The sequence below is a fragment of the Siniperca chuatsi genome, linkage group LG1, assembly GCF_020085105.1.
Source record: "Siniperca chuatsi isolate FFG_IHB_CAS linkage group LG1, ASM2008510v1, whole genome shotgun sequence".
Classification (NCBI taxonomy): domain Eukaryota; kingdom Metazoa; phylum Chordata; class Actinopteri; order Centrarchiformes; family Sinipercidae; genus Siniperca; species Siniperca chuatsi.
The window spans coordinates 14505227-14649405 of NC_058042.1; the positions used below are offsets into that span (position 1 = coordinate 14505227).

General features: G+C 38.4%; 6 protein-coding genes and 1 long non-coding RNA gene across 22 annotated transcripts in view; 3 read left to right on the forward strand and 4 right to left on the reverse strand.

Moving 5' to 3' along the window:
• Positions 1-388: 388 nt before the first annotated feature.
• lgr4 (leucine-rich repeat containing G protein-coupled receptor 4) lies at positions 389-35304 on the forward strand. The gene is made up of 18 exons (XM_044206504.1): positions 389-1204; positions 11477-11548; positions 16662-16733; positions 17726-17797; positions 22751-22966; positions 24013-24084; positions 25492-25560; positions 26252-26323; positions 26566-26637; positions 26830-26898; positions 26983-27054; positions 27369-27434; positions 27607-27678; positions 27794-27865; positions 27999-28124; positions 30520-30617; positions 31197-31250; positions 31400-35304. Exons 1-18 carry the CDS (start codon positions 1023-1025, stop codon positions 32806-32808), a joined length of 2937 nt encoding a protein of 978 aa, XP_044062439.1. The 5' UTR covers positions 389-1022; the 3' UTR covers positions 32809-35304.
• A 2610-nt stretch (positions 35305-37914) lies between these two features.
• On the reverse strand, positions 37915-75135 carry mybpc3 (myosin binding protein C3). Of its 13 annotated transcripts, XM_044206519.1 has the most exons (34): positions 74984-75114; positions 69766-70035; positions 67654-67788; positions 66895-66972; positions 66392-66540; positions 65724-65841; positions 65532-65580; positions 64443-64481; positions 61544-61603; positions 61421-61423; positions 60557-60580; positions 58821-58984; positions 58585-58717; positions 58385-58387; positions 58074-58198; positions 57883-57988; positions 56707-56873; positions 54896-55061; positions 54701-54807; positions 54562-54591; positions 54330-54469; positions 53762-53833; positions 52255-52414; positions 51938-52042; positions 51600-51788; positions 46685-46819; positions 45520-45687; positions 45250-45338; positions 44035-44230; positions 43741-43880; positions 41278-41437; positions 41010-41146; positions 40072-40258; positions 37915-38448 (listed from the first exon to the last, which is right to left on the reverse strand). In XM_044206519.1, exons 1-34 carry the CDS (start codon positions 75006-75008, stop codon positions 38408-38410), a joined length of 3870 nt encoding a protein of 1289 aa, XP_044062454.1. In that variant the 5' UTR covers positions 75009-75114; the 3' UTR covers positions 37915-38407. The 13 variants fall into 13 exon arrangements, with proteins under 13 accessions (XP_044062454.1, XP_044062514.1, XP_044062484.1 ...); XM_044206579.1 differs by lacking the exon at positions 69766-70035 and having other exon boundaries at positions 74984-75135; XM_044206549.1 differs by lacking the exon at positions 64443-64481.
• Positions 75136-78253: 3118 nt separating this feature from the next.
• spi1b (Spi-1 proto-oncogene b) lies at positions 78254-89468 on the reverse strand. Its single transcript, XM_044206621.1, has 5 exons — positions 89083-89468; positions 88481-88571; positions 86998-87194; positions 82778-82928; positions 78254-80977 (listed from the first exon to the last, which is right to left on the reverse strand). The coding sequence occupies exons 1-5, from the start codon at positions 89122-89124 to the stop codon at positions 80664-80666; spliced, it is 795 nt and encodes a 264-aa protein (XP_044062556.1). The 5' UTR covers positions 89125-89468; the 3' UTR covers positions 78254-80663.
• Positions 89469-93847: 4379 nt separating this feature from the next.
• Positions 93848-97319, reverse strand: LOC122881005. The gene is made up of 2 exons (XR_006379081.1): positions 97084-97319; positions 93848-96369 (listed from the first exon to the last, which is right to left on the reverse strand). It is a non-coding gene; the product is annotated as an uncharacterized LOC122881005 (long non-coding RNA).
• A 4366-nt stretch (positions 97320-101685) lies between these two features.
• slc39a13 (solute carrier family 39 member 13) lies at positions 101686-120504 on the forward strand. Of its 2 annotated transcripts, XM_044206692.1 has the most exons (11): positions 101686-102038; positions 103595-103776; positions 105505-105870; positions 107393-107500; positions 108367-108509; positions 112185-112298; positions 113847-113936; positions 118463-118513; positions 118689-118821; positions 118931-119030; positions 119495-120504. In XM_044206692.1, the coding sequence occupies exons 3-11, from the start codon at positions 105543-105545 to the stop codon at positions 119568-119570; spliced, it is 1143 nt and encodes a 380-aa protein (XP_044062627.1). In that variant the 5' UTR covers positions 101686-102038; positions 103595-103776; positions 105505-105542; the 3' UTR covers positions 119571-120504. The 2 variants fall into 2 exon arrangements, with proteins under 2 accessions (XP_044062627.1, XP_044062620.1); XM_044206685.1 differs by lacking the exon at positions 101686-102038 and having other exon boundaries at positions 102792-103776.
• Positions 120505-122271: 1767 nt separating this feature from the next.
• Positions 122272-132589, forward strand: tmem276b (transmembrane protein 276b). The gene is made up of 4 exons (XM_044206672.1): positions 122272-123139; positions 126561-126674; positions 128327-128464; positions 128695-132589. The coding sequence occupies exons 1-4, from the start codon at positions 122287-122289 to the stop codon at positions 128940-128942; spliced, it is 1353 nt and encodes a 450-aa protein (XP_044062607.1). The 5' UTR covers positions 122272-122286; the 3' UTR covers positions 128943-132589.
• Positions 131263-144179, reverse strand: part of gas2b (growth arrest-specific 2b) — a 20016-nt gene continuing 7099 nt past the window's right edge. For all 3 annotated transcript variants that reach the window (XM_044206657.1, XM_044206642.1, XM_044206649.1), the window contains exons 3-8: positions 143545-143654; positions 142633-142774; positions 140971-141034; positions 139506-140079; positions 139288-139395; positions 131263-133902 (exon numbers count right to left, since the gene is read on the reverse strand). In XM_044206657.1, the coding sequence (XP_044062592.1) occupies positions 133699-133902; positions 139288-139395; positions 139506-140079; positions 140971-141034; positions 142633-142774; positions 143545-143654 (1202 nt within the window). In that variant the 3' untranslated portion in view covers positions 131263-133698. The remainder of the gene's footprint in view (positions 133903-139287; positions 139396-139505; positions 140080-140970; positions 141035-142632; positions 142775-143544; positions 143655-144179) is intronic.

The following is a 144179-nucleotide window of genomic DNA, read 5'->3' on the forward strand; positions in this document are numbered from 1 at the left end:
CTTACTGACACACTGAAAACCTGCATTGGGCCAGTTACTATTACTGTACAGGAAGCTTCGGAGTACATGATGAGGAGGGTCAAAAGGAGCCCAACAACGAATATTTGCCCATTTAACCTCTAACAGTTTATCCGGACATGTATGTGAGAGGTGAAATTTACAATTCAAAGACAAAAAAATGACCCAACCAGTCAGGCCTCTGAAATGCAAAGCAGTTAATACACAGTGGTGGAAAGTAAATATTTTTTTACAAGGAATGAATCGATCATTACCCATACTGCACCTCCATACTTGTGTGAACAGTTTTACCTGACTTTTTTGTGTAATTCCTAGCTGGTGAGTGTGCAGTGGCTGGCAGACTGACGTTGAGGTGCAGGTTTCAGTGTTGCACAGGCCAGGCCCAGTGCTGCAGGTTGTCCGGTAGGGTGTCTGCCGAGCTACAAGCATGCTGTTGATGTCAGGAGCAGAGGAGGGGAACGTGAGGAATGGCTGAAAACTGACGGTGATCTCCTGTTATGAAACAAACCAGAACGGCTAATGATTGTCCGGTATGTTTAACTGAAGCTTTCACTGTCTCCGGATCAGCCTCTTAGCGACGCAGTAACAGGCACCGCTCGTTTTTTTGTGTGGTTATTTAATGGGACAACGAAAACGCAAAAAACGCAAGGTAGGCTACCGCTCCTGACGCCAGCCCTGCTACTTTATTTTCATGGACTAATACGACACACAGGGGGTTGAGAAATGTTTCAAGGCAAGGTAAATCGCTCGTCTTCGAAGACAGTGTTTGGTTTTTAACACTAGCTAAACGTTAGCGTAGATATTTTGTTGGTCGGGCTCGTGAATGTATGAAGTGCCCGGACGTTATTTTTTGTTTGTTTTGAAAAGCGTCGGTTAGGCTTCATCTCTTCATGCCTCAACCGACCAACCATATGAGAAGTCGACGTCCGGAATAGATTTAACCACAAAACAAAGGCCCCCACTTTTGTTTTTAATCGTTTCCACCTGAACCGACGAGGAGAAAAATGCGTGTGGATTTGTTTTGGATATGTTTGTGGTGTTTCCTTCGTCCTGGGGCCACCGGTCAAGGGCAGTCGACGGCCGTTTGTTCGCCCTCATGCAGCTGCGATGAAGATGGGGGTGCAGACTGCTCCGGGAGAGGACTGACCACCGTCCCAACCGGGCTCAGTGCTTTCACCTACTACCTGTAAGTACTAACTAACATCCACAGTGAAATACAACCTTTAAAACATGTCTGTGCACTTGTAAATGCCTCACCGTAAAGGCCTGAGTATGTTGTGTTTACATCGCAATTGGACATTCAAACTTTCCACAAATGGCTCGCCAGAGAAAAATGTCCTAATGAAGAAGTTAGGAAGAGTCTCCTAGTCAGAAAGGGTTTCTAGTCTGAGTCTTTATTTAATGTGACATAACTCTCAAGGAGTTATATTAAACTACACACACAGTTAACTAAAACTTGACAACTTGTCACCAACTTTCCATTGCAGCCCAAAAGTTCAGTCCTTCCCTGAAAGAAATATTAAATCAGCTCACAGTTTCTACTCATGTTTTAACAGACATGTGTAATATAGGACTGCAACTAATGATTATATATATTATCTTTTTTATTAATAATCAATCAATCATTTCAGAGTTGAAACAATCAGTAGATTAATCAATAGACAGAAAAACTATTAGTCGATTAATCGTTTCATGTCATTTTTCAAGCAAATATGCTTAACATTTTCTGGTTCCAGCATCTCAAATGTGCAGATTTGATTATTTTCTTTGTCATATATGATCGTAAACTGAATATTTTGTCTTGGTTTTGTTGCTCAGATAAACAGGCAATTTGAATATGTCATCTTGGACTCTGGGAAATTATAATGGACAATTTTCACTGCATTTTAATGATTTTTAGACTGAACAATTAATTGAGAAGCGAATCTGCCAATCAATCGATAATGAGAATAATTGTTAGTTTGCTGTGTTTAAGCTATAAAATGCCCATCACAAGTTTCTAGGGCCAAGTTGATGTCTACAAATGGCTTGTTTTCTCCAACCAACAGTCCAAAATCAAAAAGATGAATTTTATAAAACTTAGAAAAGCAGCAAAACCTTGCATTTAAGAGTCTGGAACCAGTGAATGTTTAACATTCCAGTTCCAGTGAACATTTTTGCTTAATTAAAGATAAAAGATTGATCAATTATCAGAATTTTGCATATACATTTTCTGTTAATTGACAAATCGCTTCAGCTCTAGACGTGATGATGAGTTTTTTTCCCCCCACTGTATGACATGATTTGGTTTAGCCCTGTTTGCGACCTCGGCACTCCATACTTTCAGCAGGTTGTGTCTTCAAAGGTTTGTCTGGGACCAAATCAGCATTTAAATCCAATATTTCCACAGTTTGAGCCTCTCTGCTCTGCATTTCTTCTTTACTGTACGTTAAGTCATCTGCGCAAGCTGATGCAGTGGCCAATGCAGTCTGTGGAAATATTGGATTTAAACATTGGTTTGGCCCCTGACAAATTTTATTTTTATGGGCAAACAAAAGACGTTTCTGGGATCACAAAAATAGCTTTTGAGGATGCAACCTGCTGCTGGATAACAGGTAAAAACATAACTTTGCTATGTGACTGAATCACAAAGTAATGTACGAAGTGCTGAGGTCACAAATAGGGCTAGATTTGGGTGAGTAATGCTGCATGGATTGTAGCCAGCAGTGCCCCGTTCCCAGTACTGTATGTGTAGTACAAAATAATTAGGAGTCAAGCTTGTGCTGTTATCACATTCTCACCACAAGCCTGACTGTGAGGTTAACTACTGCTTCAAGTAAGGGCACACATTTTTTATAAAAAAGTGGAGCAAATGGGCACCAGGTAGGTTAGATCTTTAAGGGGTGGTGCACATACAGTTGATGATTGCCCCATGAAGAAACTCCTCAGTTTGTTTCACAACCTTTGGGTTAATCATAAACTAAAGTAACCACCTTGGCAACAGCATTGAAAACAGCAATGTATTGTGGCTTTTTGTAATTACTGTACTCCCTCAAAAAACGAATAGAAGAACTTATGACTTAAAGTCTACATAGGCACTCGTCTTTAAGATGTGTTATTTGGTTAAGAAAATAACCTGTTTGACGGTCACCTTGCCTAAAAGTGTAAAGGTTTGTTCTTGTTTGTGGCAACTGCTGTTTTGCCACTTTTTTTAAGAATGGTGGCCCAAGCCTCGCTACACCTGAACTAATATTGTGCCATTTGAAATCACCATTAATAAGAAAGTGTTAGGTAAAGTAAATGGAGGAAGTGGATTCATATACCAGGCTGTCAAGACATGTCACACTAGGCCCACTCCTTACAGCTGAAACTCTCAGCATACCTTTTCCTCTGGGAAAAAAATACTCCAATTTATTATGGGCAGTCTGACATCTCAATCACAACACGAAACAATGTTTTCACAAAATGATATCATAGCCGTTACAGCCGATCTGCTGGCCTATTTTATGCCAAAATGGAAAACAATATGTTGTTTTCAAGATTGTGCTATCTTCTTGTCTCACAGTCTGCTCTGCACATGGCTATCTAACTGCTCTGTGACAGGTTTTAAACACTAAACTGCCTAATAAATTCACTTCAAGTATGTGAAAGGTTATTTGTCCCTCTCTCTGTCCTACTCCCATTTGTTCTCCTGGTCTCTTGAACTTAAGTTGTCCTCTCCCACTCCCTCCATCTTTTGTATGTGGAGCACTGGGGTTAGGGATCATGATGGATTAGTGAGACATATTGCAGCTGCAAGGGCTCCTTCTCTCAGGGATAATGCACCCACAATGGTCTGCTGATGTGTAAAGGAAAAATCTGTGTTTTGTCATTGCAATATTTGAACTGAACTTGTGCAAGTTCATTTGCAGTTATCATGTCTTTTAGAATCTGTGTGATGTTATAGAGACACTGAGGAAAAATCTAGTCTAGTCAGGAAGGAGAGTGTGTAAAATTAAAGATTCAAACACATACGTATACACATATATATTTATATGTGCTATATAACACAGAGCAGAAACAGACAGATTCAAGGTGGTGTTTTGTAAGTGTAACAATGCAAAGGTCAGGAAAATTCCTCATTACAAGGATGACTATTTTAGGCTATATATTCTGTTGACTACCTACTGTTGTTTTGTATCATTGCTTTAAACGTATGGTAATGGAAGACCACACATTTTACAATAAATCATATGACAACGTTGGAGTAGACTCTTACCTACAGCTCACAGGGGCTTGAGTTTCGGCATCTGTAATGGAAACAGCCCTCTCACAGAAAAGCAGATGAGAGAAAAGAGGAGGCCCCTCAGCCAGTAACAAAGCAAACACTCCTTTTGAAGGTATGTAGTTTACCTGCCACTGAGTCTCTGCATAGGTTTCGTTTTTGGTATAGTGTCTGCATGAACTCTTGTGCATTTTAAGGGAGCAAGATGAGGTTATTGCAGCCTACTTCTCAGTAGTGTTAGGTCCTTTCTTAGCGTGAATAAGGTTGAGACTTAGGGGAAAAAGGAGGGGTGGCATCAGGGGTCTTGCACTCTGCTGGTGGAGCTTGCCGGCTTCACCATTGGTGCCCTCAATCCATTTTTAACTGAATGATACTTTTGTTCTCGGTCAGCAGAGGTGAAAGGAGCCAGTCAGTGGTTCCCCACTCCCAAACAGGATGTCTTATGGATGGGAGAATATTAACGCTCTCTCCCCCTCTCTGAGTCCCTAACCCCGTCCCCCACTTATACACCTATTCCCATCCCCCCATCACACAGTTTTTAACTGCCAAAGATTGCAGGTTTTCAGACTCTTGTGCCCGGTATTGAAAAATTAAATATTCCAAGCTGAGTTTGGTAGAAATTTAAGGATTTATGTTTTTGACTGAAATGGTTTGTATAGGAAGTGTTTTTAATGTTTAGCTAGTATTAGTAAGCAAAATCTTTGGACGTGGTACTTTACTTTTAATAATGATTGATTGCTTAGAAGGTAAGACTGTGATGTCTTCTGGGAATCCAAAGACAGACAAGTGGGAAAGGGTTTAAGGTAACTTAAGAGGATGTAAGAGTTTTAAAAATGATGGCCAGATGCTTGGAAGTTAGTTTGAAACATGGCAAATATTCTTTATGCAATGTTTGTCATATGGAGAGCACATCAAGGACTTGTGACCACCATTCTATAGGTAATCCTAGGTAATTGACATTTATTCAGGTTGACTATGAAGAACTCAAAATGTAGTAGCCCTAGACTGGAGCAGAAGGAAGAGCTGCTAATTTTGCATCCCACCATTCATCCATGCAATTGCCTAACTGTGCTGATTCTGTTATTAAAGTGGTATAATAAAGATAGGTTAGCTTTTAAATGCCCTCTATAGCAAACTGTGTGCATATTTACTATGCATTATATTAACTGTCTATGCATCACACACACTATCTGACAAAACTGTGCAGAGTAATGCTTGTCATGCCATTGTTCCTGTATTTTCAGTGTTACACTAGATGGTCTTGGAGTGTGCTGCAGCATTAGTTTAATTATATGTTACACACACTATCTTGAACATCCTTGATTGTATGTTTTGAGGAAATTATGATGCATTGCACCATTGGCCTCATGGAGTGATACATCATTTGTGAGGGGTGACACAGTTACCCTTGTCTTGTGTGTAAATAAGGTTAGTTGTGAATTAGTGCCTGATTACAAAAAAAGGAGAAAAGACAGGCTAGATTTTCAAGACACAGCTTCTTAAAAATGATAGAAAACGTATCTTAAAGGGAGTTTGGTATGGTCTTGATCTTTGCAATGCAGTTTACTTTCCAAATATGTTTAAATTGTTGAATCGGAGGGAGACAGGGGAAGCTATTTAGAAGCCGTTTTTTATACATTTCAGAAAACAGGGAAATGATTCTACTCGAATTTCTGCCTTGATCAAAGATAATAACTATTTAATTGAAAATTGTTATCTGAAGATGTGTTTCCTTTTTAGTAGAATTTAAAATATTTGACCACTCTAACAGAACTGTCCTTTAGCACTTTGTCACTATTGTGACAATAGATGTGGGTCATTGAAAGTGCTTGAGTTGATATATTTTGTGCAAGAATATAAATTGAAGTTCTTTTGATTTTTTTTTTATACTTAAAGTAACAACACAACAGCACAACTGAGAAGTGTTCACACATTCAAGCCTCTCTCTTTAATTGTTGTCTGTGACCTTCTGTAAAGCCTTCTAGTTGTTATTGTAAAAATTCTCAGTGTTGTAACAGTAATTAACCTTGATCCGTGTCTCAAACTATGCCGTGTTGGGTCCTTGAATTTGAGGGAATTGGGCCTGGAAAGTCATTGAAAAGTCAATGAATTTGATTTTTAAGAAGGTGTGGGACCCATGATGAGAACATGTGCCAGATTGTCTCTATAAGTGTCATGGGATGTCGCTGGTAAATTTTGATTTTTTTTCTGTAACTACTATCTATAGTACTCTCTTCTGATTGGCTGGCTGAGCTCCATTAAAATCATATAACAGGACACGTAAAACATTGTTCTGGTCAACAGTTTAACTACCATCAGTGTGCAAGGTTTCAGTTTTGGCAAATTTTGCTTTCAATAGCCCAGCACCCATTAATCGGTGCCTAACTAGTTTGTTTTTAAGAAAAATCGCAAAATGACATGAAATACTAGAGGTGCTTTCCTTTCCGCATTTCGAAGTGCTAGAGGTGCACTGCACTAGTCAGTTTCTCAGCGAGAGGTTGTCTGACATGTGCCGGACGGAGAGGCTCTGAGTGAGGAGCACACTGGACTGTATCTGCCAATTTTTTCCAGAGGCCAATCGCATTGCAACGAAAAATCCCCCTGCGGTCCAAAAAGCATTTTCCCCATAGGCCACCATTATAAAAGAGACGTCTGTAAAAACTGTTGACAGGACACCTCAAACTGCAAACTATTATGAATTTGATCCATGGAGGTTCTATATTTGTAAAACTTTCCTCGAGCTGAGAAAAGCTATTTAAAAAACTCTGACATCATCACAATGTAAAGTCTATGGGCCGAGCGGGAATTCGCCAGCGGGGCCAGCGGGCGAAACACTACTGCACATATTCAGTGGGTCGCATACCCTGGAAGTAAACTTGGAAAGTTTTACACACCTCTGAACACTATAAGAAGATACAGGTTAGTCACTTTCACAGACTATGAGAAAAGGCAGTGATAATTGATATACTGTATGTTTCACTTTCAGAACAGATTTTTATTTTTTTTATTTTTTTGAAAAATACAGCATATGGGAACAACTGGTAAACTAAGTCAGCAAAATATTCAGAAATGAAAACAAACTGCAGTTTTTTGTTTAGGGCTTTGGATGGCAAGTCATTTTCAAATTAGTCCGGCGATACAGGTGCCCTCAATTGTTGTTTTTTTTTTTTTCAAATATAACACCCATTTAACTTTTCATGTCTTTGTTTCACAGTTCTGAATTGCATAATAATGGATGTAATAGCTTTTTTTTTTTGCACGGTTGACAGAAAATAATTTTTTGGCGACTACAGTAGCTGTGTCTGGTTTTCACTCTGCATTATACTTTGCATTATGGCTGAAATGTTGGATTTTAGTAGTTTAGATTTTAGCGGTGCACAGTATAACAATTCACCCTCTGTACAGTTGTCTCTATGGAAATTATCCATAGAGACCAAAACCGTTTTTTGTACCAGGCTGCGAAGTTGGGCATTTTAACATGGGGGCTTATGGAGATTGACTTGCGTTTGGAGCATGCCTCAAGTTGCCATTCGAGGAACTGCAGGAGGTTGCCGCCTGGGTGCTGCACTGATTGTTGTTCTTCCGGGGAAACCTCGTGTAGGTGCCAGTAAACTGTCTTGGCTACAACCTCAATCAAGTGTTTTCCTGGTTGTTTGGTTTGGTCAGGCAACCAACTCAAGTTAGAGTCTGGGTAACTTATGTATTTTTTTCCTGTTTATGAAGCCTGTTGTGCTTTTAGAATTTGTTTTACACAACTTCCTTACAAGCTCTTTCTGTCAAATGGTTAAAGCATCTGCACAACAGTAGTTATTAGGTGTAAATATTTAGTAACAACTAGGCTCTTTGTAAGACCTAGTTTATGTGGTTATTTAGTGACTCATAAATATGTGCTTGGTAAATACCCTATACCCAGGCCAAATTAGAACTTACAAACAGCAGGTGCAACTGACTGCAGATCTGTGTTTAAGATCTGTGGACAGTTATATGCTGTCTTTTGTGGAAGGTAATATGGGCGTGTTTTATGTCAAAATTTTGTCTAATAAACTGAATGGACCACAGGTCAAGATTATCGAGTTGTGCACCCAACTTGAATGTTTCAGGAAAAATATATTTTATTTATGTATTGTCTGCAGATCAGTTACAAAAAATAATCCTTTTTCACTTAATTTTTACGGCAGGTTGTAGAAAGTTTTAGAGATGTTACAGATGTACAGAGATTAACATACATGATTTGCAGCAGGGCAGAAACAGTTCAGATGCAAAATTTGTGTAGCTCACGACTAAAAACCTCCGTATGCAGAAAAGCAGAAATGTGTTTAGTTGGTTTTAACAACAGATTTAAGGCCCAGTGCATTTGCTGTTCATCTCATTTATTCTGAGCACATTCACTATAAATTGATAGTCTGATTAAAACACACATTTCAGTATGTGATCACTGCACACACTATACAATCAAGTGTCCAGCCAACAGGATTGATACATTGTTCCCTAACATTTGTCTACATTATTATTAAACTTAGCAACTTAAAATGATGTCTCTTATGCCATTGCAAACCATGACTTTACACTGAGTACCTAGTGGTATACGCCATAATCCAACAAGTGAGTTAGTAATTTGACTTTAATCACAGTGCAAGCTAATTTAATCAATTATACCATTTAGAGCCAAAACGATTAGCCGATTTGTTGATCATCTGGAAACTATTTTGACAGTCTGTTTAATCTTTTAAAAGTCATTTTTTTAAGCAAAACTGCCAAACATCTCTTGTTCCAGCCTCCCAGTCTTTCTCAGAAGTTGCTGCTTTTCTTCATTTTACGGTATAGTAAACTGAATATATTTAGGTGTTGCACTGTTGGTCTAACAAAACAAGCAATTTTGAAGATGTCACGTTGGGCTATAGGGAATTTTGATTGTGAAAATTGTGATTTTTCAGTATTTAATGACATTTCATAGACCAAACGAAAAATGGATTAGTCAAGAATGAAAAGAATTGCTAGTTGCAGCCCTAATACCATTGCACACTAAAATAATTGCAAATGGCAAATGCAAATTAAGCAAATTAGGATAGCATTATTTATTCAGGAATAAATATTAGTTAGCTACTATAACCTTAACCAACACATTTACTACAGAGAGGGAAACAGGGAACTATTTAAAATGTGATACTTTAGATTGATAAGAGTATGTATAAGATAAAAATGGCCTCATTGTGCTTTTAAAAGCAACATTTCAATTTGTCACAGTATACACAGCGTTTTAATGTTTGTGTGTTTGTGCAAGTGCATAAGATTGTTTGTCTTATTGAGATTGTATTTTTAAAGGTGTTTATATTTTGACTTTTAGAATATGTTCATACATCACCTTAGCAGCCATATTTTCCTTTTCTCAAAGCATGTCTGCTACTTTTCTGAGATTCTCTGCTTCCTCTCTGCTAAAATGAAGCCAAAGGGCACATGGGATAGAAATTTACTGATACCTGTTTGCAGAAGCGTTTAGGCTTGTCACCATTTATCACAGCTGCATTTTTAGCGTCCCCTTCAATCTATCTTAGCAGGGACAGGCCAGGACCTTGATGAGTAAAGCAGCCAGACACAGAGGAAGTGTGATAGAGTCATGCAGGCCTCCCATACTCCCCAGCCAGACCAGTCAACAGTCTGCACAAGATTTAGTCAAATGGTTTAAATTGTGGTTAGGGATGTATCCATCTGACCACCAGTGGTGGCAGATCTGCAGCAGTGGTTGCAGAACACCACCAGAGATGTTGTCAGGGAAGGAAAATATTGTAAGGAGTGGGTGGATGTTGATGGAAGTGTTGTTGTAGCTGCACAGTCTATACGGTAATTGGATAACCAGGTAAGTGGAGATGGGAAATAGGTAGCAGGGATGATGAGGGTTCTGTCAGGGCCCACCTTTTTAAGGCTTGTGTGTGTAAGTGTGTTTGGGACTGCAGAGGAAGGGCAATATGATCCTTGTAGGATTCAGGGGCCCACACACAAGGTCCTAGAGAGATCTGGCAGTGAAATTCAAGATGGCCAGTTAGAGAGTGACAGGGGAGGGAGGGGGACAGGAGGTTGCTTCATTTGTGAATCCCGGATGTTTTTTCAGTCTTGATATGTGGCGTCTTTTTACATATGGTGTCGAGGGGGCTTTTCTTTGAAGCAGGTTTTGCGGATTCCTAATCAAGATTAGGGATCCAGAGCTGAGTTTGCTCTCACTGTATAGGTCTCCTCAGTAGACCTAAGACTTTTGTCCCCTCTTTTACTGTGACAGTCCCTTACTTTACACAGCCAGTTGAAAACACTGCACTTTTTTCCTATAGTTAACACATTTTCAGTAGTAAGCATATACTATCAGTGTGTTTATTTTGAAAATGATCATTATGAAGATGTAAATACATATACTCATATTAGCTTTGGTGGGAAAGCAAATCAAGTCCTGTGTGCATATTTTTCATGCTGCTACATGCCTATCTTTACTTGAAGATGGTTTGAAAAATGAAGATCCCTGGGGCTAAAGAGAAGGGCTTTTTCAAGGCTTTTTTTGTTGAGGTTACACTCATGCAGGCACAGTCAAAGGCACAAAGACATAAAACTGCCATAAGTGATGGGTGACACAACTACCCTATTGTTTGTATATGCAGTTTATAATTACAGTCAAAGACCTCACCATGCTAATATCTTATTGCATGTTTGCTGTGGATTAGTTGATAAAATAAGGCCTCATACATAGATGATTTCATTTTGAGACATTTGAGAATTGAGTCTCTTATTAAAATCAGAAAAAATATCTTATGTAAATAAGTTAAATTTCCTTACTATAACACTTTTCCAAATCAGGGTTAAAAAAGGCTTCACAGTAACAAAAGGCAAGGCAATAAAAAGCATTTAAATAAATATTTAAATCAAAGTCAAGCAAAATGGTTAAAGAATAAGAACAAAATCATGGCATGGAAGCATCAGTAAAAAGCCTTGGAATAATTTGGTCTTGAAAATGTACAAAAGTGATCTGTTGTTGGAAACAGCTTGAAAGCTATACAAGTTTGCATGTTTAAAATGTTTTTAAATTAAAATATATAAAAGAGATATCATTATCTGTCTTAAAAATCTCCTGTGACCCAGTCTTCCTAGAAAGCTCCTTAACGCAAGGTTAACAGACTGATTTAAGTCAATGAACTCAGATTCTACTGTGTTTCTAACTGATTTTTGTTTCCACAGTGACCTGAGCATGAACAACATCACTGAGCTTCCAGCATATGTGTTCAAGAACTTCCCCTATCTGGAAGAATTGTAAGTACATGCCCCCCTTTTTTCTCTTGTTAATGATATATTTACTCTGTATAATGTTGACATGAGGGCCAGGCTTTATGATATGCACCTGGGTATTTGAGTTTGTACTGCAAAACACACAGTATAGGTGTGCAACATGCCCTTCGTCTCAGCTGACGAAGATAAGCGCAGCATTACGTAAGGTTACGAATCACTCACCATTCATGAGTTGAACAAGGGCAGTTATAAAAGGTGCAGTAAATCTCAATTAAAAAGGTGAGATGAGACAACATGTATTGGAAGCTGCAGTCACGTGACATCCTGTGTGGATTTTTGCTTTTAAGGGATTATCAGGGTGGCAACAGCACATCTGTGCTCCGGGGCTTTGTTGAGTGGCGTACATCTAATCTTAGTGAGTGTTTGTTATTTCTTTACTCTTTAAATACTCCGCTGTCTGCTGCAGGGAGTCGGAGATAAAATCTGTCTACCTGATATCAGGTAACATGCAGCCCTGAAGAAACAAAATGACCAGTGAGTGAACATACTCCAGCGGTTCCAGCTCCACTTGGCCTTTTGCGGACATGTTTTTTCAGGTCTCGTGCGTCTTTCAGCCCGCTGAGTCTTCACCTTCTTCTTTTCCATACACCACTCCAATCTGCTTTGTCGAAAAGGCAATTTACTTTTCATCGCATTGTGTGGAGGAATGCAAGGCAGGAAGGAAGAGGGCAAAACAATGGTTTCCATGGCAACAAGGCTAAAAAACCCAGCCAGACTTGCTGCTTCTTCTTTCTTATCTTAGATCATCATAATGGATGGACTGTCGTTGGGGTTTTTGAAGAAAGGCATTTTGATTGACATATACCGATAGTTCATATGTGTGTTTGTTTAACCTTTTTTCTGGCAACAAATCTGCAGACTTGTCTCAGTGAACTTTGGTGGATGACTTTTTCGCTCTAGGGCTGCAGCAGTGTCAGTGAACCAGAGCATGGGCCCTGAGGGCAAAGACAGGGAGAGAAAGAGTTGACCGAGAAAGAAATCAGGGAGAGAAAAGAGAGTGGGCCATCCTCATACAGGACAGGAGCAGAGACAAGGGAGGAATATTCCTTCCTTCATAGTCACGCAATCTCCTCCACGCTCTTTCTTTCTTGCCAAAGGCACCACAAAGCTTAGCAGATGTGATGACAGGTATTCTCTGTGTTCTTTGCAGTTTGTTTATATTCTTGAAAATAACCTGTGACCTATAGCTCTCTATAAATCTACATGGAATTGTGGTAATAACATCTGGGTCAGTCTTCTGTTGTCAGTATGTTGCACAGAATGATTTAAAACATTTATTTATTGTTATTTTAATAATGTTTTTTATAACATTTCTTAAGTTTCAGTTTATTGCAACTGTGTATTTTTGTTTTATTTTTCATGTTCTGTAAAAGCACATGGTATTGACGATGTTGTACATGACAGATTTATTCCTCTACAGTGGCAGTAAACACAACACATGGGCCCACTGATAACTGTGCAATATTCAGAGCTTAAAAAGAAATTTAGGGCCTAAAAACAGTAACGTTAACGTGATAAACAGCAGGACTATGGCTATGTACTGACACTACCTCACAGTAACACACACCGGACAGCCTCTTGTAGTAGAGCCACTATCCCAGCTAGAACACAGGTACCCACACAGAAAAAGGGCCATAAATGTGCTTCTAGTGACTGTAAAAGCGCCACCAGACTCCCTGACCCCCCGCGTCACACACTACGTAGCCACGAGGCCCAGCCTCCTACATTTGTTTGCCGCCTCTCTCCCAGAACCTTGGTCGCTGTTGCCATGGAGAAGCCAGTCAGAGGCATAAATCAGAGCGATTGCAAAAACACTTTGTCCCATTGCAGTTGGGAATAAAACACAGCGTTCTAGCCACTGATTTGATCCAAAATTTACCCAGAATACAAAAGAAAATTGATTTAAACTGCAGATTGTAAAAGAAGTTTTCTCAACAGCATGATTTTTAGCTTGCACTGTTGTTAGCGGTGCATGTAACAGAATTCTAAGTTTGGTGATTGGATGTTTGCTGCTCATGCACCTTGGTAGTCATAGTTAACTTCTACCCCGAAGTTTTCATGTTCTTTCAGTGCTCCAACTGTAGGCCACGCAAAATTGTCTGTGGGGAAAATGAATGCGGCTTTTACTTCTAGAACCAGAGGCGCCAACTTCACAACTCTATTATAATTACATGATTATCGAAAATTGCGATATGAACATTTTCATTGCCAACATGAACACAGCTACCTATACCAACCATGGTACAAAAAGGTGTGTAAAGGTACATGTGGGAGCATGTTGTGGGGGAGGGGTGCTTGTTTGGGTTTTGCCACAGTAGTTTCCCAAATATTAAATTTAATTGTATTGTCACAGCAAAATTTGAAGCCTAAATACTTTTTTCCCTCTGTAAACTTAAATCATTTTTGTAGCCCTTTACTGCTGTCAAAGTGCACTACAGGGCTCTTTGTGAATTTGCCACTGACAAAGGTAGACCTGTGGGAGTGGTGTTGCACAAGGAGAGGATTTAGCTTTTCCCCTCAACGAGATTTAACACATTTTTCTTCCCTCGTTGAAGCCTGGGGAGACATGTACTGAATTTGCTGAAAGATGCAAGAGGAGGAGAAGCTCTTTTGTTGTGAAACCTGAAGGATATCGGAATGATTTGTCAAACCATGTTTGCATATGGTGGTTAGCGGCTTTTGACAGTGACTGCAGGTTCTGGGTTGTGTGAGTCATATTGAATTACCCACACTGGTCACTATCTGTTGGAAACTAACAAGAATGACTCAACAGCTACAGACAAGATTTGTGTCATTTTGAATTTGTAGGTGCCCACAGGCGTGTGACAACTTGTACACTAGTCCTGACTACAGGCTAACTGCAGATTATGGTCTTGGAATTAAAATCTAATTTCAAAAAACTGTCGCAAGATATCCTCTTGACAAATTGTGTCTCAGTAGAGACTTGGTGGTATTGTGGAATTCAGCTTTGGAAGTTATTCATTGGGTTTGTCTCAAAGCCTTTTTATAAAGCTGATGAGCGTTCACATCCTAATATGACATCTTTGGTCAACCACAACAAATCAAGCGTGTTTCCTTTGTACTTTGTCACATTTTGCTATCTTCGATACACCAACATTTCCACCTCAGCCAAGTGTTCAGTGTTTTTATGGGCAAACTGAAAATATGTATAAAAACAGGTGGATGGAAACCCACCTTGTGATAGCAAAACACAAGCCAGCACACAACTCCTGCAGGTTAAACTTGGCTAGTTATGGCAGCATTTCTCCTGTAGATTCTTCCTTTAAGGCTCCTGCAGCCAGCACCAGTCAATCAAAATATGCCTTGATCAGATTCGGTTATGATCTTGGATGCTGCGCTCAACATCTGCAGTCAGGAGACACTTTGTGGACATTGTGTGCTTTTTTGTTTTGAGATATAAAAATTCTTTTCTGTGATCTTAAATAGTTTGGATGAAAATGCACGGGCAGACTATGATTTTAACATCCAAGAAAGTGTCATTGGATGTTCATATCATTGCAGACAGCAGGGGTAAGCAATTAGGTTCAACAGTAGGCTAGTTTTTTTTTTTTCAGCATTGTTCTATTAGGGGGCAACATAGTTTCACAGGCTGGGTGGAGATGAAGCCCCATATGTTGTCAATGTTTTCAGTTGTTTTTATTTTTGAGTATTTTATTTCTTTTAAGAATAAAACAGATTTATATATATATTTATATAAAACTTGTTTTAGGGTTGTATCTGGGGGCAGATGTAATTTTTCCCATTAGCTAGTGAGTGCTAACAGAGTTACAGCAGCTTATGTTATTATAAAACTTATTTGGCAAACAAATTTTCATAACAAATGTATGCTTTGTGTTGCACCATGAGACTGAAAATGTAACTGATAGGTTATTCACACTCAAACAGTGACTTGTTTTTTGTTTTTTTTATCAGCATGGCGTGTCTATTAGACTGCTAAATCTGTGTTTGAGATGCAAATCATTGATTAGATTTGTTGTAACAAATGCATGTTTATTGGGATTTATACAACCTATATATTTCCATTGTACCTGTACTGTAGATTTGTGAAACGTTACGCAAACATTTTGATGCAAACTATGAAATGGGAAACTTTAGCTTTCCTTGGGGGGGCAAATATTTTTGTTGGAGAACTGTATTTCACCACGTGCTGCTATTTGCCTTCCACTGGCATACAGTGTACTTATGGAACAGATAACTAACTATTACAGCTCTTTCAGTCTCAGGGACTTAAGGACTCATAGCTGTTCATACCTGTCAACTCAACACTACAAAAATGCCTTACAGTGGACTAGCTCTCTTAATTCAGTGAAATTTATGGCACACAAACAAAACCAGTTTTGAGTCTACATGAAGAGTATGTAGACTTCTAACACAGCCAGCCTTGATTCTCAGGCTCACACCCAGCAGCTCTTGTTGCAGGGACTTCAGTCTGGACTGACTCATGTTGCAGAGTGATAAATCTGTTGCTAATCTCTCAGGCCAGATAGTAGACTTGGGGCTGTGTATCCCAGTCAGCCTGTCCCATGCTTATTTACGCCCCTATTTCCTATACACTTCCTGTTCCCAACAGGAAAGGGAGGTATCCCCTCAGCCTCAAGTAATTCATGCAGGGACTGAAGCAGCTGCCCAGTGATAAATGTTACAAGACTGTTACAAGGCTATATTGCTTGTATCAGCCTCAGAGGGGTGAATTAGTTCTCTCTAAATGGAGCACTGAGTAGTGATGGTTGGAAGGCTCAGAAAGGGATCTAAGGAGGGGATATCCAGGAACAGTTCTAATCTCTTGTGGGTGACAGATGAAGTGACAACAGGCCATGGCACAGACACATGTCTTTGACACCCCAGGCCCCATGTTCAGCTTCAGAGCTGGAACCTAATCTACTGAGGCGCTGGGTGTGAAGACATTCTCAACACCCTGCACTGCTTTATTCAGAAATAAAATACTCTGTTGTTTTGTTACTCTGTGTTCTTTTATTTATTTATTTTTTGCAGAAATGTCCCCCGTTAGCTTTTAAACATTTCCAAAATATAAGTTTGACTCTTTCTCTCACCACAGACGACTTGCGGGGAATGACCTGTCATTCATCCACCCTGATGCCCTGTCTGGACTGCATCAGCTCAAAGTCCTGTAAGCATACACCCTCCCTGCCACCGTCACACACAAACACACACACACACTTATGGCTGTGACAGTGTGAAGTTTTCCACACACTGGGGGAGAGAGTAAATATTGCAGTTTGTGGTAACATTTTGGTGCTGTCAGTTATTGCCACCCTAAACATAGTCATACAATTTACATCCACTTGGAATGGACAAAATGCACTTTTCCATCCCAGCCCCAACAGCATCTGTGGCTGTGAAAACCCCAACAGAGCATTGCATACAAGCCGTGTAAAAATTAGCTCTGCATAATTTACATCAGGCAGCACACCCTAGTGTGCTTGCACAGACTCGAACACATTAAGCGACACACAAAGTGCCGTCCTGTTGTTTCTGCGCTGGGCCAAAAGTTCAAAGTCCTGTTGATCTACAGGTGAGGTCTTGGTTACAGGTCTGGAAACAAATACATGGAGACATTGTATATGCTTATCATATCAAGTCAGTTATTCACTTTACTTGTAACTACACAAGTGAAAATAATGTGAAGTATTTTACTACATGCAGCTCAAACAAACCCCATTCACATCAGATTTAGGTCAGTTTTTACAAATACTGTGACAATATAAGCATAAACAATTTGACATGCTCCTAATGAATCAAAGGGTCATGAAATTAAGTCTAAATAAAGTAATTGCTGGATACTTTCATAACTCTATTGGTGTTTAAAGTTTCTTCATCAGCTTGGCAACAATTTGTGGGATACTGTTCCCATAGTCTTGAGTTGTCTGTATTTGTTTCCATTTGCGAACACCAGTGTCTCTTCCAAAGAAAATAACTGTAACCAGCATGGATCCACATTAACAACAACAACAACAACAACACACAAAGGAGACCATCAGAAAGCTCACTAACATAGTTAACATTGAATGTATCTGTGGATACATATTGTTTTAGGTTCATGATGCAAGAAAAGGTGTTGTGAGTTGAGTTGAAATCATCATTTTGCTATTTTATCTTCAGGATGCTCCAGAATAATCAGCTGAAAACTGTGCCCAGTGCAGCCCTGAAGAACCTTCATTCTCTCCAGTCTCTGTAAGTCATCTGACACACACACACATACACGCGAATGCACGTGTGTTGTATTGTCTGCTCAGAGAGCCTTTGAATTTCAAGTAGACTTTTCCGTCCTGCATAAAGTATTAGGGAAACACTCAATGCTATTGCAGCAGAGATTATTTGTCAATGTCATCGCACTGGTCAGATAATTTGTTGGATTAATGTAGTTTCAATTGGTTGTAAACTGCCAAACATGGCCTAACAGGAGAGAAGAACTACAACCTTGGCTTTGGACTGAAAAATGTCTCTTTTGAATTGCTGTTGGAGCATTTACAGTGGTGTGAAAAAGTGTTTGCCCCTTCTTGATTTCTTATTTTTTTGCATCTTTGTCACACTTAAATGTTTCAGATCATCAAACAAATTTAAATATTAGTCAAAGATAACACAAGTGAACACAAAATGCAGTTTTTAAATGAAGGTTGTTATTATTAAGGGTAAACAAAATCCAAACCTACATGGCACTGTGTGAAAAAGTGATTGCCCCCTAAACCTAATAACTGGTTGGTCCACCATTAGCAGCAACAACTGCAATCAAGTATTTGTGATAACTTGCAATGAGTCTTTTATAGCGCTGTGGAGGAATTTTGGCCCACTCATCTTTGCAGAATTGTTGTAATTCAGCCCCATTGGAGGGTTTTCGAGCATGAACTGCCTTTTTAAGGTCATGCCACAGCATCTCAATAGGATTCAGGGCAGGACTTTGACTAGGCCACTCCAAAGTCTTCATTTTGTTCTTCTTCAGCCATTCAGAGGTGGACTTGCTGGTGTGTTTTGGATCATTGTCCTGCTGCAGAACCCAAGATCGCTTCAGCTTGAACAGATGGCCAGACATTCTCCTTCAGGAGTTTTTGGTAGACAGCAGAATTCACGGTTCCATTTATCACAGCAAGTCTTCCAGGTCCTGAAGCAGCAAAACAGCCCCAGACCATCACACTACCACCACCATATTTTACTGTTGGTATGATGTTCCTTTTCTGAAATGTGGTGTTACTTTTACGTCAGATGTAATGGGACTAACACCTTCCAAAAAGTTCAACTTTTGTCTCTTCAGTCCACATAGTATTTTCCCAAAAGTCTTGGGGATCATCAAGATGTTTTCTGGCAAAAATGAGACGAGCCTTAATGTTCTTTTTGCTCAGCAGTGGTTTTCATCTTGGAACTCTGCCATGCAGGCCATTTTTGCCCAGTCTCTTTCTTATGGTGGAGTCATGAACACTGACCTTAACTGAGGCAAGTGAGGCCTGCAGTTCTTTGGACGTTGTTGTGGGGTCTTTTGTGACCTCTCGGATGAGTAGTGGCTGCGCTCTTGGGGTAATTTTGGTCGGCCGGCCACTCCTGGAAAGGTTCACCACTGTTCCATATTTTCACCATTTGTGGTTCACTGTGGTTCGCTGGAGTCCCAAAGCTTTAGAAATGGCTTTAAAACCTTTTCCAGACTGATAGATCTCAATTACTTTCTTTCTCATTTGTTCATGAATTTCTTTGGATCTCGGCATGATGTCTAGCTTTTGAAGATCTTTTGGTCTACTTCACTTTGTCAGGCAGGTCCTCTTTAAGTGATTTCTTGATTGAGAACAGGTGTGGCAGTAATCAGGCCTGGGTGTGGCTAGGGAAATTGGATTTTGTTTTCCCTTAATAATAACAACCTTCATTTAAAAACTGCATTTTGTATTTACTTGTGTTATCTTTGACTAAAATTTAAATTTGTTTGATCTGAAACATTTAAGTGTGACAAACATGCAAAAAAATAAGAAATCAGGAAGGGGGCAAACTCTTTTCCACACCACTGTAAATTATCAAAAGGCGGTGGTTCCGCTGCCGCAAAAAGCAGTGATTCATGTTTATATGTAAGAAATCACTCTACTATAACAGTCTCAAGTCATAATGTCACACCAGCCCTGTTAGTGAGTTTTATGAATAACCCCTGTTTTCTCTAGAAGTTGCAGTTAATGAGAAAGCTATTTTGTCCTTAATTCCTGGACAGGAAGATACACTGCAGTCATCAGTGCTGTTGTCAGAGAAAGCACTGCGTTGTATTTACACAGCCTACTATCCAAAGTGGAATTCATAGTGTTTGTGCCAAACTAACAGCCACGGTGTAGACAGTTACTCACAAAGATAATATAAAAAGCAATAGGAGTACTGCAGAACAGTTTATCTACTAATGTATGAAAAGATCTAAACGTTTGGTGCTAAAAATTTGTTTAGCAAATGTATGCAAAAATGGGTCTATAGGCAACAGTAAAGTTTAGTTCGGGGTCACTGGCGACTGATTTCTCAGTGTAAACGACAGAAGAGATGCACTAAAAGTTTGTGTAGAATTGAGATCAGTGCTTTGGCCTGGACTGCCCTAATTCTTTCTGGCAGTTGTTGAAATTCTTGTGTTGAGGATGAGAGTGTTGTACTTGCTATGTTGGTCAGTTGGTCTACCATTTTGGTCCAGACTAAAATATTTAAACAGCTATTTGATGCATTGCCATGACATTTTGCTCAGACATTCATGGTCCCCAGAGGATGAATCCCAATCACTTTGGTGATCTCCTGAATTTTCCTCCAGTGCCACCACCATGTTGTTTGCATTTGTGGTTTTTAGGGAAATGCTTCGACAACTATTGGATGAATTGCCATTTAATTTTTCCAATACTTTGTACTTTGTGTTCAGTGAATGTGTAATTAGTAAATGTTAGCATGCTAACTCGCTAAACTAAAATTGTGAACATGGTAAATATTATACCTCTTTAACTTCAGCATGTTAGCTCTTGTTAAAAAATGTGCTAACGTCATGACTGATACACTTTCAATCAAACTTTAAAATCAGGGGTTTTTTGCTCCAAATAACAGAAATAACAATGCTTTTGTGCCACATGTTATTTAAAATGTATTTAAGTTCACACCAGAAACACTAAAATGCATTGTTTTACAGTTAAAGTTTGTCACACTTCAGCATCCATACAGATTCTCATCATCTTACACCACAGTTCCTGGTGGAGTCCCGGTCATGTTGAGCACCAGATTGCTTCACCTGTAAAGACCAAATTCAGGCAGATAGCTGTCATTCATCAAGATAGTTTAAATTTCCCTGTTTGATATGTGATTCCATCACGTACAGTATTTTAAATGTTACACTACTGTAAGATGTCAACATGATGAGAGTAAAGACTTTACTCTTCTTCCAAGTGGAGAATAACAGTTGAAATCTTCATTATTTACTTGAGACATTGTTGATGTCATTTAGGGGCGGTTCCACTCATATCACATACTTAACTCCTGCTGCAGTGTTTGTTGTGCACTAAGCCCAGCAATAGCCCTGTGCAAATGTAGGTCAGTCTTATTCAGGAGATCTGTAACTAACTTTTCTCTTTTTATAGTGGATTGTTGGGTTTTCCAGGAGCTTGTGTGTTTCCACGTGTTTCCTGCTCCACTCGCCCTAAGTTTTAACATTGTTTTTCTGCAACTACTGAATGTCAGTTTCATTGAGACCATAATATGTACATGGCTCTATCTGTGCCACCTCCCTCCACCACTGTGTCTTTGAGTTTGACAGGGACTAATAGAGGAATGGATCCAGCTGGAGAAACGTGCTGAATATCCAGCTTTCAGCTATTATCACCCCTCTATATCCCTCCCCATGTCCTTTGCTTCCCCTCTTTTTTTTCTGCCTCTCCTCCTTCTTTTTAACAGATGTCTTTTCTCTGTGAGGGTTTTAAGGTCTGTAGCTGAAGTAATATGCTTTGGCAGAGCCAGGACTTGGTGTGTATAAAGCCTTAGAGAGCTAAATGTCAATCAAGACTGTTTTTCTTCCAGCCCAGACACTTGAGGAATTTTGAGGGAGGGCGAGACACTTGGTGAGGGAGGATAGCAGGAAAAAACAGTGTGGTGATGATGAAAAGAACACTTGTGCATTCATAATACTGTTTAAAATAAAAAAACATTTCCTTTTTAACCACCAAACGAAGTTCATCGGTTTGCAGGGTCACTGCTCTCTAGTACAATATAGTCAACAGGGAATAGTCAAATATGGGATTCCCTGAATATCCACGGCATGAAACTTGAGAGTATTAATCTATTATATTACGTAAATTTTGTGAAGTCACCACTTCGAAAATGTGATGTTATATCAGATTTACCATGGCAGCCAAATAAACATTCATGTCATGATGTGTGTCGTTCATTTGAAGAATGAAGAGTTGGCCTAAGTGGAAGATTTCAGGTATGAGTATTTCAGAAGGTGGTTCCACAGTTGCTTGCAAACGGGAAGTGGAGCCACTGAGTAAAGCCCTTTTAATTTTTACCAGTCTGGTCATTACTAACATCTTGTGACTTTAAGCAAAGGTTTTAAAAAAAGACAAAGAATCAGATGAGTCCTGAAGAGTTTGCAGTCCAGGAGAATATTGAAGTTGAGGTTCTGCCTGTCTGCATTGAGAGGAACCATTTTAGGTGTAAACACTACTATTTTTGGTTTACAGGGTGTGGTTAATAGGGTAGAGTTGGCATGAGTTGTCCGGTGAATGCACATCAAAATTAGATACTGGTCATTGCATTAACAAATTTCCAAGACCCTTCAATGCCTAGAAGAAGACCAGGTGTGGTCAAAACGTTGGTGATAAAATAAAATAATTGGAGCTTAGCGTGTAGTTACCTGCTTTTTAAATAATTTTGCAGAGACCAAAAGTCAAACCCAGGATAAACTAAATAGACTAGAACTTTCTGGTTCAGACTATTTGCTGCTTTGCTCACCCCAAATTCACCATGAACTAGAAAAGTGACAATAAAGTTAATGGAAGGTCAAGTTAAAAATCCTCCATATGATGTCAGTAAAATAAATCTATTATGAAATGAAGGCATTGTCAGTGTCAAATGCCAGAGTCAGCTTCAATATCATATTAATTTAATGAACCTATGCCTTTTCCTTGTTTTTCTGTTCTACAGTCGCCTGGATGCGAACCATATTACCACAGTTCCTGATGACAGTTTTGAAGGCCTTCAGCAGCTGCGCCACCTCTGGTTGGATGATAACAACCTGACAGAGGTCCCCATTGGTTCTCTGAGACACCAGGCGAATCTTCAGGCTCTTACGTTGGCGCTCAACCGCATCTCGTACATACCAGACAACGCCTTTGCAAACCTCACCAGTCTAGTTGTGCTGTAAGTTATATTAAGCTACTGTTCTAATTGTCGTTTAGAATGAAAATCGGCACATTCAAATTCTCTGCAGTGTGACTATACAACAATAGTTTGATGTCTCTTTAATTTCTCAGCCATGGCGTGTAATGAGTGGGTGGACATTTTTGTTTGTTAATGTTTAGGGATTTTTTTGGATAATTTTCCTAATTAATTAACTTGAAAAGCTCTCATCCACCTGACTGTGTAGATCACCATCCAGTTAGTAAAATATGACTTTACTGCACTCCCCTCTAAATTAAAGAACCTGTAATTCCTATTTAGACATCACAAATCACAAATCAATGCAAAGTATCCCTCCTTGTGTTCTGCCCTAGTTCTGAACGTATCCTCTGCTCTGAGCGACTGCAAATCAGATTCCAAACACAAACATACTGTTGTATTTATTTCCACAGCTTATAGTTAACAAGTCAACAAAATGGGTTGGTACTGATGCGCTGCTGTGCATGCAAGCACTTTTGCAGTGAAATGTGCCATTGGGGTTTTAATTTAAATGTTAATGACACTTTGAATAAGTTGCTTGACTCCGAGCATTAATGTAAAATCAAAATGAACTTGTTGTTTTATGCATGGTGGGAAATGCTAAAACCTTCCACAAGAGGAACTTGTACAAATATGCGGTGCATTACAAATCTGAGGGATTGTTGCAAACGTACATTTTTTCCACTGTTGCTGTTACACATTCACACACCCAAGCACGCACACAGATGCACACGTTGAGTGGTATTGCTGCAGGGTTAGTATAAACACGTTAGGATAAACAGGAAGAAAAGACCTTGAATCTATTAGGCAAGGAAAGCCTTCTGGATATACACATACAGTACAGACATCTGATTCACAAGTCACACTCTTGCCATTCAAAAATGATTTGTGGAACATTTCACAAAAGCTGCAAAACAAGACTGTAATAAAACCCATGATGAATGTGAGTGATTGTTATGTCATCATATATTTTATATAATTTTATGAAATTCTCACAAATGTGAGTAAAACTGCTTTTGCTTTTCCAGGCATCTTCATAACAACAGAATTAAGGAAATAGGAGACAACTGTTTTGCTGGACTCGTGAACCTGGAGACACTGTAAGTGCACAGTCATACAGTAGTTGATGTGTGTGTGTGTGTGTGTGTGTGTGTGTGTGTGTTTGCGCTCGTGTTTGTGTGTGCTAACAGCTCCCCACCCACCTCTGCTCCAGTCCTCCAGACATCATTGTGTCCACTTCCTCCTTTAATTGCTCTAGGATAAATAGAGCAAAGTACATGATGCTTATCAAATCTGCCCTCCCACTGTTCACTTCCTCCTGCCATGCAGCCATAAAAAATCTTTTAGTGACAGCCTTACCTAATGGCAAGCAGCTACTGTACAACACACATACCTTTACTGGATACTAGGGATGCCCTGATACCTTTTTTATATTTTTTTGTTCTAAATCCCAATGTGATACTTTTAAAGTTAAGTATCTGCTGGTCCTACATAATAACACAGTGCAGTGGACACTTAGCCACAAGTAGAAAATTAGTAAAGGCAGTCCTGCATTATAGCTTTTCTGCAATGGTTTCCAAAAGTGTTTTATAGTCTCTAGTGATCTGTTGTGTTTTGTGGAGAGAGGAGGTTGAGCTGCTGTGACAGGGAGGTTTGGTAAGGGTTTGGACAGACTCCCTACGTTCCCAGCATAACCAAAATACTGAAGTTCAAATGCAGTTTTACACTAACAGCAACACTTCAGAGGCCTGCACCATGTTCCTTTAACCCAAAGCAGGTAAAAAATAAAATACTGACTACTTTTGCTGTCATTGTGTATACTGTATTATCAGTTATGCTGGACTGCTGTTTATTTGCTTGTGCTGCTTCATGCTGTGCTGAAACTGTTTCAAATCTGTTTCATATCATTGCAAATTGAATATCTTTCAGTGTTGGAATGTTGGACAAAACAAGCAGAATGAAGATGGGCTTTCAGAACATTTTCACTAATTTTGACGTTTTATATACTAAACAATTTATAAATGAATCCAAAAAATAATCACAAGATTAATCTTTAATGAAAAATAATCACTAACTGCAGCTCTAGCTCTGTGTTGTTGTTTTTTTTTTTGTTTGCTTGTTTGTTTTGTTTTTTTACTGTGGGATCTGATTCCCATAGAACAATGGACTAGGAATCAGTTAATAGGATTATGTATTTATGTTGAGTATATGTAGTGGTCAGTTGCTGCTAAAAGAGTTAATCATTTAGCACTGCTAGCAAGTCATTTATTTTGTTATTATGATTATAATAATGCTAGTAATCCTAGTTATTAGTAGTTAGTGTGTGGCTTGGTGCTGACAGCAGTCACAGAGAGAAACAGGTAATTGAACACTCCTATTAGTTTATTTGTAGACATTTTTGTTTGAATGTACCATTAATTAGTGGCCTTTAGAGGGATGGATTTGTTAACATAAAAATGCAAGAAACACAGTGCTGACTTCCTGTGTATCTGTCTGTCTCATCCTAGAGATCTTAACTTTAACAACCTGATGGTTTTTCCCAAAGCAATAGAGACCCTGCCCAAACTCAAGGAACTGTGAGTATACCGTCCCATTTCTCCTCCGCGAGGGAAACATTTTGCACTGACACTAAAGTCAGGGACTGGTTAACTCATCAGAGCATGAAGGAGGTTTGTCAGTCAGTTAGTTTTTATGTGACTCAAAAAAGACAAATATCTGACAAAGTAGCCTAGAATAAGAGGAAAACAAGAGCACACATGCAAAGGAGTCTCAGTAAATTGTTAAAATACACATCTCGAGTGATTTTAAAAGTTCTTATTCACATACAGACACATCAGGTACAAAAAATGTTCATGTTTAAAAAAATATAATAAATAATTATTTATCTGAACTCTTATCTACTGGGTGTGTTTATTAAATAGAAATAAATTAGTTGAAATATTTGCAACATGTTTCAACATTTGTGCTTTTATTTTGAAGGCTAAAAACCACAAGTCTTCCTTCCTGGTTTTCCTGATGAGCACATTAAATATTTAATTAAAGGATTATTTCAGTTAATTAACAAATCTTGATTTCTGTAGCAGACATTGAGTGTTGACTGACACATTTTGTTTGTGCTTGATTTGTTTGAACTGTCTATGCCTTTTGATTCATTATTTTTCATATTTATATTTTTGGTTTTGCATATGGCAACTTAACGTACTTGTATGTCAGCTTTCATACTGAGCAAGGTGTCTTTACACTGTCTCTTTGACCTTCTTCCTGCAGTGGGTTTCACAGCAACGATATTGCTTCCATACCTGAAGGGGCCTTCCATAACAACCCCCTGCTGCGAACCATGTAAGGTCAAACTCCCCCTCTGATTCACTGACACTACTTAGAAACAGACGCAGCACACTAATAACTCAAATTTGTACAAATGCTACCATGCACAATACACAGTATGCCTTCTGAGAAGAACACATACAGTGTAAGCTGATATAGGATGCGAGTGTGAGGCTTCAGTAGATGAATGTCCAGAAGGTGGTGCCATTCTCGCATAGTAAATTAACTCTCCCCCTCTGCTCTCACTGCCCTCCCAGACATCTTTATGACAACCCTCTGTCCTTCGTGGGCGCTTCGGCTTTCCAGAATCTGTCCGACCTGCACTCCCTGTAAGTTCCGCTGTCAGGCACGACTCCTGACAAATCAGTGTTAACAAGCTCTGTCTGAACTCATCAGTGGTGAAACTAAACATTTTAAAAAGCTATTTAAGTGTGTTAAAGGGTCCTTGTGTCTTGTTTCATCTATACCAACTCATGTTTTGATGTTCATGATTTTACTATTCGTCACTATGTGTGTTTCAGGATGTTGCGTGGGGCAAGCATGATGCAGGACTTCCCCATCCTTACGTGGACTAATAACCTTGAGAGTCTGTGAGTGAATGTGGATGCACCATCTGTTCCTGCTTGTGCTTTTGTGTGTCTCAGAAATGACTGATGAGGTTTTTTCATTCCCAGGACCCTGTCAGGAACCAAGATATCGTCCATCCCTGCTGATCTTTGTGAGGATCTCAAGTTGCTACGGACGCTGTAAGAGACTTTTCCTCTCCTGTCACCGGCAGTAGCAAAACACATCTTCTACAAGTAATAGTACCTGCTAAAGATTTAAGATCATTAGGAAATTACCAGGACAGTAGAAATTGTCCCAGTATAGCTTGATGGATAAAATATGGTTTTAACACTGCTACAGACAGAAATTGGAATCCCATTCATGCTAAAAATGTGGCATTTTAGAAAAGTGTATTCACTGAGATAAAGCAAAATTTTTTGTAGACCAATTAGAGCTTCATTTTAAATTGACCCAGTTGTCTAATTGTTTAAGCTGGTTGTGTTCCCTCCATCAGAGACCTGTCCTACAATGAGATCAAGGAGATACCATCCCTCCAGGGCTGCCTCCGACTGCACGAGATGTGAGTGTTGAACATGTAGAAGTCACAAATCATTTCAGACAAGGATGGAAAAGCGTAAAAGACAGATTCTATTTTAAAATTAAAAGATTATAATGTAACAACAAACATTTAGGCAGTAAAGGTAATTATTTGCTTGTTTATAATCTGTTAAATTCTTATTTTCAATCTACAGAAGCTTTCAGCACAACCATATTCAGCAAATTGACAGGGACACATTCCAAGGTCTCTCTGCTCTCCGTTTACTGTAAGTCCGCTCAGTCACACACACTCAGTAACACACGCAGTAACACACGCTTGATCCTGTAAAACAAATGTTTTATGCCTGGACTGTGAGTTCACTGCGTTATAATTTTACACAGAGACCTGAGCAGAAATGAACTCCGAGTTATCCACAGAGATGCTTTCCTCACCCTCACTGCACTCACCAACCTGTGAGTATGACCTGTGTATTATTTTACCACCTTTCATCATAATGAGTACAGAACTCCAGTTACATATCATTGTTTGCTTTGACTGTCTGCGTTGTGCAGAATTAAACTGCTTGTGTGTAATAATTTTTTGCAGAGATCTGAGTATGAACTCTCTGACTGTGATTCCAACAACTGGACTGAGCGCGCTCAGTCAGTTGAAACTCTCAGGGAACCCGCAGATGAAAAATGTGCTGACTGCAAAAAACCTGCCCAAACTGAGGTGAGAAAGAACTTCTGTGGTATCAGAATCAGAAATACTTTTTTGATCCCAGAAGGGAAACTCTTTCATTACAGCTGCTCACTATCACGTTACTGCACACTTGAGAATAGAAGGAATAGAAGTACTAAGCAAATCAAAATATAATATACTATAATACAGGTAAGATAAATGAAGTACAAAGTGGATAGAAGAATAAAAGCCAAAATAAGTGTAAGTACCAAAGTGGATTTAGAGGTTGATAAGTATGTACGGTATAATACAATGTAATAATATAAGTAATAAGTAATAGTGCAATAATGAGTACTGTCAAGTTAAGTGTAGTTTATTAGAAGATTATTAGATGGTGGATATTGCACAGCAGTAATAGAAGTATGATTAAATATCAATAAATTAAACTGAAAACAGTGTACATTGCACTGTAGTATTAAACAGAATATTGCACAATTATTTCAAGTATTGCAGTGATGTTAATGATCCAATGTCCAGTTTAGTGACCTAGGGTCATACAGACTGACACTTAGAGGGAGGAGTTAGAGTTTGATGGCCACAGGCAGGAATGACTTCCTGTGGCGCTTTGTGGTGCATTTTGTGGGGATGAGTCTGGTGCCTTGACCCACCTTAGACTTTGCAAAGTTACCCACCACAGCCCTGTACTCTGTCTCATCACCATCGCTGATACATCCCACCACAGCAGAGTCATCAGAAAACTTCTGAAGGTGGCAGGACTCTGTGTGGTGGCTGAAGTCCCTGGTGTAGATGGTGAAGAGGAAGGGAGAAAGGACAGTCCCCTGAGGGGCCCCAGTGTTGCTGACCACGCTGTCCAGCACACAGTGCTGCAGACGCACATGCTGTGGTCTGCCAGTCAGGTAGTCAACAATCCAGGACACGAGGGGGCATCCACCTGCATCGCTGACAGCTTCTCACCCAGCAGGGCTGGCCGGATGGTGTTGAAAGCACTGGGGAAGTCAAAAAACATGATCCTCACCGTGCTTGCCGGCTTGCCCAGGTGGGTGTAGATACAGTTCGGCAGGAAGATTACGGCGTCCTCAACTCCCAGCCGGGGCTGGTAGGCAAACTGAAGGGGTTCCATCAGTCTGTAGAGGGCTGTTATCCTAAGAGCGCCAGTTGAGGGGGGACTAGGACTCTCCCAGGTAGATAGAGGAGGGGGGAGCAGTGGACTCAGAGGAGTCTGAGGGCAGACAGCTGAGTTAGAGGGGGGATGAGCAGCAGCCAGTGTGTCGAATCTGTTAAAGAACAGATTAAGTTCGTTGGCCCTGTCCAAGCTGCCTTCAACTCCTCTGCTGCCAGCCGGTCTGAAGCCAGTGATGCTCTTCATGCCGCTCCAGACCTTTCTCATGTTGTTCTGCTGGAGTTTCCACTCCAGCTTTCTCCTGTACTTCTCCTTGGTCTCCCTGATCTTCACCTTCAGGCCTGGATTGCCCTCACCTCCTCCCTATTACCATCGGTAAAGGCCCTACTCTTGGCATCGAGGCTGTCTTTGATGTCCTTTGAACTTTCTGTGGTCAAGTTCTGTTATCTGAAGTTTTTAGGAGAGCATGCAGAAAAATGTAACATCAGGCTGACTATGTAATTGCAACATCCCAAGTTCGGTTCCAGCTGGAGGATGTTTGTTGCATGTGATTCCCCATCTTCCTCTCCTCGTTTTCAGTCAGCTCTCTACTGTCACTCTCTAATACAGGCACAAATTCCCCCAAAATACTTAGAAATAAATATTTAACACACAATTATTGTGATTTGTTGAAAGGTAAAAAAAAAAAATAATAATAATTAAGCTATATTAAATTAAGTGAAAAAGAAATGTCAAATCTGTGATTAAAGGCCTTGTTTTTGAACGGTTTGTCAAAATTTCTAATTCATTGGTTTCAGAAAGAAAGATATATAAGATGTAGCCAATACAGATATGGTCAATTTCTAAAGACCAGGCCATCAAAATTGAGTTATAGTGGAGAGGGTCTGCATAGCCACATGATGCCCCTGTGATGTTGAGGAATTCAGGATTTTATATAGAAGATCCTTTTGGGTACTGGTGTATTCACAAAGTGTATTTGATAATTTTTTGCCATTTACTGGGCTTATTTTCCACACCTTTTGTTTTCAATGGGTAGTGATTACATGTACGTGACAGAAAAACAGAAACAAACTCTTCTCATACATTTGATGAGAAAGCCAGCTGAATTTCTTTTTTTTCCCCACAATTGTAGACACACTATGGAAACATCCAAATATTATTGAAAAAAACCAGAATGGCCAAATATTTGCAGACAAACACATTATTTATACTTTTCCCTGTATTGAGATTCTGGCCATCTGTATTATGAACACCAGACCTCAGCAGGATGTTCAGCCTTTCTAAACAATTGCTGTTTGTTTGTAGGTCCATCTCTGTCCCTTACGCCTACCAGTGCTGTGCTTTTGTCGGATGTGACTCAATGACAAGTTCTTCTGAGGAAAATGACGTTAAGAAATCGACAGGTGGGAATGCTGCAGTCAGAGCCTTTTCCTTTGTTGACATGTCAGCCAAACTTTGTTTTACTTTATTTATATATAAGTAACTAAACATATCTATAGAGATGTATTTCTGTGATCATAAGGGAACAGTTATAGTGTGTTTTATTGCATTAAATAACTTAAACATAACTTGTCATGAAAAATGTAAAGTTGAAGAAAACTAGGAAAAGTGTGTATTTTGTGTGAATGTCTATGCACTTGGGCTGATGTATGTGATCTATAGTCTATCAAAGTTCAAGACCATTATACCTGACGTTCACTTTTCTATACGTTACTCTATATAAATAACTGTATACTGTATTTAAATAATATTTTAGTTTAACACCATGGCAGAGTAACAGAAAATGTATTTCAGGAAGATGTTGTGCTTATTTTCTTGGACAGTTAAATCTGTAAAAAATTAACTTAATCTTTTGTTGATTGTTATATAGCAGAAACAGTTGTTAACATACTGTATACACCTGACTTTCTTTGGCAAGGCTACTATTTTGGATTAAGGTCTTTTTAACATTTGCGTTCATTACATTAAATGTTTTATTTTAGGCGTGGAGGATGTGGAAAGAATCTCAATGATTATGCATTGCTCTCCTTCGCCAGGTAAGCATTAAACAACTTTTTACATTTGTCATTATGTGTCTGTGTGTTTACTTCTACCAATCAATGTTGAAGAGCTTTGAAATAATCGAAAAACTAAAGTGCAAAATTAAGTCTTAACTTTTGAACAACCTCATTGTTTCTGTCTTCAGGAGCCTTCAAGCCTTGTGAGCACCTCCTGGGTAACTGGATGATTCGTCTGACAGTCTGGTTCATCTGCCTGGTGTCGCTGGTCTTTAACAGCCTGGTTCTGGTAGCCACCTTCTCCCCCACACACCGAGCAGCAGGCCATTCCCACTCCCTCACACCGTCTCTCTCTCCAGCCAGGCTACTGATGGGGCTACTGGCCCTGGCCAACCTGCTCACAGGCCTGTATGTCGGCGTGCTGACTGCGCTCGACGTTGCCACCTGGGGCTCCTTCGCTGAGTTTGGTGTGTGGTGGGAGATGGGGCCCGGCTGTCAGATCGCAGGAGCTCTGGCCGTCTTCTCGTCAGAGTGGGCAGTCTTGTTACTCTCACTGGCGGCCGTGGAGCGCAGCGTGGCCGTGCGGACAATTCTCGGGAAGGTAATGATGTCACCCAGGAGGAACGGAGGCAGCCGTCGCGGATGCTGGAGAGGAGATCAACGCTTCAGCCTGGCTGCAGGACTACTGGGGCTGCTGGCTGCTGCTGGAGCCTGCCTGCCTCTCCTGACCTCCAGTGATCAGTCCGCCTCTCCTCTCTGTCTGCCCTTCGCTGGTGGCGAGAGTCCAGCTCTGAGTGTTACAGTTGTTCTGGTGTTGCTCAACGCGCTGGCTTACCTGTTCACTGCAGCTGTGTACACCCAGCTGTACTGCCACCTGGGCAGAGTGGAGCTTGCAGATCCAGAGCAGACGGGTGCACTGCGACACGTAGCCTGGCTCATCTTCACCAACTGCATCTTCTTCTGCCCTGTGGCAGCTTTCTCCTTCGCCCCTCTCTTGACTGGCTCTACAGCCGGCGGCCCAGAGATTGCCAAGTCTGTCACCCTCATATTCTTCCCGCTGCCTGCGTGCCTGAACCCAGTGCTGTATGTGTTCTTCAGCCCGGCCTTCAGGGAGGACTGGCTGAGACTACGTGGCCGTGGAGGTTTCACCAGGGAGGTAAAGGCTGGTGCTGACAGTCACGGAGATGATTGTGGCGGAGGGTCGGAGCTCACAGACGGAGGCTCCTCCACCCACCTGGGCTTTGACTGTGGGGTGTACTCACAGCTTTGTGGAGAGACCGTTGTATGCGAGCAGTGTGAGGCTGCGCTGCATGCCAGGACCTGCTCTTCTTCCTCGTCCTCCACAGTGTGTAGACACTTGGTGAAGTCTCACAGCTGTCCCACCCTCCTGGTGGGAGCTGCCGTGTGCCAGCGCGCCGAGGGGTTCTGGGCAGACAGCGGTACACCCTCCGCTCAGTCTGAGTACGCAGACGAGGGGGACTCGTTTGTGTCGGACAGCTCGGAACAGGTTCAGGCCTGTGGCAGAGCCTGCTTCTGTCAGAGCAGAGGCCTTCCTTTGGTACATTACTCATACAACATACCTCGAGTCAAGGACTAAGGACGCTTCAGAGCGTGAGTACGTCTGTGTGCACAGATCTCTCTGTCATGTGAATTTAGACGCTACAAGAATATTTAAACATTTTTATATCAGACAACAAAATGTGCCAACTACCCTGCTAAAAGACTATTCCGCTAGCACTTAGGTTTGTAATTACTGTGTAAACAGAGATGCAACCAATCATTTAAAGGGAACTTGGTATGCTTTTTGAACTTAGAGACCATTTCCAAGTGAGCTGAACTGAGCACATCATGTTACAAACTGGTTGACAAAGGATCTTGCAAAGGAAAATCTTGCCACCGGTGCCTGTCTCTCGCTTTCGATTGGATATCATGATATTGCGAGCCTCAATGTATGTGTCAAAGATTATGTGATTTCTCTGTTTCACCTGTACTTATAAGCTTTTTAAATTGTAATTGTTATACATCTTGTCAATTTTTAAAGCTTCTCCACAGCAACTGTTGATTTTATACTTAGTTTTTTTTTAATATAAATGTAGCAAATGTAATAATCATCCTAGACTTTTCTGTGTGAATGTAACTTCCAGGTGGTTTTCACCCACCAGAGGGGAATAATGTAACGTCAGCAATAACTTCTGCCCTATCTGCCTGTGATCGTAATCTATCAGTGTGAGAAAGGTATAAGTAAATGCCAGTAATAAACATTTCTTTGCTTTAAGTTACTAAGACTAAGAATGTGATAGAAGTAGCAGATATCACTGTTTTAGCAATGATGCTTGGTGGTGGAAGATGTTATTTATTTGAGCAGCAGGAGTGTCTGGGTGTACACGATTTCAGGTGTATGAAAGGTGTCCTTTGAATGATGAATATACAATATAACCCAAGTATTCACTAAAACAACAGCACCTCTCTTTGTTTAATTCTTCACAAAAAAACTAGTACACACATGATTTTCATTAGTCTGAAGGATAATTCCAGTTATATTTAAATCTGGGCCTTATTTTCTGATTTTTTTGCCATCATGCTGTTTGATATGGATCAAACTTTTTATTTCTTAACGACAGAGCTACATATTCTATTTGTTGAGTTTGATGTGTCTCTTGGCCCAATGACAAACATGCAAACATTTCCTTTTCAGTGCAGTGACACTTAAATGAGACCTGCTTTTATCTGATGTTCACATTATTTTTGGTTGACAGAACAATTTTTGTTTCATTTCTCTGTTGAATATGGTGTGTTTTAATAAGCATAAACTGTTTAAAATTAGTGTCCTGTAAATAAAAACTGCCCATTGATGCTTCAAAAAAAAAAAGGTTGGTCGATCAAAGGAATAATTCAATATTGTGGGAAATATGAGATATAACATCAATAAGTGGGCTTTAGATGTGCTGGTAGGTGGATTATGTTGCCTTCGGACAGAGTAAGGCTAGCTGTTTCTCTCTGTTTCCAGACTTTATGCTAAGATAAACTAAACTAAGCTAACGACTGCTGGCTTTAGCTCCATATTTAGCATACAGATATGAGAGTGGTATTGCTTTTTTCATCAAACTCTGTGCACTTGCCCCACAAATTGTAAATAATAATTGTAGTAATAACTACTATAATAATAATATAAACATAACTGTAGTTTGGTGACCGACAAGCCAAATCCAAAAAATCTAAATCAACTGTATTCACAGTAGTTGAACTTATGAGAAGAGAGAAAGCTAACGTACATTTGTTTAATTTAAAACTTATCATTAAATATAATTTGGCTTGTGAGCAACTAGTTAAACACATGAATACTGTCCAAGTTAAACACGTGAATGTAATCCCACTCTTCTACTTCTTCCAACATGATGTGAACGCAGCGCAAGACTGGCAGCCAGCTGAGTCAACAAGAAAGTGTTTAAGCGGTGCCAAAAAGTATGAAATGGACTATTATAACTGAAATGTGGGTGATCATTATTCAACCACAGATATTTAAAGACAAGTATCTGCAGTGTGTTTTTGCATTTGCAAGGATTTTTTTGGGTGTTTGTGTGCACGTGGGCAGTATGTGTATCTGTTGAGGTCCTTAGAGCTCTACAGTGAAATAACTCGAAAAATTTGGACCAGAATAAAAGGGCATGATGGTACAAAAGTAGGAAAATTAAGCCTATGTTGAAAATAATAGGAATGATCTTTTAAGTAATTCACTGCCTCCAGTGTCTTTCCAATCCAATTATATTGTCAGCGAGTGAGTCACACTTACTTGTATATTCATTTCAGTCTGTATAACCTAGTTTTATTGTACATCAGAAGAGCAATATTATATTGTAAAGCATATTAACGTAGATCTCTTTTCACCCTGAGAGCTGACCTGTGTGTGTGTGTGTGTGTGTGTGTGTGTGTGTGTGTGTGTGTGTGTGTGTGTGTGTGTGTGTGTGTGTGTGTGTGTGTGTGTCGTGAGGGATTGACTGTTGTTTGGTGTGCTGGAGCATGACCGTACGCATTAAGGTGGATACACCCTTGGAGCATGTATCCACAAGTGCATGTCATGTGAGTGCTCAGGAATTTAGGCAATGTGTGGAAACGTTTTCTTCCACCAACAAGACATTCTTGTCTCCTCATAATGCGCCATTTAATTTGAATCTTCTGGGTTTTATTTTCTGTTTTCATGTAGGCATTGTCTCGACTGGGTGTGTGAATTCTTGCACCAACCAAAATGTCCGTTGATTGTTTGAGATGTCTAATGTCCCGTCTGGTGAAAATGTACAATTCTTTTAGTAGTTTGGTTATTGGTTTTTGTATGTAAATTATTTGAAAGAGAAAACAAGTAATCAAGAATGGGATGCTAACTAAGGAAGCTACCTCCTCAACTGTAGCGGCTACCAGCAGTGCTTTGTAAAAGAAAAGTCTTTTTTCATTTGTTGTTATTCTTTGTTTGCCTTCTTGGCTTTATGTTGACACACATGTTGTACATCATCATTTTAGATAAGTGCAAATTGTGGGAGGAATCTATGTACTGTATACTGTGATTTTTTTTTTTAACCCAAACTATAAACTATGAATTTTTTTATTTTATCTTTTTTTAGATACAAACTTGTAGAATAATACAGATTATAAAAAGAATCTCTCTTAATTTCAGTTCAAATTAAATCTTATTTGTAGTTTTTCATGTGAGATCTCCCGAGGTTGTTTTTATTCTGTTCAAGTAGAAAAATAAATTCTATAAATTGTGAATGAATAAAATTGAAAGAACACAAGTATTTTATCATATCTGAAATTATTGTACTCTACCTTGTTAAAACTTGTCATATCAGGTTGTCATATCACACCTTTCTTGCTTATGCAGCTTTGCTTTGTTTTAAGTTGCTGCATAGGTTGATTTTTGGGACTGTGGATAATATAGAAGAGTCTGTTCATTGCAATGGTATTGACTAAAATCCTACACTTTTTTTTTCTCTCAGCAGAGTTCCTCATTGAACTCTGAACATCAGTCTGACAGGCTGCACAATGGCCTCATGGGAAGACAAGTCATTCCTTGTCTTTAAAATCAGGCCCAAGTGAATAGCAGTGTCGGTCGGTCGGTCCATTGCTTTGGTCCAGACTGAAACATCTCTATCTCTCTATAACTATTAGATGGACTGCCATGAAAATTTGGTACACATTCATGTCCCCTTCAGGATAAACTGTAATAACTTTGGTGATCCCTTAACTTTTCATGAAGCGCAATCATCAGGGTCAAAATTTCAATAAATTAAATATAATCAATATAGCATGCTAACAGTCTAAACTAAGATAGTGAACATGATAAACAAACCTGGTAAAGAGCATGTTAGCATTGTCATTGTGGGCATGTTAGTACACTGATGTTACTCAAGTACAGTATTCAAGCACAATATTGGGGTACTTGAGTATTTCCATTTTGTCCTACTCTATACTTCCACACTACATTTAAGAGGGAAATATTGCACATTTTACTCCACTATTTATTTGACTGCATTATTTACTAGTTATTTTGCAGAGTCAGATTATTAATACAAAATATAATCAACAAATACATCTATTTGTTGATTATATTGTGTATTAATAATCTGGATATGAAATGTGTACATTAATGTAGCAATAATTGTTATCCAATAATATATATTATTCTGAATTTTTTTTATGGGGGGTACTTTAAGTATATGTTAATACTTTTACAGAGTATGTCTACACTGTGATATTGCTACTTTTACTAAAATAAAAGATCTGACTGCTTCTTCCACCACTGTTGATGTTAGCATTTAGCTCAAAGCACAGCTGTGCCTAAGTACAGGCTCACAGAGCTGCTAGCTGTAGATTTAGTCTTGTTAAGCTATTTTCAGTTGAAGTTGCCCAAAAAAAAACATTTTAAGTGTGAGGTGTTTTGTCTAAATGTACACACTTCCAAGTCTGTTAATATGTACAAGACTATTTGTGCTATTCAGTGGAGTTTTCTTTCACCTCCAGCCACAAGTCATGTTGTCCACTACTGCTAGCTCCTGTCACTCGTATAGTGAGCTGTAACTTGGTGATGAGTGAAAAATAACCTCTGGGATTTGTATAAAGAACCGTGTCACCTTTTCACTTGTAATTTGTGGATTTTGGTAAAACCCCATGTCAAAACACCTGGCAAACACGGAGATGCTGTAAGACGTTCGTTGTGTATGTTAAAAGTGGCCCAGTGACATGTACAAGGCTCACTGGATCTTTTGCAGCTGTACGTTGAGAGGGCACAGGAAATATTTACATTCAAGGCATCAAAGGAATAACTGTCGAGTGATGTTATAGCAGCTCACGCTTGACAATCCCAAACATGTGTTCCTCTTCACTGACATGTCCTCAGTGGTAAAGGACATCTCAGCTATTCCAGCCCTTCACACATATCCCTCTGTGGCGTGCACATTAGGCACATGCCTTCCACCTCTGGCTTTAGCGAGGCTTTGTTACAATAAAACTAAGCCCCCGACAACTCTTGTCCAGTCCACTGGACTTCTGAGTATCAGTGGCATGCTTTTTGCATTTTATGAATACCAAAGGCTGCTACAGCTATCTTGATGGCATTTTCAGAAACTGGTCACCACTTGTGCACTATTACTGACTACACTGAAGCATAATGCCACTACTTGATAACATGACTGAATTAAATCACTCACTCTGGTGTTTTTGAAGCATTTATATTGACCTTTGTAAGCATACAAACAAATCCAAACACTATAATCCATTCCTTCCTATCAGCTGAAACAAGTGAGAAACAAGATGACAGATCATAATTTAATTTCATAAATATTGCAATTTTCTTCTATTCTTCTATTATCCATATTTACTGGACATGATCCATTTATCTCTTAGAAATGAGTGTAGAATAGAGTGACAAACCATGAATTATTACTTTTTAAATAATACATAAATACTAATACTTCCCTACTAATGAACAGCAAATTCAAGCATGAGCCAATCAGTTCAGTAATTCAGCAGTACATATGATGCTAACATAACAGTGAGGATGACCAGATGCAGGATGATTGCAGAAGATGAAAGTGGTGCAAAAACACAAAATGATGTGGGGTAAACAGTTTCTCATGACACAAAACAGTCAACATGCAGGACTCTGGAGACAAATCGATCTTCTCTCAGACAGCAGCTCGAACCTCTTACTTCTTTTCGTTTTTCTTTTCTTGTTTAGCAATTTGAGCTGCAAACCAGGAACATAAGTCAAGATACAGATACCTTAAGAACATTTAATTGCACAAAGTAGTATTTTAAGCAATAAGTAGTATTATTTTGTAAAAAAAAAAAAAAAAAAATCTTGTGACTTAAAACTGCAATTACATATTTTTTGTCCACTTGGGGGCAGCGGAATCAAAGTATGAACACAAAGTTGACATTATCATCTTCTATGTTGATATGGCAAATATGTTAGCAAACCTATTTACACATGCAGAAGAAATGGAGCAATATTCACTCTCCTTTTAGCTCTGTTTTTGGTCTCCACCAACTCCTGAGGGAAATATCCGGCTCTTTAGCTGCTAAATGCTCCACTGTGCTTACCAGCTAGTTGCTAACTGTCTGTCTGTCTGTCTGGGGCTGAGCAGGTAGCGTACAGTGGGTTTTTCGAGCTTTTAAACTGAAAACAGCTGCCTACTGCAGCCAAAACAGTAAAGTTGCGGGCGAAAACCCCCAAAACAATGAACTGAAAGACGCTATAATAATAGTCTGTAGAGCTGAGGGAAACTGCAGAGTCTGGTGATAATTGTCTGTGGTTTCATCACTACGAGTGACACCTCTCATAAACAAGTCATGTGATCCATTGTTGACATAAAAATATTGATTATAGCTCTTTTAAAAACTCAGCCCTTTAAACAATTTATACTACAGCAATACAAGTGCATTTAAGCTCTCCAAAAATTTCATCTTGAGTCAAAATGTTGAGGAAGAAAAGAAGTGGTTAAAACCCACATCAGATATTTTTCCTAAAGCGTATATGATTTGACAAATCCTTCTAAAGCATTTATCACAGTGTGGGGTGGGGTAAGGTCTTACCTCAGGATCACAGGTTGGATTTAAGCATGACAGGACAAAACATTGGGAGACACTCTTTAAGAGTATTTGGATCATGGCTTTAAGCCTTTAGAATGTATTCATAAATACATGTTAACAATGACTATGCTTTCATGTTTGTTTGTTGTTACTATAGATACTCTGACATAAACTAGAAGTCAATTCTTTATTTTTTAAAAGATGAAGTATCCATTTTCAGCAACACTTTTTACAGGTCTGTAATTTCCCAATAATCTCCAAGAAGTTATCTCGGAAAGAATGTAATTTGGTACTAATAATAGGGAAAACAGAGATGGTGTTCAGTTGATACAGTTCATATAGTGCAATAATGCAACCTGAGAGTAAAAAAAAGTAAGTACCCTAATTACTACCAACTGACTGAATTCTGCTTTCATATTTTTCCTATAATCATAAACAAACATAGTTCTTTCCAGGAAACTTCTTGGAAATTAGGAAACTAAATATATCCATTGTTCCCATCGCATATTCAATCTATTTTAGAAATTCCACCAGAGGAAAAATAATGCTATAATTTAACCTGTTGAACATTTTTACTATATATTCTCATATTTACGGCAATATATTTTTTTCTTTATAAGAGACTGACATTCATTTGTTCTGGAGTTTCATGATACAACGTGTTATTTTTAAAGGATAAAAAGAAGGGTAAATGGGGGAAAGGATGGCGTGTCGAAGTGGGTCATGAAAAAGAGGACACATGGGTTTCTGTCCCTGTACCACCCAGCAGGATACTTACGGCGAACCTCCAGTTTACACTCCACTATGTCTTCTCCGCTGTCGTTGACTGCTTTGCACATATACACACCCCCATCGAACAGACAGGGCTTACGGATCTCCAGCGTCAGAACACCTTGCTTACTGAGCATCCGGTACTTGGCTTCATTTGTGATGTCCATCTTGTTTTTGTACCAGGTCACTTTGGGCTAACAAGGTAGGACAAAGTATTACAGTAAGTCAGGTGATATTTTACACAATCTGCAAAACTCTCACCATTGCACAATTAGCACTTAACAATCAATCAGTAACAATCATCACTGGATTTATCTGGTGGATACTGTTTCACTGAGATTAGGGTGTTTATTACTCGTTACTAATCCCCAAATGTCTGCATGAATAGATGTGCAGGGAAGTGTGTGTGTCAGAGGGTTATAGGTATAAGTTTCTGTTGGTTTGGGAGTATTTTTCCTTTGGCTTTATTCTTTGGCGTTTTGTTTTACTCAGTTACTCTGTATTTCTGAATAATGAAAACATTTAAGCATGAAAGTTCATTCTTGGCTCTCAACTGTATGGTTGAAAACTCTGGAAAAAGCCAGTAAGTGGACCTTGGGTTTGGATTGTTTTGCTATTTTCAAAGTCAAGAGTGAACTTTCATGCTTAACTTTTAAACCAACACAGAGAAAAAATCCTAAAAGTTCTCTGAATTAAATCATAACAGCTACTGTGCTATGGCTGAAAGCTCTAGAAGTAGAGTGGACCTTGAGTAGGAATTGTTTTGTCAAAATATCACTTCAAATGTTTTCATTACAATAAAAGTTATGATGGAAACTATTACAAAAACTGGATTCAATTGACAATTGATCCCATTCAAGTGTTTGTTTCTGGTTGTGATCAAATCTGTGATTGAATTTGATCACAAATATCATTTGCACATTTTCATGTAATGACCCTACTGACCTTTGGTATGCCTCTGACTGAGCAGCTGAGGGTGGCATTGTATCCTGCTATGATAGAACGGTTCACCAAAGGATGTGTGAACTTTGGAGCCTCTGAGAAGTCATGTTCCTTGTGGGTGGGCGGCTTGTACTCGATACCTGAGGAGACAGACAGTTCTTCAGTTTTGCTTTTCTGCATGATGACTACTCAGATTTCACATACAGTATCTACACTTACAGGACATGAAATCAGAACCATAACTGCTTTGTACTGTACAGTCAGAGCCAACCTGTTTTCTGGATGTAAGCGCTGTCTTTTGTGTTGCAGGGCTCTGGGCTGAGGCCCACCAGGTTGATGGAAAAGACTCGGAAGACATACTCATTCCCCATGATGAGGTCAGACACGACGCTGTTGGTTCGCCTGTACTGATCGTACACTGTAAACCACTCCTTCATATGAATCACAAAAAATGTTTCAGATTTGGTTTTTCCAATTCAACATAGGGTTTATATTGTACAGGTAGGTGACCAAGTAAAGGAAAATGTGAATACATGAGAAACATAACGTTTGATGAAAATGCTGTGAATCATATGTTGTGGCCTTCACAGTCACCAGATCTCAGCCCAATTGAACACCTATGGGAGATTTTGGATTGGATTGTGTTCGGCAGCACTCAACAACACCATCATTAAAACACCAAATGATGGAATATCCTTTAGAAGGAGGGTGTTCATCCTTCCACTAGAGTTTCAGACACTTGAAGAGTCTATGCCAAGGATCACTGAAGCTGAAGCTGCTCTGGAGGCTCGTGGTGGAACAACACCTCACTGAGATGCTTAATGCTGGTTTTTCCTTTAATTTGTCACCCTTCTGTATAGTGCTTTAAATGCACATATTGATATTGGGCCCTTTTCAGACATTTACTTAAGTCAACACTGCTCTGGTTTTAAACATTATGTGTATTAGTCAGACGTGCTTATAGGCATATATTGTAGGCGTATATACAGTGTATTGTATATTGCGTATACAATTACACTTGACAACACTTTCTGTATCTAGTTGGGGGGCTGTATTACCTCCCCTGAAACCTACACCTGATGACATAACTACAACTTTAGCTGGCTTGTACTGCAATCACTTTAAATCAAATATTTGAGCTATACCGTATGTACTACAGTGAGACATGCAAATGGGGTAGGTTAATGGTGAGCAGAGAGGGGAGTTGTAATTAAGGACCTCATCTTTTATTGTTAAAAACACAATATAAAAAAACAAAAAACAAATGAGTAATAATATGACAGGCAGAAAAAGGTTCATCACATCGGATTTCCTTAAACCATTACGGCACACATTAATGGACACAGTCTAAACTTAATCCATTGTTTGTTCACTCAGACAAATATATATATATATATATATATATATATATATATATATATATATATATATATATATATATATATATATATATATATATATATATATATATATATATATATATATATATATATATATATATATATATATATATATATATATATATATATATATATATATATATATATATGCCCATAAAATATGGCAAATAACATCCTACAGTAATGATCTAGAGATATCACTGATTTGATTTCAAAATACCTTCATAATCTACCTGAAACTAGAGTTTTTTCTCACAGTTAAAATGTATTTATTTTGGTACAAAAATTAAATAGGATATGGGTAAATTTAAACTAAACTGTGCACGAGATGCAAGTGAAATTAATTTGATCTAATAATGACTTCAGTGAAACATGAACCATCAGCTGAGCTGGGCAGGAGAACAATGCCCCTGCGTCACTGTACAGACAATCCGGACCAGGTCAAGGCTACGAGGATAAGATTAGGACATTCCTGGCCGACATTGTTCCTGGCAGCTCGAGGTGGAGGATGGTATCAGTTGGAGCTCTTGCCAACAGGCCCATAACGCATCACCCCTGGCCTACAGAGGAGACTGTGGGGTCAGCATTGGCTTATTACAGTATGTGTCACAAGGGAGGCTAAAATATCCCTCTGCGTCGATGCAGCATTCATCCTCACACATGTACAGACACACTCATTCATGTTAATAGAGAGGGAGGTTTGCAAATGTGGCTTCACAGCAGTTCAGTTGGTGGCTGTCAGAGGTAAAACTAATGGCCTGCAATGGATCAGTTTCAGTGAACAAGAAACTATGAGCTATAATGACATCGACCATTGCCTTCCTCTGAGAAGACCTCTGGATATCATATTTTACATCGGTATGGGTAGTGTCTTGGGTCCGTGTGTCAACATGTTTAATTAGCAAAAGGATCATAGTGGACAAGCTACCAGCTGCCATCACACCGTACGTCATACTCATGACAAGAGAAAAATGTGCTTTTTGAGGCGACAAAGTGAATGTCAAGTGCAGGAAGAAATGTAATTTCTTGCTTCTCTGGACTGCAGCTGCTCATTATTTGGTGGTGCAACATGCTAACACCAACAGTGGGAGCTAGTGTTTGGATTGGTCTGACTGTCTTCTGGTCGGATTTGATCTCTGAGAGTTCGGGTAGGTTTTCAAGCCAACCACCTGTGAAGACCCCTAATGTCATATGAACATAAATTCTTAGAGGATTTAATTTGGATAATAATTGCCTATTATTAACTATTAACAGCTTGTTTTCAGCTTCATTCGAATGTAATATAAAAACATATGTAAGCTTTGTTGCTAGGACCCAAGAGTGTAGCGTCTCACCATGGTCTTCTTGTCAGCTTTCTGAATGGTGTAGCCAGTTATTTCACAGTTACCGTTGTCCTTAGGCGGCTTCCACTCGAGTGCCACATTGAAGCCCCACACATCCGTGATCTTCAGAGCCTCTGGGGGCCCTGGGAGATCTACAGAGGAGAGGATTGTGCTTAACTGTCCGCTGACAAAACCACTCTATGTTAGGAGGTTACTAGCATGAATGTTGTTACAGTTTGCTACAGAGATTGCATTCATTCCTGTTTATACCCAGAGCCAGCTCTCCATGTGTTCAGTCCTGCTTACCAACAACCTGCAGCGTGATACTTGCTGTGTCTTCCACGTTCTCAATCTGCACGTGGAGATCATACTTCCCCGAGTGTTTTCTGTCTGTCTTGCGGATGAAGAGGATCGTATCCACGTCGCTGTTCCTCACATTAGCGAACGAGGGGTTTAGAGGCTCCCCGTCTTTGCTCCATGTAACCTTTGGCCTGGGCTTACCCTGCACGACCAGAAAAGTGTTTCAGTTCAAATGATATGTGTCAGTTCACAAATTACAAATGAACAAAATCAACCTTTTAACAATATTCACTGATAATCCATCTTCAAATACATTCTAAGGAACCATTGCCTAACGTGGCTGTAATTTGTTGGTCAGTCTGTCACTACACCACTTTGGTCCATAGTGAAAAATCTCAATAACTTTTGGACAGATTGGCATGAAATTTGGTTCAAACATTCATTTTCCTCAAAGGATGAATCCTAACGACTTTGGTGATGCCTGACCTTCCATGTAGTGCAACTAACAGGTCAAGATTTCCCCTGGCCCAACACTTAATTATTGACCGTTACACGTTAATGTAAAGGTATGCATGATTATTTTAGCATGTTAGCATGCTAGGTGAAAACACTGGCTTTTCTCTGGCACCACCTTCAGACCAAACTTTACATTTTTTTACCCCACTGCTGGTTACGGATCTAACAATACTAAAGGTGCCTTTCGATTTTGGATCCATCCAACTAATGCTGGGAGATATGACAATATATACCATGTAGAAACTTGTCAGCCAGTTTGTCAAGTAATATAAAATTACATTTACTGTGATAGAAGATTTGATCCGTCGCCCACTTTTTGTTTTATGGCTTTGCTGTTATTTCGCTGTTATACCATTTCTATGTCCCTGTGTCCTATACTGCAACTTTACAAAGACAATCTTACTGTCCTCTTTTGATGATTTTGAAGTTAAACATCAAAGACATCTTCTGGTAGCACATATACAAAGCCAAACATCTACATAATTTTAGTTAATATATTTCTGTACAAAATTTTTAATAAATTGTGTTTTAATTTTAATGTTTTAAGTCATTTTAATATTTTGTATGCGAATAGTAGCTCGGTCTTTGTGCATCGTTCATGTTTCACGCTGGTGTTTATACTGTATGAAGACATAAGTAAGTCTTGGTGTTTAAATGATGATTTCAAGAAGGTGTCTGATTGATTTAGCCTAATGTATACTGCACCTGGAATGGAATCACAAGGTTGACAGTGTCTCCAACTTTCTTGATGAGAGTCTGGCGGAGATTTCTAGGGAGCCAAATTTTAGGGCGTTCTGCGAAAGAAAAAACACAAAATAAGAGGCATGACGAAGACTGAAAAATGGAAGAAGTAAGTTTATATTAGGAGAATTATTTGGCTGTATGAGATGTATTGGTTGTCATGTCTCATTAAGGTTTTGAAACTAAAGGAGCAGGAGCAGAAAGTAATAAAGTATCAAATCTATAAATACTCACGCATTATCTCTCTGATGGTAACAGATTGAGCCAGAGTGGTAGGAGCACTGGGTCCTGCCATGTTGTAGGCTCGCACACGGAACTGCAGCTTGTCTCCGGTGGTGAGATCTCTGATGATCAATGATGTCCTCTCAGTCAGACCCTGAATGGCTGGTATCCATTCATCCGCTGCGACCAGAAAAACACACAACTAATTAAAATGACATGATTCACTTGACTGCAAATGTTACAATGGAACCAAAGTTAAAAATACAGATAGAAGTTCTTCTGAGTCTCTATTTTGTTAGAATATCATTGGATGTTTGTTGTGCACGGTGGAGGCTGGTGAGAGAAACAACAGTTCATGACAACAAATAAAATTCAGAAATAACTACAAGTCAAGACATTTGAAGCAGAGAATTCCAGTCATTACAAAGGTTTAATGTGATCGTATAATTACCATGCTGTCGGCCTAGAGGCAGGAAAGATGGCTCAGGCGTTCATCTAAACTGACATGTTGAAAGAAGCATGAAAATACTAAACTTTCATGCTTGTTGTATTTATTTACTCTGACTGTTTGGTCATAGCTGATAGGCTTTGAGGTTGAAGATTAATTGTAAAACCCATTGCTGTGCTACAGTTTTTGTTTACATGTTCCTTTTTGCTTGTTGCTTACATCATGTAACAGTAAAACAACACAAATTGACCAGTTAAAATGTAAATTTAATCATAGTGGGGTTTTTTTTTAGGTGTGGCATACAGTACATATTTTGGGCATATACTGTATTTTGATGAACTGCTGTCCGAGATTGTCTTTTGGTTTTTTTAAGATTGTCTTTTTTGCCATTTTTGCCTTTATTGGATAGCTGTTAGTATAGACGCAGACAGGAAACAAAGTGAGAGAGAGGGGCATGACATATGCAACCAGGGATGTTGCAATAATATGGTATGCACCTTAACCATTCAGCTACCAGGGTGCCCCCTGTCAGAGATTGTTTCACCCTTTTCCTAACTGACAATATTTTTTGGCAATCTGACTGTCCTGTGTGGGCTGTTTGGAAATTTGGAGAAATCAGTTGCTGTGCTTCACTGCGATTAACTGACTGGTGTATATAAACTTTGATGATATATGCTATAAAAAACTTTCTTTATCCAAAGCATGCAGGCGGGTGGCTCCAGCACTTACTGCCCTCCTTGCAGTACTCGACTCCATAACCCTCGAGTTCAGCCGAGCCGATCCTCTCAGGCGGCCGCCACTTCAGCGAGATGGAAGTGTTGCTGATGTCGTCGACGCACAGTCCAATGGGCTCACTTGTAGGGGCTGAGAGTCAGGCAGAAGGCAGATAAATTGGCTCTGTTAGTCAGTTAGAGCATTACAGAAATACATTTAGGATGAATTACCGAACAAGTGGATGAACCTGATCAGGAATTAACAAATTATGTAAAGTAACAAAAAACCCTCACAAAGCTTTGAAACAGCAAACAGTGCTTCAATCCTATTACCATCATCCATTACATATTACTTTTGCCACAGCAGCAGCATTATCTAATATTAATTTCATACATTCAGTATCTTCATGAACCACCATCGAAATTTATAAACAAAAATGAATGCATATAGTCCTCTTCTTGTTGCTAGTGAGGACCAGACTACTGTTTCATACAGTACTCAGTGATTAGCATGTGATGACATTTATCTGCTGTAATGAACCACAGGGCACAGTGGTAAAATGCATCAAGTTGTATTAAGGTGGGATGAGCAGCATGAACATGTACATTTTTTGGTGGCTCGTTACTTTAAATTTAACTTTTACTTACCTACTGGCAACGGAATGCTATCAAGGCAAGTCAGCGAGGCTACCAAGGCAGCAAGTTAGTCGATTTTTTTGATTTTGAGCCAATAAAAAGGGGAATGAGGGTTATCTGGATAAACCCAGAGTTTGTGTACGTGGTTATATTGCCCTGGTGTCTACTCTTTTTGCCCACACAATCTTAAATATGCAGTAATTGCAAGTCCAGTTGAAGTACTGTAGTTTCTTATAATATCTGGTAATCATGTTAAGGAAATCATTTTTGGTTGGGGAAGTGGCATCAACTGCAGCTGGTGTGCAGTGAAACACATTGGTGTAGCTATATGTTTAACATCAGGCCCTGTGCCTGGTTGTGTGAGAAACCAGTAAACATTTAAATAACTACGAGTGACATAAATGAGTATATATGTAACTTAACAACAGACTGCTTGACCCTGGTGATAGTCCTAATTCAAATAACAACAAAGACTGTATTAATTTCAATGTCAAATATTTGTGGTTGTGTTATCAATTATCAAAACAGTCTATTAGTCTATAAGCCTGCTTATGTCATCCCGGGAAAGAGGCGGTGTCTGACTGACCTGGAGTTCACGGCTGGGCTGAAGTCTAAGTGCCTGCTGTATTTTCTGCCGCAGGGATGAAATGACATGATTTAGTTCGCATTAAAAGTCTTTGGTTCATCAGCTTCCCACGCAGTGCTTTCACCACAGAAGTGCCAAAAGTAAACAACCAATGTCACAACAGCTGTAGAGACTAAAAGGCCCTGTTTTTAAGTTAAAAAAAAGCTAATGACGAAGCAATATTATTATTACACTGTTTAGCATAAGGATTTAGGACCTCAGCTCTAATTTACAAGTTTACTTATATCCATTGTAAAACTGTAGGGGTCAGGAGTAATTATGGAGGGGGAGAAAATACATACAATTGACTGCTAATAGAGATAGATAATGGTCATAGATTACTAAAAGCCCACTAATTATTTTGTGTGAGACTGAAGAGAAACTAATTTAGTTGCATGAAATTTTTTAATTGTAAGAAAAAATTCCTGATGACACTGAAAATGCCACTACTGATTCATCATATCAAACACAGTAGATTCAAGCGCGTTAAAAACTCAGATGGCTACTTTAGCACTAATGAACATTTTTCATTTAGAGGCAAAAGTTTAAGCACATTTGGAGCAGTGACCTCCACCAGTGAGTAGATTCATACATTTTTGTTTTAACAGCTGAGCGATCAGTGCAGATTGGCTTCAAACAAGTCAAGTATGAGGAAATGTTTTCCCACAAAACAAAAAACAAGCATGTACAGTGATTCAAGATATTAACATGCACTGAATCAAAGCTTGGTCTCTCTGGCAAACCTATGTTTACCATGTATAGTACATCCTACTAGTGAAGAATCCTCCAAATGTCAACAGAGAAGACATCACATCATCGTTTGGGGGTCATATTTAGTTGACCATATATTTTCATGTTGTTGCAACAACTTGTTGACAACATGAGGACAGGACTGAGAGGTGTTGAATTTTAGATGTTGCCTTGACGTCACTAAGGCCAAGACTCCATGTTAAAGGACACAGGCAACTGATAGGAACACCTGTCAGAGGTCAAGGGTTTCCTTGTGTGTAGAAAGTCACAGCAGCAGGGATTATTTAAAAACTAGCTCAGGGTAGTCTGGACAAGACATGCAGAGTGACGGGCAGACATGTTTTTAAAGCAAATACAGAGTTTTTTGACATCATCATGACGGGACACTTGCAACTTCAACAGCATGATTACTAAACCAAACTTAGCACTTTCAAACATATACACCACAGAAAAAGGAGGGGATGGAATATGCATCCAATTTTCCTGTTAATGTAATTCACATAAAAACACAATTAAGATTAATTTCTACTTCAAAAACCTACGTGATAATCCAACATCTCAAAATGAATAATGCCTACTACCAACAGGTTGTGGCTCTGCAGCAGGAACAGGGGTCTCCTCTGCTGGAGGACCACTTTCTGTTGGGCAGACACCCTCTGCTGGTGGTGTCTCATTCTCAGCTGGAGCTCCCTCTTTCCCGCTGGGGGTTGCCTCTGCAGGGGCTGCTGCTGGTGGTTCACAACTGGCTTCTGGTTCCTGTTCTACCTCGGGAGGTGGAGGTGTCTCTGCTGGTGCCTCTGCTGGAGCATCAGCTGGTGTCTCCTCTGCTGGTTCCACGGGTTTCTCTTCTACCGCAGGCTTTTTCTCAGCTGTCTTTGGAAGTTTAGGCTTTGTCATTCTTTCTCAGTGTTTAGCAGTCCTGCTGCTGATTGAAGCTGGTGGTTTTATGTGACCGCCTCTTCTGCCTTGCTCTAATCTATGATCTTATTCTAACTCGCACACACATACAGTCTCTTGTTCTCTTTACTATTGTCTTTGCTGTAGTGACAACAATGCTTCCTCTGGAGCAGCCTCTGCAGTAGCTTGAACCCCTCTTAAGCAGCTGGTCCCAGCAGAGCCAAGCGCTTCCAGGCCATTATTTATAGAGAGAGATGCCATGCATAGTTTCCTAATCAGCTGTTTTACAAGCATTTGGCCATCTGGATACAATGATGTTCTCTCTTAAATCAACAAGTGGAGAATTAGATGGTAGTTAAAATAATGAGTGATAGACTAAGAGTCTATCCAAACCTGAGCCCCTGCCTTATAGGATACTGTCAGGCTAGTAAGGTAGTACATTTTACTGACTGGTTCCAGACCTCTGGATCACTGCACACATCTCCGATTTGTTCAGCTGTTCATATGGAAGGAAGTGAAACAAAATGGAAATTCAGCCTGATAATCAGGTTAACATCTTACTTTTTTCTCCTCATTTTTCTTTTCTCAGTGTCCAGGTGTTGTATATTTACTGGTGCCTGCTGCATAGCATACTTTACTTGACGTTTGTACAGTAAAGATTTACGAGAGGAATCTACAAAAGAGTATCATAAACAAGAAAGTCAACTCCTTATAGAAGTACAATAGAGCCTCATTGAGTGATCAATAGTGGACAAAAACGTAAACTCCTCATCGAAAAGGACTTAAAGCCCTTGAAAACTTGGCTTCAAATCTTAAACATTTCTCTATAACATTAAATATACTAAATAAGACTATATGAGCAACAATCAAAGTTTATAAAAATCTTTAGGTATTATTTATTAAGAATTTAACACTCAAAAACCCAGTTAATCTGCTTCATCAGGATTGTGTCGGTGTGGTTTGATCAGATTTGATTGATTTTACACATCAAAATCTGTTTCAGGTCTTGGGGAGTTCTAATGAAATATGTGAAAAAATGTTGTATGAAGCCTTTTGTGAGGGACCTGTGTGACATCTGATAAATTGGTGTGGAGTTAGAGAGAAGTGAGCTTACCAGACCTCTGTAGCCAGCTCCTCATCTCTGCTTGAGGCTAACGGCTCGAGGCTACATTAACAGCTACTAAACCCAAATCTTCAACCAAACTGTTGGCAGTCGAGTTGCATTGTGGGTGATGTAGGCACCAGGTTTTGACAACAAAGAAGAATACGTGGAATAAAAAAAGACAACGTCTCTGCTTCTGCTGCATCGATTTTGATCCTTTTTTGTTTAACTGACCATCGTGAATCCACCAATGTTAAAGGAGCGCAGTGTTTAATTGGTGGAATGCTCTTTTAGCTATCATGACCAATAGGGGTTCAGTGTCTTGCTCAAGGACACTTTGACATGTGGAGAGGACCAAACCTGCTCTACCTGAACCACAGTGGCCCTTCTTTAACAGCTAAATTAACACTGTATGGTGTGTTAATTCCTCTTCATCTGGCACACAACATTTGGCATTGTACTGTACAGTGCTAATCTATCTGGTCCATGTGGTGATGTAACAGACACACACACACACCCGCATGACTGACATTACTCAGAAATGGCCTGTGGATGATGTATGTGCAGCCTGTATTTTTGTTACATAGGCATTCCACAGACTGCTGGGATTACAACAAACATACAGCAAACATGACCCCGTCCTGTCATGACCACAAGTTAACCAGGCCCCATGACCTGAGTGAAACCTTAGACTGACCAAACTAGGCATGACACAACCTCAGGGTCATCAAAAGACATGTCGACATGTCGACCTCATCACCGTCTATCATCACTCATCCAGATAAATCATCAATCAACATTTTCATGACACTGCAGTGTAGCGAGTTCATTGAATATGCAGTGGAGAAAATGTCTGAAAATGATTAAATGAATGCAGCAAGTGGGACAGGAGCTGGTTTAAACCTGTTGGTAAAGACTCACCGACTGGAACAAAAGGCTGTGAGGCTGGACTGTGACGAGACATGCCGATACTATTGACAGCATAGACTCGCATCTCATACGCCACTCCTTCAATCATCCGCTTGGCTTCATAAGTTGTGCCAGGATAAGGGTCAAAGTTCAGTCTCATCCACCTGTAGCTCTTCTTCTTCTTTCTCTCTAGCACATAGCCTGAGAATTAAAATGGAAGCAAATTATGTTGTCGTTATCGCCCACATTACATTTAATTAGCTGACTACTAGGCTTGTCAGGGCAATAAAGGAGGATGCCTAAGAAATGTCCAAATAATTTAAACAAATGGAATCTTAATATGTTTTTACCAATAACTGGCTGTCCGCCATCAAACAGAGGGGGATCCCACTGGACAACACAGGAGTCTTCTCCCACGCTGAGGATTTTGAGAGCCTGGGGAGGATCTGGAACATCTGGGGGAAAACATTGCTCACTGTTACAATTTTTTGAAGAAATAAAATCCATTTGACATCAAATATTTGTAGCTACATGACATGATTGTACTACTTTGATTGCTACTTTGTGCATGTGTGGTTATTGGCAGTATTAAGACTTATGTTTACACGGTGATGATAATGAAAACCGACTTCTCTCATTAAAATGAACGGGGAGAGCACTGTCTTACCGACAACTTTCACATTGATATCTGCAGTGTCCTCCCCAGCGGGGTTTCGAACAACAACGGAGTAGATTCCCTCGTCCTGCCTCTCTGCCCCCTCGATGGTGAAGACACAGTGTCCTTTGGTGGTTTCGACATGGATCCTACCGTCCCCCTCTGTGACAACCTACATGTACACAATGAGAGCCAGAGCAGAGTTACTGGATGTGCCTGAGTGGAGTATATTTTGGTAAGTCTACTCTCACTCTTAACTGATTGATAGTTCTGTTGCACATACTGTAGGTAAAGAAGCTGGTACAGTAGATGTAGTAGAGGCATATAAACATCATCCCACTTTAGGAGATATGACAAATGTAACGCTCAGTATTTGGGCAAATCATGCTTTTCAAAGTGGAATGTTGATCTGAATACACAACTCAAGATGCCACCATGCAAATGCAAGACCAGTGCTGGACAGCGTCTGAAATTACACCAAGTTTCATGAGTTGCTCAAAAGGGTAGTTGCATCCATGCATCGATTTCTTGTAGTTTGAAAAAAATATGGTAATAATCATATATATTGACCTCAAGAAAAACCTTAAGCATGTAAGAGAAATACACAATACCTACAGTAGTTTAACTCAAGGTCTTTTTACTAGTTACAGAAGTGTAATTTATTTAATCTGACAGTAAGAAATGGTGGACTTTGCGTCACTGTAGAAAAGAGGCTTTTTAATTTGTCTCTACAGACATACTACAGAGATACTGAACATCCCAAAATGTAAAATAATTCAGCAAAACCTCAGAATATTCATCATGTTACTTTATTTGATAATATAATTATGTATTTGAGTGTGAATTATTTCATCGAGTCACTACATAAAGTTGCAGTACAAAAACATACTTACTGCCCAGTTTCCTCTGACCTGTGTCTGTCTGTAGGAAGATTCAGAACATGCTCTTACCTTACTGACATGGACCGATACTGAGTAACACTACATGCAGTTTTTTTTTTTTTTTTTTTTTACCTATAGTGCTATGTGAAACTGAGACATAAAAGCAAAAAACACATGTACAGTGATAGCCAATGGAGAAGCTGCTTTGCATTTGTCAGCATCTGTTTGTCGTTGTTACTGCTGCAGCCTGTTCTTTCTCCGGGGTTGTAAGGCAGTAAATTGATATAACACACAACCTGTTCAGTCAAGCAGTTGCAAGATCAATTATTTTGTGTTTTGATGGCTTCATGCATTATGTTTTCACAACTCAAGAGGTAACACAATTGCAAATTTACATAACTGGAAATGCATGTAGATCGCGATTTCTCCACTGGCTACGTTTGTACATCCAATACACTACAGGTAAGTCTATTGTTTTCTTTAGTGTCAAGGACAAAGAGGTGGTCAACTTATTGTCAAAAGTTAAACATGGGTAAAAGTTGAAAAACATGATGCCAATGCTGTCAGCGTACTGACTGGGATTTCCGAGCCAGAATACTACAAACAGGTGTATATTCCTATGGGACATGCACACTTACTTCCCCATCATTCAGGGTCCAAGAGGATGTCGGCCCTCCTTTCTCCTCTCCATCGGGTTTTACAGAACTAGCCTACATATGAGCAGAGCAAAGCGGTAAATGCTGAAGAGAACCGAGCATGTAACCTCTCTTTCTCCTCAACTGAAAGATCAGCACTCTGTAAGTAGCATTGTACTTATTCAGCTCAGTTAAAGCATCTTAGTATCCCAGACAAATTTATTAGAAGGAGGAAAGTATTAGTTATCATAACATCAGTGTGTCTATAGAGCTAACTTGTGCCACTTAATAGTTATTTTCAGGCTCTAAATAGTTAGTTGATGAGAGTGTAATCTCCTCAGCTTTTATTATATTAGCACTGTACCACATATTGTTTATGCCAACATTTTTTCTGAATGTTATATTGTAGCATTAGTAAGACTTTCAAGTATATTGTTGATAGTGAATGAGGCGTTGCTTTCTCAGCAAGCCTCAGATTTCAGACCCCACCTGCTGTGCTCTGGACAGATGGCTGATGTTAGACGATCGGTGTGTAGCTGATTAATAACACAAGTCTGTTTGTCTGTTATACCTTCTCTCCTTTGGTCCAGACCACTGTGGGAGCAGGGTCTCCAGTGATAGGGACATCCAGACGCAGTTTGTTTCCGGCCACCACCACGATGGTTGACTCGGCAGTACGACCCATACAGTCCAGGTGGATCTTAGGAGGATCTTAGAAAGTGAGATAAACGGGTTAAAATGAACAGACCCTTGCATTTCAGCTGGTTTAGTCTGCATGCTACAAGAGAGTTAGTTTGCGGTACCTTGGCGCGGCACATAATCGATCTTCACCTCTAGGAAAACAAGAAAAAAAGAGAGTGAGAAATCATTGAAGTAATTTAGCTTGTGAGGCTGCGAGTGATGTTCATTTTGAAGAGTAAAAAGTAAAAGCAGCAATATTACCCAAGAAGTTGAGTTTGGCAGAAAGGTTGAAAGCATGGCCATCTGGCACAAAAGTGTAGTCTCCTTCATCCTCTGGTTTGACTTCGTCAATGGTCAGTTTGTGGATCCTAAAAAAATAAAAAAATTTTCAAAGGTTTAGTTCCAGGTGTCATGGTATATATGCAGCATATTTAACACGTGTACTAGTGGCCTCACCTGCCAATATGTGTGATATTTATTCTGGCATCAGACTTGACTTCAACACCATTCTTGTACCAGGTTCCTCTCACGTTCTCATCCGACACCTCGCACTTAAAAACTGCCTGATCCTTTGCCTTCACTGTCAGGTCTGCAATGCTCTGGTAGACCTCCAGTTCTTTCTCTACACAGTCAGAAAAACACAGGCTCAGAGTCCAGACAAATGGAAACTATTGAGGCCTTCAGACTTCAGAGGAGGTGGTACTATATGAGATGGTGGAATAAGGGGCAGTAAAGTGATGATGTGTGAGGATAATATGATAAAAAAAATGAGATGCAGCTATTGTATGTGAGGAAAATATGGTAATAATATGTTCGAGCGTGAGGTGTTCATTATCTTTGTGCAGCCTTTGTGTGTTGTATCTTAGCAACAGACACAAGGGGAATAGTTACTTGGATTTATAGTAGAAAATAAAGTGGGAGGATATGAAGACCAGAAGCAGGAGCTTCAGGCTATTACTATATAGCACAAGAAATAACATACGCAGGAGTTATTAAAGTTATCCCAAAGAAATTGTTATCTGGGCGAGATAACTCACACCACGCTCCTTGAAAAGGTTACAGGAGTTTCACGTTAGCTCGCTGCCAGGGATGGCAAATAAGGTGGGAATGGCATTGTAATGGGAGGTCTGCTGTATACCGAGGTGTTGATCCCTGCTGCACAATGGCAGCTGGTAATTCTTGGCTGGTTCGATTAACAGGCCAGATAAACTTAACTGGACTGAGAGCAGGAACAATCGATCAAGTTTAAATCTACACACAACAACCCCTGGGACACACACACACACACGTATCACACATACACATGAATATATATGCAAAAGTGGGAGCATATATATTCAATATATAGGACTAAATTACAGCTTCTACAAGAAAACACAGAAAAGGTCATTGATGGCTGTCATGTGATGATTTAAAGTTTTTTTGGTTCATAATGAATACTTCTGCTCTGTGAGCTAATGGTACTAAGATGAAATGGTTACTGGGTGGTGAAAAAAAAAAGAGGGTGAAACTAGCTGGGGTGTATATTTTGCCTACGTCCATGTGCGGATGAGTTTGAACCGTCCTCATGCATCATTTCTAGATCACCTGTGGATTGAAATCAAGACTTCTAAGCATACTTATCCACCTTAAACCTCCACCTTCAAAACATTCCACGTCATGAACATACTAAAAACCATCATATTGTTAAAAAAATATCAAAATCTGACTGCTGTGCAGATCTTTCATCAGCATCACCAGACTGTTGTGACTTGGCACTAGAGGAAAATCTATCATCCAGTAATAAAATGTACTTTTAAACCTCAACTTACTCTTAAAAAAGACTTGATTTTCTACTCTCATGGAAAATTTGCCTCTAAATATTAAAGCAAAAGAAATATGATGTTGCTGCAACTGTGACTGAGTATCATGAAAGTGTAGAAAAAGTGTGACAAAGAAACAGTAAATCAGCACAACACAGGAAACAAAGACAGGTAAAATAAAGACCAGAGAGAGAAACAGGGTCACTTATGCAGACCTGTGCCCTTCAGGTGAAATATGGTCCACGTCTTCTAACTTTAGCTGGCATGTGGACTTACTTCGCTGCTGTAACCTTGGCAGAATGATGCAGGCAATGGCAAGAGTCACTAAATCCCCAAAATAGACAGCATGCCAGGAGTGACAAGGCCACACGACTATTGGTGGGGTATGAGAATGTGCACTTGGAGTGTTCATCACTGACAAAAGTGGTTCATACTGTACTTAGCACACGCATGACTGACACCCACCCTGCACCAGGAGTTCAGCCATGGACTCGCCGCCATTCGTTTTAACCTTGTAGTGGCCGCAGTCTTCCTTCGTGGCCTCATTGATGATCAGGACATGTTTGCAGCCGTCTTTCTTGAAGCGATACTTGAAAGACTCGTCTCTTATCAATTCCACACCGTCTTTCTCCCTGCACAGAAATTCACACAGCAGCCAAAATTATCATCTTTAGTCATGACTAAAATCATAATTAAACTTATGGGCAGGTCTTTAAGAGCTGGTTAACACTTGTTTAATAATCCAGTAGATACTATTACAAATGTCATATGATAAAGTGAATCTAAGCTCAAAGATCCTCTTAATATTTTTGGAGCTTTCAACCACATCTCACATTGTTATGATCTCCCGCCCATACAGTATATGACCGCTAGTTTTTTCAAGACGGAAAGTCCACATTTAGGTCTGGTGATGACAACTAAGCTATCTCTATTTACTGAAAGAAGATTTGGTTGAAAGCTCAAAAAACTAGCAAGTGGATCTTTGAGCTTAGCCTTTACCATACACTGTTCAAAAATATCCAAAAAAACAAAACACCCATGCTCAGACTAGAAACACAATTTTAATACCCTAGAAATGTGGTATACTTGATTGGTTTATAAAGGTTAGTACATTACATTTGTCACTGATACTGTGCATTGATTTTTCTTGATTTTAGATCACGACACTTCTTACCTTTTGCAATGTTAAATTTATCTCAGTTTCACCATTAGTCATTTGACTTTTTAGAAAGTTATTTTGGACTCAAATAAAAGCCCATACGCATTTGCGCATTTCTCCTTCAGACAAAGGTCACATGGGACATACTAAAATGCTGATGTGACCTTTTCATTAAGGTGATAATTTACTTCAGCCTGTCACAGAGACAGTGGTCTGTCTGTGGACATGACAAACTCAAATGCCATCTACTGGGTGTCTGAGCAATAAACACTGTAAGAGTGACTGAAAATTAGCTTTGAATTCCTAGAAAGGCTTAATTCTAGTTGTTTTGATTTGATTTATTGACAGTTAACATGGCAACATCCATTTATCAATTCAGCTACATTTTGTTTAGGTTTACCTTTAGGATTTATGATCCAATATAATGAAACTGTAACTCCTAACAAACTGTTGATTTGTGAGTTTAAAGAAGAAAATCTAACCATTTAACATTGGCTCCTTCCTCTGAGACTTCACACTCTAACTCCACCCGTTCACCCTTCATGACCATCTGATCCTCCAGATTCTTCACAACCAGGACAGGAGGCTCTGCAGAAAACCACAACTTTTAATCTTGCTAATTAATATTTTCTGGATTTGTTATGTTGTAAATTCCCTCTAAACCAGAAAATACCTTTAACGAAGAGCTCAGTGGTGCATTTCTCCTCTCCCACCACACAGCAATATGCTGCATCATCTGCCAAGGAGCAGTGGTTGATAGTGAGGTAGCGCATGTTGCCAACACTCTCAAAGATGTACCTTGACAAAGACCAGGAAGATTTTTACACATTGTAAATACTTTTTTTTAGGTAATTAACTTTTTAATACAGTATTTGTGACAAAAAATACAAATATTTTTGAGCATGTATATAATTTTTCAGACAAATTAACTCTAAGACAAGTTGAAAACATGTAGGTTAAAATTATTTGCTCTTGGAAACTTACTTGCTAGTGGTGTAATGCAAGGAAAAAGGATGGCGTTCATCCATATATTGATGAAAGCAGATGTAAAAGAGAGAGAGAAATGAAAAAAGGTTCACAAACATAATCAAGGATTGCAACTGTATTTGTTGAATGCTTCATGATGTACAGGTGCAGCATGTTTTATGGGGTGAATAGTTTCCATCTCCTTTCTAAATTCTAACCTTCCAGTTGGTTGAATTTCTTGTCCGTTCTTCAGCCATTTAACCTCAACATCTGGACTGGCAACCTCAACGGCCAGTTTTATTTTATGCCCCTTAGTCACTTGGTAAGCAGGATCCAACTTTTTGAGGAAAGCTACATTTCAGAGAAGTTAGACATACAATAACCACTTACAATTAGGTCAGACATTTTGTCAGAATCAGATCGAGAGCAGCCTCATTATAAACTCTGCACAAACCTGCACTTTTCTTTTCTTCTTTCTTCATCTTCTTCAGTCTCTTCAGCATGCCTCTCAGGTCGGTAATACCATACTGAAAAGCAATCTTCTGATATTCTGAAGAAGGAGCATGGTTGAGAATCTCCCACACGTCTACGTCAGGCTCTGAGCTCACCTGCACGGCTCTAATACACGTAAACCAATCAGAGGAAGTCATTTAACATAAAGTTCGGAATTCACATTATGAATAAAGACTAAAGGAAGTAGGCTGTAACAGAGGTACAGTAATAGTAACATTTTGGTAATACCTCATGAACAGATTACTACTCACTATTACTTATTTTATTCACGATTATAATGATAATGAATAACAAGCAACTGATTAGTCAACTTCATACATTGTTTACTAATTTATAGTATATAAAATGGTCAGTAGGTTGATGCCTAGGAACTATGCCTAATAAAGCATAGTGTTTTCTATACAAAAATGATAATTTCTTGCATGACCAAAACATTTTTATAATATAATTGCTTGGTTTGATATTGCTGATTTATACCCTTTCCCTTTATCTTACAGCCTTCTGTTATTTTGTGCCTTCATGAACTTCATAAAAAGGGACAATGTAATGTTTATGTATGTTTAAAGCAAATAATTTAAGCAACGATTACATTTATGATTTTTGTATGGCCCAGCAAAGCAGCCTACCTCCCTCCCTCATGGGAGTTTTACTGCTAACATTTGTGATATCTTTGCTAAAACAATGATGTGCTTACATGTTACTAACAAGTGTAATCCTCATTTAGTCTAAAATATGGTCAGAATAACCATAGTTAATGTGTGAGCTTTTTAGAAAAACTAATGAAAGAAAACACAAGAAACACAAGCTGGTAATGGCTGCACTGACTTCCCCTTCCTCCTCCTCCTCTATCCCTCTCACTAGTCTGTATGTTTTTACCACACCTGTCTAGGTGCCCTCAGCAACTTTTCTCCCTCAGCCAATCACCTGACAGTTTTTGTGAGCAGCCATGTAACTGCAGCTTCCTCCCATCAACTCATTAGCTCACCAATACAGTGTACACAGGCAAGAATCTACTAGAATCTGCCGGATCATCTTGCCTGAGCTGCCTCGTTTTCAAGCTGTCTGTGTTTCTTTGTGTACTTGTTAGTTACCTGTTTCCTTGTTGCTCATTTGTCATATTTTGCCCGCTGCGAGTTGCTGCCTCTAAACCTGACTGACCTAGTGAGTAAAATGCTTCTTCACATCACCTGCCTTGTTTTCAGTTGTTTGCATTTGAGTGCAAGATCTGTCAATCACTACATGTGTAAATATTTCTTAACTGTTTATCAGTAGTGGAAGTATTCATTGTAAGTAAAATTAGGAATGTCTCAGTGTCAAAATACTAATAAAAATTTTAAGCATAATCAAAATGATTGACTTACACTATTTTATTAACACCCAGAGTACAACATATTGTTAAAAAAAGATTGACTGATTTGTGGGCACATATAATTAAATCATTTCTACTATATAATTTATGATATAGATTAGCAAACAATGTATTTCTTTGTATTATCATGTTATTGATAAATTATTAAATAACTACTGCTACATCTTTAATTATTATGAAATAACACAGTAAAATGTTTATAGTTTTCCAATAAATAAATACACAACTTTAAATAACTGAATGCTGACAGATGAAGATGAGGACAACAAAGTTTTCCTGCTATACCCAGCATGTCAGCAGTTTCTTACCGATTTGAGGATTTTAAGAAACTGCTGCTCATTCAGAGGTAGAACCCAAGAGGCAAATATGGCAAAACAAACCAGACAAGTTAAATCACAGCATTTCAAAAGCAACACAATTAGCATATTAGAAATATGCCTTTAAAATTAATTACTTATTATACCAGTGGTTAAACTGCAGAGAAGCAAGACTGCACAAATTAGACCTAAATAACAAGGTCAGTTAAGGTCATATGCTAACATCATTCTTTGAGGTTTGACATGGTGTCCAAGTTTCTCGTCCATATTCTTGTGCACAAGGGGACAATACGTATCTGGTAATAGTGTGTGATACACAGAAGTGATTTTTGATGTGTTGGGAAGGTGACTTGTGTTTTTTAGAAAGACTTCAAAAGTGTCAGAGAAAGAGGGCTCATCGTGTGAACTGATGATAGAGAATTTCAATGGCCATAGAAACTCTATACCTGATAGGTATTAAAGAAGTGTTGTAGTTTGAGTGAGAAGGCCTTCAAGACAGAAAATCCAATATTAGTGATCACAGGCTTGATCTAGAGTGGGATCAGTGTGATAGTAAATGTGAGATAAGATAAGGCGACTGGATTTTCAGGACTTAAATGGCTGCATTTGTATATATTTCAGTATGGTAGTACATTGCATTTTCACTGACAGAGAAATTAAATTGAAGAAGCTTTTGCAAACTCAAAAGGATGCCAAACCTCATTTTCAAGTTAAAATCCTGACACAATGGACACATCATGTCACTCTAACTTATCATTGTGCATTGTGAGTTAAGGTTCAGGCTTATTTGTGTGCAGGTAAGTGTTATTAGGTGATCATTCCAACTGTTAGTTTGCAAATGCAGAAGTAGCTTACTCTCTGAAGACGCAGAGTGATCAAGAAAGAATGAGATTGACAGAGTTAGATTATAAAAAGTAAAAAAAAACAGTTGTTGCCTTATCCTGAAAGTCTACAAATCACTATTTTGTAATTGCTTACCTCTTTTTTAATAAGGTGCTGAAGTCCAGCTCTCCCGAGTCTTCATTTCCATCTGTACTACTGCACAAATACCAGTCACCAGCAGCAAAACATCAACATTAACAGCACAGTAGGCTACTTGATTTCTCCAAAGAAAAGATAATTGTTAATACTTTACAGACATGGTTTGTTTTAAATAAAACAAATCCACATGTCTAGGCTTTTCCACAATATGAATCATTTCCTGTTTACTCTTGCTCTAATGTGCAAGTGTAGAAGGATACTGAACATATTCAAATAATAAAATTAAGCTAAAAATAAAAAAGAGAAACTGGATTGGACAGTATCGCTCATTAAGACTGAAAGGAAATGAGTGCATTGATGGATGAAAGACGTGAATGTACAGGCAGATGTTTTGCTGGAGAGACAGGTGTTGCCATGTTTAAACAAACAGTTCGACTTTTTGGCAAATACGCTTATTTATTTATGCCACTGTAATGTTTGTATGTTAACTATAGAACCAGAGCTGGGAGTCCATTAGCTTGGCTTAGCATAAATACTGGAAGCACGGTGAAACAGCTATCCTGGTTCAAAGTTAAAAGATCTGCCTACCAGGACCTCGAATTAACACATTATATTTCATTTGTTTAATCCATACAAAAACCAAATGTATAAACGACAAGTTGAGGTTTTACGTGAAGTTATGTGCTGTCACAATAGCCTAGCTAGCACAATGCCTTGTCGTCATAGTGAGGTTGCCAGGCAACCAGAGAAGACACTGCACAGAAGTGCTGGGCAGAAGGATAAACTGTTGTTTGTCAACAAATAGTTACACCATGTAGACTTAAATCTACAAATTGTCATTTTTAGATCTTTTATTTGTGTACAGATTAAACATATGCGATACACAGTCTTAATTAGTGAGCTTTGGAGGTTTTTCAGAACTGAAATTAAATTGCATGCTTTTTTCTGCGACTAACTTGAAGCAGTAACTTCACCTTCTATCATTCTATCTTAAGAAGATTGTGACTAACAGCCAGACAGCAGCTTGCTACACAAGACAAGAGCCACAGAACAAAAACATTTATATTAGCTTTCCTGCAAAAGTCTCCTTCTTATCTAACTTACAAACATGAACACACGTCTTGTCCTACACCTTAGCTTGTGAAACGAGCCGCCAAACAAACATTCACTGGAGAAAAGTGCACTGCTAAGTTTGTAGGCTAGATAGCTTATTGGCTGGTAAGCTGCAGCACATTAAGCAGCATGTAAACGTACCTGTAAATATCACCACGGTCCATTTAGATGTTGGTGTGGTTGTTAGGGCTGTCTCGATCATGAAATTTTAGAAATAATTGCAATTAACGATTTAATTGTCTTTTGTCATAGAGCGATGGGAGATTGTCCACTAGTTAATCGATCACGGATGGTGTCCTTCTCTTGGACAGATAAAAAATAAAAATGCTAAAATGGGTCGCCAAATATATAATATAACTGGGCAGCCGGCCCAAGTAAAGTCTGTGTGGGGAACACTGAACAACGTTGAAATAGTGATGGAAATTCTGGTCGTTACTCTTTAATGCCACTGCTAACAACACACTGTCTGGTCATGGTTTTTAAGCTACAACAGAGATTTGTTTACTTTGTCTCTGGTTCCCCTACCGGGGCTCGGCCTGCCAGCTGCTGTCAATCAAACACACACCTCTCCAGCCACTGAGAGGAAAATGTCTGATATTCATCCATGAAGAACTTTTTTTCTTCCTTTTAACAGTAAAACAACTGTTCACAATACATTTTTAAAAACTGACTTTTTTAGAGTTTTTGGATTTTTGACTTAGGGATGACTAAATGTGATTTCCAGTGGATATTAAGCTTATTTTAATGGCATTTTCAACCTTATTGGACAGTTTACAGTAAAGAGGCAAACAGGAAACAAGGGGAGAGAGAGAGCGAGGGGAATCAAACCAGGGATGCTGTGGTTATGTGATATGCACATTAACCTTTAGGCTACCAGGGTACCTGTTTTTCTGAGCATTAAAGATTGCCAGGCTAGCTGTTTACCTGTGCTTCCAGTCCTGCTAAACTAATGGCCTCCTGGCTCTGCCTTCAAACTTAACACACAATTATAAGAGTGGTCTCAATCTTCTCATCTAACTCTGGGAAAGAAAGTGAACAAGCATATTTCTCAGATTGATGAACTCCTTTAAGCCATGAGCAGCAGCAGTCATCCAAGCAAGAACAATGCAAAACACTCAAGGTTAAAGAAAACAATGGTCACAACATAGTCTGCTCCACTCTAATCAGTGGGATGAAAGATAAAGACAATGGGATAGATCTGACTGTGTGCTTGTCTTTGGTTTATGTGGTAAGTTACAACACACCATAGCTGTGCTTCCTCTATGTGGCAACCCTGTGGAAGAGCTCAACAACTGAAAAGCCTGTGTGTCTTAGCACATCCTGCACTTTCAGTATGATCAAACCACCGTCAAAGCTCACTCTGCCGGGTAGTTGTTTGTGCAGCGGGTTCTGCTGTTTTGATTGAGACCCAGGAGTAGATCAGAGAGAGTTGATGGCTGCCACCAGTGCATGTTGTAGTATATAGTTTAATAACCAAATCTCAACATATCAAGATCCTCCTGAGTCAAAGGTTAACACAATGACAGCTACTATAGTTAGCAACTACACCCAGGATTTTGAATTTGAGTCCTGTTAGCTCTCTCATGGTCTTCGTTCTGTGGTCGTTCTCTCAAAATTCAGCAGAACGGGAGGCTGCACCATCCACAACGCTGGCCACAGCGAAACAGGCCACAGGAGAGAAAAAGAGTCTCTGATCCTGGTCCTGATTTCTCTGTTCTTTAACAATCAGAGCCCTCAAAGTTTGAATACGAGCCTCCATAGTTGCAACAAACCCCTTTACTACCTTGTTGTTGGTCCACTTCTCTTCTTACTGGCTTCACTCCTAATAGGTTAGCATTTCCACAGTTACTTGTTACACAAAACTTGGTAATATTTGACTGAAGTTTGGCAACTGTCTCTTAAATCCTGATTAGCCAATATAATGATTGATATAAAATCTGACAAATTGTTAATTGAGTCTGAAAGCAAACTAAAAATTTTGCTCCTAATCAACTTGCTATCAACCATATGCACAAACGTATCCTTCTTCTTCATAAATCTGATTCTTCCTGTCACTATGCTGTTCATGCAGTAAATATCGAAATGCTGAGTAAAGCGCACTGGATTGTACATAAAATATGATTTAAATACACCTGACCTGGAACAAACCTATTCACAGAGTACAGCAGTGAATAGCATAGTATGGATAATTTCACTGCTGTGTTGTACTGTACTTTGGTATCTTTTTTATCACATGATAACTGTCTCATTTGAAAAAGAAACTAATTTGAGATTGGCTGAAGTTTAAAATAAAAAATATAATAAATTCATCGTTCCTAATCAGTCATTAACATACTGTACATTTGTATCAATTTAATTATTTGGGTTTTTTTTAAATCAAGATTGGGTGTGCTTTATGATTTTTCAGTGTTACAAAGTTTTGTGGTGTTTTTCTGATAAGACATTTAGGATGTCTCCAGTGAGTAAATGGGATTATATATATTCAGTTTTTAAACATAGTTTTAAAATAAATTTAGAGCACAATAGCAGCTGAAACGATATTTAAGATGACTGACATAGATTTTTAACAATATCTTAGATGACTGATATAGCATCAAACTGACTCAGCACTTAATATAAGATTATTAGTTAGGAGTGAATTTTGTTTGTAACTGATGGATTTCAGTATCTAAGGTACCAGGGTTTGCTTAAGCCCTATAAGGAAAGGAAACACAGTTTGACTTTTATAGCTGTGTGATACTATTGATGAAATGTGTTCATGAGAAACTAACATGGAAAAAAAGGAAACTAATTTATCAGCATATAATCAATTTTAATGTGATCAAATGTAGTTTGTATTTTATACAAGGTATTAAAGTCTTATAAAACTTACGTGCGCCTAAAAGCTGCTCTTATGTCCAAACCTTCAGCAGCACAAGCCTCTGAAATGCAGAGCAGGGACCAAAGTCATTCTGATGCAACAGAATCATATCAATGACTGAAATGATATTAGAAACAACATTAGTGAGTTCCACAAACAGACTAAAAAAGTAAAACAAAGTATTCCGACAGTAGGCCCACTCACCATGTACAATCAAGTCAAAATTACAGCTGTCAAACTTGTCCCTGGATGAAACCTCACATCTGTAAGCTCCAGCAAAGTTAGCCTTGGCTGCAATGACATGCATCTCAAACGTATAGACCTGCAACCACATGAGAGATGTGAGAAGGGTACACAACACAGTGAGGCTAACATATTTGATTCAGAATATTATACAAATGCTTCATATGTATAACATTTTATTATTAGTTAGTTTCAGATTTGGGATCTTTATGGAGTGTGCTGCTGATTTTCCACTTTCCTCGTAAAGGTTTCTCTCACCATCTTGTTCTGAAATTCTGAGATGAAATTTGTAAGGGTAACATGTCTTCCACTCTCCCAGAACCACAGGCACACTACGGTGTGCCTGTGGTTCATCATGTTGTCAGGATGAGTGGCTGAGGCAAGAGCTTGCAAAACTAAGGGTGAGAAGGGCAAGACTTGCAAAACACCTTTGTTGCCTCAAAGTAAAGTGTTACATATTGCAGTTTTTACCAAATTCTTATAAAAAAAAATACATATCCTAGGCAGTTGTTCATGCGCTCTTTAAAGAAATAAAATCTCAGACATAATGTGTTTCATGTCATCAAAATACACTATTTTTTTCTGCTAATGTCTATGTTCCTGCTTTAGTGTCTGCAGCATTACAATACCTTTGTGTTGCGGTCATATGTTTCCTTTAGCTGTAGGTGTTTTCCAGACTTGCTGGCAAGGTCCATCCACTTCCCTTTGAACCATTTGATGGTGGGCTTCTTCAGCAATGATTCAGCATTCACTTTAGCCACAAACACGATGTTTTCACCTGCACAAACGAATACTTTGTCATGTGGTTTAACACATTATCCTTCAGATACTGATATCCAGTGCAGCTTTGACTTTTTGTTGTTATTTTATTTGTACAGTGATGAAATTCTACAAATTATCAGCACATTAAGTGTATATTTTATGCATTCAGTCATGTTATATATTTCTATGCATATAAACATCAATATCATCTGAAAAGATGATGTTGAACCTTGTTAAGACTTGAACAGTTTATTGCACAAAATATGACATCCACCCCTAATCCTGCAAATTTCTCTCAGGGGTAATTGACACATACTTTTTAGACTTTCTCCCATACATTAGAAGAATTCCTGTATTTGAAGCCTCTCACCTACAGTGACCTCTCCACTCTGAGGTTTCTCTGTGAACAGTCCAGTCAGGTCCTGTCTAGTGTCTGGAGGCTGCCCATCTAAAAATCCAACAGGGCCAGAGCAGAATGCCACAACATGAAGTTAAGGGATCGAAATCAAATAATGTTTAATTAAAATGTTAGAAATCAGATCAGGAAATAAAAACTATCTTTATTCGGTAGACTGATGTTGAAACCAGCACATCATGAGCTTGGATCTATAAAGGTTTCATCTGCATTCAGGGATGTTTCAAGATATTGATCAAGTTTTTATGTAATTCAAGACACTTTGGGTATAGACTAGAGTATGAAAATCCTTTGCACTTTTGAACCCTAAAATGCTGTGTAGGGTTTTTTGTCATATACCCAAGGGTTCCCAGGCCACAAGGGCTAACGAGATACTTCTTACACTACACACAGGGGCAAGAGAAATCAAAAAGAAAACCAAGCAAACATATGGTATCCATATTTGTCAAAACATCAAAGGTTATGATAGGATGGACAGTGTGATGTACATTAATTCAATTAAATTTTATTTATATAGCGCCAATTCATAAAAGAAGTTATCTCATTGCGCTTTTCCTATAGAGCAGGTCTAGACCGTACTCTATGATTATTTACAGAGACCCAACAAATCCCACCATGAGCAAGCACTTGGCGACAGTGGCAAGAAAAATTAATGACTAAACAAAGGAGTAAATGAGTGACTGAATGAATGAATGCAGGGACTTAGTAACTCACCCTCAGCTGGAGGAGCATCTTGTGCTTGGGCGGCAGTCTGCTCCTCTGTGGGTGTTGCTGCAGCGAGAGCAGGGGCCTGCTCTGGTTCTACACTGGACTCCACATGTCCATCAGCAGGGGCCTCAACTGGAGCTTCTGTGTTACCATTTTCACAGAGATAACAAGTCACAAGTAAGAGGTGCAGTGAAAAACACTGGGTCAATACACTGCACCCTTATTAACAAGTAGTCTGCTCCAAAAAGGAAGTGACCAATCTGCCAAACTTAATTTACATTTGTCTAGAAATTTTGAGAAGGACATTAAGATTTTGTGTGCCAAGACACATTGTGGAGGTGGGTATGGTTAGCTTTAAGCTGCAGAGGGAGAGGTGGGAGAGTTGCTCAGGTGAGCAGCATCAAGGAGAGATAATTGACGCAGCTGAACCCAGTGAACTAATTATTCTCTCCTTAAATACAGTAGCATGCTGGACTGTGGGGAGAGGCGGTTGGAGAGCGGATGGAAGAAGAGCCAGAACAAAAGCAAGAACGACCAAAAATAAAGAACCTACACTGCAACACTGGTGTCAGCGTGGTATCTCAGGGCCAAGACGAACTCTCGGTAGCACGATTACGCTACACACATAATCAGTAGAATTTTGACATTTATACAATTTAATCTATTTGATATTCTTTTAAACACTGTTTTGACAGAGTGAAAATATTCTTTGGCCAACATTTATCACCCGAATATTTCTTATGTCTTATCATCCTCGAACAGCCGACTGATTTTCCGTTTGTTATCAGCTGCCTCTTATGCCTATCCTGAGCGCCAGTCAAGTGGTGGTTACTCATGAGGAAATAATGTGCTGGTGTGAGGGTCAAGGTCGCCGTTCAGATAGAGTAAGGGTGGCTATAATATGAGCCACAGACCACTGTGGGCAATATCTTGTAGCAAACTGGGCCCATTAGTCTGCAACCTTTCTTCGAGATTTTTTTCCACCTTATCAAATCTAAACAAGCAACCTCAGCGGGTCACACTGACAGACTAATGGCACAAATGTTGCTCTGTGACACACTTGGCAAACAATCATTCCAGCATACAGTACAGTGCTCTATAGATTTGATAAAGTGCTGGATTGTGATTAAGCCAGTGATTGCAAATATCCAGATCCTTTGATGTGCTTTAATGTCATGGTTTTGGGTTTTTGTCCTGTTATTTCCTGTTTCATTTTGAAGTGTTCTCCTCTCTTCGTGTGTCTTGAAGTTTTATTTCCTGTCTTTGCTTTTCCCTCCAGTTTTGATTGTTTGCCCTGCCCTAATTAGTTGCACCTGTGTCTCGTTGTCTCCCCTACCTGAGTGTATTTAGTCTGAGTTTTTCCTTTGTTCAGTGTCAGTTTGTCATTGTACATTGCACTTCAGTCATGTACCCAGGTTTGTTGGGTCCCTGTACTTTGCCTGTTTTTGGATTTTTGCCTGTCCACTGTTGGTTTCTTTTGTTTGAGACTGCTTGCCTGCTCCCTGTCTGAATTGTGTTACCTCTGTTGGACTGCCTGAAATGTTTTTTGTGTTTCTCATCATTAAATGGTTGATCTCCACCTGCTCTGCCTACCTGTCTGCATTTGGGACATTTCCCTGTTACCCTGCTTGACATACTACAACATTTAGAGGTTCTGGTGGGTGGATTTTGTTACCTTTGCACAGAGCCGGGCTAGCTGTTTATCCTTGCTTCCAGTCGTAATGGTAATCTAAAATAACTGTCTCCTGGCTGTCGTTTCATATTTACCGTACAGACTTGACAGTGGTGTGGTCCTTCTCATCTGACTCTGCAAGAAAGCTAATAAGCATATTTCCCAAAATGTCAAACTATTCTTTTAAGAGCAAACACTTCTTAAAGATAAACCACACAAAGCTGTTTCAGAGATATGTTGTTGTGCAGCTGACAGCTGTCAGAGGGTGCAGAAGGTGAGTTCATGTCCAGAAACATCAAGTGCATGCAGTGCATCAAGTATTTACTGCCTCAGTGGTTTTCTGCGTTCAGTGCTTCATTTTGCTTTGTGCTCTGTGTCGACTACGCAGCTCATAGATGAGTGAGCAGACACCTCAAACACACAGCTGCAGCATCAAAGTCTCCCACCTGGCTTTGATATGACCTTCAGCTCAAACTTGACCTTTGACCCCCCAGCAATCACTGCATAGACATTGGCATCTTCCTTGGTAATAGCTTTTACAGTGAGGGAGTGTTTGTTTCTGTCGGCTGTGATCATGTATTTGTTTCCGCTGGCAATGTCCTTTGAGTTGCACTGCCATTTGACTTTAGCATCAGGCTTCTCGGTCTCTGCTTCAAAGACCACAGAGGAACCCTCTTCTGCCTCCTGAGTCTTTGGTTTCTTGGCAAATGCTGAAACTGAAGAGGGAGGGTGGGTTCAAAAAAAAAGTAAGCCTTTTGAAGTGTCAATTAAACTTATTTTATTTATTTTTTTAACACATCTGCTGTTAGGGTGTAATCAAATCCTCTTGAGGAGAAAACAGATACTGTAATTGTCTTGATCAGTGGATATTGATGAGAATTTCATTACATTGTGGGAGAAAATAACAGGTAAGAGTAGGCTTACACTGCACCTGAAGTGTTTTGTTAAATGAAATACAGAAAAAAAAAAAAAAAACATTAACAGTATTCTGAGTATTTTTTTTGGGGGGGGGGGGCAGAGAAAAGGTATAGGGCCATTCATGTTTTAGCAAAAGAAGAAGCTTCACAAGCTGAGCAGAACTGCACATGTTTGAAAAAGTTCAGTGTTGTACAGTCTGCAGCACACTGGGTGGGGCTAACTGAAAACCAATGAATTTGCCTTTCCCACTCCACACCGAATGTGAAAGCACGAACATCTGGTTTTATAATAAGTCATATTTGTGTAGTCTTAGTATTCTCTTAGTTTATGTGCTTTCAAGAGAATACTTGATTCTGAAGCATAAAGTTTGAGCTTCATTTTGGGATTCATGAAAGAGCGATGTAAACATTGAGTTAAGAGACAGCCTCCTTCAAAAGAACATGAGTTAAAAGACTGAACACCTGCAGGGTTATTCAACATAAATGCCAATTTATCAGTTATGACAAATTTAAAGGTGTTCCAAAGAATGCTAGCTCAATACTGGTGTCGGTGTCCTTGTGTTTTATAATGTGGCCTCTGGCACACATTCAAATTGTAATTGTGTTAAAAAGCTATTGCACTACCTGATAACAGTGGTGGGTTAAGTATTCACATTGTTTACTAAAGTAAAAGTAGCAACACCACCATGTAAAAGTCCTGCATTTTATTTGAGTAAGTACAGAAGTATTGTCAGCTAGAAGTACTTTAATAATCAACAGTAAAAGTACTCCATTGTGCAGAGTTCCCCATTTTTAGAATGTTTTTCTATTGTCTATATTATTGGATTACTATTACATATAAACAGCATTTTAATGGTATAGCTCTGATCAATATGGAGCTAATTTTAAGTAATTTATACATTACATGGTTAGTTCAACCTATAACAGTGCATTATACCTTATAACCTGATCATTTTTTATGTATGTAAAATATTAATCTGCAGTCACTCGTAGCTACAGCTGTCAGAAAAATGTAGTGGAGTAAAAAGCACAAAGTAGCAAAATCAAGTACAAGTACCTTAAACTGTATTTAAGTACAGTACTTGAGTAAATGTACTTAGTTACATTCCACCACTTCCTAAGATGTTGGTCATCACAGGATGAACAATATCTGTGGCACACACTCTACATCCCTCCATGTTGTCCTCCTGATCAGGTGGTGTATTAAAGTCCATTCACATTCATTAATTAGCATTCAGTCAAAACATTAGCTTGTTTTTGATTGTGGTGTAGAGTGGAACACCCCAAAGCCAAACCAAAGATGATCAGACACATCTGGAACATCTATAACAAACTGAAAGGCAGCACACACTTGCAAAACTATCTGGACATATAACAGTAACAGGCATGTGTAGTGATCCTAAATAGGAAACAGAATGCATGGTGTCTACTGCCGGTCTGAAAAACTATTAATAGTAAGTTTTACATTTGTTGTGTGAAACACCAGCTGTTGCCTTTCCTGGTGTGAGGTCTTTTTTTCTTTGGAAAAATTATAAAACGTGCACAGCAATGTCCTTCTCGAACACTTGTCATCTTTAAAAAGAACCTAAAAATAGTGTAACTGACAGCCACGGACATAGACATGTGTTTAACAGTAACACCAGGTGTTTGGGATCATGAAATGTATGTAGGCGTAGTATAGGGGTATATTATTTCCACTGAGTCCTGAACAGTTAAACATAGCATTACAAAACCACACAGAACAAAAAACTCCATGTGCAAGATGACCCTATGAGTTTAAAAATAGGATGCATATGTACCGGACTAATAAATGAGGCTGGCAGCCTTCAGCTGCAACAGGGGCACAGGTATCATAGTTGAGGGATTAACTTGACTATTTTTGTGACTCTGGAGGCACAGATGGAACGATGTGTCCTCAGTCTGTCTGCAGCAAGCGTTACGACGTCTCTTGTCATGTTGTCACTCCTTCATGCTGCTTTACCTTTCACACCTTTATCACATGTAAAGTAAAATGACTCTCCTAATTTTAGTTAATATAAAATTCATGAATTGTTCATAGTAACTGGCAGTAAATTGCTGCTATTTAACTATTTAAGTAAATTACAAACTTTGTTAAGTAATGTTAATTTAAGAGCATATAAATTAGTGTTGGTAAAGGTTTGATTTGGTAAAGTTGATTGTGGCCATAAAATGACCATGGCAGACAAAACAGATGTTTATTTGGAGTCTATTGATGATATCTCTGTCTGAATACAAGATACTGTTGAGATGAATTTCACTGACAGTCAACTGACACGTTGTAGAGAGCTGGCAATCAGAAAGACACTAAATTCTTCATCCTCAACCTCATAAATTTAACACTGATATTATTCATTTAGGCATGACTTATGTGTTGGTTGGCACTAATACCTGCAGACTTTTTTTACCTTTTCGAAAGGAATCAAAGACTTTCTTGTTTGTAATGATTTGTTTTTTTACTATTTAATTATATTATTTATAATTTTTTATCAATTACATTTTTCATCTGAATATAATAATTTATTATTTATTATTGTTTTAGTTAGTAGCTTGTTTCAAAGGTAGCATGTGGAGTTTTTGACCATTAGTTGTGCTATGGGCCACTGTTTTCATGAGGGGGTCCCCATTTTGTTTGTAGCATGCACACATGAAAGCACTTTTAATTAAAATTTGTCTTAAACCTGCGATAACAGATTTATTTGGCCATTTGGAGGCAGTGGAAACAAGCTTATAACATTTACATTTACTCATCCAGCAGTTACGGAGCAACATTATCATTCATTTGCAGTCATGTTTATGGCCATCTGGTGAATGTAAGTCCAATATTCACTCTCTTTTAGCTCTGTTTTTGATCTTCTGAGAGAAAAAATGGGTTTTTAGAGCTTTTTCATTGAAAACAGTTGACTGCTGCAGCTGAAAATGCTATGAGAGCAGTGAGAGTGAACCAAAACAGTGAAGTTTTGGCCTGACAGCTAAACAATAAGCTGAAACTCACTATAAAGCTCTGAAAAGCTGAGGGGAGCTGCAGATTCAGGTGATAATTCTCTGTAGGTTTGTACCTACGAGCAACTCCTTTCACATTGTCACACTGTTTTAACGTTGTCATTAGATACATTGTTATTATAAGAATATCGATTATAGACGCTTTAACATGCAAATTTTTTATTTTAAAGTTGACAAAGCAAACCATGTTTATTACAATACTTCGAAACCCTGAAAAACATCCTGTTGATTGCAAGGTGTTGATATTAATTGATAATAATAATATGATCATAACTGTTATAGTCCTGAACAAATCCCTGACACTGGTCTTGGCACACACAAGATGGCCATTTGGGCTGCACTGTGTCATCTGATATGAGATATGTTGGGCTTCTCACTCCACAAACCCCACCGAAGAGAGGGGGAAAAAACTGTGAAAAGTCATTTGTCAAGTTGGAATCCTGTCGGACATTTTTGGATCAGTGGTGCATTTTGTGAATGCAGTGATGCTGGAAATGTGACAGTGTCAATTTCACATCAGATGATGTTTCCACCTGGACCATGTGACGTGTTACTGAGTTCCTGACAAGGCCAAAAGGGGCTTAAAGTAACTATCACACCACTGGAAAACACTTTCAACTAAGGGTGGATAATTGCACGTATGTTGTGATTTTAGCTACTGGCCACGTGAGTATTGGCACAAGCAACTTGTGCCACCTTATTAAGCCATGGAATAAATTTTAATTATATGTGTTGGAAGCATAGATAGTTCCTTTATGAAATCTACTGGATTGTTATGACATCATTTTAAGCTGTATATACTACTATCTGAAGACACAAGACATTTACCAACCACCCAATTTCATTTTTGTCTCAATACACTTTTTACGTTACTATTTATGTTGGTATAGTTTTTAATTTTTTTCATTTGTATATAGTAAAATTTTATAATGTGTATAGCATTCCAGATTTTTAAAGTTTTTTTAAAGTTTCTTATCAATGCATCTATTCTTGTGCTACTACTGCTGTGACTTCAATTTCCCTTTGTGGGATCTTGACATAAAAAAATTATTTCAAAAAAATGTAATTTCTCTATTTTACAGATGTTATTGTCTGGAAATAATTAACCTGTGTATTTAAGTGACATACCGGTTTTATTCCATTGTAGCATATATTTTATATATACTGATAAATGGCTAAAATTAGCTTTTAATTGTGACAAAATGACAAAATTGTGACTTAAAGAACACTGTGCTTACACGATTAAACAAAAACATAATACAGAATTAAAGTTTTTATGTAAAATGTAATTATCATATTATTCTGCAAACAGTCAAACAGTATGTCACTCTTTGTCATGAAAACCATGTACAGATCTTACATGAGCGGTTTGTTTGTGGTTTATAGTTACTTAAGAGTGGTATGGCCCAACACAGTAGGATATTTTCTCACAGATATTTTAAAAGCACATTGTTTCTGAAGTTTCTGTTTAAGAAGATTGCGCAACGGAAATAAAATATACCGCTAGATATTCAATTGCAGCATGCTGATAACACGACAATGAGTAATTAAAATAACAGGTCATATGATGGATATTACTTTGCTGAAGACCGACATGTGGTCTGACAACAGACTTATCAAAAACATCAAAAAGTTTGGGTTTTTAGACAATGTACTGTAAGTTGTTCCATTTTCATGTGTTAAGGAAAGACAACATTTTTAAAAGTAGTTGAGTGAGCACACTTACCTGCTTTTTTGACTGGCTCTGGCATCCTGAATGATCTCCTCCACAGCGTGACTCACTGTTCCTAAACAGTCTGCTGTCTTTCTCAACCCCCTGCCTTTAATAGTGGTGCCCCCCTCCTTTCATGAACCATCCCACCTCTCCTGCCATTTTTTTTCTAGGCCCATCATAATGTCCAAAAAACAGCAACCACCCCCTTGTCCTCCCCATCAAAGCTCATCCTATCCCAGCAGCACCTCGACCCCCAGCCCACCCCCTAGTCACGTCTGACCTCGGGCTATATTTCAACCATCCTTTCCTCCAACACCTCGGCTGACTGATAGGCCTTGAGTGGGAGGGGAAAGGATGTAAGGTTAAATTTAGAACCAAAAAAAACAAAAAAAGTCTTTGTTCTCCCCACATCTGTGCTACACCGTGTACATCTAAGAACAAATACGAGAGAATTTTTGAGAATAAGAGATCCACAGTTTTGTTTTATATGTTAGCAGGGATGAGTGTGTTTTCCTTTGATGGACAAGGTCTTTCAGGAATCCTTCCACAGTTGAAGACCTTTTAACTCTGAAGTCCAGGTTTATTTTGGTTAATTTCTGCAAACTCTGCATTCATTTTTTTTCTTTGTTTAGCACCTTCTAAACTGTCCTTATGACACATGCATGGTATCATTTTCTCCAGCACAAACGTAGCGATAAGTCCGTTTACATGTAAAGTGATACAAAAATTCATTTTTGTGCCTTTTTCATTCAATCTCCTGGATTTATGCTTGTAAATCAATGAAAAGATTAATAATTCAAAGTTTTAAAAAACTGAAAGCCCCACATCAGCACTTTCAACTGATTTCTTCGGCTTGTCTCTACATATATATACACACTCAATAGATCATTATTTCTAATGCAATAATATGTAAGCAGTACCTCAAAAGTGTACTTAAGTAAAGTACTTGAGTAAATGTACTTACTCATCCTTTACACCACTAGGTAAAAGGATTTTTTTCAGTGTCATATGGAAAGATTTACCAAGAATATGATGTGTATCTGAAACCGTTTGCTCTTTTGTCTGATTGATTAAATGTATCTACTGCATGTGCTTGACAGCACTGTTTAAAGGTGTTAATTGCAATACAATAAACTACACTATAATATACTATATTATGCTATACTATACTATTCTGTATTTTACTGTAGTGTAATATTCTCTACTATACTATTCTACATTATACTATATACTATATTTTACTGTACTAAACTATACTATATTTTACTATACTATGTTTTACTGAAAAAGATCTCCATCCTCTTACAAGTCTTTTGCTGTTTCAGAATCTGGCCTCAATTTTGATCTTGCCCGTTTTTGCTTTGAGATCTTAATCTGGAAAACATGCACTCTATACCAATTGAACCCTGCAGTTGACAGCTGGACCAGTCATCAAATTGTTGTTTCAGCTGAGAGCCACATTTGTTTCTTTTTGGAACCTCCTTTACCTTGTGAATAATTATTTTATATTCTAGATATAAAAACTAAGCATGATTCAATAACTATGGCATATATATCACCTCAGATTTATTCAGAAACCAGCGTCAGTAGACAGTTTATGTTTATTGTTTCTACAGCCCACCATGTCATATCTTCCCAAACCAGCAATCTTCATGCCAAAATGAGCAACAAACCAATGTGTCTCCTGATCTACATTGAACCTAACCGTAGCCACTTCTTAAAGCCACATACCTGTCATCAGCTGTCATCCTTTTTACTAACTCTCAAAAGCAGATGAGTAGAAAATGGCAGGCAGTAATACATAATATCACGATTAATTACCACAATCTAATGACCAAGTGTGCTTGTGCTTGTATACTCCATGTACTGTAGGGCTTTTCATGTACATACTGTGATATTAAGTTAAGTTGTATTGTATTCTATTCTATTCAAGGCCATTTCTTTTCATCTACTCACTTGTTAGTTACGGGTATCAATTACAACTTCACCATTGAGGGGAGCTGTTGGCTCTTGGGACACCAGGTGCTGTAGTATCTTTTATATTTGCACACTGCACATTACATTTATTCAATGGTGGAAGAAGTACTCAGATATTTTACTTAAGTAAAAGTAGTCATCTGGACACTGTTTTCAGAATCAAGACGTTTCGGCTCCCATCCGGAAGTCATTCTCAATGCCCTCAGGAAGGAGTCTACCTGAGTATCTGTTGATTAGCTAGTTGATGACTTCCGGATGGGAGCCGAAACGTCTTGATTCTGAAAACAGTGTCCAGATGACTACGACTGAAACCTTTTCTACAACACAGTGTCGAAATACACTGTTACAAGTAAAAGTAAAGTACCTAAAGTAAAAGTACTCATTACGCAGAATGGCCCATTTCAGCAAATGTATGATATATTATTGAATTGTATTTATTGATGTATTAACACTTACATTACTTTAATGTTGCACCTGGTAAATGTGGGGCTTATTTTTTTACTGTATGTACTGCCAGGTAGCTTGTGAATTTCACCAAGGGATCAATAAAGTCTTATCTTTATTTATTTGTTGATTATATTTTGTATTATTAATCTGAATCTGCAAAGTAACTAGTAACTAAAGATATCAAATAAATGTAGTGGAATAAAAAGTACAATATTTGCCTCTAAATTGTAGTGGATAAGTATAGAGTTGCAGAAAATGGAAAAACTCAACTGTATTACTTTTTTGTATTACAGTGTTTTTGTATTATGTTATCTATAACTATTTAATTTATTGGAGGTTTTTAGTGTTGTTTTATAATATTTTATTGAACTGAATTTCATCTGTAAAAGTGGTTTTGAAATGTGGTAAATAAATATAGTTAAGTCACTTACTTCCTTTTTTCTGTTAAAAGGGAGGTGTGATGGTTGTTGATAAGCGTTTCATAAGCCTCTCTGTATGTCTCTGAAAATTCAGACAGCTAAAAACTGGACACACAACTGCACTGCATACTTGTATTGACTGCACAAAAACTCCAGATGTGTCACTTTGGGCACCCACTATGAGTAGAGAGCTGGTGCCTGCAGTGTATCAGGATGCACAGGCAAGATACATATAAGAAGTGGGTGACAGGCCACTTCACCACCCCATGCATTAACCTCTTAGTTCCTTAAAGTTACCAGTTATTTTTATAGCTGTAATGAACGCTATGAAGTACTATACAACTTTATATACAACGTTTACCTCTTCTTCTTTTTCTTTGTGTTTTACCTCTGATGTGGGATGTTATCACTTACCAAGGATCTGAACAGCTACAACACATACATTTATGAACAATTTATTTTTTTAAGTAATTCTCAACAAAACTTTATGTATTTGTACCAAACATTTCTTGTCATGTAAATATTCATGATAATGGTCTTATCTCATTAATGACTTATTTGTTTCTCCTTGCTGTTTTAAATATCACATTCCAATAGAAATATGTACATACAGTAGTATCACCCACTGTTTAAAGAGAACTTAAGCATATACAACATAAGGAGAGTCAAACACAGTAGGGCTTGGGCCAACTGTGAAGTTTCAAACCATAAACTCGACACTAAACTAGTAGAATTTACATGTCCTGAAACAAAAATTTTGACTTTAATATTGGAAATGTGTAAACAGACATTTCCAAATAGAATATGCATTAATATGTGTGTGCACCTACATTTAAAAATGGGTGTCACAGTGACCCAGGGTCTAAGATGCATACCGTGTAACTGCAACATCCCCCTTTCTTTTTCCCTTTTTGCCTTTTGACTGTACACTGTCAATTATTGTCATTAAATGAATAGTTTGACATTTTGGGAGGTACAGGTATTCACTTTCATGCCAAGAGTTTGATGAGAAGATTGATACCACTCTCATGTCTATAAGGTTGAGAAAGAACCAGTCTCTGCTCTCACAGTGACGACAGGACTCCAGGAAGTCACTGCTCCCAGACAACAAATTGTCCAGCATATAGCTCCCTGGAAAACCACAAACTGTTGTTTTTACATTTAGGTTTTTGTACAGATTAAACAAAATATATACAATGTGTGATCTTTAGAGGCTATGGTAGACAGATTTTGTTATCTTTGGAAAGAGCCAGGCTACCTGTTTCCCCCTACTTCCAGTCTTAATGCTAAGCTAACCCCACGCTGGCCATAGCTTCATATTTAACGTACATACATGATCCTATACAATCTTCGCATCTTGGTAGATCCAATAACCGTACTTCCCAAAATGTTTATTTATTTTTTAAACATCAAATGAAAAAATAACCTCACAAAGAAAGAAAGAAAGAAAATGCATAATCTGTCAGATTTGGAAATGCGATGAGATTTTAAAACCAGTGTCCAGTGTCTTGTTTTTTAAAATGCTGAGCTCTTCAACTGTGATCTTATAGAGTTGAGCGAGCTCTCATTGTAGATTTTCACGTTGGTTAGTAGTGGTTTTGCTGTTTTAAAGCTGATGGGTCCTCTCTATGCATTAACAGATTAGCACCTTGGATAAAGTAAACATTGGATGAGATATTCCAAAGTGTGGCCCATTCATATCAATGACAGTTGCTCACCCAGCACATACTGTATGCTAAAAGGTTTCTTATGCTTTCTGTTTGCAAGCCTATAATGCTCATGCATTTGTGTCTTTCTCTTGCTTAGGCCAGCATCTTACAGTGGCTTTTATTATATACACTCAGTTGCCAGTTTATTAGGTACACCTAGATAAAACTAATAGCAGTCTAATACAACAGTCCTGTAATAAATCCTACCTTCATGAAGGTTATAATCATTTTTTTGTTGAAACTGTTTTCAAGAGGTGTTGATTCAACTTTCTGATTATTTTGGAGGATGTAGTTTGTGGTGCTGTTGAATTGTATTGCATTACACATGTCTCTCTGAACCCTAGCATCACATGACTTGCAGTTCCAACTTTGGCCAACATGTCCAATTCGCTGCACCATAAAGCAGCTTGCCGCCCCCACCTGGTAGTGGGGCATGATTTAGAATGCAGGTTTTGCATATTTCAGGGCAAATCTGAGGGAGTTTTTTCAAATCTGAGAGAGCCAATGGGACAAAATTCACAAACAGGAGATACTCATAACACTTCTTCAAAGTACCCATTCACAAATCTCTGTACACATTTGCAAATAACAGGTTACACATTTTCCTGACTTTATATCCATACGGCTACTTTTAAGTATTTTGTTATCCAGAAATTCAAACAGACAAGCCAAACTGAGCTTTCTATGGTATTTCTTCTTAATTACAATTACTAAGTGGTCTCTGTTATGTCTTATTATACAGACAGTCTTTAGGGATTTTGTCTATTGATCCATACTTTTATGCTGCATTAACTAGTATCGTCAAAAGATTGATCCCACTGTACAGCAGTAATGGGGCTTTTTATTCATATATCTATTTATTTATATGACTCTTTGCTTTTAAGTAATTTTTTTAACCGTAACTGTGCATGCTGAATTATTACCTTATTCTATTGTGTATTGTGTCTAATCTATATTTATATGCTAATACAGATTGTGTGAGCTACTGGACACATGAATAAAGTATCATCTATCTAGTCACAAAATGCTATTTACCAGATCAGCAAGGTTGATTAAGCATCTAACACCAGAAACTACACCTCCAATGTCACTTGTCCAACTTGTCACGAGTAAATCTTGACATTTCAGTATCCCTCTTGCCTACACATATGGTTTTCTCTCCAGATGACTCTTCCCCAGCACCTCATCGCTGAACTGGTACGTCAGCTTCTTCTTTATCTTTTTCACCTCTCCAGTTTTGCCATAGTTGCGCAACGCACGGGCCATCTTCTGATAGGTCATTTTTTTGCGGTTTCCCTTCTGGATTCCCCAGCGGTGTGCAAGAGCCTCCTTGTGTTTGGAAGAAAACTGGAATGTCCCTTTGTCCCTGTCCACCCACCAGATACTGTCCTTCATATCGCCATTCCTTAAAAGGTCCAACAGGAACTGGTACAAACGGATCTTCTTTTTATTGCCTTTTGGAAACATCAGAGAGTTGCATCATTACTAATTTATACTGATATTATTATATTCATTATGTAAAAATATTTGTTAAAAATAAAAAAAATGAGAAAATTAATTATATCACATTCTAACCAGCATAAAGCCCCATTTATTAGTCTTGGACTAGTGACACTATAAATGGTGTGGGTCAAAAATGTTTTTGCTAGTTTCAACATTACGATATTAGGCAAATTAGTAACAACAACAAAGATGCAATGACTTCAAAAGGAAACTTTTTAGTGTTTTGCACAGTCATGGTAATATATGATAAACTTAGTTAATCATATATTAACTGTTTTTAAAATAGTAATGTTACGATATGACGTTTGGTGGTGTATACGTTTTTTTTTACATCACTTTACAAATGGTTGTCTGTACCAAACAGCAGAATTGATCAGACTCCTTTAATATTAGTGCTTAGACAGTTCTCACATATACTGTAACTTAAAAATTCTTAGAAAGAAATTAAATTACCATCTAACGATACTCCTTGAATAGATTACTGTAACCACTATGACAAAAATTTTATCTGATTCTGGCTTAAAGCAAATTATCAAAACTGTCATTGACAGTTGTAACATATGTAACCATGGTTCTCCGAGTGTGGAGACTTTCCTTACTTATTCCATATGTTGGTGGTCTTACCCCTACAGTGTGCAGTCAAAGAGGATACTCTTTCAGACGCCTTATGGTTGCCATTACTTGCAATACGAGGTCATTTAAGGACCATTCATCTTGCCTCTCTGGTTAACCTTGTTTGGAACATGCTTCTGAGATGCCCTGAGCCAGACAGATGGTCTCTCGGAGAACCATGGTTACTTATTTTTCTGTTTCTGTCTGTTCTCTTTTCATCTCTGCACCTTCATTGACAAAAATGCAAAGGGGTGCGTTGTTGTCAGCACTGTGCTATAAGTACCAGTAAAGTAGATGATGTACAATCACTGCCAATGAAGTGCTTGCATAGGTGCTTGAATAATAAATAATCCCATGCAACTATTTACAAAGATACAGTATGATATATAGGCACTGCATTCACTGTGTACCAGACAAAACTCATGCTCAGCTGGTCCTCTCAGATCCTAAGCAGGCCAAAACAGGAAATGGAGAGAAAGCATGTAATTGCTGCGGGGGGACGGGGGTTCTCGCCAGCAAACTACAAAGCCATTGACACAGAGGCCCTGCGACTCTGGTGGAGCAGTAAGTCAATCCTGCTGTGCTGGACATGTGGACTGCCACAGTTATGCAGCAGAAATTGATTAAAGTAGACAGGGTACCAAAAGATCACTCCACAGATTTCTGACAAACCTCACCAGAAGGCCCAAAAGGTAGCCATTGGGGATATCCTGCCATTCTCCTAGTACATCTGCTGGGCTATTTCCACAACCAAATGTAAAAATCCAGCCTTGGAGAACAAGGTCATTCTAGTTTATAACAGACAAACAACAACTTTTTGTGAGCATACTTCCCTTTAAGATGCACGACCAGCAGTGTAAAAGTAGTTGTGCAACTAGTAGATCATCCTACCAGCTCACGCACTACACCACTTAACAGGCAACTGGACTTGCTTTAGATTCTTGAGATTCAAGAATCTAAAGCAAGTCCAGTGACTTAGCACTTCTAGATATACCATGACCTAGATGACTGAGAATCTTCACATGGCCAGCACAATTGGTGTGTCTTAAAGTATCTGTGTTGACTGCTCAGTAGAGAACAAGAATGTTCACACTCTGCACAGTTACAATATGACATGGCCTGTAAATCTAGTTCCTTACCCAGATCTCCTGGTGTGACATAAGGGACTCGATCTCTCAGACACTCCTCATCAGACACCTCCAGCGGGGGACTTCGTCCTCCGTGCTCTTCATCATCAGAGCTGCGCTGGGACACGTGTGGTGGATACACAGTCCGAGGGAAGAATGCTACCTACAACACAGGAGCCAAAGTTAATTAGTCTTAAGTCAAAACATTTGCAATAATTTAACTTCTTAGAAATTCTCTTTATGTTCCTCCCAGGTTTTAGAAAAAACACACTTTTCCATTCTGTATGAGAATGTCACATATATGATCTGTATTTGTTTGTAAAGTGAATATGGCTTTTTTATTTTGGTTACACAGTTACATTACATGCGCCTGTCATGATGGATGCACATTTACTGTATGTTTGATAGCACTAAACAGATAAAGAGTGCAAGTGTTGTCCTTAAATCTGGAGAGCGAACGCCAAACTGCAGAGCTTGACTTGAGCTTCAGAGGCTTCAAAGCTTCAATGATATTCAGTGGTGTACTGTACTTGTGTACAATTTTGAGGTACGTGAGTATTTCCATTTTAAGCTACTTTATACTGCTACTCCACTGCTTTTCAGATATTCCCACTACATTCATTTGTTAGCTATAGTTACTATAAGATTTTACATATAAACCATGTGATCAGTTTATTAAATATGCCCAGCAGTTTATGACTAGTTAAAATTGGCTCCACCGTGACCAACTACAACATTTAAGTAACGCTTACATGTTACTGCATCACTAATAAAGACCCAATCATGTAGAAATATAACACTGACAGGGATAATTCTGCATTATGAGTGTTTTTACTTTTGATACTTCAAGTATATTTCATTGCTAATACTTCTGCACTTTTACAGTAAATCCACTAAATACCAATCCCAGCAGTGATGCTATTTATATCACATCCTCTACCTTACATTTACAAACAAATATCATTTTATGCATTTTTATTTTAATTATCTGCAAATCACTTTCAAACAGCCATGTCTGGCACCTTAAGTATTTTGGGATGTTTTAGGGCATTGGATTATTATAAACTACTTAAGTCATTAGTCATAAATTAAGTCATTCAGAGAGCTTATGTTGCTACTGATTATACTGTACCTAACATCAGGCACATTCATATGTGTGGGTTTGTACTACAATCGTGTCACTGTAAGTGAAAGAGCATGGCAACATCTCTCTGCATGAGCTGTGATGTGTGTACGCTTCTATAGCTGTATGCCTGGGTGGGCAACACTTCACTACACGTCAACGTATTCATAACATCCTTTACAAAAAGTGGCAGAAACCTACATGTGAATTCCATGTGTGATCAGTGGTTTTCAATTTGTATTCTCATACCACGTTTCAATTGATGTGCTAACACCATATTTTTTTCACATACAAACACATTTTCCTTCTTTTTTTCACAAGGGAAATTTAACTTGCTCACAAGTGAAAACCATTGTGTGAGCTACTGTAAAAGCACACGTGCTTTGTGGCTTCTTTGTAAGGATATAAACAGCCAAAACACAAGTTGTGTAGCTGAAATGAAAAAGTTTCTTAGTAGGTAGGTGTTTGTGTATGTGTGTTAGTGTATACAGTATATCTTTGTCCCCTGCTTTAAGAAAGGACTATAAAAAACACTGAAAACTGGCATATAAAGTCTCAGAATATCCCATTCAGCTGTGAATGCATTTCATAGATTATAAATGGATGTAATGTTTATAATAACAATCCTTATCAAATTGAAATTCGCCTGTAAGCAGAGCTAGATGTTAGATAAGAAAATTACATGAAATGAAATGCAATTTTGAAAATATTGTTTCAAAGTGAACAATCAGGTGTTACTGTAACTATAATCTGTTCCTGGAAACAACAATAGGTTTATTTAGATATGAAGTACAAAGGTTCCCCCAGTATTGCCAAAGACTGAAGTTATTTAAAATATGTTTTTTTTAATCATATGGAATATACTTTATGTTTGATATTGATATATCTGCTTGTTCCAGCACTTTACTGACACCACACAGTGAGTGAAATACTTGAATCTATGACACCTTTGGCCTCACCATTACCTTCATAGTCTTACATACTACTGGACCCATCAGCCTAATATTTTCTGTGCATACTTATGACTGTATGCCCCCTGACCTCTTGTGGTTGCAGTGATTCGCAATTTTTGAAAAACCCTATTTTATTGACTGCTCTGTTTTATACCGCCATTGACTGCTGACTCCTCACTCCTCTTAAAGGGCCGGTAGTAGCCGCAAGTGATCAACGACTGCTTCAGTTTGGGATCTTGTTTCCGCTAGGGACAACATATGTGGTGGTCATGTTAGTGTTGGTGGATTCTTTTGTTGGCATTTTCACTTTGAAATTAATATTTTACATTGCTGGTGTTTTGGAATTGTCCAAGGTTTGCCTCCATGTAGCCTGTCCACTCTGGTTACACCTTGTTACCATGTAACCTGCATATTGTCTCCCCATCTATAGAATGCTATTTAAGTCACTTATAAATACATACATAAATAAATATGCCTATGAAATTAATAAATATGGCTATGAAATAAATAAATGAGTCAATGTAGTTCAATAAATAAATAAATAGGTTTTGATTAAAAATATTATGTTTTTCAAAGCACTACTTATATTTCATAATGCCACATTTATTTATTTCAAGAGACTTTTATTTTATAACGCTGCATTTATTTATTTCAGGGGACTTTTATTTCATAATGCCATAAGTCCCCTGAAATAAATAAATGTGGCATTATAAAATAAAAGTCCCCTGAAATAAATAAATGTGGCATTATAAAATAAAAGTCCCCTGAAATAAATATAAGTAGTTCTTTGAAACACATCCTTTTTGAAGTAAAAACCTATTTATTTATTTATTGAACTATACAGTCAGGTGACCTTTGTCGTCACAATTGGGGGCTTTCATCGTCACGGTAACAGTAATAAACTCATGGTTAACATTGTGAAGCAGTCGCAGTTTGGTCAGGTTTAGGCACCAAAACTACTTGGTTAGGTTTAGGAAAAGATCATAGTTTGGGTTAAAATCATAGACTGAATATAAAGATGCGATGCTGCGTCTCCACTTCCTCCGACTATACAAAACTAAAGCCAAAATATCCCGAGTTCCCTGAGTTCTTAGTTTGGCTCATGTCCCATCTGCTAACATGGAGGAGGCGGGGTTTATGACCTATACTGCAGCCAGCCACCAGGGGACGATAAAGATGTTTTGGCTTCGCTTTTGGGGAGCTGTTATGTCGTCCATCTTTATATACAGTCAATGGTTAAATTAATATAAATATGGTGGATGAATTGTGCTATATAAATTAATTTGCCTTTCTCATCTCTGCTTGTCTTAATAACATGAGCTTGTACTGATGGACCCAACAAATGGTATGTGTAAGCGTCGAGGTTTCAGATTTGAAAATATTGACTTGGTTAGACGTACTGTACTTTAATGTAGTCTAAAACCAGAGATCTCTGTTCTAGTTCATTGGTTCACAACTGGAGGGGAGAAGCATGCAGTTGTGACACTGGGTGAGCTTAGCTGAGCCTTCAGACCCTGTTCAAAGAAAACGTTCTTTTTATACTGAAATAAAAATAGAAAAAATAGAAAAAACCCTAGAATTAAAGTATTTCTTGTAGCTCAAAGATTCACTTCCTGATTTTTGTCACAGGACCCTAAAAGACCTCCATCTCCATGTCTTCTCTGATTTGAAACCCAACTGTGAATTATGTTGAGTTTGAAGGTGTCTGCAGTGACCTAGAAGTATATTTGGGGATTTAGAAGTGTTATTGGGCACCATGCCACCATATTTTTACTACCTTAGCACCAAAAAACAGTGAAAGGCTTGTGTCTCATAATAATAATTGAATTAACCAAGCTAAGCTATGTTCAGGAAAGCCTCACTTAGTCATTATCACTGTCATCACTTCAGTGCATCATTACATTGAAGCCCCTGACTAATAATACAGCACATAACTCACCAGTAACTCTATGGTTACATTGCTTTAGTATAAAAAATACAACACAACAGCCATTTTTTAGTTTTTAGTTTTCTGCATTTTAATTAGATTTGCATTATATTTGAATACATGTAGTTGTGTGCAGGTACACGCACCCATGTGTGTGTGTTGATGTGCTTTAAGTTTGTTATTTTTTTAATGCATAAGTGTTTTTTTGTTGGGTGACAGAAGGACTTACTGGTTGCTGCAACACATGTGAATGTGCCCCAAGATTTGGATCGAGCAAGTTTTCTGCATCATATCGTATGGCCTCATGTCGAATGAGTCCGGGCGGGTGGAGAGCCTGCACACTCTGCAGCTCTGTGAAATTGGTCTCTTGCAGGTTTTCAAACTCTGCAGAGTGCACGTGAGGGTGAGGGTGGAAGTCCCAGTGATCTAAAGAGAGAGAGGTGAGAAACAGCATAATGGCCACAGCTTTTACTTTGATGTCTCAACAATGGACAGTACTGTAGTACTCCAACCAAAAAAGACAGAAATGAACCCCAGCAAGGTTAACTGGAACACACAGCTTCATACAAAAGTCATGTCCTGATGATGTAATGATTTGATATAACAGAAATACATGTTTAAACGGTTAGAGATGCCTGTCTATGGAAATTCATCTTAAACTGACTTGACAACGAGCTGCTTACTCATAGTGCTAGAGTTTGCATAAACCGGGTGAAATGAGGAGAATAATAGAGAATTCAGCATGAAGCTCTTTCCTGTTTATTGCCACACTAGAAGTGTCGCCACAGCCGTTGGCTTTGAATTTGCGCTCTTTCTCACGTTGTCCTTGGCTGTTTTTCAGGGTGTAATTAAACAAGAAAATTAAACAAGTCAGCTCTCAAGTTCAAGTTTTACACATTTTAAATGTAACCATGGAAATAAAGGAGAGCCAAATAGAAGTGAACAAGTATATCACATGTAAACTACTGCAAAACACAGAGTATACTCTTAAAAATAATAAATGAAACTGGATAATAAAGCCAGTCACACATCCACTGTAACACTAATATCACACTAATATCAGTAAATGTATTAATTAAGGATATTAGATATTGATATGAGATATTTAGATATTAGACATTCGATATTTTTATCACAACGACAACTGAAGCTTTCTCACTGGGCTATAAGGTCAGAAAAAGTATTTTTTCCATATTTAGATTGTTTTGGGGCAATATTCAAAACAGTTGATTACAAGAGAAAGTAAAGCACCTCTCTTGTATCAACAAAACCCCATGGGGCGAAAGTTGTTCTATGTCTGTAGTTGTAGCGAGCCGAAAGAAATGGCATCTGTTTCCTGTGTTCCATACACCCTATGTGGTGCGCTCCAGCTGCACACACTGCAGGCTTTTTATGTACAATACACCAGAAAAAGTCAGTGTCACCACGTCAGGTCATGGTGATTAATTTGAAGAATAAAATGACAGATGACTAGGTGACTAAAATTACTATTTAATTTTAATGAAAATTGAGAGCACTGTATGGAAAACAAGATTCATGTCAATGGATTTAGTTCATGTCAATAACATTTGCCCCCACAATCATCATCATTCAGTTACATTTTAAAATGTTTATAATTTAAATCTCACTCACTGTAATTGAATAGAACAAGTGGCGATTTAAATTGAGACACTGTTCACATGACACAAAATCGATGTTGAAGTAAAACTCACCTGCCTGGATATCTGCATCTAAGACATATGGATTATAATATTCTGCAATTTGATGTCTGTAGATCTCAGGATCGTACATTTCTTCTGAGTGCTGCAGGAGCAAATATAAACACTTTCAGCCACAAAATATCATGACAGTAAATCTTTTACTGGATGGTGTATATGGTGCAGACAACATACATCATTATTTGTATCATTCCTCATCTAATCCTTTAAAGGAAATAATACAAGTCACCAACTGTCTTTTATAAAATGTTCACATTGTTTCTATATATGTAAATCAGATTAGTATTATTTGTGTTATAATAATGAAAAAAAATTCTTGCCACTGCTGTTCTGAAACTCTCAAGAACTTCTGAGTTTCATTTTCATGTTGCCCATAGTATAAAAGACTCTTAGTTTGTGTCCTGTATTCAAATTGAAGTAGACTCATATTAAGTCATCTAATATGAAATAATACATGTTGTCTGTCCTTTTGACTAGTAAGTGCGTTTCTTTTTAAAGCTGCATTGAAAACAAACTATTCAAGGAACTCTTTAAGCCTCCCATGCTAGAAAGTCTCCTGAGAGTTTAGATAATACTAAAATAAATAAGATACTTACAGGTGGGATGAGGTAGCTCTCCATTCTGTATGGATGCAACATGGAGACTTCTTCTCCAACGGACCGAGTCTCAGACGCTTTGCTGGCAAAACACTCTCACAACCTTTCAAAACTTTTGCGGCACCATTGCACAATGTTTCAAAATTTCCTCTCACTCAACGAAGACCAAAAAATGTCTCTCTCTCTTATTGTATAGCAAACACTTGTGAACTTAGCTACTCTCGGAGGCCTTCAGCTGTGTCTGATAAAATAAAATTAACAAGGCCCGCTGTTTGACTGTAAAATGAAAAAGGAACTTTTGACTTCTGTAAAATGTCTGTGGGTGGGAGCAATAGAGTGTGTCTGCTAAAGGTTCCTGGTCATTGATGATTTGTCAGGGGAGACCATGAAACTCCACATTTATCAGGGTCTATATACTGTCCCCTCCTCTTAGCAGCCAATCATCAAGGCTTTTCCTCACTGTCAGTTTCTCCCCCCAAACAATGTGATAAGCACAGGGTGCAATGAACTGTTGAATATTTAAGTTTGGTTATTTTATTCATTTCCTGTGCTTTTAAAATGTGTTTCATTTAAATTTGGTCTCAACAGCAGTACCAGTATGGGTACCATTTAGCCTTTATAAGCAGTATATAAGCATTTAATAAATGGTTTATTAAACACTATAATGTAACTGTACGCAGATATAAGGAACGTTTTAAATGTTTATCAATTATTTTTGCAGAGCTGCTGTATAAAGATAATGATGATACAGTAAAACATAAAATATATATGTAATAATGTAAATAGGTCTTCATTGAAGGAAGTTATAATTGTTGACAAATACTGAATATTAATGAACACTTATAAATGTCCTTATGTCTGTGTACAACTACATTACAGTGTGTTATAAACCATTTATTTAATGTTTATGTGAGGCTTATAAATGCTCAATGCTCAAACAATTACAAACTGAATATATTCAATGAATGTACGATATAATGTGCTTTATAACCACAAGAAGAATCAGGATCAAAATAAGCTTTATTGACCATGTAACCATGTGTTTAAGCATACAATGTACTTACACACAGTGTCAATGAAAAGCATTATGAAGCATTAAGATACTGTAGAAAGTCATATAAAAAACATATTCATTTGAAAGATGTGCTAGAATTTATATTCACATGCACAACAAAGACAGGATTTAGTGTGACAATAAATATTATTTTAGTTCAGTAGGACACTGTGTGTGCAATCTAAGTGTCACATTGTAAACAAGTCTGCATCAAGGTTCTGAATGCAAACCTGAAACTAACGGACTGGAAGTGTACACTGTAGCAAAATGACTAAAACATGTTGTTTGGTGATGTAAACAGAAGTTTGTTGAGGAAAAATGTCAACACACAAACATGTCCACACCCGCCCACACACACACACGCATACACAAACACACACACACACACACACACACACACAGCTGAAAGATAAGATGAAGGCACAGTATCTGTGTTGTAACCACATTGAGGTAAATGGAGATTATTATTATCACAAAGAGGAGATACTGTTAGAACAATTCCTGGGGAGGGGACTGAGTCCCTCTGCTGCAAAGCAATAATGTCCAACTAAGTCTGTTTGTTTGGTTCAGTAATACATTGTTATTCAATATACTGTGGTTAATTATTCGGTCTACTGTATGTTCATAAGGCATTAGGGCAAAATAAAAGTTAAATTTGTTGGTTACCAGTTTCTGAATATATCATGGCCACTGTAATTACTGAAGATACTGCATATTTCCTAGATGCCGGGATGACAGTTGAATAGTACAGTAACAGAGCAGCACAAATCTGAGTGTATATTGTTAGCGCTGCCTGTTTAAGAGGAAGACTGCAGCATTGTGATAAGGCAATGCACTGAAAATACTACCTTCTGTAAGATCAAAATACTGAGGTTATGTTTATCTTCTAACCAAGATCAGTGTGTATATTCCTTTGGGCGCTGAGATCTCAGCTTCACATTAAAAACATGGTCAGATCCTCTTTAAAATACTGCTTTTGTACTTTGTGTAACGTACTTTGAGGTACACTGATCACACAGGAAGACTTGAGGCATGATGAAGCTGCAGCAGATAGTGATTATTGTTGGAAATATTCACAAATAGCTGCATGCAGATTTATCTACAACATTTGTCTTCTTATGCACATTCTATGTTACATGCTTTTTAAAGTGGTGTAGATGAGATCTGCATGTCTGTTGTAATTTCACAGGCTTATGATCAATATGGCGCCCTGTTTTCCTTGTTGGTGGAAGACTATGATCATGAGAGTATCTGTTTGGGGAGCTGTTAAAACCACGCAGAATGTGGCCAGCCCCAACCAGCCCCATCTTAATCACAGCTAGCTGAGCAAAACTGATGACATATACAGTAGCATTTTCCGAGAGTATTAATACACAGAGAGAGCTGCAGCATGCCAGGCACTATTTCCATCACATTTTTCCTTTTTTTCCCGGTTGACTTTTTGTTCATGTTGAGCAACAAAATGACTGAAAAGCGACTGTTTAAAATGTGTTCCCTGTGTAACCTAAACTCTGTTTATTCAATTCAACTTACAGTATAATACTAAGTCAAGTTGATTATTTAAACATAAGGTATGTGTTAGCATTCAATTATAAAACGGAAGTGTTAGTTGATGTAGAGTATTGACAAGTATTAACAAACTGATACTAACATCAACATCATCAGTTGTAAGACTCAACTGATTATCACTGAGTAATAAAAGTTGAGTGTTATCATTTTCAGAGGTTACTTAAGTAACAGTAGTAATACCACACTGTAAAAAATACTGTAACAAGTAAAAGTCCTGCATTCAAAATGTTACTTAAGTAAAAGTACAAAATTATTAGCAGCAGTAAGTAGTCATTATGCAGAATAGCCCATTTCAGATATCAGATATATTGCATTACAGGATTATAATTATTGGTGCAACAATGTGTACGTCACATAATGTTGCAGCTAGTAAAGGTGGGGCTAATATATATTACAATTACTTCATAAACTGCTGGGTAGCTTAATCTACATTAATACATCATCATTTCTTTGTTGAGGATATTTTATATTAATAATCTGAATCTGCAAAGTAACTAGTGACTTAAGCTTTAAAATAAATGTAGTGGAGTAAAAAATACAATATTTCCCTCTGAAATGTAGTGGAGTAGAAGTATAAAGTTGCATGAAATGGAAATACTCAAGTTAAGTACAGGTACCTCAAAACTGTACTTAAGTACAGCACTTCAGTAAATGCATTACTGATAATTTTATATGAAAACCTTTACTTGAAAGAAAGGTTTTTCAGGCAAAGCCAACCTATGAGTCAAAGAGTTATATCAACTGATCAACTGTTGTAGTTACCCAGGAAAATAAATATTATTCTCCAGTCTTTTATGTTTTGATACTTTGGCTGCAAATTGATCTGTGAACGAACCAAAAAATCCTGCACACTGTCAATCACTTACACTCATTTTTTAGATGCTTCGGCCCTCTAACGTTTTCAGGTAAACTTCATACAGGCAAACAGCACCGGCACTAGTGTGCATGATTTTGGGCAAGTAGTTAGCAGTAGGTGAAAATGTAACTAAATCAAAAATAAAAAAGCTATTATTTTATGAAAATGGATCTGATTTTCCCTCTTAAAATCAGTGTGCTGTCTGGGTTTGATTGTTAGGCGGTAAGACTGGTGGAGATGCTGCTTTGTATGTTTGTTTCTGACCTCACTGACCTTCACACACTCTAAAAGTACAATAACTACATATAGTACTTTATTTGAGAAATGCAATAAAGCTTTCACAACAGCTTAAAAGAATGACTGAGTCAAGAAAATGCATTACTTTGCCCGGTGTGGGTCAGCAAAGGAATTTACGAAAAATGGTCAAAATGAAACTGACTGAAAATATTGATTTTTATCACTGTTGCACCTGCTGAAGTGTAATTTAAAACCTCTATTTAATTCAAGTGATGTTCAGGTCTGTTGTAAGTTACTGTATCAGCTTTATCTCTTAGCTAGACATTGACACTGACTCAACATTAACACTGACAATTTGAATCTAAAATAACTATTTTTAAAATGACATAGTTTGTTTCTGTGATGCCTTTTGAGGACTTTTAAGGTACCACAAAGTCTGTTTTTTTCCATAGAACTGTGCTAGTTTAGGTCTGTTTGTCTTCTTTGTGGCCTGAGAGATGAAGTACATGCAGCATACAGTACATGCACAACAACAGTGACATATTATTAAATGAGGAACTGGAACCTTGTCTTTCAGATTCAGTTCCTTGAAGGCTGCCTTTAAATTAATCCATTTACGTGTCACATGGTCAGGATGATCCAGACCTCTATATGGGTTGGTTGCCTTGTTGGTGCATTTTTCTTTTGATTTGTGTGTGACATGATGTGTGTGTGGTTTAATCTACTGTTCTTCAACCATAGTGCCAAATCTGTGTGCAACCCTTTCTCCTACAATATGCAGTTTGGCCTGCTGAAATGTCCTTTAACAAGACACTGAATCCATACCAGCTCCAGGTGCTGTAGTTAAAACTACAGTGTGTCATCCTGTGTTGGAAAGATCAACCAAATTTTTACAAGATAGAGAGACAGTGTTAAATAATGTCAATATCAGTACACACAGTAAACATAGCTGTGTATACACTTGACGTAATTGAGAATTGAAAATTGAGACATAATTGACATTATTGTGTAAGATATATTAGAAACTACAGTAAACAGAAAGAGGCAGATAACACTTTTTGCTTTATTTCACCAAAAGAATTTCCACAAAACTCAGTACAGTGCTGCTAGAATACAAATGAACTATAAGTACTCATTAACTATCTTGTTTTATATTTCTTATTATAAAATGTAATTGATTCATTTTAAGCCCAGAGTATGTTTGTTTAAGCCTTTAACTCTTCTTTTTCATGTTCTGCAGGCAGATTGCAACATCGTAAAAAGACCGTAAATACCATTACCCTGACAGATCACATGCCGTGCATTGTTTTTCAAAAAAATTTCCATTTGTCATGTGCATTTGATTTTACAGTAACTGTATTACTGTTACCGCTTCCAGTGACTTCGATTAGCATTGCCAATATACACTCAGTGGCCACATTTTTAGGTATACCTGTAAAATCTAATGCTATCCAATACAACAGCTCAACCATAAATTCTACCTTTACAAAGATAATAATGTTCAGTTTTGATTGACACTGTCAGAGAGGTATTAATTCAACTACATGTTTAATATTGAGGTTGTTGTTTGCAGTGGTATTGAACTGGACTGCTTTATATTGAGAGGTGTTTCTAATGTTTTGCCCATCGCATTTACAAACATGAAGAGGGAAGAATATCAGAAACACTCAATATAATACAGTATAACACCACCACTATGACCTCAGTGATAAATATATATAGTGTATATATACAGCTGAATTAACACCTCTCGAATGATTTAACCCAAACTGAACATTATAATCTTCATAAATGTAGAATTTGTGGCAGAGCTGTTGGATTGCATTACATTTTATAGGTGTACCTAATAAACTGGCCTGTGAGTGTAATATAAGTACCACTGGCAGATTTTCAGACTACGTTAACCATGGAACCAGGGATCCAGATATTACCCATATGTATTCATAATGCAGTGATGGACACAATAAAATGAATACTTGTAAAATATAGTGAAATACAACACAATAACCCTGCAGAACATGTGACACTCACATAATGCCCATCTTTAGCTAAGTCTGTGTCAGAGATGTGTTGATTCATATGAACTCTGTTATTTATGCACCCACACTGGTTCACAGCTGACAAAATAACAGAAAAGCCTAACAATATAATGTAAGCAGTGGTGGGATGTAACTTTGTACATTTATTTAAGCACTGCAAGTTTGAGGTACTTTACTAGGGTATTTCCAATCGATACCTTTGTATACTACTAATATTGTACTTTTTACACTACATTTAGTCTTCAGCTATGGTTACAGGTTTCTTTAAAAATTAGGATTTTACATAAACTGTAAAATTAGGTTGCATTGCTATAGATTAAACTACCCAACAATATATAAAATACTTGACCTACTACAATAGTACAATTCTACTTACACATTAAAGCATCAGTAATCAGTAATGGCCATTTTTCTGCATTGAGTACTTTTACATATGGTAATTTAATTACATTTTGCTAATTATACTTACATGCAATCACTTAAAGCGATCCTATGTAACTTTTGCTGAACAGCAGCAACTGTGGCAACAAGTGTCAGTTATAGCATAATGTAGTGTAACAATAGCTCAAGTAGAGAAGAATCATCAAGTCAGCAAACTGGCTCTTAAAGGGCTAATGCACTGGATTGCCTTGTCATCATGTCCACCAGCAGTGACTGAATAGGCTACTCTCACTCTATAAAAACATGTCCAATGAGATATAGTGTATAAGATAAAGTTGCCAGCATTGTTCTATTTGTTTTCAAGTGTAAGTGACACACTGTGAGGTTGCATACTTGTGACCTGCAGTAGCTCTGACCAAGTACTGCTGGTTCTACCACAGGGTGTAACCAAGCACTTCACAGTTTTATGTCTGAATGAAGTCACAAGATACACATCTCTGATGGTTAAAGCTCACACAAGCACTCAAACAGTTATATTGGCACCTCTTAATACTCAGTCACATAGTTTGGCCCCTGGAGTCTTTGGGTCTGCTGTATGGAGGTGTCAATGTTCTCATCATTATCTCTGTATGCACTTATTTTAAGAGGCTACTAATATTCTGAAAGAAGCACAGTATGCAGGTTGTCAAATAGTACGGTTACTGGTTCTGCTACAGCTTACTTAACACTTCAAAACACAGGGATTATACAATGAAACATGTCTGTTATTTACTGTAGTCTTCCTCATCAACTTTTAGCAAGCTAGACTAAAGTCATGGTCATTTCTCAACAGACCTTTATTGTGCTATTATACATATTTTTTTGCTGACATTCAGAGTTTTTCTCAGACATGTGAAGTCTCCCTCGATTCAGTCTCAGAAGATTCACAGTGCAGGGTCACAAGATTGTGCCCACACAGCCTCGCAGAGGGGAATGACACGCATGACCACTGACTGTGGAAAACAGGATACAGGGTACATCGCAACAGGAAGTGTTGCACTCCTCCTCTGCAGAACATCAGTTTGACCAGAATGACTGCAGGTTGATGTCCACACTCTGTAACTCCTGTGGCAGTATTCAAATTTCGTAATCATCTTCGCTCACCATTTCGTCTGAGTTAGTTGAGTAATTCAGTTGAAAAAAGAGTTTTTGTCCACACACAAAAAAAGGAAAGAAAATAAATCCCCCAGGCAGACTGTATTATTCTTTATACTGGATGCATGCAAATAATAACTGACTTTGGTAAATTGTGTATAGCAAAAAACATTGAATCATCCAAGACAGCATAAAGTTTATATTTAGTAGGCTTTTATAAAACAAATGAATACATTAATAACCACTGCTAAATAACTGAAACAAACTCAAGTACATTTCTTGTTACATTTTAAGTAAATACAAGATGTTTCAGCCTTACACATGAAAAAATGCAAAGCATTTAAATTGCCATTTGTCAGGTCAAACATTAAAGATATAACATTTGATGACTAAATTTAAATCAGCAGTAGCTAATGTCTATGTTTATATTTATGTTTGAGTAAACCAAGCTACTAGTAATTGACTAAATGAATTTAAATGTGTATGAATTCTTATAAAAATTAAAACATAAGCTAACAAACAAAATATGCAATCTTGTAAATAATAAAATGTAAGTAAATACTGCAGGTAAAATACTGTTTAACAAATTTATCAGCTCATAAACTCAACATTGAATACCTACATACACTAAGTAATACAAAAACACCATATGTCATTCAGCGTGCTCGCATAAGGAAAGTCAGGATACGCCCACAGTCTCACTCAGAGAACAAATGTGCTAAAGGTCTTACCGTCGCCCTCTGTACATCATCCAGCGATGAGCTGTAAAGGTGTCCACAGGGGAGTTGTTGAACTACTGGAAGCAAATTGCCAAAGGTGGTTGAAAAATGCCGGCTTTCTATATATCTCTGAATTAGCAGGGGAACTAAAAACTTCCTTAATTCTACCAATTTAGGTTGGTACCATAAGGCTTCTTCTTCTCCTTCTTCTTCTTCTTCTTCTTCTTCTTCCTTATTAAGGTGACAAACTCTTCCTACAAAACAAGTTTTTAAGGCAGTGAATCCAGTGTGAACTCCTGATGCTGATGAGTTCAGTTAATTCGGTCACATCTTGAGTCTAAAGCCTGTGGCCTCCATTAGACTTAAGTGCTGAACCTATTTTTATTTTCAAATTTACTACACATTAATTGCCAACACACAATGACACAATGACACAGTAGAAGTGACTGCTTTGTGTCAACACTGCATGTCCACTAAGAATCTATTTTTAATAGCGTCATTTTTCTTTTTCTTTCCTTTTCGATTTTTTCGGTGAAAGTGTAACTATGTTTCCGACAATATATTTACAGTTCAAAGTGATACAGGTTGCATGTAAATATATATATATATATAGAAATTTCAACATAAGCTTTGTCACACTTTGAATTCAATGGCAACATCAGAATCAGAATCAGAAGAAGTAGTAGTAGAAGCATGAATAAATATCAATAAATTAAACTGAAAACAGAGTACATTGCACCGGAGTATTAAATAGAGAATATTGCACAATTATTTCAAGTATTACAGTGGTGTTAATCATCCAATGTCCAGTTTAGTGACTTAGGGTCATATTGACTGTCACTTAGAGGGAGGAGTTAAAGAGTTTGATGGCTACAGACGGGAATGACTTCCTGTGGCGCTCTGCGGGGCATTTTGGGTGAATGAGTCTTCCGCTGAAGGTACTCCTTTGCTTGACCAGCATGTTATGGAGTGGGTGGGAGACGCTGTCCAAGATGGCATGTAGTTTGGCCAGCATCCTCCTCTCTGACACCACCGACAGAGAGTCCAGCTCCATCCCCACAATGTCACTGTCCTTACGGATTAGTTTGTTGAGTCTGTTAGCGTCCGCTACCCTCAGCCTGCTGCCCCAGCATGCAACAGCATACAGGATAGCGCTGGCCACCACAGACTCATAAAACATCCTCAGCATTGTCCATATGCACATGCACTTGTTTATCTCTTTCAGCTAATAAAAATAGATGCTTCCCCTTTATCTCACTAATTTTAACAGTTTCTTATTTCAAAAATCACAGTGGTAGAATATAAAAAATATTTTAGCATGTATTTACGCAACTATTTTTGTGAAACAAGGCATGCATTTGGGTGTGTTTTTTGATAATTGTGTGACCAGGAGTGTCATAGCAGCAGTGGCACGCCTGTGACATACAAAGCTAGAATAAATAACAAGCATTCAAATCAGCTTATTCATTATCATTTGTTCTCACTGAATGAATGAGAGGAGCTGCTACCAGAGTGAAGAGTGTCTGGACCGAAAGAAAACACCTCCCATCTGCAGGAGGTGCAGAGTTACAACGTGCAAATACAGTTTTTAAGTTAAAATTCTTTCTTAAGACACTAAAATGTTTGTTGAGAGTTTTTAGAAAACACTATAACTCACAATAATATAAACAAATAAGCAATTGTTTACAATAATTAAATGTGTATGTGTTAGTTTTGTGTACTAAAATGATTGAAATAAGTCATTGAATTAGAAGCTGAATTTAAGAAATGAACTAGGTAGACATTACCTTACTTATGTGATTATGTGATAAGGTCTATTGTATATGCATATGAACCTTGGCCAGCTAACAATGAAAATAGCAGAAATCCAGCACAGAAATGAATGCAAATTCCATTTCATTTTAAAAAACAGAAGTGAATTTGTTAGACGATATATATTGACAGGGCCCATGACAGTGTGAGCCACACCAGCAGACAGAAGAAATTGTCACTTTGACATGCAATGCAATTGTGCACTGCCCAATCTGAGCTTTCAACAGGCATAACATCATCAGTGAGCCTGACGAGCAATCCAGCAAGCATCTACGGAGGTTGTAATAACCGGAAAAAGTGGTGCCCAACAATATACATTCTGCTTCACATATGATTCTAATGAAATCTGCAAAAATTACATTGGATATTTCAGTTCTGTGGGTGGACAGTCGACAGAGAGGGCCATATTTCCTGGCTGATAGTCACCAGAGGTTTCAGTGGCCATCATGTGTTTCACAATGACATGGAACGGTCGCTTGACATACGTGCAAGGGGACATCCAGCCCTCTCACTTCTTATTCCTGATTCCTCATTTTCTCTGGACTCCACAAGATTCAACTATCAGACTAGGCTGTGGGTATTATTAGACAAGGGTGAATCACAAGGCACGTGGACACGCGCGCGCACACACACACACACACACAAAACCATTAACAGTGGAAAAGTACTTATTTCTATATTTTTTTACATGACACATCAGAGTACAACTCTGCAGTAGTATGCCTACTAATCTGCTGTCTCAATCTGTTTAATAACATTTGAGTTAAACTTTTTTTGAATATATACATCCCCGAACTACACACGCAAACACACACATTTACCCATATAAGGCTTCAGGCCCCTATCCCACTAAAAAACCAAGTTCCTCTTTCTTTATGTATTGCTCAAGTCAGACAAGGATGACTCAGTGCGGATATTAATCATGTTTTTTTGTTATCTTCACATCTCACTGTGCTAAGTCCGCCTGTCAGAGCCGCAGTTAGCCAATCTATATTTAAAAATTTGAGAACTTGTTTAGACTTCTAAAATGTTAAAAACAACATCCCTAAAGAACATGTTGTCGGTTTGGCTCCGACAATTTGTTGTTGACAGGAGTTAAGAATGTTCATCATCATACATTTATACATTGAAGCCATTTTACGTTATTCATCATTATGGTGTCAAGTATACCTGAAAATGTAGACCAATATTATTCATTCTGAAAGTCCTTCAACTCCCTTTAAACATCTCAGGCTGTGAGAAAGTGAGCAAACAGGCTTACTTTTTCACAGCTGATCCACAATGAAAAGGATGGGAAAATACAGATGGACAAATTGTCCTACTTCAACTCAGGAGGGACTGCTAAATTACCTATGTGCTTAGCTACATGTGCAAAACTTAAAAAGTAGATAATGCTGAGGCAGAAGATAGAATTTAATTGCTGTGATGATATAATGAGATTTGTTTTTCTTGGCTGTTGTCAGGGCAAATGTCATTCAATAATTTATGCAGTAAACTCCTGTCACATGCACCACCTGGTGGTCGGGCAGTTTATTAAGAGAACTTGGACCTTGGGTGCCCTACCAGAGGTGAGATGGGGATAGGGGTGCTGGCCACCTGGGGACCCAACCATGGAAGCAACCCTTTCAAAGTGGGTACTAAAATGCTTGTTGTGGACCAACTGTACATTTAAAATCAAATTACATATAAACTACTTTAACTGATTCATTATTTTAGAACTACTTTTGTTTGAAAGACAATTTGAGAAAAGAAGTATTCCGACCCTTAAGTACATATATTACAAATATATGAATTGTAAAAATACTCCACAAGAAGTAAAAGTCCTGCATTCGTATTCAGTTTTTGGACTTGCTTTATTGTGAAATACTGGATAATTTCACCTATTTGAGCCTTGATCAGTCATTTAAATGAAACCATCTGAAAAGGTTAGAGGAGAATGACTCTTTGGTGGAACTGCTAATAGCTTAAAGACATCTGAAACATGACCAGGAGCCCCAACTAGACACTGCTTCTTTGTATGTGGTCACAAAAGGTTGCAAACTGCTGGTTAAATCTTTAACAATGCATTGTGTTTTATAAGCTTATGTTTGTTATGTAAAATCCTAATCTGCAAATAACAAGTAACTACAGCTATCTAGTAAATGTAGTGGAGTAAAAAGTATTATATTTCCCTCTGTATGAAGTAGCATAACGTGGAAATATTCAAGTAAAGTAAAATTTGTATTCAAGTACAGAACTTATTTTTCTGTGCAGGCTAAAGCAAAACCCTCCTCCCTTGACAAAGACTGAAGTGTGGATGACTGGTAAAAGCACAGTTATTGAAACGCTGCTATCAGTGCACCAATACTTCCAAGCATGTGTGATAATTGATCACTATATAACTGTGTTGAGATGTAAATGAGTTGTGGATGTGTGGGGATAGCTGGAAAGCAGAGGGGGCCCCTAGAGTCTCCTCTTGTTGTAGGGTCTGTCCTTTCTTTGCTACACCCCTGCCTGATTTCTATCAACTCCAGATATATCTTGTAGCTTGTTGAGTTTATTAATAACCCCATTTTCTCCAGCTTAACTGATCTCGGGTTTCTATTTATACCAGAGAGAAAATTGCTGCGAGGGTGGTGTGGCTTATACCAAGTATACCTTATACCTCCATATATATATATATATATATTGTTTTTCCTGAGTATTTATTGTTTGTCTATTTCAAGAAAAGTAGTAATACACTTCAACACTGCAACAAATTATTTATTTAAATAATAATTGCACTGTGGAATTTTTAGGGTTCAATTCCAGGTTAATATCCATTTTTTAGCTGAGGTTCTGGAGCAAACAATGCATAAGTCTGTCTCTCTTTGCTTCCTCCCATCATTTCCACATCCAGCATAATTCAGTCAAAACTTGCCAGTTTATCTCTGCTTACTTACTAAGGCTGATGTACTACCCACTGTATCCTAACCAACAAGACGGTTTTAACAGTTTTTATTTCCTGTAAGTTATGTATGCATAACGATGAGTAATTTGCATGTAGGTTTTACTTTCCGCCATCTTTATGTTTCCTAACACAGCCTACAGTAACACATACATTGTGTAATTCTGTCAATAGTCATATCTAACAACAGCAGTGTACGCTAATGAGGCCCTTGAGGACAACATTGACGGTATGTCGCTCTATTTATTGACAATTTTTATTTATGTATCGTGAATATTTAGGGATTTTGCTTCATCTGATGGTAGGTTGCTCTTGTGACTTATGTAATGGTGTTTTGTAGTTATGCTAGGCCAATATTACTCTGAGCTGATTCCACACGGAGACATTAACGTACATCAAACTAAATATCTTAAATCTGAGGTCCGTAATGCAGTCTAACACAGATTGATTTTCAGTGGTCAATGGTTTAAAAATCTTTCACAACTTAGATCTGGCACTGACTGCACCCACTTTGGCTGATAGCGTGTTGAACGAGTTTGTTCCTCGGCCCTTTGAGTGCTGCCTTTCTGCAAGGTGGCAGTAAGGCAGTGAAACCCAAACTGCTCAAATGAGGAACCCTATGTTTTGAGGTGTACAAGACTTCGATGGAAAGTAGTAGACCTACATATATTACTTGTACACCTTAGTTAAAAACTGTGAATTTAAGAGAGATAGGTCTTTGGAGGTGATTTCAGATCCTGGAGCAACTCCAAATAAGAAATAGGATTTTTCACAACAGACATTTTTATTTGTCATAGCAAGAAAACAGGTATTACTAATAACACTAACAAAGGCTCTGCTTTATTCAAGTGTACCAGTAAGCCATGACAGTGTAGCAGTGAGCCGGCATGCACAATACCAGCACCCTGAGACTGAAGCAGCTAAATGGAATTCAGCCATTCTCGAGTTTAATATTTACACTTGTGCTTTTCCTACTGTGACATGTTAAGATGTCTTCTGAAGGGCTATTAAGATTAGACATAAAAAATGGAAAAGTCTATATATACACGTAGAACAAAAGGAGTAGCAAGTTACAAATTATGGTGAAAGCCTACCACCAATGTTGTCCTCAAGGGCCCCATTTGAGTACACTACAGTCTACCTGTTAGAAATTATAAGAAATAACAACTGTAGTAAGAGGTGAATCAGTGTTACTATGTTACAAATAACAAGCATAGCAATATGGAGTATGAATGGGAAACAAATGTATGAACAGGGACATTTTGTGGTTTAATACAGTTGCAGTCCCTATATTCAAATAAAACTAATTTGGGTGTAATAACGCAAAAATGATGTGAGGCCATAAGGAGAGTCATTGAGGCCCCTAAAACTTTCTTTTAAACAAGAAAGTCTGTGTCCCCTGATGACATCCTTACTTTAAGACTTGCTGCTGTGATTTCCAATTCAACTAGACTGGCTTTACAATTGAAAAAAAAAAGGATCCTTTTCTGTGACTTTGCGTATTAAATGTACTTAAATGTGGACATCAACAACTGTATTGCCAGCTAATGTATAAGCATGGTAGATTTGTTCATTGGGTCGATTGTCTCCACTTTCTACCCACCATTGTTTAGTATAGTATAAGTATAACAACATCTCCTTAGATTTGTGTCCTGGAGACTGCTCCTTCGTGTGGAAAAAAGTTTCTGTGTCCTAGGGGCAAAAAATAAAGTTATTTCCTGAATTTTTTTGGTGGGGCGGGATCCATGTCCTGACTCTCCTCTCCTGTTTATTTTCCCCCTCCAGGATCCTGATACGTGGCTGTTTGGGAAAGCCGCGGCGACCGACAGTTACTCCTGTGCTGCAGCTAGCGGGTTCCTGCCCTCCGCAGCTGGGAGTCTGGTGAAACTCAGCGGCGCAAGCCTGCCTTCATCAAGTCGGCCTGGATGGCAGGGACACACTGGTGCAAAGACTGCCGAAACCACAAGGTATTTAAACATAAAAATGTCACATTCGTGTTGTAATTTGATGTTAGCAGTTTGCCGAGGTTTCCCGGCCCGCAACGTTAGCACTAACTTACTCAAACTGACGCTTGTTGTAGCAGTATAACCGTTAGCGTTGCATTTGCAGTGATTGCGTGTGTCGGAGCCAATGTCTTTAGCAAGCTGCGAGCTACACGGCTCTGGATATGTTTTCCGGCTAACGTTAGCTTGCTAACTTTTATCCACAGACGTAAGAGTTAGCTGATTCAGTATGTCGTTGTCAAAAGCACCGTTTTCATTTCAACGTTAATTTGCCGCATTGTTTGACAGTTTAGCACCGTGGCGTTTTGTTTTTCTGTATATTTTATATGGCAGCGCAACTGTTGTGAGTTAACTGGTGCTTTATCTGATCGACTCTGTCCTGCTAACTCCCAGACAGGGAAATGATGCGCAGCATGTTTAGATGCTGCCAGGCAATGATAAATAACCCTCTGTTACATTCTATTGGAACTTAATTCTGCAAAAGATGAATAATCAGTTGCAGTAAGGTTAAAGTTATTCTAACTTTTCACCGAACCTCTTTGAGAGGCATTGCCAGATATCCACAGGCAGCTGCTAAAAGGAAGCAAACACTGGAGTCTGGTGTTACTGGAGTTTTCTTTCCCTGGCACAACTTAACTGTCAACACAACTTAAGCATGTGTCAGAGGTTTTGCTGCTCAGAGTACCAACAATTTGAGTTTTTAAAAAGTAACTCATTTTAGGGAGGTTGTTGATGAGTAACTTCCATTTCCAGAAAGGTATTGTGTGCAGTATGCACTCTGTGTTTTTTCTTTTTTTTATGTTTTAGGTCCATAATGTATTAGATATTAGCTTATCACAAATACTTCAGTATTGGCCTATATGATAGCTGATGGCTAACAAGAAATGGCAGTACAGAAATTCCCGAGTTATGATTCACAATTCTAAATTCTAACTCACAAAATTTAGGGATGATTTTCATTATCATGTGTTTATGTATATTTGTATATATAAATGGGAGAATATCTTCTAGAGGACTGGTGTTCATTCCTCCACAGATTTGGCAAGGAGCACTGAAGCTGTTCAGGGGGCTCATGGTGGCGTGACTCCATATTAAGACACTTCATGTTGTTTTTTCCTTTAATTTGTCACCCATCTGTATATCAGCTGATTGTTTGTTATCAGATTTGATTAAACTCTCCAATATCAATATCGGTATCAGCCTCAAAAATCAATGGTTGGGCTAAAATGTCTATTGAAGTCTGTAATTTTGCTATTTAATGTGAAGCTGAAACAATTAATCGATTGATTAGTTGATTTAACAGAAATTAATTTTGCAACTGGTTAGATAATCTATTGTTGAAGTAATTTTTTTTCAAGCAAACATGCAAGCATAACAATAATTGATTCCAGCTTTTCAATTGCGAGGATTTGCTGCTTTGCTTTGTCTTAAAGTATGTGATAGAAAACTGAATATGTTTGGATTTTAGACTGCCAGTCAGACAGAACAAGCACTTTGAAGGCCACCTTGGCCTTTAGGAAATTGTGACATGAATTTTTCACAGTTTCCTGACATTTAACTTACCAAATATAACAGAACTTATTAATCGATAAGGAAAATACTTGTTAGTTGCAGCCCTAATTTAATGTGTTCGTACATTGTTGAAAAGGTGCAGGAGAGGCCTGTTTGTCTGAAAGTGTGCTCCTCTTGCAGCATTATTGGTTGCAAGTGCTTTTTGGACCGTGGGACGGATGAAAGGTGGAAGCTGTAGGAAGCCCAGCTGGGCTGTAGCTGCTCTGTTTATCCCAGTTACCCTGCTGGTGCTGACCTCCAGGGGGGCATCAAGCAGCCAGAAGATGACACAAACATCCATGGCTCATGCAACAGCCGCGGCTGCAGGACCAGGCCCTAGCCTGACAGATGACCTCCCAGGCCTCCGGGCAGTAGCAGACTTCTTAGCCAGCGAACATGCTCATGTTTGGTTCTTGTCCCTGGTGGGCTCTGTTGCTGTAGGCCTCAGTGGGATTTTCCCCCTGCTTGTCATTCCCATCGAAGCTGGAGCAGCCCTCAAAACAGAAGGTAAGAGATGACAAAATGTGACCTAAACATGCCTGTGAATTTGGTAACTCACAATAGTATACTATCACAATATTTCCGTTATGATAACACAGCATAGACACTTCTGTAATATGCAATATGTTGCTGAAGAGAAAAGATGCCATTTAAATGGTAATGTAATTTTTTCGAAAAGCAGGAATCAATCATGTACTGTATCTGTGTACTGCGTTATAAAGAGCTAGTTATTGTAATAACAAAACCATTTTTAATTTCAGCATTAAAAATAGGTTTAGTTTTTTTAATGTATGCATGTCAACATGAACACAAATGGCACCATCTAAATGTTAAACAGCTATATACTGAGAAAAGACTAACCCAACAGAGTGTGTCATGTTCTTGGTTCACACTTTATGGGTGGCAGGAATTACAGACAGGACGTTCGTCTGCCGTGGCATCCACAATTCTCACACTTTTCACAACTATATACGTAAGATTCCAGCTCTTTAGTGGCTCTGTAGCAAATCTCAGCTCGCCACACTCCCTAACGAGATAAAACAACCCCAGTGAGATCAACAAGTAGTTCTGCTGGGTCTTTGTCAGCCAGTCTTATACCTACACCTTCTTCATGGTTTAAAATTTTAGATGGTGCATAACTTTAAGGATCCCATGAAATGGGCACTTGAACCTCCTGGAAAAGAGAAAATCTTCAGTGGTGACCTCATGACCTCCACTGCATGTTTTTCTGCATGAACATATCTTAAAGTATAAAATGAGACTGAAGGCTTCTTCCTTTGGAGGCCATGAAATGTCTTTCACGACAGTCCATCCAATAGTTGATGTTATTTTAGTCTGGATTAAAGTGGTGGTCAGACTGACGTTGCTGTCCACAGAGCCATGCTGCTGGTTACAACAGACAATGAAGCAGACAGTAATGCACACTGATTATACCCAGTACAAATACTATATATCCTATTTTAACTGGTCCATGTTGGTAGCATTTTCATTTAGTTAATTTTTGTTCTTTAACTTATGTTTGAACACAGTGCATTTCAATCCATCTGGTTTTTATGCGCATTTTCAATTTGTGCATAAAAAACCTGAGTGGCAACGCTTCCATAACCAGGCCTAAGTTACCCTAGGTCTCTTGAGTGGCTCCACCCACAGTAACGTGGCATTCCGGATGTATTTTAGGCCGTGGGTTTTCAAGTGCAGTCCTCACCAGAGGTTAGTCTGAGGGAACTCCTAAAGCATCAGAAATTTCAGTGGAACACATGAGTCAACACTGTGTCTATTAGTAGCCTGAGCCAGAGACACACTTGTGGATTTGTGTACGTCATGTTTTAAATATTATATTTACAAATATTATAAATTAATCAGTAGAAAGGGTGCCATTTAAAAAAAAAAAAATAAATACATAAAAGATGAAAGAACTGTGGAGCAGTAAATTCTTATGTGTCTTTGATCTCAAGTCAAAATGAAAGAAGATCACATTAAATTGATGTACAGTTCTTTATTAAACACACTTTTCTTTGTGTTTTCTCAGCTGGATGCCAGAAGCTGAAGCAGCTCTTGAGCTTTGCTATTGGTGGTCTCCTTGGCGATGTGTTCCTTCACCTCCTTCCTGAGGCATGGGCACTTTCTGGCTCTTCAGGTGGGTCACCTTTCCACCAAAACCAACACCACCTTTTGTATTTGAAGTATTTATTATTTCTTTGACCCATTCTTCCCTTGTAAACATACATGAGCATAAGCTCTAGTTGAAATTGGCTAATGATATATTTAATATTGTATTATAAAACTGTATTATTACTGCTCCATTGCCTTGCCTTACTAGTAGTCTGCTTAAGACCTTCTCACATACAAAAAAGTAAATGAGTCAACCTCATTTGGGAACAGTAGTTTTTCAGATATGAAAAACAGATGATTCATTTTGAAATATATTAATTATGCATAACATTCCTTTGAAATGAAAAGATTTATTTTGCAATGGGATTGCCTTAATGTGTTTATTTACTCAACTCTTGGTTTTAGTTATTATAAACAGTGTTTGTAGCTCTACCACTCACTCATGTTGTAGCTCGGTTGTCACTTACTGACTCTCCACTTTCTGTCATATACTGCATCATTTGCACTCCAGTACTATGTACTAAATACTGCAATAACTCATCTACTGCACTGTTAACTATTTCTGTCCATAATTTGCACTACTTAATATTCATTGCATTACTGTTCTGCCCAGTCCAATTCATTATTGTACATATCCATCAGTATACTTCTGTTTATAGTAATGCTATCTGTATATAATGTCCATAGTACCACGTGTAAAATATTTTCATAATACTGCTCTATCCTGCATTTATGCACATGCTTTATATCCTGCACTTGCTTATTGCACTTCTGGTTAGACCTTAACTGCATTTCGTTGCCTTCTACTTGTACATGTGTAATGACAATAAAGTTGATTCTAATCTAATTTGCTCAGTCACTCTTATGTCAGTCTCTCTGCTTCCATCCTAGCTGGTAAACACAACCACTACATGACCCAGGGCCTGTGGGTAATCGTTGGCCTGTTATCCTTCCTACTCCTGGAGAAGATGTTCCCAGACCAAGACAGCCAGGAGGATCCCACTTCAGATTCAGACCTGAATTTTAACTCTGCTGTAAGCATTTCAGCTGTAATAGAATGTTTTAGAAGAATATACTCATTGCTGTCGATCAGAGTCTCACTGCTCAGACATGTCAATACAAGCCTCCACATATTTTAGTTTTCATTGGTACTCTTAGTACAGAACCCTGTTAGTGCTTGGTCTGCATTATTCTGTCAGCGGTGTCAGTGTTTTAGTGACTGTAGCATCAGATGACCTACTGTACAACCAGCCTATCAGTGATCTCCTCTAACAGGGAAGAGTTTAAAGGAATAATTCAACATATACAGTGGTGTGAAAAAATGTTTGCCCCCTTCCTGATTTCTTTTTTTTTTTTTGCATGTTTGTTACACTTAAATGTTTCAGATCATCAAACAAATTTAAATATTAGTCAAAGATAACACAAGTAAACACAAAATGCAGTTTTTAAATGAAGATTGTTATTATTAAGGGAAAACAAAATCCAAACCTACATGGTCCTGTATGAAATAGTGATTGCCCCCCTAAACCTAATAACTGGTTTGGCCACCCTTAGCAGCAACAACTGCAATCAAGTGTTTGCGATAACTTGCAATGAGTCTTTTACAGCGCTGTGGAGGAATTTTGGCCCACTCATCTTTGCAGAATTGTTGTAATTCAGCCCCATTGGAGGGTTTTCGAGCATGAACTGCCTTTTTAAGGTCATGCCACAGCATCTCAATAGGATTCAGGTCAGGACTTTGACTAGGCCACTCCAAAGTCTTCATTTTGTTCTTCTTCAGCCATTCAGAGGTGGACTTGCTGGTGTGTTTTGGGTCATTGTCCTGCTGCAGAACCCAAGCTCGCTTCAGCTTGATGTCACAAACAGATGGCCGGACATTCTCCTTCAGGAGTTTTTGGTAGACAGCAGAATTCACGGTTCCATTTATCACAGCAAGTCTTCCAGGTCCTGAAGCAGCAAAACAGCCCCACACCATCACACTACCACCACCATATTTTACTGTTGGTATGATGTTCTTTTTCTAAAATGTGGCGTTACTTTTACGCCAGATGTAATGGGACACACACCTTCCAAAAAGTTCAACTTTTGTCTCTTCAGTCCACAGAGTATTTTCCCAAAAGTCTTGGGGATCATCAAGATGTTTTCTGGCAAAAATGAGACGAGCCTTAGTGTTCTTTTTGCTTAGCAGGGGTTTTCGTCTTGGAACTCTGCCATGCAGGCCATTTTTGCCCAGTCTCTTTCTTAGGGTGGAGTCATGAACACTGACTTTAACTGAGGCAAGTGAGGCCTGCAGTTCTTTGGATGTTGTTGTGTGGTCTTTTGTGACCTATTGGATGAGTCGTCACTGAGCTCTTGGAGTAATTTTGGTCGGCCGGCCACTCCTGGGAAGGTTCACCACTGTTCCATGTTTTCGCCATTTGTGGATAATGGCTCTCACTGTGGTTCGCTGGAGTCCCAAAGCTTTAGAAATGGCTTTAAAACCTTTTCCAGATTGATAGATCTCAATTACTTTCTTTCTCATTTGTTCCTGAATTTCTTTGGATCTCGGCATGATGTCTAGCTTTTGAAGATCTTTTGGTCTACTTCACTTTGTCAGGCAGGTCCTCTTTAAGTGATTTCTTGATTGAGAATAGGTGTGGCAGTAATCAGGCCTGGGTGTGGCTAGAGAAATTGAACTCAGGTGTGATAAACCAGTTAAGTTACTCTTAAGTTATGTTTTAACAGGTGGGGCAATCACTATTTCACACAGGGCCATGAAGGTTTGGATTTTGTTTTCCCTTAATAATAACAACCTTCATTTAAAAACTGCATTTTGTGTTTACTTGTGTTATCTTTGACTAATATTTAAATTTGTTTGACAAACATGCAAAAAAAAAAAAAAAAAAAAAATCAGGAAGGGGGCAAACATTTTTTCTCACTACTGTACGTGTATTCGCTTTCTTGCCGAGAGTTTGATGAGAAGATCAATACTACTTTCACGTCTTGTCATCACCATGAGTTTGCCAGGCACCCAAGAAATAGTCTAGCACATAACCCCCATAAAACCACAACATGTTGTTTTTATGTTTAGCTGTTTGTACAGATTAAACAAACACAATATTAACATTGCAATTAGTGAGCTTTAGAGGTGCTGGTAGGCGAATTTTGTTACCTTTGGACAGAGCCAGGCTAGCTGTTTCCCTCTGTCTTTAGTCTTTATGCTAAGCTAAGCTAACCATACAGACATTAGACATCGGCATCAATCTTCTCATCTAACTCTTAACAAGAAAGCAAATAAGTGTATTTCCCAAAATGTGAAGCTATTCCTTTAAGATCCTCTTAGTATAAATAATTCTGAAATAGTTGTTTATCAATGAGCAAACTAAACCATATGAGCTATTGTGTCTACTCTGTACTGGGATGAAACAGCTGTACATATTTATTATTTAATCAGTGAGATGCTTGTCTTAATCAGTATTGAAGTTTATTGTTTAGAAATTATAAATAGTGTAACATAAAATGTGACACTCCAAGATTGACAAAAACTACTTTTTAAACACATTGCTTCTTTGTAGACAATGAATGGCTGGTTACAGTATGTTCATAAAGGCAGTCTGATCCTCCCTTCTGGCTTTGCTTTGCCAGTGAGGGAGAAGATTGGAATCCACGGCTCACTCCACTAGTGTCTATTTATAGTGCTGGGGTGAAGCAGCTGCTTTAGCCATTTCAGCATCCACAGGAGAGCACTCAGCTTATAGACAGAGGCAACAATAGACAGGGACGGAGTGTGACAGTGTGTGTGTGAGAGACACAGAGGGAGGTTATATGTATTTTGGTCTTTAAAGTAATGTGTGCTTATGCTAATCTTACCAAAAGGTGCAAGGACTGTAACAAGCTGAACTTAATTTTACTTGAATTGGGTCGGTATTTTTGATGGATGCGTCATATGTGTGGAAAGCTACAATGCTTGATGTAAAATGTGAAGAAGAGATTTGATCACTTTCTTATTTTAGATCATTTTAAATTCCTCATCAAACAACTCACCAAGTGTTTTGCAGTGACAATTTAGCTTCAATCTGTCTTATAGAAGGAGGAGATTGATAGCCCTGAAAACTCATCACCCTTTATTACTTCCTTATGCTTCAATCAGAGATGTGGAGCAAACATTTCCTTTGCCGCAACCAGAATACAGCAGGCTATTTCCCTCTCACTTAATTTGACCATCAGTCTAAATGGCAACGTAAGTGGTTTCTGAATGAGGGAATAAGGAAGTTGGATGTTCTCGGAAAACAGAAGCTATAACCAGAGATGAATCAGTCTTCTATATTCAAAATATAAAGGGTAATTTGTTATGTCTGAAAAATAAAGAAGTACAAATGTTATGCTTATTACTACATATGTAAGAAGTTATTAAACAATTAGGGTTTTTTCCAACTGCTGTTTGGCTGGCAGTGGGTGAAACCCTTTGATGCATAGTGGGAGCAACAATAAAATGCCTGTTTATTGTACTGTGGAATTCAGGCTACCATTAACTTACCATTTTAGGTAAGATTGGTGTTATTAGTGGGCACGGGGGTTTCCTTAGGGGAGACAAGTTAGTGGCATTTTGTTGATGGTGGACACTGATGGGTAATGGGAACATACATTTTTTTTATTAAAAAAAACTTTGAAAATGTATAAAACAGAGGTTCATTTTGCCTTGTTTTTCTTCCTTTTTTCTTCACACACAGTCTGATTCAGTTTTCAGTGGAAATGCGGTGGTGTCACTCAGAAATGGGCACCATGTAGAGTCATGGAAATCCTCCAAGCAACAGAGTCTGCAGGAAAGATCAGAAAAAATCAAGGTAATGCTGACAACCAAAACATTTCCCAGTTAACAAAAAAAGACAGAAAATTATTTTTTTTAAGAGACACCACTGGGGGTAAACTCTTGATATGGGTTGCTTATGTAAGAGATGCATTTTTTTGCTTCTTCAATCCTCCAAACTGATTCATGTAGTTTGTCATGACCAGCAACTTAGTTGGCTCAGTGAAACCAAAAACATAAACTTAATACAGCTTAAGGGCCATTTTAAATTATATAGTACATCCTGCTCTTAACACGTTTTTTAATACAACACGACAATGCTTTTGTTACTGAAGGTCTTTACCTTTAGACTGTGAACCCTGTATACCCATCATTTGTCTTCAGCACTGCCTTGCACATTGCATATTTGTATTTGTGACACATATATTTCACTTTTTACATATTTATTATTTGTATCCTTTTATATTGATTTTTTTCCCTAATTTGTATTTTTTCACCTCTTATTTTTTCACTTTAGTCTTTTAGCACAACCTGAGGAGCACACCACATTGCATTTCACTACACATATTATTATTATTATTATAGTGTTTGTGCAAATAACCCTTTGAATCTTTTATACTGGATTTATCTCAGTAAACATACATGCCGCGTACTTGCCAATCATGAATGATGGACTGATAAAATCACATTACCACTTAAGGATCAACAAAAATGTTTTATTTATTAATATTATTTATTAATATATTTATATTTATTATAAAAATGTTTCCAAAATCTCCTGAGTAACATAAGTGGTAGAAAGTTAAAAAGAAAAAAAAACAAAGGAACGTTTAAGGGGTTAAATAACATCTAATTTACACTAAATTTGAGAGTTAAGTCTGCCAAGCTACCAATCATGCCAGTACAACTTTAGGATTGCCAGACAAAAACAAATACATGTGTCAGTTGAGATCAACTGGGTCAGCTGCACACCATAACACCAAATAACATAGACTAACCTAACAGTTTGTTTCTTTGATTTGAGACTTCCACAAAAAATGTTTTTAAAAAAACTTCATGAAAAATCCATCCACCCATCCATTTTCTTGACCTGCTTATCCTGTTCAGGGTTGTAGAGGTCTGCAGCCTATCTCAGCACATATTGGGTAAGAGGCGGGGTACACCCTGCACAATTCAATGGTTTATTACAGGAACAACAACAAAATTGTTTAAAAAATTCATGGTGCATCACCAGCAGCTGCTTTTTTGTGTTTTGGAGTTTCTTTGTCTTCTTACGCTGGCCTCAGATTCCAGGTTTCCTCAGAGGAACGGATCATTTACAACCTTATTTTAATGGTGTCAGACTACAAAGCTGGGTGTAACTTTAGCTGACATCACAAGACCAATTTAGTAATTAAATTTACAACCTATAAAAGCTTACATACTGGGTATTGACGTACAACTGATCAAATGTAACCAGAATTGTATCTTAAAAGAGAATGTTGTAACTGATAGATAATTACATTCCTGTTGGCCATACTTCTTGTAGTTTTGACTAATTAAGGGTAATGTGAGTAACAGTGGCATTATGTTTCGTGTCTCACAGACAAGCGGATACCTAAACCTACTGGCCAACTGCATTGACAACTTCACCCATGGACTGGCAGTAGCAGGGAGTTTCCTGGTTAGCAAAAAGGTACGAAGCTGTGATATCAACTTCAGACTCAACCTAACCTCAACACTAAAAAGTCTAAAAATCAGTTATCTTGGATTGTCGATATTTCTCATTCAAATGTGGTATACACAAAAATGATTTGTTCTCTTCAATGAATTAGAGCACACACATTATTTCACCCTGTGCTACATTTAGAGTAATATGCATGTAAGTATGTAGATTATGAAATTGCTTTGCTTTGTCTTTGTTTTTCTTTTGGGTAAAGATACAGTCTAGAATTTGAGTTTTGAAGGCGAGTGAATGTGATTACATTGTGTCCTCACCATGTATTTTTATACATGAACTTCCTGGTTTTCAAGTATAATTGCGGGTGAAATAGCTCTCCAGGGTTGCAGACCAGTTTAGCACACAATCATCAAGTGATAATCATTGCTAATACATAAAGTGCATAAACTGACATTAGGCTGTGTGGCAGGTCAACATGTAAGACAATTAAGGCATTTGAAATATAGAACTTCAAGTATCAGTTATTGTCATCATTGATTGACAATAACTGATACCCATAATTATTACTTCTTGTTGACCAGCAGCCAAGAAAACACAAAATGTACTCTGGAGAAATCTAATTGTTTACGGAGGTACTTGTGCTGCAGATTTGTAACCCTACCAGATACAAAAAAAAATGGTTTGGGGCAGGATCCAAAATCAACACCCGCCAACTGCCAAATGTGGGTCGATTTATTTTGTTTGCCGAGTAAATCTCAGAAGGCTATCTGCCACACTGGCGGGTAAATGTTTGTTCCTAAATAGCAAACTATGCTGAGAGTCTCTACTGCGTTATGCTCAATGCTTCTGTCCTCTGCTGTCTGTGTCAGAGTTTGACACACATACTCAGTACCATGTGTGTTTTTACTGAACTGTTTATCTTATGGGACATTAGATACTTCGCTAAACAATCACGCTGCCAGTCTGCTGCTGCTGCAACCCGGTATCACACCAAAGTGTGTAATACACACGCCAGTCCACTGTGGCAGTGTCACGTTTTCAACACGCTCTCATTCCACGGTCAAGTTAGCAATAAGATAATAATATGCAACGGTCGGTTAGACTTTCAAATAAAACTTGCTGAGAAACATTTCAGGTGCCAGTCGCAGTTTGGTTAGGTTTAGGCACCAAAACTACTTGGTCAAGTTTAGGAAGAGATCATGGTTTGGGTTAAAATACAGTGATGTGAAAAAGTGTTTGCCCCTTCCTGATGTCTTATTTTTTTGCATGTTTGTCACACTTAAATGTTTCAGATCATCAAACAAATTTAAATATTAGTACAGAACAGTACAGAACCCTGTTAGTGCTTGGTCTGCATTATTCTGTCAGCAGTGTCAGTGTTTTAGTGACTGTAGCATCAGATGACCTACTGTACAACCAGCCTATCAGTGATCTCCTCTAACAGGGAAGAGTTTAAAGGAATAATTCAACATATACAGTGGTGTGAAAAAATGTTTGCCCCCTTCCTGATTTTTTTTTTTTTTTTTTTTTTTTGCATGTTTGTCAAACAAATTTAAATATTAGTCAAAGATAACACAAGTAAACACAAAATGCAGTTTTTAAATGAAGGTTGTAATTATTAAGAGAAAACTAAATCCAAACCTACATGGCCCTGTGTGAAAAAGTGATTGCCCCTCTAAACCTAATAACTGGTTGAGCCACCCTTAGCAGCAACAACTGCAATCAAGCGTTTGCGATAACTTGCAATGAGTCTTTTACAGCGCTGTGGAGGAATTTTGGCCCACTCATCTTTGCAGAATTGTTGTAATTCAGCCCCATTGGAGGGTTTTCGAGCATGAACTGCCTTTTTAAGGTCATGCCACAGCATCTCAATAGGATTCAGGTCAGGAATTTGACTAGGCCACTCCAAAGTCTTCATTTTGTTCTTCTTCAGCCATTCAGAGGTGGACTTGCTGGTGTGTTTTGGATCATTGTCCTGCTGCAGAACCCAAGTTCGCTTCAGCTTGATGTCACGAACAGATGGTCAGACATTCTCCTTCAGGAGTTTTTGGTAGACAGCAGAATTCACGGTTCCATTTATCACAGCAAGTCTTCCAGGTCCTGAAGCAGCAAAACAGCCCCAGACCATCACACTACCACCACCATATTTTACTGTTGGTATGATGTTCTTTTTCTGAAATGCGGCGTTACTTTTACGCCAGATGTAATGGGACACACACCTTCCAAAAAGTTCAACTTTTGTCTCTTCAGTCCACATAGTATTTTCCCAAAAGTCTTGGGGATCATCAAGATGTTTTCTGGCAAAAATGAGACGAGCCTTAGTGTTCTTTTTGCTTAGCAGGGGTTTTCGTCTTGGAACTCTGCCATGCAGGCCATTTTTGCCCAGTCTCTTAGGGTGGAGTCATGAACAAGACGTGTATTAACAACACAGACATGAACAGTCATGAAAGTGAGGCCTGCAGTTCTTTGGATGTTGTTGTGTGGTCTTTTGTGACCTCTTGGATGAGTCGTCACTGAGCTCTTGGAGTAATTTTGGTCGGTTCCCACTCCTGGGAAGGTTCACCACTGTTCCATGTTTTCGCCATTTGTGGATAATGGCTCTCACTGTGGTTCGCTGGAGTCCCAAAGCTTTAGAAATGGCTTTAAAACCTTTTCCAGATTGATAGATCTCAATTACTTTCTTTCTCATTTGTTCCTGAATTTCTTTGGATCTCGGCATGATGTCTAGCTTTTGAAGATCTTTTGGTCTACTTCACTTTGTCAGGCAGGTCCTCTTTAAGTGATTTCTTGATTGAGAATAGGTGTGGCAGTAATCAGGCCTGGGTGTGGCTAGAGTAATTGAACTCAGGTGTGATAAACCAGTTAAGTTACTCTTAAGTTATGTTTTAACAGGTGGGGCAATCACTATTTCACACAGGGCCATGAAGGTTTGGATTTTGTTTTCCCTTAATAATAACAACCTTCATTTAAAAACTGCATTTTGTATTTACTTGTTATCTTTGACTAATATTTAAGTTTGTTTGATGATCTGAAACATTTAAGTGTGACAAACATGCAAAAAAAATAAAAGAAATCAGGAATGGGGCAAACACTTTTTCACACCACTGTAACTACTTCCTTAAACCAATCAACGTTGACTATTGTTTTCACACAGAAACAAACCCCCGGTCTCCTGTGTGAAAGTCCTGTGTTTAACCCATTACTTTTATATTTGATCCTATTTAATAGCAAAATTTTGCTTCAGATTTTGCTCTGGCCTCTGTTTGTATTCAACATAATACCTTATTAGCTCAATGAAATGCCCTGAACTGAATGTACATGTGACACAAAAAGGCAATTATTATATTAAAATTTTGGCTGGTAAAAAATATGCTATCTACCACTCCCCTTGGCCGGTGAGTCAAAAAGTTAATTTCCGAAACTGGTTTGGGGAAGATTCAAATACTGCCCCCAAAGAAACTGACTGGAAAGAGATGTTGGACTGAATAAGAGACTGGTTGTGTGTAAATGTCAGGCTACATCTGCTATATTACAGGTTTAAATATGGTTGCTTGCAGTTAAAAGGTTGAGTTTTAAGCAGGAGAGCGGCAAAATGGCCAAAGAGGAGCGCTATAAACACAAAAGCAGAGGACAAAAATGTATCTGGGGAATTTGGACATATAAAACCTTCCTTGTGAGTACAGTGTTTGGCAGCGTATATAGGCTCACTGGCAGAGCAGTATACTTGTTGTATCAGCATTCCTGCAAAAGTGGACCACTCAGTGTACAGTTACTATAGGATACAACAACCTTTTTCAGTTTGAAACTTATTCTTGTCATATTATCTTACAGGCTTGTTCAAAAAGGTGCATTTTAAACTGCAGTAACAAGAATTTGTGTCGCTTCAGTAGGTTACTGTATATTTGTGGCTGTGGGAAGGAGAGAGTCCAGCTGGATAGACATAAGGCTAGCAGCATGAACTATGGATCAGTGTGCCAGAGAGGAAGTTACCTAGATGTCATAAACATACACTGGTGTTTTTCTGTTTACTCTCATGCGCATTTATCACAATGTGATTTTTTGCCACAATGAAATGCTGTATGAAAATGATCTGTGTCAACGCAGTGCTGAATAAACATGAGTAAGTTAGAGTTCAGTTTTTAATTCTGAATGGCCGATGAACAAACTTATCACTTAGATCTTTTATTAGTAAATAGCACTTGCTCGAGGTTTTGAGCTTTTTACATCCCCCTGTTTCTTGGACAAAGGTTAATTTTATTATTATTTCATTAGGTTAACATGTTAGCTTTATACACTTTTTTTAAAACTTCATTTGATGTTAACATATATTTTTAAATACTGTACACATTTCTAATTTACTATAATGAAGTCACATTTTTTACTTTTTTAAATGTAATTTTCAAGAAAAAGTTAAAATTATTTAGGCAATCCCAAGCCCCTAATAATAAGGATGAATGTGTCGTACATTTTCCCTTTAATACCACAGAGCACATTTCTTTACAAAGTAAGACAAAGCAGTGTTAATGAGGCTTTTCTTGCAGGTTGGGTTCCTCACCACCTTTGCCATCTTACTCCATGAAATCCCCCACGAGGTGAGATTACATAATTCTTGGTTAAATTGTACAATATAATTTCTAAAATTCAAGATTTACTTGAAGCTTTCGTGTTTACATAGCAGAAAGTACATAGGAATAATCAGACGGCTACAGTGCTTGAACAAAAGGCTGAATGTGTTTAGCCATTCCTCTGCTGTGTCATCGTCTGCAGGTGGGAGACTTTGCCATTCTTCTGAGGGCCGGGTTTGACCGGTGGAGCGCTGCTCGCATGCAGCTGTCCACGGCGCTGGTCGGGGTCTTGGGAGCTTGCTTCGCTCTGTGCGCTCAGTCACCAAAAGGCACAGGTAAGATTGGACCAATTCTCAGTATACATACAATCAAGCACATTATTGTTAACTGGAGACCATTTTACAGTTCTCAGAATCAGTCATAAGTATTTCCTACCATTTCTAGAAAATGCCACTGCCTGGATATTGCCTTTCACTTCTGGAGGCTTCCTCTACATAGCCTTGGTGAATGTGGTGCCTGACCTGCTAGAGGAGTCCAGTGTAAGGTATGTTGGATGTTTTTGAATACTCATGCTCTTAAAGGGACATATTTTACACAGATTTATCCCACATTGTTTCTATTCATATTTACTAGCTTGCATTTTTCTTCTTCACTGCCTTTGTTGGTGCATTGTTACTGCCACCAACTGTTCTCTGCACCACCTGTGAGATCGCACGTGCACATGTGCATCCCTCTCTGTGTTTGCTTTACAAACAAAACAGTGACCCACTTGTAAAAACATGGCTCCATAGCGCTACTAGTGGCCAAAAACTTCAAAGGGTGCCTGTTCTTTGTTGTTGGAGTTGAACCATAGTGACAATGTAAGATGGCTGTTTGTAGAACAAAACCTGGTATATTTTGTGTGAAATGTGTAATGAGTTCTGTGGTGTGAAAATGGGCAGAAGGCATATTTCTTTAAAGTCGTTGAATCTGTCTGAATCTCTAACCTTTTTGTTTTGTTTTTTCCAGGCACTCCCTACTGCAAATCCTGCTCATTTTCTGTGGCGTGGCTGTCATGGCTCTTCTCTCTGCCGTTGTTGACTGAACATGGAGGAAAGCCCCCCTCTCGCCTTCCCAAACATTAAAATACGGCACTGGAGAGAAATCCTGTTTTCCACCTACCCCTCACCTCTGGTACTGCTCATTCATGGAAACAAAGAGATTACATCTCTTTGATATCATCATGTTACACTAAAAAGAAATACATGTCAGAAGAATGGCACTTTATGGTTGGATGACAGAAAGGAAGACCTTGATCTGCTGACAGGACATTTGTGTGGACACAATGTGCCAGACTTAAATACCGAGGGAATTAAGAGGGTTTGTATGGATATGTGTTACCAAATTGTCTTAAGTTGTTGATCAGACAATCATGTTTTTTTGCACATACATTTACACAGGTGCACCTGATGTACCTGCTCAACACAACAGGTATTATTGGACCTCCGTTTTTAAAATGTATTCAACCTTAAATTGTTTAAACATTTTACATATTGTTACTGCTGTGCATCTTCTGTTTCTGATGTAGCTGCTGCATATTTATTGAAAATGAGACATACAGCTTTATCAGATACATACCACTACCACTACATCATTTTGTCTTGCTAAGAAACAAGTGCCAAGAAGTCAGGATGGTCTGTTACACTAGTGTCAGGTCTACACCATAGTACTTTTTTTTTTTTCTGTTTGTATCTTCCCCAAACAGTACAATCTGCACCTTTTGAACACAAGTTCGTGCCCACCCAAAACTCTGCTTGTTGAAGTTAATTGAAGAAAAAGATTGGTACTGTATGTTAAAATATATATATATATATATAAAATAGACATTTACTTGTTGCCCATAATTTTGGGGAGATTAGGGAGGGATAACAACTCTTAGAAAGTTAACCATGCAGGATTATTCACATCACTATGTTGTTAATACACGTCTTGGTGAAAGTTTCCACCTCTGAATAAATAAATATATATCCTATAAAAAAGACGGCTGTTTATTTTCAACTTTCACAGACAATTAGTAGGAAGAACTGGGACACAGGTATTATAATGATGTCAGTGAGATTAAGATATCCTGATATTGATTGGTAGACCTGTGTTAAGGTGCTGAGGCAGCCCAGCTTGTTGAACTGACATCACTGCACAAAAACCTGTCCACCATATGCATATTTTTACTGCAAAGATCCTATGCCTAAAATGTCATATGGGAGTGGAGGGAGGGGGGTGTTGATGTTCACACTTTCAACCCAGTCTGTTTGGCAAGCTTCTGTTGCCATAACGACTACACTGTGGGTTGCCTTCCTTAGTCATCAGCCTGTGAGCAGCCTATTGTCTGTGGGAGCCTTCCTCAGTCACAGCACAGAAGGACAACAAACAACCATTATGTACACTATAGTGGAAGACATTCAGCGGGAAACAGGGCAAACACATGAGTGACAAATACTCAGCTGAGTCCTCATAACTTCATGGTTTAGTCCAAGTGTTAAATTCCTGGAGTCTGGATAAAAATATCTGATCTTGAGGACGACAAATATAACCATTTGCAGAGGATGAAAATGTCCCCTCATTTGTTTTGTGGTAAATATTAAGCATTATCAACCTTCATTTAATATACAGTGAGAAGTTAACTTTTAGAGTGACTTTAACTGACTTGCTGCTCACAAAATCAGCTTTTTGATTTCATACCTGTGCTGAAGTTAACATCATAGCAAGATGTCACACACCAAAACTGTGAACGTCTCCAACATGAGCCAGACTTTACAAGTTATACACACACACACGAAAACAATCAGTCATATCAGTGTTTTACGCTCTAACATGGTCCTGTGCTATCAGGAATCAGTTCCAATAAGCTTGGTAACAGATGGTCTAGCATTCATAGTGGCTGAGTCTCATTTAAGTGTGAATCCAATAGAAATAAGGAAGTAAAGGTGCACGTGTGTGTAAGAATTGGGCTTCTTCCATTGTTAGTCAATGTAGGCATTTAATTCACTTCAATTCAAATTTGCTTTATTGACATGATCATAATTAAGTATAACCAAAGCAAGGTGTACAAGGTTTAAAAACATACATAATTATATACTATATCATATAAAATATAATTTTATAATGATATAGTGTTGAAAAGTGGCTCTACAACACTATATATTATACAACTATATATCGCCTATTACATAGTATACTAATGAAAGAAAAACTAATCATTACAAACAAATAAAAAATTAGGATGCAACAGATCTGAGTGCAGATCTTTAAGGTTAATTAGGCCTATAGCCCTTACTAATGCTGGTTTGATGTCCTTTTATCTGTACCATTCTCTTCTTTTAGCTATAGTTTAGTGTGTTTGTCTTAATGTTTGTTTTTGCTCTCTGTAGCACTTTTACTCTGCTCTGCTACTCTGCTTTTATTGGCCCTTCCAAAGGCATGTGAACTGCTGACCACCCCTTACAAATAAAGTTAGAATGAATGAACAGTTTGTAGTGGTGTGAACAGTTAATAGGTGAGTTTATATGCCTACCTGTCATTTAGAAGGGCATAGGTTTGCATGACACCAATTTATTTTTTTCTAAAATTATATTTAATATCCAAACATATGAAAACATGTGAATATTGCCATTTTACAAATATGCAATAGTATAAACTGGCACTCATCTCATATCCATTAGGTTAATTGACATGAATCATGAAATAGAAAATAAAATCACCAGTAATATTAGAAAAACCACTATGTTTTGCTGCTGTTCAAGAACTCCTAGGTAGGAAAATAAATGATTATTGATTTAAAAGATGAACTGCATCTCCCTCCATTGCACCTGTGTTTGACATGTTTACCAAATCCAAAAGGAGACCATTCAAGCTTTACAAATGACCACTCCCCCACAACAGAGCAGCACATTCATGTCCTCCCCATCTCGCAACAGCCTGGAGGAGAGAGAGCGCAACTACACCCCTGCCTCCTCCTAACAGCGTTGGTCGCCATCCATCCCCTCTCCTCCTGTACCATAACAGATGGTGGGAACAACATTGCATCCACCGGGTACCACAACAATAGACAGCACCATCCAGTCCAGACAACACTGGCCTTGCACCATCATGCTCCTAGTGCAGGACTGCGCGAGGCTTTGAGTGCCGTCGTGATTCATTTCACGCGGTACCACCACCACCACCACGGCCACGGAGGAACCTTCTTGCGACTGTTTGGGCTCTCCATCGAGCGGGGGAAGATGGCCGCTATGAAAATATTAACAGGCACAGGGCTCTTCTTGGCGTTCTGTGCGCTGGGGCTGCTCGCCATGGCGATTTGCACCGATTATTGGTACGAGACCGACGCGCGAAGACATCGAGAGAGGTGTAAAAACTATGCCAACAAGCGAAATGACCCAGGATACATCTACATTTCAAACCACAACCTTCCCCTCCAGATGCCTCCAAAGAGCCTGGAGAGGAAAGGTAACGGTCCAGATGCTGCTGCTCTCATCAGGGGGAAGCGGCACTTTCTAGCCGCGGCGTCTGCCATGGAGTCTCACTGCAGTCGGCAGTTTAACTCCACCATCTCCGGGCTTTGGAGGAAGTGTCACCGGGAGGGCTTCGACCTGGAGACCGAGGACCTTATTTACAAAGGTAAACACAAGCAGTCTGACGCCTGGCTTTTCCTGTGTGCACCAGGCCGTGATGCTCGGCGATGAGCTCACACCTAGCCTGACACAAGCACAGGATGGCACAGAGGCCCACACTCTCCTCTCACATTAACGTGCGTCTGCGTTTTACATTTTACGCTTATAAAACTAGATGCGGATGTCTTTTTAGAAGCGTATGTCTCTTTTCTTTATTTGTGAATTTCGCTGTCCATGGTGCTGAGTGAATCCCCTCTTGAGTCCCCTGTCTGAGATAATGGCCGGTTTCAGTTGCTCCTCTATTTTTTGAACCCGTTTTGCGTCTGTAAGAGACGAAACAACATCTTGTGGAGGTTAATGTCACAATAAAGTGATTTCATAGTGCAAAAGAAGCTGAGTCATTGATACATTAGCTTTGAATTTTGGGCCACAGCAGAGAAAACACAATGTACAGCCCTCCTCATCGAACAACAATGCGAAGCCATATTTCAGGCCTCACTCATTGATGCTAAACCTGCTCCGGACCAACGTCCTGAAACTGAGCAGATACACAAAGAAGGGAACCACCCTGTGTAGAAAACATGGATGTCACAAGCTGCCAAAGTAGAAGTATATGTGCCTTCATACATCAATATACCTCAAAACAGCCCAAATGGCAGTTATTGTTTTCTCTTCCAAGCATTGACTCTAAAAAACTGTCAACTTCAAAATTCCTGTGTCTGAGCTCTCACCACTTTATCTACCTAGAAATAATGAATAATGCCACTTTTTTGTTAAGTTGAACCATTGAAATCTGCAAACGTTTTATAGAATTAATAACCAAAAATTCTATCTACATTATAACGCTTTCGCTTCTGCTTTTCAAAAAAAGCATTGTATAGTGACAACAGTGTAATGTGTATAAAATCTATTTACATCCACACATACAGTGTACATAATGGCAACACTTGTGTTTTTGATTAATTGGCTGTACCTCTCACTGCCACAGAAGTAGACCATGGCATGAACACATTACTCCAATTCATTACCTCTGCAACACATAACACCTTTATGAAGCTTGTTATCTTACTGTTTTGTTGACATTGTCTCAGAAAGGTGTTGATTTAGTCCTGTAGTCTAAAAAATACATTTGACATTTGTCTTTTACACAGTGTCAGCAAAAATATATATATTACAAGCATTTGTTAGAGTTCTACTGTATTGGATATGAATTGTACATGTGTGCATGATATTATGTCCACACCTTCTACTGTATATGTTGATAAACTACTCAAAAATGATTGTGGTCACATGACTACAATGTCTTTACTGCTATTAAAAGTGTCTGCTGCTACTAGCTCATGCACCTCTGGGTTATTCAACACACTGAGCTCCAAGCAGCCAGAATGGAGGTGCAGATTATAATTTGGCTCAATTTCAAGTATAATAGAATCTATTTGCTATTACTTTTCATAGCCACGGAAGTAAATACTGTATGTAATCTACTGCAAGTGAACACATGATATTAATCAATTTACTTAGCCTTCTGTGATTCTTAAGATCACCTTTTTTGATAATTGTGTTTAGGTTTAGGGCCAATACTCACGTTGATATCTTAGCAAGACACAAATTAATACTGTTTTCACAGAGTTATCTGTAATGGCCAACTGGGTTTAAAGATCCAGCTTTAAATAAGGACTAATAAATGTGTTGTAGAAAGACAGAGTGGAAAAAAGGCTAAATCCAACTTTTTTCCTTTGTCATTTGCCATGTTCACTACATAGAAGATACATTTGCACATTGCATGAGCTGGTGCACATGTCAAAGTGATATGACATTTAAAACACACATAAATGGACCTGATTGTACAACACAGTAGTTCTGAAAAAGCTGGTTTCAGAGCTGTAACGGTGCATGCACACTGAGAGCTACTCAAGCAGCTTAATTGTGATTATGCTCATCAGTTTGAAAGCAGGGTGACCAAGTTTTAACACATTAGAGAGGTCAAATGTCAACAGCCAAGCAGATTTTTGTGTGATTGTTTACTTTAAATGACAGTATGTCAGTGCACTTAAGGGCAAACAATAAACACACAGCCTTCAAGCGATGCAATTCACAAAACTGTTAATACTGCTAATTGTGAACTTTGATAGTGCACAGGTATAAAGGTGTCTGATCTTTGTTTAATCATGATTAAAGTCTTAATTATCACAGTGTTGCAACAGTAGTGATGTCAGGAAAATAACAATTTAAGTTTGTTGTTTTAGTTAAACAAATTCTGCTGGTGTGGACTCATACACACTGATATAGTGTTAAATTAACTCTTAGAGTTTGGAACACATGCAGATCTATACAGCAAATTTTCACTTGAGTGGCATTTTATTAAGTGTTCAAAAGTGTTGACTTTTGTTCAATGTTTGTTCTGATGTGTATGTTGTATTGCATGTGTGCATGCAACGCAGGTTTGGACTTAAACTCTGGCAATAACTTAATATGGCTGATTAAAGGTGAGCAAAGATATGCTGGGAATTACATGAAGTCACTAAACTCAATGTATTAATGCGAATTATAAAGGTGCACTTTGTCTGTTTGGAAAACATTAAATATTTGGACTGAAATGCCACACTAATATGTAAACCTCTGTCTTCAATCGTAGCCATGGGTGTCTCAACAAAGAACATTCAGATCAAAGCCTAGAAGATGACAAACTGACTCTCAGAAGGAAAGAGTCTAGAAATTTAACAAAGAGATTAACAAAGTCTGACAAAAGCTTTGACAAACATTATGGGAATTTTGAATAATTACATTATCAAACCATTGAACTCCCATTAGAAAAAGAAAGATGTTTGCCATGGTTCTAGCCTGTTGTGACGTGGCAAAGTACTGTTGAAATAACTCTATTCTTCTTCTATTCTTCCCTAAAATGTGAAACTACTTAAGTGATGATTTTCTGGGAAATTGAAGTATAAAGTTGTGCGTCTTTAGGAGTAGGAGCTGGACTACAGACTTGTTGTGCACCAAAAGTCTTAAAATTCTGAATGTGTCAGCCTGTGAATGCTTATTTTGAATGCAGTTTATTGCACTGACCATCGAGTCAATATGAAGAGACTCACTTTAGATGGAAGAAAATAAGTTTCTTTATGTAGCCTTCGGTAGAATAATCCATTTTCCATATTGTTTCCTAATCCCCTCTTAATAACAATGTGGGAGTGGTTGGGAACATGAGGTTAATAAGGCCATCTCAGTAAATTAAAACTCTGTGAGGGTGTAAAATAAATATGAAGCTTTTTTACCATGTGTGTATATTATTTCATAATCCCACAAGGGGGGGGGGGCAGTGCTTCAGAATGAGATTTTTACTGAATTTTCTTCTTTGTTACCTCTCTCTACTTGTATTAAAGATAATTGTGCTCCAGTTATAATTGTCTCCATCATTTTCTTTTTGTCAGGAATAATTCAAAGATGTACCCCGGTCAAGTATCACTACTCTTCGTCCGTCCTACCACGAAATTTACCCATCAACATCACAAAGACCATACGACAGGATGAGTGGCATGCACTCCGTAAGTCTGAAAGTGTTTGTCCGTCATTATGGAGTTGGTTGGACTTGTTGGTTTAGCCAACCTGTTCTTTGCATCTTTTGTGTTTATCGACATTTATTTTTCTGCTTTGAGCGTCTACTTTATTTAATTAACAGACTATTTGAGCAATAAAAAGGGAAAACAATAAACAGAAAAGGTTGAGAAAATCCATGATCTACCATCTCATAATGCACAATGCTTAAGTTTAATTATTTTTGTTCAGTAATCACTTTAAAATGTTATCCTCTAGACAAACTGTCTTTGCGTTCAGGAATTTTAGTTGACTCAGTTTAGTATATATGAAATTTGGCGTGCCTCATGGCACAGTTTTAGGCCCTATCTTATTTTCATTGTACGGCTGGGGTTTTTTTTTTTTTTCTTCAGCCGAACTAGTGAAATAAATTCATGCCATTATCTCCCTAAATCATCCACAGTTGCAGCAGCCAGGTTTTTTACTTAAAGCAGCACAATAGTGCATTTTACCATAATGCTTGCATCTTGACACTGGTTACCTGTTAATTTCTGAATAGTTTGAAAGATTATACTTATCACTTTTAAGGCACAGCTGCCCCTCGCTCCTGAAAACATCACTGACCTTATTAGCCCTTCTCTCCCATGTCTAGACTCATGACCAGAGGTTATCAGGTCATCACTATTAGGGAGCCGTTGGCTTTAGACTGGCTTATCTAAGGACATTAGGTCAGACAGATCAGTGTCTTCTTTTAAATCTCTCCTTAAAACACTCTGATTGTATTTCTTACTTGATATTCTTGTTCAAAGAGACAAGAGTGATGAGTTGACCTCGGATTGCATCAGCAGTGATTTTTCAGTTTTAAAATAAGTGTTGTTGTGAATCTGCTGTGATATGTTTTGCTCTATATGAGCATGCTATACCAAAACATTATCTAAGCTAGATATAAACTAGAGATATTTCTATACTTATTACTGTTCATATCATTATCTTCCATTACAATTCTTTCCTCTATATTAGCGTGTTCAGGTAAAGCTTTAATTACGGGGTCCTTAATTTCTGAATAATTTCCAAATAATTTTCTTGGAAAGAACTATGTAATTTAACTATAGGGAGAATAGAGATGGTTCCTATTGCCTTTCCTGTTTTCCCTTACCAGTTCTTTCCAGAACACTTCCAAGGAAATAGAGAATTATGGACCCATAAAATATAGTGTCAGCCTGACTGGTTTTCAGTTCATTTTTTGACATTCAAATTAAAATAAGAATGATACTAGTGACTATTAAGGTTTAAATCAGGTTATTGGTTGGGTTGTTGCATCACACGTTTTCTGATTTAAATTACAATTAAAGTCATATTATAATCATTTTCAAATGACCTGGTTGGTCAAAAACATTTCAGTGTGTTATATTGATTGAGTGGCAGATTCCAGTTTCACTACACTGCAAAATGATTTTTTATATTCATTGACAAGTGAAATGAAGACATTATTTTAATTTTCCTGTCAGTTTTTTTGAGCATACTATGACTACTGGGATTTCAACATTTGTCCATTACATTAAGCTTTCAGAGTAATTACCAGTTCAAACAATAGTCTTCAGTTTTACTGTTCAGTACATGTATGTTACAGTTTACTTTATGCCGTTTTCACCTCTGCTTGCAGATCTAAGAAGGATGACGGCTGGCTTTGTTGGCATGGCCGTGTCCATCATTCTTTTTGGCTGGATCATCGGAGTGCTGGGATGCTGCCAGCAGCATGACCTCATGCAATATGTAGCTGGGCTACTCTTTCTCATGGGAGGTACTGTGAGAGCACATATGCCCACATCCACATACAAACATGCAGACAAAATCTAATTTTATTCAGTTTCTGTATTTATTTGGTGATAGCTGAGAGCATCTTTGCATTAACATGAGACAGTAGATCAATTTCCTGCAGTAACATGATTCCTGTCCTGTAGTAAGATGCATGGTACATGTAGGAATTTAATAATCATTTTAAATCACTGCTTGTCTCTTCTGCTCACACAGGAACATGCTGCATCATCTCCTTGTGCACATGTGTGGCAGGAATCAACTTTGAGTTATCCCGCTACCCCCGCTACATGTACGGCCTCCCTGAGGACATTAGCCATGGCTATGGCTGGTCCATGTTTTGTGCCTGGGGGGGGCTCGGTCTCACATTGCTGGCAGGCTTTCTCTGCACCTTGGCCCCCTCCCTGAGCACACCCGCTCGCACAACGACCCACAAGCCGAGGCAGGAGAATGGAACCGTGTGACAGAGGCGTAGTGAAGCGACCGACCCACCGAACGCACAAACCACACCCTTCCAACCTTGATGTTTAACTCTGAAACAGTTTTTGTCTGATCACCATCTCACACCACCCTTGACATCGCCATCCCCCTTCAGTGTTCAGTGTGCCTGAGAAGGAGCAAAGTAACGACAAACTTCACACACCTAATCTCGAAAATACCTGAGGGACCTACAGGAACACCAAGAGTAACACCTAAAGTAACGTATGGCTGGGGCAAGGCGCTCATAGCACAAATAAGAATTTTTTTTGGTTCAGATGTTTGACATGCTGACTTTATGGCAATTTTAAGGTGACTGTTTTCTCTGAAGAGAATTTGTCTTAAAATGGTGCTCTCTTGAATACATAAAGCCACATACACTCCCACACAGCACACACACACCAGCACATGCTTTTCCACACACGCTCAATTACTCCGGATGAATCATGGGAGAAATCCTCCAAAAGGATCAAACACACAAACATCAGGCCAGAGCATCCTGTCAGCATTCCTCTTTCAGTCGAGTGATGTGTGCTGTGTGCTGTGTTATTGTTCGTAATGAAAAAACAAAAAAATATTCTGCCGTTGACTGCCCATTGCTTATCTTTAGTGTAGCACACTAACTGATATCAAACATGAGCCCCGGGGGTAACGTCTGCAGCCTCTGCAGAGCACAAAATGCATCTAGCAGCGTGGTCAGTACGATGAAATACACAGAAGTAAATCTGCATTGAAAAGCACATTGTTTGCTTCTTTAAAGATTCTATATGTACAAATGCATCTCTATGTAGATCCAGATCATTGTTTGTGTAAAGTAGATTTTGAATAAGAATGATTGTTTTCTGTTTGTTTAGAAGTAATGATGGCTGACAGTATTGTTAGGATAAAGAGTTACAGGATGGTGCTAGGAGCATGAATCCATTGTTGGATTCAGCAACATAAAGGTATTTTGTGGCACCAAACTGACAGACCCAACCCGGTTGTTTGCTGACAGCTGAATCATAATCTGACATGAGAAAAAATAAAAAAAATAAAACTGTGTAGGAAGTATTTGATTTCTCCATTGTTTACCCTTAATATTGGTCAGCCTTTTTGTGTAATACTCTGAATACAAGCAAGTTAAGCAATTTTTGAAAAAAAAATACTACTTTAGTGATCCTACTAAAAACGAAAGCACAAGCTGCATTCCAAATCCTCATCTGCACTAAGTACAGTACATAGTAACATCACACATTGGTAGAGGGCCAAAGTGTCATCATGTCACCAGTCTAAAAACTGGTTCAGTAACAGCTGAAACAAGCAGAATATGGAAGATAATTTATGTGATGGACTTCATTGTCCCACAGTGCAATGCACAATGGAAATGGAGGAGCTGTTTACTCTGATAATTGTTTTTAAAAAATATGGATGTTGGTGCAGTGGCATCTTGTAAAACAAAACAAAACAAAAATAAAAAAACAAAAGGTAAAAATGAAGTAATAATTCCATTAAACGCGTTTGGTTTTTAAGTTTAAGATTGACAGTGGCATTCACAGTTTGATTAATGTGTGGAACACATTTTGTATCATTTCTTCATTAGTAAAATACTTATAAAACTTACAAACCTACAAAATGGTACACTGTATATTATGTAGTATGCGATAACAACATGGGAATTATTCAATTTTTCTCTTACTTTTGTGATTCAATGGTTGGATTAAAAATACCTCCAAATCTGGTGTCGAAAAAAGCACAAATAGTAATTTTAGAAAGGCTCTTGACTTCAGCGACATACTTTAAAAGCTGTATTCCAAATACACACTGTATACTCATTTTGTGTCTTAGTTGTGGTGCGTTCACTCATGGAAGATGACGAAATGAAGTACACTTAAAATCACAAGAATCCATACTAAAATGGCTTGATTGTTAATGGACAACAATTATACAAGCTGATACATTTTTTCTTTATGTGGACATCAGCTGCATTTTCGAAAAAACAAAACAAAATAACAAGTAAAAATAAAGTAAGAAATCCTTGGAAAAACATTTTTGATCAGTCCAATCTCAAACAGTTGGAGTGATGTGTGGTACACACCTTGAATTGTGTGTCATTCGTACAAATCAGTAAAAATACCCCAGGTCTTGTGTACTAACTTAAAAAATCATACACTTCATAGTATGTAGTATGGGATGGGGCCACGTGAAAGATTTTGACAGTGTTAGCAGGTAGGACTTTAGTTTGTTCAATGGAAAAGCGATCCTCCTGGTGACACTTTAGGATGATAATAATTCATAGCAGCCAGTTTTCTGTTATGCAAATATGATTTCCCCCCCGCAGTCATTAGATCTAATTTATTTTGAAATTTTAATGCTCACTACAAGTTCATGATACAAGAATATTACAGCCATGTGTGATGAAGTTTTTATAAATGTTGATTGCTGGAAATGAGTCATGAGATATTCTATCAGCTATGTCAATTAACTTTCTTAGAAAAAAAAGGTGTTATAATGTGTATTGACAACACTGTGTGTGATGTTCAGTCCTTTCACCATCACCATTAACCTCCTCATGAGGCTACCACTTTTGCTGGGTCTCATAAAAGTCTGTGAACCTGAGGTCTGAGCAGGTGGAGTTATACGTTACATGTTTGCAAGGCCACATATGGGAGCAAAAGATGATCAGAGCATGTAATAAGCACCCTGTTGTGTCTTTTACAAAGAGCTTGGGTTTATACCATGTTGTGTTTAGGGTCAGTTGGTCTAGGCTCTTATTGTTTAAATATTTATGCCAGAAACAGGGACATACCATAAATATAAAAATATTCATATGTATGGTCATTATGACGACTGAGTCAGTCTATTCGCTAATGTCCTACAACTCACAGAATGCAATGCTGTTTTGTGTTTCGGTTTTATAAAGTTTTAAGTTCACCCCCAAACTGATATGCAGTAATGTAAATATTACTGTAAGGAGTAAACTGTAATGTATAAGTACATGGTGCAAGAATAATGTGTTGTTAGGACTGAAGCACAGTTGCACACAACTCCTACAAGTTTTTAGTGTATTATAGGTGGGAAAATCTGACTTTTCCTGTACTGATGTGCCACCACTGCACATGTGCAGAACGTTGTCAAAAAAGTATTACAAGCCAAAATTTCTAAGCGCATATATATACGCCATATCTCTAATAATACATTTCAAGAACACCAACACAACAGTAACTGTATTTTAAAACTAAGACTTTGTCATTGATTGGATTGAGTTTCAGTACAGAACAACAGTTGCGCACAGTAGCAAGATTTACAAAACATTAAGAATAATGTACTTTAGAGAACGAATGAGGTCAGCGCAGTTTAACAATGTATTTGAAATTGTTGTAAAATCCCTCTCAAGTGGCAACCTCTTGTGTTTCATGAGGAATGAGAGATGCCCTGTGAAAACGCCACCGTTTAGAGTGGCACTTGTTTCAGTAGCACAGCTATTATTTTCTACAAGTCATTTATACTGGTTCAATCCACTGCAGATATTATGTAGGGACTAAAAAGACATTACAGTCTTGCATGATCTCATTACAGTAAGTTTCTTTCAACATATTAAAACTTGTGTCCATTTTTAATTACTTTATTTTACTGAAATAAAATATGTAATTACTAATGTGTTGTGACTTTCAGTGTTTGTATTTGTACTTTTACTGTGAAAAACGTAATAAGTGACTCTCCAAATCATACTGATGAGACAACGATGTGTTTTGTCCTGTTGTATCTGTGGGCATGAGGTAGTTTATGGAGTTAAAACTGAAAACAGATTTCCAGTCCAACTAAGGGATGAATGTCTACGAGAGGTGAGACACTATCATAACAGTAGTGACAGCATCCTCCTCCAAACAAGCATGGAGGCGAGGCTTGGCCTTTTGTCACTTAGGACATGGTGCCATCTAGAGGGAGGACTTGATGTGTCTTTGCCTTTGCCTTCTCTGCTACAGGCCCATAATGTAAAAGTAAGCGAGACACAAGAAATACACAAGAGGTTTTTGCATCCATTGTGTATTACAGAATATTAAATAAATGAAAATGATACATACTATGAAAACAAAATATTATAAGCTGTACTTTGGGCTGTGCAAGATTATCTCTCTTTTCTATCTTTAAAAAAGCATTCAAACATCCCATTTTAGAACGATAGCAAGTTTTGAACAGAAACACAAAACCTTCCCTGAAAGGATATTTGATGATGATAATTATATGAAAGTTATGATATATAGTACATAACAACTATAGTGCTGCAACTAACGATTATTTTCATTACTGATAAATATTATTAGCTATTATTTTCTTGATTAAACATTTATCATTTAGTTTATAAAATGTCAGAAAATAGAGAAAAGTTCCTGTTATACTTTCTCACAGCCCAAGGTGATCAGATTACATGTTTTATTCAACCATGACAAAGAAAAGCAGTAAATCCTCACATTGAAGAAGCTGAAACCAGCAGATGTGTGGCATTTGTTCTTGATCGATTATTAAAATTGTTGCTAATTCGTTTTCTGCTAACTGACTTATTGCCAAGTTGTTACAGTGGGTTGGATGATTCGTAGAGATCGCAATCAGGTAAGAAAACTTTTAGAAACAGTGGTGGATTTCCTTTTAAACTTGAGGTAAAAGGGATTTGGACTATATGTTAAATCATTAACCTTGTACAGTTTGGTCTGATTAAGTGAAATGTACGCTTCCAAAACCAGAAGCAAAAGTGAGCAGTTTGAGAGTCTACTTCTTGCCACGGTAATGGGCACCAACCACCATGTAGCTGTCAGGTGAGAAACTGGGTGGCTTCGCTTTGTCCCTACACACCCTGACTTCAGCTCTACTGACCGGTCCTCCTCCTCTGCAGGGGTCGTGTTTCTGCAGGTAACTTATAAAGGTCTCCCAGCCTCCGCCTACGCGTACCATCACATGACGATCATTCAGCATCTGCAAAGGTGACACAAGACAGTCAAGGAGGGAATGCTGGGAAATAAAGTGTGCATATATGTTCTGGCTGATAAATTGCCAGGATGCCCATCCACCCCACACACACACACACACACACACACACAGCACACCAATCTAATATTTAAAAGCTTCTCGTACATGTTTGGCTCTGTCTGAAAGGGAAATGACCTCTTGGATAGCTTTGTCAAAATCTCATTAAACCAAATGAAACAACACCTCATGGCACCAGCTGAGCACACACGCAGGACTAATCCATATATGAACATGGATACACACACACATCCAGTGACGCACAAAGGTACACCCACACGGATCTGCAACACACAAACCACCTAATAAACAGCATTTTAAATAAAATGACTACTGCATAGCCAGTCAGAGAGGTCATTTGTATCTGAATCAACACATCCTTCACAGAGAGACAGCCATCCTTATAGCTGAAAAGCAACTGCTGCCATGGCAACTACAGCCACAACATAAAGCCTGGGGGGAAAAAATGAAAGGAGATATTAAGATGAGTTCAGCGCCGACTCTCAACTCCCGGTAGACATTAACATTCCCAGGAGGCCTGGCAAAGCCATCCGTTGTCGTGTCAGCACTGGCCCACCCCCTCTTGCCTTATCGCCAATAAACCCTTCATTATGGAGCCATTAAGAATGTGATAATACAAGCAGATCTACTCTTCTTATGTGGGGACGTGTGTGTCACGTGTATGGGATTAAAAATCAATGGTACAAGCACAGACACGCGTGCACAGGCAGGCGACACAGGCAGCTATAGAGGAAACCTCAGACGTGGTCCATCTCAGCTGTCATCCTGCAGATTAAAATGTTGAGGTTGACAGGGGTCAAGTCTGACATCCTGAATAAACCACTTCCCTGTCAGACGTGGAGGGAATGTAATTCTTACTGGACTTCATTCCCAATAATTCAGTCATCATCCAAAGCTGATTTTCAGTCAGTATTTACTCTCATTTCTTCTTTTTAATACAAGTGACTATAAGCAATCTTATTGTTGTTATATCTGTACTAGTTAAATTAAATTCCTTGATTCTCTTAATCCAGCGAATAAAATTGGAGATTTTAAAGCTTTTATCTGCCATTTATATTATAATAGTTTTTAATTGTGTCACTTGATTGCTGGTTATCTGGCTTTTTATGTGTTAGTTCTTGAATGCTGGTTGTGTGGTTGTTTGACTGTGAATGTTTCTTGTTCTTAGGTCTCTGTTACCTGATTAAATAAAGTTACAACATTAACTGACATATGTCTTTCGATATATGATTTTTATATTTCTATAGCTAAGTTCTACTGTATATTATACATCAGAAATATTCTAAAGCAGGGACATATGTTGCCAAATTGATCATTTAATAAAAAAGAGAGTCAGCATCTTTCTACACTGTAATATTCAACACAAGCCCCCTTTGTCAGGCAGACTCCCCCCTCCCCCTTTCAGGTCTCCGTACAAAGTGTGCTACGTCTGCAGCCCATAAACTACCGTCTGGATTCCCCTGTGTCCTCCCTGGCAGCTCCATTGATTCCCTCTCTCCTTTCCTGCTAAAAGATGCATGAGTGTACTCAGGGAAGAGGAGTCATTTTTACAGCCACCAGTAGGAGGCAGGCTTTAGCCACATCCACTGCTTTTGATGCATTTTTTGAGTATAGTCCTTGTAAGATTTACAGTAAAGAGACAAACTAAGCAGCATTACAGTATATGAGCTGATGCAGGCACATGTGTGTCTTATCACTGTTCTATTTCTATTTCTCTTGCTATATTCACATCTGTGTTGCAAAAGAGATCTGGATCTCTATGAGACTACCTGATTAAATAAAACTGAAATTCTATATACACATCATGTATGGGCTACTGTTTGTTAGAGAGTCCCCGGGACAGCACACAGACACACACAGTCTGTAGACAAACCTTTGTGATATCTAAAAGTTACAGTGATAAATTAACTTCTTTTTTTTTTTTAACTTTTCTTATTTTTAGAGTTTTTTTAGAGTTTTTCCTTATTGAATTGAGGGTCTAAGGATAGAGGGTGTTGTATGTTATAAAGGTTGTAAAGCCCTGTGAGGCAACTTCTTGATTTTGGGCTATAAGAATAAAACTGACTTGACTTATTGCAAAGAATGAGGAGAAAGATTTTAGCCATGCTAGCTGCATGACCCGTGGGATGGTAATGTCGGTCGGTCGGTCGGTCGGTCGGTCGGTCGGTCCACCACTTTGGTCCACACTGAAATATCTCAACAACTATTGGAATGATTGCCATGAAATTTTGTACAGACATTTATGGTCCCCAGAGGATGAAGCCTAATGGCTTTGTATATAGTGTCACCGTGATGTTGATATTTTTGGTTTTTAGTGACATGTCTCGACAACTATTGGATTCATTGGCAAAAAATTTGGTGCAGACATTAACGGATCCCAGACGATGTATCTTAATGACTTTGATAATCCCCTGACTTTTCCTTTAGCACTACCATGAGATACAAAGTTGCGGGTTTGAGTGAAAAATTTTGTACAGACACTCATGTTACCCTCAGGATGAATTTAAATAACTTACGGGAAAATTTTAGTTAATGACATTCCAGCTATACTTTGTGTTTAGTGCTAATTAACATAACTTAGCATGCTATCGTGCTGAACTAAAATAGTGAACATGGTAAACATTATACCTGCTAAACATCAACATCGTCATTGTGAGTATGTTAGCATGCTAGTGTTAGCTAGACTGTACTTAAGCACAGTGATGCTTAAGTACAGTCTCACAGAGCTGCTAATATACAGCTGCAGATTCTTAGTTTATTCATATCATATTTTACAGATGTTTCTCTATGATCAATTATAAACTGACATTTAGGAATAATCATGTTTCCTCCTTTCCTACTCCACTGTAAGGTCAAAGGTCAGGGTCACATACAGAACAAAGACCCTGGAGCTTCTATGGAGTCTATGTTTTGCTCAAGGACACTTAAGAAAGGAGGATGATGAAGGGGTTGTCTGCCAAAATGCTAAGCTGAAAGTGAGAAAACAATTTCATCATTCTCATTTGGCCTTGATTTTGCTCTTCAAAATATGATGTTTTCATTTTACTTCTTAGGTTTATGTCTTATGTAGGATAGTGTCATAAACAAAGAGATTATGTGGTATGATATTGTGAGATGTTTTCCTTCCATTGACACAGTCAGACAGCGTCCCTGCCACAAAGCTGAAGGAGAGCCTAATTGGGTGCAGAGAAGAAAGAAAAGCCTTCCTCTTTTTTAACACCAAAGAATGGCGGAGCACTCCAGGGCCAGCATGATTGAATAGCCTCCAGAGGGAATGGAGGGGTGGGGAGGGGGCAGGGTAGAAAGTTTACATGTGAGAAGGGGCGGTCATGCTCAGCCGCTCATTAACAAGCTGTCTGATTAAACCCCTCACTAATGACTTTGTCTCGGTAATCAATAGTATCTGCTCTTTAAAAAGGTCTGTACACATTGAATGGCATGCTCTCCTAGGAGCTGCACAGGGGTTATCATGGTATATGGTAATTGAGGATTATGCCGTGTTTCCCCCGCACACATGTAGGCAGCTGTGAGCTTCAAGGTAATGGATGGAGTCAGGGTCGATGGGCTGCAGCGCCCCTATTCACACAGCTGAGGTGTGTTTGCTTGTCAGCGGCGAGGAGAAAAGGGAGGGGAGCAATGCAAGTAATGTCTACAAACTAGTAATCATAGCTTGAATCTGACAAAAAGACACAGAGTTATGGTGAAACATTGTATCGGCAAGGCTGCATAGACAAGGTGAGCACAAAAGGTCAACAGTCCAGATTGTGTAGAAAAACAAATCATTGAAATATTGAAATATAAGATAAATAAGAGGTGATTTTTCTCTTTTCTTGACATTTCATTGTCTTAACATAAATGCATTCTGCTGGACCTGACCATCAACTAATAAGATTCTTTGGTTGTCATGTCTTTATTGCCTTTCTTTGATGTGGTGTTCAAACATGTGCACCCCTGTCATTGACAGGTCTGCTGTGGAGAAACAGGTGTTCTGTGACGTGAAGGGGAACATTATTTTCTAAATGGGCAGTAAAAATGTATTGTCTGTCAGCCAGTCAAAATGTGGCTGTTACTCTGTTGATGCTTACAGCATTGATTACCAGTTTACAGTGTTGGGTCAATACAATTAACGAAGCATTAAATGGGTTTCAACTAGTGACCAATTAACCACCAACGCTGTGATCCACCTCTGTGTGACTCTGTGAAGATATGCATTATGAGATCATAGCTTGTCAATCTGATATCACAGATACCATTTTAGCTCTAATCATTACGCTATTCCCATTGATATTGTGTTGAAAAATAGACTATTTTTTAATTTTTAATTTACAGCAGGTACTTTTTTATGGATTTATAGATAACACATTACAATATACTCTATACAGTGTGCACTAAACATACACTGAAGCTGTTTCTCTTTGTGTTGATGGATGGTTGTATACTGACAGTGAAGTAAAACCTTCTTCTTATATTCAAAACCCTCCCCACATGGGTGGACATGGACTCCCGAGTGGGCTGCCATTTGAACCGCACACCACAGTCATATCGTCGCAAAATCATGCTGAAAGAGACATGTTTATTTTTCCTTCAGGTTTGAACTCTTTGCTGAAGGTCTATGTGCTGAATAAAATCATTGTCAGCCCAGTCTTATCCTGACCATTGGTTGCCAAGCAACCCTGCCTCCCAGAAGGCCATTCCTCGAGCCTTTGTACAGACGCATACGGGTGGTGCACGACTCCGGAAGGCTGAAAGGCACCTACGTCTCCATCCCAAATGATTGCATATCACACACTGCACTTGTTGCTGACTCAGCTGTCGATTAATAACCTGAAGGCCTTCGCACCTCACATCTTATTATGTGTTGTATCATCTATGACGCATCTTCAATGGGTTTGGTTTATAATGTAGGTTAGGTTTAGGCAACAGAAGGATTTTGGTTAAGGTTAAAGAAGGATTGTGGTTTCCGGTAAATGTTAATAAAGTGAATAAGACCTGTCTTGTGCTTCAAGTCTGAACTTTTTCAATATTTACCCAAGACCATCATAGAGTGCCCAAACATAACCATAAGAAAGTTTTATCATGCTTTCGTTGCTGTGAATGAAACAATACAAGGAAACATGTTGTCAGTGAACATTTTGCAAATACGCCTAGTACTAATAATTTGTAACTTGACAGATACATTCATTAACAACGTTTCCTCATTATGTTGATAAAAATGTAATCCGGGCGGCATATTGTGTCTCTCAAAATATATTTGCTGTTGTAAATTAGTAGTATATAATTTCTAGGTGACAGGGTTAGCGTGAACATACTTACCCGTATATACAGAACTTTATCCCCAACACGGTAGCAGCCTTTAGGTTGTTTCTCAACAAGGAACCTGGTAGGACAGCTGCAGGGGGGATTTTCGATAATGTTTCTCACCTGGAACAGGTTAGACAGAGATTGGCAAATCAAGTACAAACATACAGTATACCCCTTTTACCATCTGTAAGCTCAAATAAGATTCATTTTGCTGGAAATAAAAGACATACAATATCATCCAAAATGTTGTTGGTGCCTGTACTCCTCCGGCTTGTGGATTTGTAAGAGGAACGAGGAGTCGGGGCTGCAGATGCGGAGGTGATGGGAAGTGTAGCTGTGGAAGTGTGGTTGTTTATTGTGGTGGAGGAGACTTTGGCAGTGGATACCAGGGTTTGGCCTGGTGAGGGTGCTGACAGCAGAGTTGAAGCAGATGTGTTAGTGGTGCAGGATGAAGAGAACAAAGGTGTTTGTGTTGAGGCTGTGGTTGTAGAAGGGTTAGAGGCTGAGAGGGAGGTCTGAGGAGGGGATAAACATGTAGGCACTGGGCTTGTTGTGGCTGATGGAAGATCATAGGCGAGGGAGGCAGCGGAGGTTTCAGACGGACAGGTTGTGCTTGGAGTGAGGGGCGCAGGTGGAGGAGGAGGAGGAGAGGGGGCTGGGGGCAGAGATGATTGTGATGGTGAATACAATGATGTAGGAGGAAAAAAGGAGAGGGACAGACTGGATGATGGCGATAAGCACCCCGCCTCCTCCCTCTCTATCTCTCTCTCCAACTTCACCAGCCCTGGAGGCTCCACTCCATACCTGAAAGAAAGGTTTAACAAAAATATATCAGCAATCGAGAGGATACATCAACGCTAAATCACAGTAGAGAATAGTGATTCCCAATCAGGGACACTTGAACCCCAGAAATACTGTGGAGTAGCTCAACTAATTTGTATTTGATTTTGAAAAATAAATCCACATATTGAGTCAACTCATCTGTCAACTTAAATAATGGATAAACTGAAATAGCTTAAAGTAATGGATAAATTATTGAAAGAGTTAGCTAAAAGTAACATTAATGAATAAACAGTTGAAATGGACAGCTGAAACTAATGGATAAACAGTTGAAATAATTAGCTAAATGTAATGGATAAATGGTAAAATAGGTAAAAGAAATTTGAACTGAACAAGCTGAAATAAAATGGCTAAAAGTAGGAATGGTTGAAATGTCCAGCATTGCAACATGAACAAATTGAACTAAACATTGACAGTTCAGTTGTATGCAAGGCAATATTGTAACATTATAAACCTTTATATTATTAACAGTGTTAAACAACATCCAGTTTAAAATAATTTCAAATGAACACATTTGAAACATGATGGGTGGTTACTTCAGTGTGTCTGTAAGGGGCTGTGGGAGAAAGAAAAGGTTGGGAACCACTGCAGCAGAAAACTGATGCTTTACTGTTCACTATTGGTTCAAATGTTCAAGCATGTTGCATCTTTGGCCGTAAAAAAACAACATTTTAGGTATTTTGTCTTTGTCAGCAGATGAAGGACACTTTCTTTGACATCATGATTGTTGTGTGGTGAAAACTGCAACCCACGGAAAATAGCGCAGGAGTTTTCTGCTCATAATGATTCAATTGTGATGTACTTTTTAGGAGCTGTACCATGTGGGCGGGGCTGTTGTTTTTTTTTTCTAGTTACCTGGCTGCAATCCGTCCCAGCTCCATCAGGCACAGGCACACCTCCCGCGGTTGTTTGTGGAGGACTTCGTACATGAATAAAGTACAAACAAAGAGGGTGGAGAAAGAAGTCACTCATCTGAAAGGAAAGATGTTTCCGGAGATAAACTTCTTTCTGTGTCAATAGAAAACAGGAGCTGCAGTCTCAACAGAGAGGGCACATTTCAGGAGGTACTCTAGTGTGCATCTCTATCTTTGAAGCTGAGCAGGAATTCCTGTGGGCTCTGAATGTGTAGCTGAGGGCATGAGGGCATGGAAGCTTCATCAACAAGTCAGCCTCTCCTGCCTCCAGTCCATTATCTATAATTTAAAAAGGGGACTCTGTGCACCCCGTTTGGCCCAGAAAAAGTCCTAATTAGTTAAGATGACAATTGGTTGAGCATGCATTAAGGTATGTACAACTACAGTATGTGGTGCACAATCTCTAAAAGTCCACAACATTCATGATTGAAACAAACAAAAACAACAAAAAGAGCAGAGATAATGTCACTATCAATAATGGTATTTTATTTTCATTCACCTGTATTTGAGATCCACCATTACATCATGGCTGCAGTAAGAAAAGGACACGAGAGAAAAGAAAAAGAATAATCATCTGTGCCTTCATGTCACAGAGGCACTTAACTGAAGCCTGTCAAAGTACAGTAAGTTCACTCTCCAAGTGAAGTGGGTTAGTCTGCATGCAGAGGGGTGGGGGGTGGAGAGGGGGTATTGTTGGTGGGGATTAACCTGCACATTATCATTCTCACGAATCTGCCGCCTTGCGTAGACATGCCCGAGTAAGAAGCGCATAAAGACGAGTACATTTAATGATACAGAACCATGTTAGCATGTTGACTGGAAGTTGTCTTCTCCTCAGGCACACAAAGCATCATACATACAGAAGTGAGAAATGATACAGAGAGTCTGAAAATATAGAAACGTATAATCATCACATTGACAGTCACATTGATCGTCGTGACTCATCTTGAAATCTTAATTTTCCATATTCCTTTTGCTTCTGACTGGTTTATTCTAATATGCTTTGAGTTGTGCAACAAATTCAACTTTCAAAGAATAAAATACTCACTTTTATAAACACCACCTTTAAATAACCCTATCCCATACCCAAATTAAATTCCCCTGCACTTAAGTACTCATTTCCTTAAACAGTAGACTAGTTTAGTTTAGTGACCCTGTTTTAAATTAAAAGGCACTGAGTTATCTGAGTTTTAAAAGTAAAGACATGTAAATCACCAATAATACCAATTAAACTGAATGTAACACAAGTAACAAATGATGTCCAATGTAATATCTTTTGACAAATAAGACACTTTATGCTGAGTTCATCACATTAATTCAGACATAGACAGAGGTTGACAAGATTTGTCACTAAACACAACGCAATTGAGGAGGAATGGAAAGATTAAAGAAGAAATATAAGGGACATAATGTTCTCACACAACAAATAGACCACAATTGACAGCATTGACACAAATACATAAATGTCTAGAAGCATTTTTTGTGACTTGTTATATTATTGAGGTGAAACTCGGAGTCTAAAGATTTTAGTTCACTAACATACTACAGGTGATGCATGACATGATTCACTTGAGGCTTTTAGAGAGAAAGCTCCTTAACTCACCCAAATCCTCTGACTCAAAAAGGTAAGCCTCATCAACACCAATCTTTCGACACCAGTAAAGGAAGTTGGCAGTGTTGTCTCGGGCGAAAAACGATCCAGAAGTTGCATCAACTCGCCAGTGGATCACTCTTCTCGTCAAGGACTATGATTGTTTTTAACACACACACGTACACACACACACACACACACACACACACACACACACACACACACACACACACACATGCACACAGAGGTAGTGAGTGCATTCTGCAATAACACAAACATGGATTGATATTGGTTCGTGTGTGTCAGTGTTTCAGAGTACTGTCATGATAAACAACACGTATGACATCTAATAATACAGCATGTTAAAACATATCCATTATAGTCATACACTGATTACAGTGATAGCTACAGGCGAGGAGAGAGAGGAGGCTCGTCCCTCTACCAAATGGTTTGTGTGTGTATATGGAGGACAAATCAGGAACACCATCTCGTGCAAGGTGAGGCTGGCTAAGTAATAGGAAACATGAACGGACATGGCCAACTACTGAATGCATCACCAGATAATGACGCCAACCTCAGACCTGAACTGATTTTGCTGGTTAAAGCCTTTGTGAGCTTTACCTGTCACATCCTCAGACTTAAACATTTCCTGTAACAAACTTTCAAGCAAGTTTTCAAGCACCTATCCTGCAGTTCACTGAACTTGGTTCCGACTTCCGAAAAAAAACTGACATCTTCATCTTGACTTAAGCAGGTTCGTAGAATCACAGTAATTTTGAAATAAAATGAGTTTGCATTTATTTGTTCACCATTTTTTTGTTTTTTTTTGGTAGAGTAAAATGACTTGCATGATGCAGTTTTGTGTATTTGTGATTGCATGTTTGTGTGTGGAAATGTGTGCATGACTTTGTGTTGTTGCAGCACCTTGCCATTGTTGGTGTGGATCATCTTCTCCTGGAGCAGCTGTGCAAGCTGACAGAGGAGAACGCCGTTATCCAACCTCTCCATCAGACTGTCTGCTGTGAGGTCCACACCTGGAGGATTCACCAACAAACACAGCATTATATACAGTAAGTCATAGTTACTAAACAAGGCTCATCGTTTTGCTTTTTGCCAATTTTTACAGAAAAATACCCAGATCTTCCCAAAGGAGTAGTTTAAAAAGTTATTTATATAGCACATTTAACAAACAAAATGCAGCTCAAAGTGCTTTACAAAAGAAAAAAAGAAAAGAGCAGGCAACACTTAAAACAATAAAATACATTTATCAGCTCAAATGCATCAAAAAGTTGTCTTTTTTCTTGTCTTACAGCAAGAGACAAAATGGTCCACTATAGTTTTCAGTAAGCAGGGTCTTCTAAAGGTGAGGAAAGATCAGAATAATGCTGATAAGAAATGTAGAAGAAAGTGAGGTGAAAATGCAAAAGAGCTGCTAATTATGCTGAGAGGGGTCTCTCTAAATCATCAAGTAAAGGTGAAGCTACAAAACATTTGCTCCGTAAAAAGTTTTTCAGCTGCCTTTCAATATAAAAAATGTGCAAATTCACAGAAATCTTTAG

Coding starts and splice junctions, on each gene's coding strand:
- lgr4 (XM_044206504.1), top strand. CDS start 1,023: ATGCGTGTGGATTTGTTTTGGATATGTTTGTGGTGTTTCCTTCGTCCT. Junction 24,085..25,491: donor CTCGTGAACCTGGAGACACT/GTAAGTGCACAG, acceptor GTCTCATCCTAG/AGATCTTAACTTTAACAACC. Junction 28,125..30,519: donor AAAAACCTGCCCAAACTGAG/GTGAGAAAGAAC, acceptor GTTTGTTTGTAG/GTCCATCTCTGTCCCTTACG.
- mybpc3 (XM_044206519.1), bottom strand. CDS start 75,008: ATGCCAGAGCCAGTCAAAAAAGCAG. Junction 52,415..53,761: donor GGACCCTGAATGATGGGGAA/GTAAGTGTGCAT, acceptor GTGTACATGTAG/GTTGTCACAGAGGGGGACGG. Junction 41,147..41,277: donor CGCTTACATCCAGAAAACAG/GTTGGCTCTGAC, acceptor CTGTCTCCTCAG/GTATCGAGTACAAGCCGCCC.
- spi1b (XM_044206621.1), bottom strand. CDS start 89,124: ATGTTGCATCCATACAGAATGGAGAGCTACCTCATCCCACCT. Junction 88,572..89,082: donor AGAGCTACCTCATCCCACCT/GTAAGTATCTTA, acceptor TTGCTCCTGCAG/CACTCAGAAGAAATGTACGA. Junction 80,978..82,777: donor TGTCACACCAGGAGATCTGG/GTAAGGAACTAG, acceptor TGTTTCCAAAAG/GCAATAAAAAGAAGATCCGT.
- slc39a13 (XM_044206692.1), top strand. CDS start 105,543: ATGAAAGGTGGAAGCTGTAGGAAGCCCAGCTGGGCTGTAGCTGCTCTG. Junction 113,937..118,462: donor GTTTCCTGGTTAGCAAAAAG/GTACGAAGCTGT, acceptor CTTTTCTTGCAG/GTTGGGTTCCTCACCACCTT. Junction 118,822..118,930: donor TCAGTCACCAAAAGGCACAG/GTAAGATTGGAC, acceptor TACCATTTCTAG/AAAATGCCACTGCCTGGATA.
- tmem276b (XM_044206672.1), top strand. CDS start 122,287: ATGATTATTGATTTAAAAGATGAACTGCATCTCCCTCCATTGCACCTG. Junction 126,675..128,326: donor GGATGAGTGGCATGCACTCC/GTAAGTCTGAAA, acceptor CTCTGCTTGCAG/ATCTAAGAAGGATGACGGCT. Junction 128,465..128,694: donor GCTACTCTTTCTCATGGGAG/GTACTGTGAGAG, acceptor CTGCTCACACAG/GAACATGCTGCATCATCTCC.